Source organism: Mesoplodon mirus (genome assembly GCF_964341445.2).
Source record: "Mesoplodon mirus genome assembly, chromosome: 5".
Lineage (NCBI taxonomy): Eukaryota > Metazoa > Chordata > Mammalia > Artiodactyla > Ziphiidae > Mesoplodon > Mesoplodon mirus.
In genome coordinates, this window is record NC_138980.1 from 57578136 (window position 1) to 57719414 (window position 141279).

The 141279-nt window shown below is 51.8% G+C and overlaps 3 protein-coding genes and 1 pseudogene across 6 annotated transcripts; 2 read left to right on the forward strand and 2 right to left on the reverse strand.

Annotated features, from left to right (window-relative positions):
• Nucleotides 1–6720: 6720 nt before the first annotated feature.
• SLC6A7 (solute carrier family 6 member 7) lies at nt 6721–26330 on the reverse strand. Its single transcript, XM_082621997.1, has 14 exons — nt 26257–26330; nt 21132–21315; nt 19332–19463; nt 18957–19191; nt 17146–17284; nt 15491–15625; nt 14475–14578; nt 14228–14352; nt 13418–13530; nt 12968–13099; nt 12376–12475; nt 12084–12184; nt 11368–11535; nt 6721–7617 (listed from the first exon to the last, which is right to left on the reverse strand). Exons 1-14 carry the CDS (start codon nt 26287–26289, stop codon nt 7408–7410), a joined length of 1911 nt encoding a protein of 636 aa, XP_082478123.1. The 5' UTR covers nt 26290–26330; the 3' UTR covers nt 6721–7407.
• A 6026-nt stretch (nt 26331–32356) lies between these two features.
• CDX1 (caudal type homeobox 1) lies at nt 32357–48120 on the reverse strand (the record flags this gene model as incomplete). Its single annotated transcript, XM_082623338.1, has 3 exons — nt 32357–32760; nt 33316–33461; nt 47688–48120. 3 exons carry the CDS (start codon nt 48118–48120, stop codon nt 32545–32547), a joined length of 795 nt encoding a protein of 264 aa, XP_082479464.1. The 3' UTR covers nt 32357–32544.
• Nucleotides 48121–58940: 10820 nt separating this feature from the next.
• PDGFRB (platelet derived growth factor receptor beta) lies at nt 58941–97694 on the forward strand (the record flags this gene model as incomplete). Of its 3 annotated transcripts, none has more annotated exons than XM_082620417.1 (23): nt 58941–59350; nt 75385–75430; nt 76552–76875; nt 77404–77670; nt 78389–78516; nt 78632–78803; nt 79347–79539; nt 80235–80350; nt 81668–81791; nt 82225–82436; nt 84839–84933; nt 85833–85965; nt 86515–86619; nt 86946–87056; nt 88113–88272; nt 89341–89501; nt 90415–90533; nt 90778–90900; nt 91706–91817; nt 92255–92354; nt 92905–93010; nt 93921–94153; nt 95653–97694. In XM_082620417.1, 22 exons carry the CDS (start codon nt 75391–75393, stop codon nt 95828–95830), a joined length of 3312 nt encoding a protein of 1103 aa, XP_082476543.1. In that variant the 3' UTR covers nt 95831–97694. The 3 variants fall into 3 exon arrangements, with proteins under 3 accessions (XP_082476543.1, XP_082476544.1, XP_082476545.1); XM_082620418.1 differs by lacking the exon at nt 58941–59350 and adding an exon at nt 66692–66742; XM_082620419.1 differs by lacking the exons at nt 58941–59350; nt 75385–75430; nt 76552–76875 and having other exon boundaries at nt 77557–77704.
• Nucleotides 97695–128315: 30621 nt separating this feature from the next.
• LOC309804638 (mitotic checkpoint protein BUB3-like) lies at nt 128316–129645 on the forward strand (annotated as a pseudogene). The gene has a single exon. The product of its transcript is annotated as a mitotic checkpoint protein BUB3-like (transcript).
• The last annotated feature ends 11634 nt before the right edge of the window (nt 129646–141279 follow it).

Here is a 141279-nt window from a genome sequence, read left to right on the forward strand (position 1 = left end):
CAACGCCTCCGCACCCTCCAGGACACAGCTGCGGTCGGTACCTTCTCCGGGAAGACCCCGCCTCCTTCCCAGCATGCACTGCGTTAGGTCCCTCCATGAGCTCCGCGACCTCCTCTACCCACCTCGCCAGAGCTTGCTGGTTTGAAGTCACCTGAGCAAGTGTCTACGTAACCGTGTGCTCCTTGAAGGCGGTCAGCACTTTGTCCACGCTCAGGATGCACGCAGCAGGTATCATCATCCTTGCCCCGGGGTAGACCCCTGACAAATGTGTGCTGCTGGAATGTATGTACACCTGACCTCGTTTATACGCGCTCTCACAACCCTCAGTTCACCCCCCTGCTGGGCACTACTATTCTCTTCATTCCACGAACAAGGGGACGGTGGTGCAGAAAGTGAAGGCAGCACTTGCCTGAAATGGCCCAGGGAGGGAGGGAGGTGAGACTCAGAACAGGAACCACCCCGAACACCTGCTAGGGCATGCGGCAGACGGGCTGGGCTCAGAGGGGGACCCAGAGATGAGCTAGCTTGTCTCCTGTCCCCAGGAATCCCTGATGCCACCCCAGAAAGTGAGAACCGGCATTCAGGGTGGGCTGGGATGAGGGCTGGCCCTGGTGCGAAGGTTGTGGGAGCTAGAAGAAAGAGTAGGAGGGCCGTGGCAGTGACTGGGGGTTCTGGAGGGGATTTGTGTGGATGCTCAGCAGATTGAGATGTGGCGGAAGAATGCAGGCAAGAGCCAGGCTGAGAGCCCAGAACAGTGGGTCAGGTAGGGGGGAGAAGGGGGCCAGAGGTGTCAGAAGGCCGAGAGTGCCCCGAACCTACCGTGCTGGAGGTGTGCCTTTCCAGGGCATGGGTGGGTCCCCAGCAATGGAAATGGCCTTTCCCAGACCAGGGCCATAGTATATCTTTTAGGAAACATCCCCCAGCAGGTGCTGGGAGTGTTTGCAGAGGGCAAGGTGGGGCAGGTCCAGTCCTGTGGGAATGGCCCCCCTCCTTTCCTTCCTCCTGGGATGAGCCCCACCCTCCCTTCTCCACCTGGGCTCGCAAAGGTCTCAGAGGCCACTTCCCTCTGGGCGGCTATCCCTTCCAGGGCCTTGGGCCACAGCAGATGGTGAATGGAGTTATCTAGAAGTGGACTATCTCTTCCCGCAAGAAAAAGGGGGGGGGACTATCATCATTCTCTCCCAGTGTGACCTTGGGTGTGTTACTTTCCCTCTCTGGACCTCAGTTTCCTCATCATTACAGCAACAGGGGGTGAACCCGTGGGCCCCAAATATATACGGGAACTCGGCTGGCTACTCAGAATCACCCGGGAAGTTTGCTAAAAATACAGATACTTCAGGCTCCACCCTCAGGGATTAGGAAACGCTGGACTGGGCAGGGCTCCAGGCAGCTGAAATCTTAGCAAGGACCCAGTTTGGGAATTCTGTGTTGAGCACCCCCTTCCCCGGTTCCCACAGTCACACTGGCAGCTGGAAGATCCAGTTATCGGCAGGCCCCACCCCAGCCTTCCCGCTTCCCCATCCTTCTCCCCTGACTCAGCTAGATCAATATTGACCATCGGCCCCTCCCCTGCCTCTGACTCCCGTCACCCCAAGCCCCCAAACTCTCTGAGACCCTGACCCTGGCTCAGCAGAATCAAGGTCAAAGCAAGGCTTTTGGCCCGGAGGATTTTATTCCTGTCCCACTCCCCCTAGCCCCACCCCGCATCCTCCACCTCTGACTGGTTTGGCAGGGCATCCCAGCTCACTGCAGAAACCATCAGGGCTCCTACTCATAACTCCATCCTGCAAGAGGGGACAAGCCCTGAATCTGGCTCCAAAGAGGTGGTGCTCCCCCTGTAGCTCTCCACAGCATGGTCACTGGCAAAAGCCTGAATTGGGCAAGCAGGGGCACAGAGCTCCCCTCTGCCCACGGCTCTCCCTCCAGCCACCTCTGTGGGGCACAACACGGTTCCTGTCCAACTCATTCATCTTACTGATGGGGACGCTGGTCTAGCCTCCAAGGCACTTGCCATGGAGCTGGAAAGTGCAAGCCGTGGGCTCCGTCTTGGCCCGTCTCTGGCTCCAAGCACACCACCCCCACCCTCCTTCCCCGGGGGTTGGTTGGTTGGGGGAGCGAGCTAGGCCTGTTTCTTTATTTGTACAAGGGAGAGCAGGCTCTTGAGAACCATGACACCTGGAGAATTTCTACATGCCACGTTTTAGGTTAAGCATTCTGATCATTTTTTTTTAATATGCATCAAGCCGCTATATTACCTCATTTAATCCCCTGCCAGGGGAAAGTTATTCTCCCCATTTGACATCTGAGGACACCTGGGTTCAGAGAAGGGCAGTAGATTCAGCTGGTCACACAGCCAGTGAGCAATGGAGTTGAGATTGGGCTCTGACCAGCAGATGTCCAAGTCCTCCTGGGCTGCTACCCACCCCAATACTCAAAGGGATACAGCTCACAGATGCTGTGGGCTTTAGTGGGAAAAGACGTTTTTCCCCCAAATGAAAAGTGATCCTGGATGGGGGCGCCGGGAGGAGGCCTCCATGTGGCCAGAGGGGGCGGGCTGCTGCTCAGTCCTGGGGGAGGTCAGGCAGCAGGAAGTCAGGCAGACGTGCTGTAGGGGTGCTGACCAAGGCTCCGCGGGTGGGAGGCGGCTCTGGATGCCCTTCCAGGGCAAGACCAGCGTCAGCGAGGCCTCAGGCCCCAGAGGGAGTGGTCTGGAGCTCAAGGAGCCAAACTTTCCATGAGCCACTAGCGAAATATGAGTCTGGAGAACAGTGTCCACCGCAGACCCGGAGGCTCTGCAACCCGGGTCACGTGGAATTCGGAGGGGCTGGGACTGCCTTAACTCTGCGCTCGCTGTCCCCAGAGCCACCAAGAAACTGCATTTAGATTGATGCTGCATCCATTGTGCAAAGCTGTGAACTGGCACTGTGGGTCCCCAAGGCCACACAGCCAGGAGGGGCAGAGCAGGGAGTGACCCTGGGTCTGTGTGGCTGAGCAACACACCCGCCCCCCATGGTGCCCTACTGCTGCCCCAAGCACTCGGGGGTCCAGAGAGCGTGATGTAAGGGTCTTAACTGCACGGAAATTAAACGGGTCGTCTCGGAACACCGTGAGGGCTGTGCGGGCTGGGCTGGGCTGGGCAGGGGTGGGTTGCCAGGGCTCACCAGATGTAGGGCTGAGCCAGCCCCCCTGAAGACCCCAGGAGTCCATACCTGGGGGTGATAAAGACTGTATGGAGGGGCTTCCCTGGTGGCACAGTGGTTGAGAGTTCGCTGCCGATGCAGGGGACACGGGTTCGTGCCCCAGTTCGGGAAGATCCCACGTGCCGCGGAGCGGCTGGGCCCGTGAGCCATGGCCGCTGAGCCTGCGCGTCCGGAGCCTGTGCTCCGCAACGGGGGAGGCCACAGCAGTGAGAGGCCCACGTACCGCAAAAAAAAAAAAAAAAAAGACTGTATGGAGGTGGGACCTGAAAGGATGGACAGGATTCCGATGGGTAGATGGAGAAGGCACTGGGTCAGGGAACCTGGGCCTATTCAGGGAACCATGCAGAGATGAACTTGGCGGGGGCGGTAGAGGGGGCAGGGCCTACTGAGAATCAAACACCAAGATAACCAGCGGGACCTCCGGTGTTATCTGTTGACCCTAACTTGACCTTGGGAATATGGCTGCACTAATGGTGTGGCCTCTCTCTCCTCTGCCCCACCCCCACCCCCATTTGCTCTCACAGATCATAGGCTGGAAGTCACGGCAGATGGTCCATGGCTCCACCTCAGTGCCTCTCCGTCTCTGATGACTCCCAGAACAGGAATGGAGGGCCCCAGGTCACCCCTCCACCACACCCCAGCCAGGCACATCCACTGCCTCCCGGGGCCCCCCATCAGCCTTCCAGGGTCAGGGGTCCATGGACACAGATTAGCGAAGACAGGAAGCAGAGCGCTGAGCGGGGGTGGGGAGCCCTGGGCCTGGCTTCAGCTCTAGGCCACTCTCACTGTGGATCCCCAGGCAAGCCCTGCCTCTGACTGCTAAGCCCCTAATTCTGCAGAGCTGTCCGCCTGCACTGAGAGGCCGACAGGAGGCCCTAATTGAGCCATGCTCTTTTACACTTTCTGAATCAGTTTCCCACATTTAAAAATGGGAAATGTCTCATGAAAATCCAGATTTCCCTCTTCTCTTAAAAAGCCAGGATATCTGGAGACCTGGGCCCACACTTCTGAGGGGTAGCTCCCCCTTAAGAGAGGCACCATGCCCTCTTCTCCAGTTCATCACAGTCCCCACCAGGCCCTCTTGTCTCTCCAATAGTCACTAAGGGTCAGATGCCTCTTACTCTCCCACTTAAACCCACAGCTTTGCTCGCCGGGGTTCCCTGCCTGGCCCTGTAGGCACTTGGGTTTGGCACCTGCTGGGACATTCTAGGATTCCAGGCTGGGGTTCTACTCCAGACAGGGCTGATGTCTCCTGTCCGATGCGTACTGTGCTGTCAGGGATGCCTCCAGCTGTGGGTCCCTGGTCCTTAATCAGCTCCCACTGCAATCGGGGCCTGGCTGGCATCTGGTATGAGGCAGGGAGATCTGAAGTCAATATGGGGATCAGGATGGGAGCAGTAGGGAGATGGCATGGGCAGCAGAAGCAGCAGAAGCGTGGGGCAGCTGGAAAGGCTGTCGGAGCAGCGGAAATGGGAAAAGCAGGACAGACTGGAAGACTGGGCCAGGGAGGACAGTCCAGCAACCGCAGCGGCAGGGCGGTGACCAGGGAGAGCGGAGGCAGGAGGAAGCAGGGCGAGGGAGGTGAGGCTGGAGGAGCTGAGGCTGGTGGAGTCCGTAGATGCCTAGAATCCTCCAACTGCAGACTCGGAATCTGGGAAAAGAAAAGCCTAGACTCCTAGGATCCTCCACTCCTGACTTCCAAGATGCAGGGCTACAGCCCCGGGGCTGGGTGAGGAGTACTTATAAGCCACGCTCAATCCTAGCGCTCAGGCTCAGTCCTAGAGCAAAAGCCCCCGGAGAGCGCCTCCTCCCTTCCGGGCCAATGGTGGCTCTGGGAGTGCTGAGAGGGCCGGGCGCCAGGGGCTTCGTGAGCAAGGCTGGAGCCCGCCCCCGGGGTGTGGGAAGAAGCATTCTGAACTGTGAAGGCCATTCCTGCATCCTCTGCAAATTAGCAAACCCATCTCTCTTCCCCCACCTAGAGCCCCAAACAAAGGTGGGGGGGCAGGAGGGGGCCCTGGCCCTTTGTTAGGGGCAATTTATTAATATCCGAAATATGCAGCAGCCCTTCCTCTGCACCCGCATTCAAAGCCTTTGCAAACACCTGGGCCTCGCATTTGAAAGGCACTGGGGCCCTTTTGTAGTGACAAGGTCCTGCCAGGTGGGGGTGGGTAGAACCAGGAAATTCTTCCGGCCTGGGAAAGTCGTGGCTCCACCCAATTCTACTCTTGCAGCTCCAGCTGCAACTGTAGGTAAGGCTGGGAAAGAGCTGGGGAGGGAAGGAGGGCAGCTGGCCAGGGAAAGGAGATGGCTGACAGGCCCTGGTTTGTCCCCAGCTCTGCCTGTCTCTGCTGGGTAACCTTGAGCAAGTCTCTTTCCCTCGGTGGGCCTCGGTTTGTCCATATGTATAATGGGAGACTAGGTGGTCTTTAAGGGCCTTCATCATCCTTCCTAAGCCCCACCCACTGACCCCTGACACGGAGAAATGGCAAAGCTAGGGTCAGAAGCCAGGTGGGCCAGGAAAGGAGGCAGCTGAGCCTCAGTTCCCTTATCTGTCCGATGGGAACCAGAAAGTTCTGTGCTGCCCACCTCGTGGCTCTCAGCAGTAAGGAGACAGGGTAAGGAAGATGACTTCATTGGTGTTTATTAACAGAACACAGATGGGTTGGGGAAACACCAGCAGAGAGGGCACAGGGGCTGGCACAGCTGCACCAGGCCACCCTGCCCCACTGGAGGATGCCATGTGCAGGGGACCTGATCAGGCGTTTCCCCACCCCACCCTCATCTCTCAGGGAAGGAGGGAGCCCAGGGCAGCCCCTCCCAAGCCTGGGGATTGAAGATGCCAAGGTCTCTGGCTACAGGCCTGGGGTGTCGCCTGCTCTCTGCCTTCACTCTCCTGTCCATGCCCAGGGACCCACGTGCTGAAGCAGAGTGGGCAGCACTGGGACCAGACAGCCATATGTGTGGACCACCTCCCGAGTCTCTTAGTGGCCTGGTTGTCCACAGCCAAGGCCAATTCCCCAGCAGTGCCTGGAGCTAGAGGAAACAGTGAGGGCCGCCAGGACAAGGAAGAAGGGAAGAGAGGGGCCCTGGGTCCTGACTATGACCCCTCGTTCCCACCTCCACAGTGCAGGTCAGGCACCTCCCTCCCTTCCCCGGTTCTAATCATGCCCAGGGCTCCCCACACTAGAGGGCATGGGGTCCAGAGAGGGAAGCTGTGGGGTCCTCCTTCTTTCCCTCCCTCCACCCTCCTAATACCCAAGCTCAGGCACTAGCCCCTCTGGTCTGTCCTCTGCAGGCTTCCCGCCTCTACCCTACCCCCTCATTCCACCTTGCACACTGAGCCAGAAGGATATTCTCTCTAAAGCACATGATCATGCAAATCCCCTGCCCGACCACGTCCCTGGCTCCCCCTCCCCACCAATCTGCATTCCCACTTGAATCCTGTTGTAACCTGGTAACACCTGCTTCTCCCACCACTCTCCCGCTCTACCCGCTCACTCACCCTTGGTCTCTCCCCAGGCCACCCCCTGGCCCCAGGGGAGGAGAAGGGGGCTATATTTCTGACCCCTATACCTTGGCTGGATCAACACCTTGGCCAGAGGCCCTCCCCACCCTGCCGTCCCCTTCCTCTCTCTCTCTCTCCAAACTTGCCCATCCTCCAGGGCCCTCAGGTCCCACCTCCTTCAGGAAACCTGGCCTGCACACATGAGCCCACAGGGATCTTTCTCCCACTTGACTTGATAACCCTTGATGCCTGGGGCCTCATGGGCCTCGAGACAACCTGAGTGTCCCTGCCCAGCTCAAGATTCTGATTCGTTGAAGTGTGTGGGGCAGGCTCCCCAAGAGAAGAGAAGGGACTGGGCCCTGAACAGAGATGAGAGGGTGGTGCCAGCTGCCACATGAGAAAGGGAGCTGGCCGGTCAGGAGGCCTGGGGTCCAGTCCCTTCTGTCGTGTGACCTTGGGCCTCAGTCTGTCCATCTGTGAAGTAAGGGCTGAGCTGGCTCATTCTCAGCTTTGAGTGTGTGTGTGTGTGTCTGTTGGGAGTAGACAGAGGTTTTAGGAGAGGCAGAGGCCACAAAAAGGGACTTGCTCTGGGGACCGGCATCACCATGGCAACCTCCCGCAGCCTCAGGCCTCTCAGAACCCCAGAGGGTGCGTGGCAACCCTTGGGGGCCGGCAGGGCCTCCTGTCTGCCTGCTTCCCGTCTCACATCATGGAGTCCTCCTCCTCTGCAATCTCTCGGTCCACCTCGATGGCTGTGTTCTCGAAGCTGGTGATGCCCCCGTACTTGCGCATGTGCACCATCAGTGGCTTGGGGGACTGGCTCCCGGCCAGCGTGGCCACGTACATGCCTGTCCGGTTCTCCTCCAGCGACGGGCCCCAATCTAGGGCTGGCCGGCTGGCCTGCTGGAGCCGCTGCAGCAGAGCAACCACAGGGCTGAGAACCAGGGCTCAGGGACTGCTTCCAGGGTCACCGGCAAAACACCACGTCACCTGGATTAGTCTGTGCAACAACCCAGGGAAAGGGCGGGGGCACTGTCACTTCCCCAAGGGAGTGAGTCACTTGTTTGGGGAGAATTCTGCCCTGCCACTCACAAGTTGGGTGGCCTTTGGGCACGGAATTTAAGCTCTGCTTCCAGCATCTGTAACTTGGGAATCATGATGCCTTCAAAGGGTGGTTAGGAAGGCACTGGGGCGAAGCACTCAGCAGGGTGCTGGGAACAGAGTAAGGCCCAGTAAATGGTGGCTGTTGTTATGGTTACATGGCAGGCAGTCCAGGAGTCCACTCTGGGTCCCTCCCCTAAATGCTGAGTCCTGAAGAGCTGGGAGCTTTGGGGAGAGAGCCATGCACTGGGAAGATGGAGACAGAATGGCCATGGTCAGTCTGACTCAGATGTCTGACCTTTCCCGCTCCAAGCTCCAGTTTCCATGGAAGGAGGGATCTAAGGTGATGACTAAGCCTGGACATTCTAGGGTTCTGTCTTCCTCAGACCAAATTCCCAAAGCCCTCTGCCTGCCCTGCCAGGGAGAAGAGCCCCAGACTCTTCAATGAAGGGAGACAACTAACATTAAGTGGAGCCTACTGGGTGTAGATTCCAAGGGAGATAATGTGTGCCATGCCCTTAGCGTGGGGCCTAGTACAGCTCTATACTCAAAGCACGGTGATGCCCATTAAAATGTATTGACAGCAGTGTTATCCCAGCACTCAGGAACCTGCCAAAGGCTTGTCATCTTACTTGGAATGAAATCCAAAGTGCTCACATGGCCGCCACGTCCTGACCCCTGTCTACCTTCGTGATCTTGGCTGCCGCCACTCTCTCTCCACCTCCTCTGATCCAGTCTCGCTGACCTCAAACGTGCCGGCCCCTCCTGCCTCAGGGCCTTTGCACTGACTGTCCTTCTGCCTGGAATGCTCTCCCCTTAGACATCTAAACCAATCACCTTGGCGATTTCGTCATGTCTCGGTCACCTCCTCAGAGAGGTCTCCCCGGTCACCCTGGCCAGAGCACCATCCTCCATCACTCTCTATTCCTGTACTCTGGTTTTGTCAGGTTTTGTTTTGTTTTTAAGTATTGCATTTACCACTGCCTTCATGTGTTTGTTTGTTTATTGTCCGTCTCCCGCATTAAAATACAAGCTCCCTGATTTTAAGGACTTAGATTTGTTTCCAGCTGCACACTAGTGCCTAGACCAAGGTTTCTCAACCTGAGAGCACCACTGACATTGTGGCCTGGGAGGTGTTCTGCACATTGAACCCTGTGTAGCAGGATCCCTGACCTCTAGATGCCAGGAGCATTCCCCCTCCAACCCCACCCTCTCGGGACAATCAAAAATGTCTCCAGACATTGCCAAGGGTCCCCTGAGGGCAAAATCACCCCTGATTTTGAGGTGAGAACCCCCCAGCTTAGAACTGAGCACTCACCAGTTCCCAGCTCTGTGCTGAGTATGGGCTTATTTAATCCTTACACTATCCCTATGAGGGGAGTATTATTATTACCTCCACCCCCCACACACAGATACTGTCTGAAAGTACGGTTCAGAGACATTAGTTAAGTTGGCCAAGGTCACACCGGTGGGAAGTGGTGGTGTGGCATTTGAACCCAGGCAGTCTTGACCCCATCCTGAACTTTAAAAATACCCCGCTTTTCTGCCTGTCACAGTACTGACTTCGTTGATGAGCTTTTTTTCTTCTCACAGCAACCGTATGGGCAGTTATCACTGTACTCATTTTTTTTTTTTTTTTTAGAGGAAAGCACAAACGCAGTCCCCCACTACTACAAATTCTGCAGTCGAGTTTCCCACGTTTGGGGAAATCGCAGGGATCAGCACATCCAGAGTGCAATGGATGAGCCGTGCACTGCAGAACCACCTTTGTGATCACGGTATCTCCCCTGACAGGTAAGGATCACTGTCCTCATTTTAAGGACTGAGAAAGCAAGGTTCAGAGAGGTGCATTCACTTGCTTAGGGTCACAAAGCTGGCAAGTGGCAGACCCAGGATTCCGATCCTAGTGTGTCAGTGCTGGGAAGCTTGGTCTCTGAAGGTGGCACCCCTGAGTGGGGCAATGACTTCTCTGTGGGGTTCACCGATCCCCCAACGACCTGTCCCCTCCGCCTGGCTGTGGGCAGCGGTGGCAGCAGGACAGGAGGGAGGCAAAGCGAGGCTTGGGAACCATGAGCTTCCTGGGTGCTGGAGCCCTCCTCCTTCCCTTCGCAGACACCCTGGCTCTCAACAAGGAGACAATTTTCCTTTAGCAGCACAGGTGGGGCTCCTGAGGTTCAGAAAAGGAAAGGGGTTTGCCTCAAGTCATACAGCAGTTGGAGGCAGAGCAGTGGCTGGACTCCAGGACTCCCCTGGGATCTGCGCAGTGTGACCACAGCACGCTTCTGCCAGGGAAGGGCTCTGAGCCTCCCTCCAGAAGCTGGAAGATGGGGCAAGGGACAGCCAAGGAACAGTGGAGGTGTATGAGGTAGGGGGGTGGGCAGTAGTGAGCTGGTTAGCAGGCTGGGGAGGGGTGGAGGGGCACAGGAGCCCTGATTTGTAGCCAATCTCACTGTTGTAATTATCCCCGCACTTGTCCATTTCAGGCTCTCAATGGTTTAACAACTGGGTCCCGGTATTCCTGAATGTTTAACAATTAGCTCTCATGGAGCAGTACTTGGGGCTCCAGCACACCTCTGATGGTGTGTGTGTGTGTGTGTGTCCCAAGGCTGTCTCTGGGCCCTAGCAGGCTCACTCAGCTCCGCTCACTATGACAGCCTCTTGCCACCAGAGGACTCCACACCCATGGCCTCAGAAGCGGAGGGCTCAGACATGGATGTAGAGAACAAACATATGGACACCAAGGGGGGAAAGTGGGGGGCGGGGGGTGGTGGTAGTGGGATGAATTGGGAGATTGGGATTGACGTATATACACTACTATGTATAAAAGAGATAACTAATAAGAATCTGCTCTATAAAAAGATAAATAAAATTAGATTAAAAATTAAAAAAAAAAGAAGTGGAGGGCTCAGTGTGCAGAGGGCACTTGAGGCTCAGAGAGGGGTGGGATCTCCAGCAGCTGCACAGCAACCCAGCAAGTCCACTGGCCCACAAGGGTCCCTTTTCCCCTCTTCTGAGCCTGCAGAGTCCCATACCAAACAGCTTGTACTCTGTATGCTTTCTGGGTCTCTCCACAAAGCCCTGGCCATGGGCAGGGCTCCCTGTCACCGGAGGAGGGTGACAGCCCACCTCTGGGGTCCTTCAGTGTTGCCTCTGACCCTGAGTTCCACAGGGAAGCTAGCGACCTAAGTTCAAGTCCTGACCCCTGCCCAGCTCACCATGGGACCTTGGATAAGTCCCTTGTCCTTTCAGGTTCCCCCAAGACACGTGGGCACTGGCCAGTATCCGTGGTCTTTGGATTGTGCCCCTCCCTTGCCAGGGGCCCCGGGTGGTGGGAGGGGCCACAGGACAGGACTCTGGCCCCAGAGCCTGCCACAGACCAAGCAGATCTGAGCTGATTCATACCCCAGGCTACTGGTTAGAAAAAAATGTTCTTCCCAGTAAAAAGAATCCTGCAGGCTCTGGAAAAGGTGTTGGAGCCGATGTTTCCTGTTCTGGAGGTTGGGCCCAGGGCAGGGCCACAGGTCAGGGGGCTGGGAGCAGGCAGGGGTGGGGCAGACTCACCTCCCAGAGCGAGCCCTCCTCTCGAAGCACAGCCACCAGCATGCCGGCTGGGATCATGAGGCAGGACAGCAGGCCCATCAGGATGCCCAGCAGCTCTGCCCAGGCTGGGAAACGGTAGCTGCCATATTCTGAGGGCTGGTACTTGACGATGCTATACACCAGCAGGGCCTGCAGGTGGGGGGCTCCCAGCATCAAAGTGGGCCTCGGGCATGGCCCAGGGCTTGGGATAGCCCAGGTCTGAGCTACCTTAAAGCCTGAGATAGCTCAGCCCAGAACCACCCAGTTTCTGAGATAGCCCAGTCCTAAGCTGTACCAGAACCTGAGATGGTCCATCTTTGGAGCTTTTGCAAGTCCTCAAGACAGCTCTGCCCCAAGCTGACCCAACGCCAAGACCTGAGACAGCCCAGCTCTGAGGCGCCCTAATTCCTGAGACGGCCTACCCCTGAGCTGCTCTGACCCCAGCCTTAAGGCTCTGAGGCCTGAGAAAGCCCCACTCATTTTGCCAACCAAACGCAGGACCAGGCTCAGCACAGCTACAAAAGCTGGGGGCATCAAGGGGGAGGGGAGTAGACCAGGATCCCGGTGCCCGCTCCACCTCTCAGCCCCGACAGTGGTCCACTATGGGCCAGGGCAGTCCTACCAGACTGAACTCCCAGAGGGGCCCTGCTCTCAGCCCTGAGTCCCCAGCAGCAGCCCTCCCTCCCACCCCTGGTTACCAGGAGCATGGCCGGGGACAGGAACAGCCAGCAGGCCCTGAAGTAGAAGCCCGGCTTGAAGCCCAGCATCATGTGGATATCCCGGCAGAACCTCTGGATGCCTGTACAGGGCAGGGAGGAGAATGGTCCCACCCGCAGCCCCACCAGCGCCAGCAGCCCCTCCTCCACTCCAGCTGCCCCCACCGGAAACCCTGGCCCTCAGGATCAGGAACCCAGTGCAGGGGGGCTCCAGGGTAGACTCCCACTCTCCCACAGTGGGGAGCCTGACTCCTCCTCCCATGGCCCCTCTCACCATACACCCGGGTGACAGCGAGGCACGTGGTGATCACCACCACCATTAGCCCGAAGCTGGCGCTGTAGTCGTCCAGAAGGACCAGCCAGTACATGCCCCCCTGGAACACAAGTCGCAGCTCTGGGGTCCCCTCATCCCAGCCTCTCTCCCTGATGCCACCCCTTCCCCAGGCAGGAAGTGAGCAGGAAGCAGCCAGACCGGCGGGGAGGGCAAGACGATGACAGCGTGACTGCTGTCTGCCTGCCGAGCCCTTTATACACATCATCTGATTTGAGTCTCACAACAAGCCTAGATGTAGACCCCATTTTATCAGTGGGAAAACAGCCTCAGGGAGGTGAAACCACTTGTCCTGAGGTCGCTTAGCAAATGCAGGAGCAAGGCTTGAACCCAGGTCTTTCAGACTCCAAAGTCAGGACTCTGGGTCATAAGCCAAGCTACCCCCTGGGAGAGAGGGCCTGGGGTGGACTAGGTTCCTCCCAAGGAGGAAGAAGCAGGTAGTTCAGGGAGTGCTTGGCCTGGCCGCAGACAGTGCCGCAGGTGTCTGCCCCAGCCTTGCCCACCAGCTGCCCGCCCACCCCGCAGCGCCACTCACATCCGTGGTAAGGACCAGCCCCATCAGGTACATGGCCACACAGATGAGCCCCGAGAACACAGCCTTCTTGGGCCGCAGGTAATACGGGAACTCATCTGTAACAGCTGTCACAATGGTCTCCAGGAAGGCAAACTGCGGGGGAGAACGGGGGGGCGGTCAGAGTTCTGTCCCCACCCCACACATACAAACACACACAGATACACGTCCCACAGACACAGATACACACACGCCACACATACACACACAGGTACACACATAGACATACACAGACACATCACACAGATACACACCACACACACACACAATACACGAAGACATACACAGATACACAGTCATACATCTCACACACGCACAGACACACATATAGATACATACATCACACACAGATACACACGCACAGAGACACAGACACACACCACAAGGTGCACCCACTGGCGTGGAGCAGCTCACCTGGCTGTCCAAGCCAAGAGTCAGCAGCATGAAGAAGAAGAGGAAGGACCAGAAGGGCGATAGAGGCAGCATGGTCATGGCCTGTGGATAGACGACAAAGGCCAGGCCAGGGCCTGGGCCAAGGGCACGCGGGGTCAGCAGTCTGGGGAACGCGGGGGTCCCACATACGTACTCAGACGCACGTGGTCGCTTACACCCACTTGGGCACACTTGGTTCAGCCAGACCCAGAGATGTACACTCACTGCAAGCTTCCAACACTTTCTTAATTTTTAGGATACAGGCCAGCACACTGTCAGTGCTCCATAAACACAGGTTGATGAAATAAATGAATTAATAATGAGTACACGAGAAAACACAAGACCAAGTAGAAAACCTCATTTGAATACACTTACATACACAATCATTTGCACAAACAGTTCCATGAACACACATACTCAGACACTCCCATTGGCACAAGACACTGATTCACATCATTCAAACCCTCACTTAACTTGCACAGCCATCTGCACACAGGTTGTGACTCACCTGGACAAGCAAGGCAAGTTCCTAAGATGTGGCAAAACAAGACAATCTCCTACAGAAGGTCACTTATCTCCAGACACAGGTTGACACACACTCATTTGTACATTCATCCCTTTGCTCTAGGACACCCAGAGAGCAGCTAAGACACATTCATTCGTGTGCACACACACGCACACGCACACGACATACCCATCCACAACCTTGCTGGGCCCACATGTATGTTAACTTGCCCAGCCCAGCTGTCCCCGACACACCCTCCACCCACCAGGGCTGGGCAGCCTGCTCACCTGCTTTGGCTACTTGGTCCACAGGCACACCCAGCTCCTGAGACATGTAGCCCAGCACGGAGAAGATGGCAAAGCCAGCCAGGATGCTGGTGATGGCGTTGCCCAGGGTGACAATGAAGGTGTCTCTGCCGGGAGAAGTCCAGGCACAGGCCAGGGTGAGCAGGCCACGCCTTCACCCACGAGGCCCTCCCCAACCAGCCACTCTCCTCCCCACTCCAGCCCCTGGGGTCTGGGAGGCAGCCCTGACCTATAGATGTTCTGGTGAAACGTGTTGTAGGACGCAAAGGTTAGGAGCCCCCCGAAGCCCACACCCAGCGAGTAGAAGATCTGAAGAGCAGCTTCGATCCACACCTGTGGCAGGAAAGGACGCAGATGGAGGGCAGAGAGAAGGGGCTGGCACACCGTGGTGTCCAGAGGAGGAAGGAGGTGGGGCAAGAGCCAGTCGACAGGTCCAGGGATGCTGTGGTGAAGAGCCTGGCCCACGAGGGACACCGGCAGGAAGCAAGCCCTGCTCCAACACTTACACTGCAGGACCTGGGCAAATCCCTTCCCCTCTCTGGGCCTCAGTTTCCCCATCCAGGATCTAGGAGATACTCTCTAAGCTTGGTCTGGTTTGGAAGGAAGTAGTGCCTCGTGTAAATTTGCAGTAGATGCATACTGACAATAAGCCCCTATAACCCCTTTACTTCCTCCCTAGAGTTGGAGGGACCTGAATTTGAATCCCAGCTCTACCAGTTTTTATCTGTGTAACCTGGCCAGGCCGCATCACCTGTCCAGGCCTCAGGACCCTTGTCTGTACTGAGGGGATAGGAACAGTACCTCCCTCATAAGGTGGTGGTAAGGATTATGTAACTACATACATGCAAAGTGCTAGAGCAGGGTCAGGCACAGTCATCCATCAACAAATAAGAAACGTTAGGTGTCAGTACCATTGCTGTTTCTATTATTATTACAATGCCCTCCTTGGGGTTTGGAGTCAGACAGATCAGGGTGGAAATCCCAACTCTGCCCCTCCCTAGTCATGTGACCTTAAGCTTATCACCAACTCTTTTGCGCCTCAGCTTCTTCATCTGTAAAATGAGAGAATAATGTCAACTGCATAGGATTGTGAATAATAATCAAGGAAAGTGCTGAGCACAGCGCCTGGTACACGGGGCTCACCATGTGGAAGATTCTTCCCCCCACCCCCTCTTTTCCCAGGGAGCCCTGTTTCCACTCCCCAGCCTGATTCCTCCCTCTGCACGCAGGCTTGGAGGGCCTCACCTTGGAAGACAACAGGTGGTGGAACTGAGGGGTGAGATAGAACTGGATGCCCTTCCAGGCCCCTGGGAGGGTGACTCCACGGGCCAGCAGCATGAGCAGGATGAGGTAGGGGAACGTGGCCGTGAAATACACCACCTGAGAGACAGTAAGGGGGGTGACCTTCTCTCTCCTTTGCTCCTCTCAGAAATCCCCATCTGGGCTTCCCTGGTGGCACAGTGGTTGAGAGTCCGCCTGCCGATGCAGGGGACGCGGGTTCGTGCCCTGGTCCAGGAAGATCCCACATGCTGCGGAGCGGCTGGGCCCGTGAGCCATGGCCGCCGAGCCTGCGCTCCGCAGCAGGAGAGGCCACAACAGTGAGAGGCCCGCGTACCGCAAAAAAAAAAAAGAAATCCCCATCTTACTAACTCACCTATGCAACCCAAGCTGGGAGCAGCCACCATGCTCTCTCTCCTTCCCTCACTCCCTCCCCACATCACTGCTTTCCAAGGCTGTTCCCACCCATCCACTCTCTCCAGCTCCACTGCACCCTGGTCCAGGCCCCCTGCAAACCCAGCCTGCACGGTCATCAGACGTTGGACACGCCCAAATTCCCCTCTGCCCCACCTGTTCACAAACCTCCAGCCTTGCCCTCAGCAAATACCATCAAGTCTCAAGCCCCTCGCTGCCTTGGCTTGCACCACGATGACCTCTCCTGGCTTTCTAATGGTCTCTACGTTGTCTTTCTAGTCTTTCTTTTAGTGGTTCTATTCCTCGTGGACAACGTCTCTCAGCACTTTGCAGAGGGACAAGTTCTAATTTATAAATGATTGAGTAAACCCCTCAGAAGGTTTCCAAGTCCTTCTGAAACAGCTTTATGGCCCTTCCTGCCCTTCATAACCTAAAACGGGCGTCTGCGGCTTTGTCTTCCCAGCATCTAGCTGGCCTTCTTCAGGTAACAGTTGCCTGACTTTCCCACCTGGCACTGACTCCATTCCCAGCCCCAGCCAAGCTGAGCACTCCACCCTCCTGCCCACGGTGACTGGTTCAGGGATGGGTATAAGACCTATGTATCCAGTGAGACTCAATTCTAGGATTTTTGAAACTTGGGGCAAGGGAGAACACTAAGCAGGTAAGATGTAAGCCTAGAGCTGCTAGGGGCAAACTCACGAAAAACGTAGCCTGAGAAGGAAGCCAATCTGGAGGAAAGTACTGCTGAGACACCAAGAGAACGACATTCCTGATAACTCCAACCGAACCTCTAGATCCAGCCATGCCTGAAGCAGACCCTCTAGACTTTCCAATTGAGTGTGACAACTGGGTTCTGGTGCTTGCATTTCAAAGAGCCCTCACTCATACCCACCCTCCAAGCATTCAATGAACACGTGCTGAGGTTCTTCAAAGCACCAAGCACTAGGTTAGGAAAGAAGCTTGAATACCAGATAGGTCCCGCTCTCGACATGTTTCTAGCTTAGTGAGCCAGCCTAGCCACCATCCAGGCTCACCTCCACATCTTTCTTCAGGCAGTGCCTCCCTCCCCCAGTCTCAGTGCACTCTCCCTCCCCCTCTTCCCAGTTGAAGTCCATTCATCCTCTCAGGCTCAGTCCACACCCTGCCTCCTCAGGAAGACCTCACCCTTCCCAGCCTCTCAAGCTTCCGGGGCCTCCTCCCAGCTTCACCTTGCCCGAGGACTTCACACCCTTGAGGATACAGAGGAACACGATGACCCAGGCAAGCAGCAGGCAAAGGCAGAGGTTCCAGCGGATCTGCCCAGGACTTCCGATGCCCCGGCTGCCTTGGATGTGGAGAACGTAGCGGCTGTGGGAGACAAGGTCTGAATGTCCTCTGGTGACCCTGCCATGTTCCTCAGACATGAGGTAAAGCTGTGGCCAGCCTGCGAGACTATCCTGGCTTTTTTCTATTTGATTCCTCTCCATCCTTCTCTGACCAGCTCAGCACCCACGAGGTGGGCCTCTACAGACCCCATCACGCAGGCTGCCTTCCTCTTCAATTTCCCTCTGGGTCTGGCTAATGGGAGGCAACAGCAGGAGACTGGAAGATGGGTTGGGGTATTTGCACACACATGTGTACACATGTACACGCATACATGCACGCACACCATCAGAGGGTCTGGCTGTGACTGCCTTCTTCTATAGCACAGCTTTGGTTGGGCAGCCCTTCCTCCAAGGCTTCAAATGTCCCCTGGTTCCGGTAACACTGCCTCTTTGCCTCAGGGGTGGTATGGCTGTCCCTCTTGCTGGTGCCTCACCTTTCCATGTGGATCCCCTCTGTAAAGTCCCTCCACTCACTCAGCTCCCTTCAGCCCGGTGAGAATGCCAGTCTGCTTCCTGCCTGCTCCCCAAGTGATGCAGTGGGCCATGGCGTTGCCATGGAGACCCCTGGCAGCTGCCAGTGACCATGTCATGTTCTTTGCCTTTTAGCTGAAGGCCCAAGCCCTTCCCCACTGGTCAGACATACTCCTCAGCAGGTGCAGACACTTTGGATGGACTTTAAATGGATAAACGGTTGGACCATGTAATATGTGTGGGTTGGAGGTTAAAACATTTCAAGACATGGGGCTCCTTTGGGGGAAAATTCCTAAGAGCAGCCTTTTGCAGGTAAAGGGTTGAAGGTATCTGGTCTGTGTCCTCAGGTCAACCAATGGTCCCGACCTAGGAACAAGGCTACTCTGGAATGTTCCAGAATAAGATCAGGGTTCAGGAGGCCTTGGTTCCAGTACTGTCTCTGCCAGTAAGTACTGAGCAAGCCTCTGGGCCTTGTTTTCTCAGCTATAAAGTGGGACTTTGGGACAGGCCAATGGGTAGCGATGCCCTTTTGATACCCACCATTCACAGGGGCTTGCAATGTGCCTGGCACTGTGTTAAGGGTTTTATCTGCATTACCTGCATAATTCTCATAGCAACCCCTTACTCTCCTATAGTCTTCTCTCTCCTGTTAGACTAACCTGAGATGGTCCTGTATGATCACGGCCTCCATTACGTGCCTTACCCACTAGTACAGCCGGCACTCAGTAAATACAGATTGAAAGAACGAATGAGTGAGCAACTGGCTGATACCATCCTATGAAGCAGGGACTCTTATTACCCCCTTGAGCAGAGGAGGAAACTGAGGCTCCAAAAGTTGACAATTACTGTTATCATCAGCACCATTACTATTAGCTGGCATTTACTGAGCACTCACAATCCACCAGGCCGGGCAGCACAATTTACATGCTTTCTTTCCTTTAATCCTCACAGGACCCTTCAAATACTATTAGCACACCCACTTCAAAGATAAAGCATCAGAAGCAAAAGAAATTGTTCAAGGTCACATAGCTGGCCAGGTGAAGAGCCGGGATTAGAACCCAGAGTCCACCTAACACTAGCACCTGAGCTTGGCCTTTGAGGTGCATGCTAAGCCCCTTGGGGACACGGGCACACTGCTGCCTTTTGTCCCTCCCTGACTGTTGCTGGGCCGGCGGGGGCCTGACCTCCAGTACTCCTCACTGGGGCTGACGGTGCTGGTGAGGTTGAGGGGCAGGGCCCCGTTGCCGTCCTTGGAGCCTCTGTGCTCGAGGCAGAGGTCCGTGTTCCACCAGTTGCCACAGTGCTCCCAGGGCAGGTTGCTGGTGAGGGAGGCGAAGAGGTAGAAGAGGACGTAGGCGATGATCATGTTGTAGTAGATGGCCACCAGGCCCACGATGAGCAGCATGGCCGCGCCGGCACCTGGGCGGGGCGGGGGAGCGCGCAGCCTTCAGGCCAAGGAAGCCATCCCCTTTCTGGGTTTCACCTCCCTCTCTGCCTACAGCTTGTGGTGGGAACCTCCCCACCTCCCTCAGGCTCAGAGCACCCCACTGAAGCCTCACCTTTGAAGAGGGGGCTGATTTTCCAGACAGCCAGGGGTCCCAGGCTGGAGAACTGGCCCAGAGAGAGCTCGAGGAAGAAGAGGGGGATGCCGCAGATGGCCAGCATGAGGAAGTAGGGCACAAGGAAGGCACCTGCGAGGAGGAGGAGGGAGGGAGGGGAGGGTCTGGGGGTGGGTTCCCCCTAAAGCCCAGCTCTAGCCCCGCCCCGCCCCTCCCCTGACTGGCAGACACCACCACTTCTCACGTGGATTAGGGCTGGGCACTGCAAGACTGTCTTCTCTTATTCTAGGAGGGCCCAGGGGTCGGGGTGGGGGGCAGGATTTACTCACCTCTGTAGCCCCAGCGCCCAGGCCAGGACTGGGCTCAGAGCAGACATTGAGTGAATGAATGAACAAATGAGTGAATGAACAAGTGCCTTCCCTGCCGGAGAAAGTACAAACCCCTCAGTACAGAAATCGATGCCCTGTAGAACGTGGCTCCAGTCTACTGCCCCTCCCCTCTCCCCAGAGCCACCTCAGATGCTTGTGGCTGCCTCCTATGGTCCCATGTGCCCAGCATCCCTTCCCCTTTTCTTCTCATACCAGCAGCCAGCTCCTTTACAGGACTGCCCACCACCATATGGCTCTGGAAGTGCTGCCAGACACACCAGCCAACCCCTGCCCACCCCTTCCTGGGCACATATTCCAAGGCAGGTCAATTAGGTACCTTCCCTGCAATTCTATATAGATTCATTCAGAGAGAGCAGTGCTGGGAAGGAAGTCATTCCAGAGTTGTCTGTGGCCACCCCCGACCCACCTGTAAGGAGGAAGCTTGGTCCAGGGAAAAAGGAGGTCAGCACACAGGGAAGAAGCATCAGAACCAGGGAGAGGGAGGACAGAGACAACTATGGACACATCCCTGAGTTCCTGGAGCTTTGGAGGTCAGCACTTGTCCCACACTTCCCAGTCATCCCAATTCATCTCGTCCTTGCTTCATCTAGTTTTACTTGGATTTCTGTCGCTCTGCCCATATGCGCTTCTTTAAGGAGTTTGGTAGAGTTGGGAGGAGACACAGTGCTTGTGGGAGCCCATTGGCTCTGGAGACGATAGCCCTGGGGTGGCATGTCGGATCCCCATTGTGTGACCTTGGGCAAGGAACTTGGCCTCTCCAAGCACTGCTACCTCATCAAGACGGTGCCCACCCAGGTGGTTGTCTTCAGGGTTAAATGAGACAGGCCTGGAGGGCACCGAGCCCAGGGCCTGGCCGATGGTGAGTGCTAACCCCGGCTATTGTTACTGAGACTTAGAACAGCCACTTGATGGAGAGGCAGGGGCAGAGAATTTAAGATGGAAGAGATGTTGTGTTTGCAGCATGAACGGAAGGAACAAGAGAGGAGGCTAGATTGAAGATTCAAGAGCAAGAATGACTGATTGAGGGAGCGAGGTTCTGGAGGAGGTGAGGTGGGGGGGAGGGTCGGGGAGAAGACTGAGAGCACAGTGATCACTGGCGGGCACACACAGCCCTTTATCACCAAGTAGAGGCAGCCCCCTCTGCCCATCACTCACGGCCCAGGAAGCGCCAGGGCTTGTCGAGAGAACCGAGTGTGTATCCATGCTGGGGATGAGACAGGAAGGAGGGGTCTGGGAGAGGAAAAGGGACACGGCAGGGTGAGCTCCCCCTTCCAGCCCCAGGTCACTGCTTTCAACTAATTCAGCCCAAGGTCACATAGGAGACAGTGGCCAAGGCCACTTAACACCTCACTCCACCCTGAGCTTTGGCCCACTGGACTAGATGCCCCTCATGCAGGCATCAGGCCCATACCTCCTCCGTTGGTGTAGGCTCGATAGGGGAAACGCCAGACATTCCCCAGGCCTACGCAGTAGCCGATGCAGGACAGCAGGAAGTCCAGCTTGCCTGTCCAGTTCCCCCGGTCTGCGGCAAAGTCCACGTCCAGGTCTACATTGCCCTGGTCACTGGGGGTCAACAGCAGGTCTGGGGTGATGGGCTGCCAGTAAGAGAGACCAAAGGGGTGAGGAGAAGGTGAGGCCAGGTTGAACTGGAACCCCCAAAATAAGAATATGGAATCAAACAGGGCTAAGTGCAAAGCACTCTATTGGTTCAGATAATCAGCCGCTCTCACCTGGGCTGACAGGTGAATAGGCAGGAGGTCCTCGGGGTTTCAGGGGACTACAAACTTTTGAGACTAGCAGGGTGGCTCAGGCACTAAGAAAGCCACCTAGATCTTAGTTTGGCTAACACAGAGGTCCAGTCAAGGGATGGTCCTATTTTGATGACGATGACGATCTTAATAACAGTTTCCATGTGTGAGCACTTACCACACACTCACTGCACTAAACATCTTACTCACATTACCTGATTTCATTCCCAGAACAACTCTATGAGCTAAGTACTCATCTAAGGGAAACTGAGGCTCAAAGAGGTATTATGACACACCCCCGGTTTTTACAAGGCTGGCTAGTGGAAGAACTAGGTCTCCGGCCCAGAGCTTCCTGATGCTGAAGCCCAGGTCTTCAACCACCCAGTGCTGGAGTTCTGCTACTCCATTCTGGGCACCATATTTTAAGAAAGACACTGGCAGTTTGGAGCATGTGCAGCTGACTAGATTGGAGTGTATTCAGGAAAGGCAGTTACAGGAGGACAAGAGGAAGAAGTGGGGCCCCTTAGCATAGAAAGGACGGGGCATGGAGGGAATGTGGGCTCCCCTGGGCTTAGATTTATGCTGTGTGGCTCAAGAAGGCCTACTGAGGACTATGAATTTTAGCTCACAAGCAGGAAGAAGCTACTGAAGCCCCAGTCTGTCTCAGAAAGTTGTAATCTTCCTGTCTCTGGAGAAAGATGCATGCACAGAGGGGAATGGCAACCAGCTGTCCCTAAAGTCCCCTCCTGTGATTTAAGCAGGGCAGGGAAGTCCACTGGGCATTCTCCCTTCAGGCTGGGGCTGGGCGATGGAGGCCTTCCTCCGGGTGCTTAGAACCCTGGCCCGAGAGATGAGTTGTGTGTCCATGAGCTGTCCGGGCTTAGGGCCGGGAAGGAAGCCCATAGTTACCAGGATGACTATCTAAAATTCAGAAAGCAGTTCCCAGAAGTGACTCCAGGAATGGGGCAGGAGAAAGGGACAGCTACACCTTTTCTGCTTGCCTCTGAAAGCCATGGCCCATGGCAGAGGAGGACGGAGCTGCAAAGAAGGCCCATTATCAAATAATGTTCCATGGTTTTCAGAGAGGAGAGAGGACCCTCCTGCTTCCTGCTGAGGAACAACTGTGGGGAAACAGTGATTCCACTGGACTGGGCGTCAGGAGACCACGATTCTCATCCCAGGTCTGTGCCAATTCACTGTGCAACTTTAGGAAAGACTCTTTTGAGCCTTGGTTTCCCCATATGGACATCGAGGGGATTGGATAGATCACTAATTCCAAAAACGCATCACTTGAAATGTTTGTAGATGTTTGGTGGAACAAAGGATTCTTGAATCAAAAAAGTTTGGGGAAAGCTGGGTTATCACAAGGTAAAACAGGTTGCTTTGCTGCAGGACTTGTCAGATCCTTTAATGGACCAATATGCACTGTGACTCTCCAAGTAGAGACTAGAACAGACAGTATTCTCCAATTCTACTTAAGAAAAGGGTCTCGGGCTTCCCTGGTGGCGCAGTGGTTGAGAGTCCGCCTGCCGACTCTCTCACGGGTTCGTGCCCTGGTCCGGGAGGATCCCACATGCCGCGGAGCGGCTGGGCCTGTGAGCCGTGGCCGCTGAGCCTGCGCGTCCGGAGCCTGTGCTCCGCAACGGGAGAGGCCACAGCAGTGAGAGGCCCGCGTACCGCAAAAAAAAAAAAAAAAAAAAAAAAAGAAAAGAAAAGAAAAGGGTCTCAAGGAGCTAGCATGTAGGGATATACTTGGCAGAAATGCAAGTCTAGATAATCTTTAGCTAATAGTCTTCTGGCTCTGATGATCTGTGAGGCAAGATTCATCAAGGAGACTTCACCACAGTGGTCGAGGACCAGATCAGATCCCAGCACAGGGACTCAGCAAATAGCTACTACCCAATTTGTTTTATCCCTTAAAATTGCCCTTCCTGGCACCAGCCCAAGTAGGTGTCTTCACACAAATCAGGTGACAGAGGAAGCCTTGCTGGGGATTTGTCATATGAGCATTGCTGGGATGAGGATGGTGAAAGGAGAGTCCGAGTGTCACAGGACTGCAGGTGCCTGGCTGCAATGACACGGTTAGGGCAATGGGCTCAGGTGGCAGAAATGTGGTAACAGCATTGGGCTCTCAGTGATAGTGACAGCCATGGTGGTGATCCTGCCTGAGGCTGGCTCTTGGCCAGAGGGGCAGTGGTGATGGGGGCAGCCTGGCATGATTATGGGTGATGCTGACAATGATGAAGAGCATGAAAAAGCTGCTTTTCAAGTAACTGGGCTCCAAGGGTTGAAACAAATATGCTGCTGGTGGTTCTTTAGCTGTGGTCTCAAACATGCTGGGGTGAGGCTAGCAGCAGCTCCTAGACCTGTATGAAACCCACCCCTTCCCTCTGATGCCCCTTTGCCCAAGTCTTCCTCTCTAGCTGGGTGAGCATCAGCCCTCTGGAACCACTCCCTCCCAGGTGAACTCCAAGAGGGATGGGGTAGCAGCCAGTTGACACTGGCCCCTAGTATTGGGTGGGGAGGCAGACCTGTCACCCTGTGACCACCACCCCCCCAGTCCCATTCAGGCCAGCTGGCAGGAGGCCCTGATAATGAGGTTCCTCTGATCTCTCCTGAGAAGTTGCTGCCCTGTCTATGTTCACAGAGCAGTCCCGGCTCTCTGTTTCCATGGTGACAAGAGTTCCAAGAGCAGGATGCTGCCAGCTCTTCTGTCCCCTCCTCCCCCAATCAGAGGGAAGCCTGCTCCTGCTCCAGGAACAGGGGATGGGGGCCTCCAAAGCTGAGCCAGTCCAAAGCCCACGTGGAGCCTCCATCCCCACCATGCGGTAAATCCCGGGAGGCTGTCACAGAGAGGACAGAACTAACTGAGAGACAGAGAAAAGCAACAAGATCAATGGGGCAGGGTTGGAAGCTGGATGAGTTGCTTCACACTTCGGCCTGGGTGTGAGGCTCCCACCCCTGATCCCCCCACTCTCCACCCAGAGTCACACAGGAACACACTTCTGAGTTTGCCAGACCACACCCCCTCTTTTAGGGGCCAACAGAGGTAGGTCACCAGCAGTGTCAGGGCTGCGAGACGTAGGACTTCCCAAGCCAAGGCTTTCATACCTCCTTCAGGGTGAGAGAGACAGTAGGAATCTGGAGTCTGACTTCATTGTTGTGCAGATGAGGAAAGTGAGTTTCAGAGGAGAAGCGGGGAGCCCAAGGTCAAACAGCAAGTTAAGGGCAGAGCAAAGCCAGGACACAGACCCCTGCCTCTCAGTCCCGTGCTCATCTCTGAATAACGCTGCCGTAGCTGGCACTTCCTCACTCCCTGACCCCCTTCTCCTGGAGACCAAGGGAGGGGACACTGAGGCCAGGGGTCCCACCCCTACCCTGCTGGCCCTAGGTGGCTCAGCCCACCTTCAGGAAAGCAGTAACCTGCACCCCTCAGTTTCCTTGTCTATAAATTGGGGATAATAAGACCTAGGGCCCAAAATTGTTGGAGGAGTACTTGAGATCAGGCTTCATACAACATGGCTATTTACGTAATGAGTGGCCCTGTGCCAGTGAGGGGCGGGGGCTCTTGTGAGAAGAGAGAGGAAGGAGGAGAGAGTAGGATGGAAAAGAGCAGGGGCTGGACTCAAGAAGACCCAAAAGGCCCACAGATGACCCCAGCGAGTCACTTATGTCAGGAAACAAAAAGGACCCACTTATCACAGTGGTTCCACGCTCAGCTGCCCAAGGGCAGAGAGCTTGAACGAGTGTATGGTGGTGGTGGGTCTCGCGGGAGAGGGGGCCGTCCACCACACCAGCATCTGGGCGTTCACAGTATCCACCCCCCAGGACTGTGGGGCCTGCTTTGGTGCCGCACACTGGGGATGGACCAGCGATGGTCCAGGTTAGAGAACAGACTTGCCCCAAGTCACAGGGTAAGCGGCATCTGTAGAAACAGTACCCAGGCGTTCCGACTCCTTGGCTAAGACTGGTACTCTTGAGCCAAAAGCTAGAAAACTTCCCCTGAGACTCTCCCTCCCCACATACATGTGACTTGGCTGGCAGGTCCAATCCCACAGGACAAGGTGGGGCGGGGCTGAGGTCTGGGCCCAGGGCTCCAGGAACACATAGACTTGGCTTTCTCTCTCATGCCAGCTTCCACCCCACCTCCACAGCCCTTGGGTTTCCCATTTCTTCCCTGCTTGCCTTTGCCTCCCTCTTGCCCTGCTGAGGGGCAGCCTGGGGTCTTATCAGGGAAGCCAAAGCTGCCAGGAGAATGAAGGGGGTGGGGAGGAAGCAGGAGGTGGGCACTGCAGGGCAGGGACACTGGCAGGAAACCAGGGCACAGCTGCTGGCTCACGGAGGCTGCTTCAGCGCAGAGTGCACAGATGAGGACCTGCTCCAAGCCCCCACCCCCGACCAGTCCTGCTCAAGGCTGTCTCAGCTATTCTAACATCTCCCACCCCCCAAATCAGCCCCTGGGGGAACTGGACCCGGGTACTGGGGAGGGGCGGGTGCCTGGCCCCAGCACCCCTACCTCGTGCCTCCTGTGGCTTGAGACACCTGTTCGCAGGACCTGGCCCAGTGAACCCCAGGCCCCATCACACTGCATCCGGACCCCCAGAAGGGGAAGGCCACCCTCCACCCCATGCAGGCTGTGACCCCGCCCCTCCCTGCAATCCAGCTCTGCCGGCCTCCTCCGGAGCCCTGAGCCGGTTGCAGATGCCCTCTCCCACCCTCCCAGGGGGCTCGAGAGGGGGCGGGCCTCCGCACCCCTCCCTCAGGTGCGCCCCTGCCCTCGCGTCCTACCTTGCTGAGGTGAGCTCCCTGGAGCTTCTTCATCTTGGAGGGCGGGTCTCTGGGGCTTCCCGGCTGGGCTTTTCCTGATCGCAGAGAGCGAGCAAGGGAGCAAGAGATCTCGCCGCTGGCCGGCTGCCGCGCCTTGGCCTCGGCGACTCCAGCGCACCGGCTGGAGAGCCGCGGGCGCAGGCGCTGCTGTCCCTCGGCTGGGCTGCCGGGCACTGCGAAAGCCCTGCCTCTCCCTGCGCAGCGCCCTAGGCTGGGGAGGGGTGCACCGCTGCGCCCGCGTAGACAGACGGGCTGACTGACGGACAGCAGGGGGATGCGCGCCCCCGCACGCAGAGCTGCCGATTGGAGGGGCCCGAGTGAGTGGGGAGAGGGGTCCGCAACGGAAACCCTCAGAGGTCTCCAGGCCTCCGCCACCGTCCCCTGCGTGACCTTGGGCAAGTAACCTGCCCTCTCGGGGCCTCCCTTTCCCTAGCTGGGCAGTGAGGGAGGCAGGCCATGCACATGGACAGTAACAGCCCTGCCTTGGGTTCCAGCATCTCTGTACCTCCTCTTTGTTCTGTGACCCTGCCCACGTTATTTAAACTCCCTGTGCTGCCATTCTCCGTCTAGAAAATGGGGACAAGAATCTTACCTCCCTTATAAGGATGTGAGGAATCCAGGAAGATTGTGCATAGAAAACATTTAGCGCAGAGCCTGGCACATCATAGGAGCTCAGTTAACATTTATGGACCTACTGTGTGTTGTCCACTCTTGCCAACAAATGAACAGCCGATAGTCAGCTATTTATTCAATCATCCAATCTAGCAATATTTACTGAGCACCTAAAGTGTGCCAGATCCTGGGCTAGGTCTTACTTTTCTCAACACAGTGACCTGGAGAAGATGTTATTATCCCCGTTTTACAGAAGAGGAAACCAAAGCACAGAGAGGTTAAGTCACTCACTCAAGGTCACAGAGCTAGCGAGTGACACTAGTGACAGAATCAGGCCTCATGGACCTTCCGGGCTAGTAGTGGTGCTGAACGGGCCTGTTTCCTTGGGATGAAAGTGAAACAGGGAATTTGGGGTGAGGAGAAGGGACAGGGCAAGTGCCACTGTATGGTTGTGATGGTTTGTGACTTAGATCATGAGCACCTGGGTTCCTGTCCACCAGCTGTATGACCTTGGGAATGTAAATGGTTTCCTATCTGTAAAGTGGGCCATCCACCAATTTGGGCCTGGCTAACCTCTCAGAGTGTTGTAAGGGTACAGTGAGCCTGCAGCTAGGATGGGAAATTATTAGCTAGAGTGATCATATGCGTTGGTTTGTGGAACTGAACCAGTATTTGCTAGTGGGCCCAGTATATACATTACAAATCATGCTCCTTTCACTCTCAAAAGTGTCCCAGTTCAGACAGTCATAGCATTACCCTACCAGCAGCCAACATGGGGAGGCCTTTGGGGAGAATGAGATCAAGTGTCTGCTGCTCCTCGCATCCCTGGAGCAGGAGGCAGGAAGGGTTTAAATCAGAGCACAGGCTTGGATAAAGGGCCTGGCTGGGTCCCAGGCCCACCTCTCCTCCCCAGGTCCCACCTAGCTGCTCCTTCCTTTAAGCCTGGCTTCACAGGGCAGGCAGGGACTCTCCAGACCCAGGAGGAAGGAGCCCCTTGGCCATGAATGTAAACGGAAGGGGGTGTTCATTGAGCCCTACTGTGTGCATTAGATGAGCTCATATCCAATATCTAAGTTTTAGCTCTTTCCAACAGCCTGGAAAGACAAGTTTGTGCGTCCCCATTTTGTACCTAAGGAAACTGTCTTGAAGGAGTGAAGTTGTATGCCCAAGGTCACAAATCACTGAATCTCTGAGCTTTGGAGATAAAGCGAGGAGGGCCTTGGACCGTGCCTGGGGAGAGGCAAAAGCTAAGAGGCCCAGGCAGGATACACCTCTCCTCTCCCCGAGGGCGTGTCACCACACCTCTTACAGGACCGGCAGCTTTGCTGAACCACTCCCTCTCGTTGGCTTGTGGGTTTCATTAGACGCTAAGGAAGGAAGAGAGAACCATGGAAACAGGGAGTAGAGGTGAGGCATTGGCTCAGGAGCCCTGGAAGACTAGCTTCCTTGTGGCCTCTTCCCAGCAGCACCTGCTCCCCCAGATCCAGCCCTGGAGGGAGGCAGCCCTAGGCGAAGGGAAGGGAACAGGGCTGGGACTTTAGCCTTTCTCAGACACACCATGGGGTGACCACTGAACATGAGCAGCAGTCACTGGGGCTCTGAATACAAATGGGTCTAGGTCCGTGCCTTTCAGAAGGGGAAACTGAGGCCCAGAGGAGGCAGGACTTGGAAAGTCAGCCTGTGAAGTAGAGACAGGGTGAGGCCTGGAATCTAGGAGTCTGACCCCACCTAGGCTCTGCCCCCCATATCACACCTTCTGCCATCCCCTCCCCCATCACCACAGCACTTGTTGGAAAACTCTATACTTCATACAATAAACAACCCCCCAACATTTTTTAGAAGACATTGTCCACATGAGTTAGTCTACCCTCTGAAATACAACTGGCCATGAGTTCAGCTGCTGAGCACATTTGACAGTTGCTCTCAATACCACCCCCTCTCCCCCATCCCAGAGGAAGTTTGGGTACCACCTGGCAAAATAACTAGCTAGGAATTCAAACCTAGTAAATAATCTATTTCCCTTTCCCTCTCCCCTCCCTCTCTATTTCTCTTGGTCTCATAACAAACCAGAAGAATGGGGATGTGTGCTGATTTAAAGAAAATGTGAGATGAAAATGTACTTCCTTTTATTATATAGGGAGATATTTTTAAATGCATATAAATAAACATTTTTAATTTGCTTAAACGTTCAGACTTTATCGCTGAATAGCATGTGTTTTGTTACACCAGAGTGGCGAATGTGTAAGATGAGGATCCAGACTGCTAATCCATCTGGTGAGAAAGCGGTTCTGGAGCAGCCGTGCCGGGACAGGTTTGCCCTCCAAAGCCGCCCTGTCCCACACCTGGTCTGCTCCCAGCTTCTGTGTCCCACTGGCTGGGCATCTCATCCACTCTGGGCCAGGCTGGTTTCCTTGCTAGAGACCTCCTCTGTGAGGGCACTCCACTCCCAACCCTGACACCTTCCCTAGTCTTGAGCTGTGGCCCTCTCCACTCAGCCCACACCAGTCTCTTGGCAGTCAGTATTGGGAGTCTCATCCACAAAACTCAGATTCTCAATATGGTGTCAGGAGTCTATAGAAACGTAGCGCTGACGCACACGTTTCTGATTTGCTAGAGGTCATAAACAGGCCCTGGGCCTTCCACAGCCAGGCCAGGCCAGATATCATTTTTGCCTGGACGCCCCCCCTCCCACCTTCCATCCCCCATCTCTAGCATCAGCTCAGGGCCCGCCACCCAGCAGGGGGGGAAGCATAAAATCACTATATGCAAAGCAGAAGCAGCATCGGCCATTCCCGATAGGAAAGCTGGAACACCTCTTAGCACTGGGGTGGCTGCCGGGTCTGACAGGACGTAATGGGTCCTTTTCCCTGAGCCATTACAACACCCCCGCCTCTGGTGGAACTCTCTGGGTGGCAGGGAATGCGTTACTTCACACCGCAGCTCAAGACACTGCTTGGAAGTTGTCTTAGATAAAAGTTTCCTTTTCCACAGAGCTCAAACACCAGTTGACAGGTGATGGCCAGTCCAACCTGTGGGGCCCACCCAAGGCCCTGACCGCCCACGTAGACAGCAACTGCAGCTCACCCAGCCTGCTCGGCCTGGCGACTGACCTCCAACCAGGCAGAGGTCTTCCTGTGGCTGGGGGCGGCCTTGTCCTGCCTCAGATCTTCCCAGCCACCATCTGTCCTCAGCACTGGGGATGGGGGTAGTTAGAACATCAGTCAGGCCTGCCAGCATCACACTAGGATGCAGCAGCCCAGGGAGCAGGTGGCTAAAACACAGAACTTACTGTGTGCCGGGCTAAACATAACTAAACATAACTCTGAGATAGCTTAGATAGCTTAGAGTATTTTATTTCCATTTGACAAATGGGGAGGCTGAGGCTCAGAGAAGCTAAGTAACTTGCCTGAAGTCTCACAGCTTGGAAGTAGTCAAGCTGGAATCCAGGCCATGTGACAACAAAATCTGCTACTAAACACTGACTGAGTCACAGCTGAAGTGTGGCCCTCCAGCCCACAGCGTTCCCACACTCTAGAGCGGTGTTCACTGGGGTGCTGGTAGGTGCTGGTAGCAGGCTCCTGGGTAGTGAAGCATGGGGAATGCTGGATTAAAGAAAATTCAAGGGTTTTCTTTGCTGTGGGACTTGTCAGAGCCTTTGATGTGTTAAGGCACCAGTGTGACTCTCCCAGAAGGGTTGAGTCTGCAGGACTTCTCAAACTGACTTGACCAGAGTCATTTCTTCTTGGTAAACAAGCTCCCCAGTCTTACAGATGGGGAAATGAGGCTCAGAGTGGGGAAGCAATTACCCCAGGGTCACACAGCAAATGCTTTTGACAATCAGAAACCTATATTCACTCACCACTAGCCACCCTGCCACCAACCCTCTTCCTCTGCTCCTGGAGCCCTGGTCCTCTCCCCTGGTACCACCTGGTTCCCGTGCCTTAGATGTTCACCATCCTCAGTGAAGCCATGATGTCTCCCAGGCCAACAGCAGGAGGAGGAGAGAGAAGTGCCTCTGCTCTTCAGGGGCTCATGTGGGGACTGGATCCACTTCGTGCATTGTTGTCATGTGCCCCAGGAGCAAAGGGCAGGCAGGCAGGCTGCATGCACTTTTTATGGCTAGGCCACCTCCCAGAACAGTAAACAGAGGGGCAGGCAGCTGGCACCAGAGCCCTGTAGGGAGTGAAGGCCCCAGGGAGCAGACTCCTGCCCACCTCTGGAAGGGAGTTCAAAATAGCAGCTTTTCTCAGGAGTTTTTAAAAAGTGTACTTCAAGTTCATATTCCTCTTAATCTTTTTTTACTATTCCTCCTTCTTGGCCTGACAGCACCTACTAGTCCTTTAGGCCTCAGTTTAAAATCACCTCCTCCAGGAAGCCTTCCAGACCCTCCAAGATAAGCTGGGAGCTCGCTCTGGACTCCCTGGTGCTCTGCTACCCTGATACCTAGAGCATAGCTCAGACTGGGAACTTCTGGGTGGCAAGGACTGTACATTCCCTGGGCCCAGCCATACCTGGCATATGGGGTGCCCAACGAATGTCATCTGTTGAAAGAAAACCCTGAGTTGAAAGTATTTGAAAAATTCAAAAGACTGAAATATTGAATCTGATGACTCTGCTTACAAAATGGACTTAAAATTTAACAGTCTCATAGACTTACTCTAATGATGTCCTGTTTTGATCTTTCAGAAGTATTTTAAAGGTGACCTTGTTGTAGGCCTACAGAGACTAGGAGAGACTATGCAGTTGCTGAGACGGGTGAGGATGATTTACACTTCGTTAGCATTTTCCTTTCATGCTATGTATAATGATTTTCATACATTTTTAAAAAGAGAAAAAAAATTTTATTCTTGAAGCTGCATTCAAGAGGTTCCACTCTCTGTGCAACCCCTTGCCCAGCTGTGAGTCTGCTTGGTCCAGAGCAAGTTCTCTGGGGCTCCCTGGGGCCTGGGCCCTGAGGGACAGCCTGGTGGGGAGGTAGAGACTTGGCAGGATGGACTCTGCCCCTCTGTCCCCCTTCAGAGGCCTTCCCCACAACCTGGAATCTCCATTGAGAATTTGAGTGAGGGAATATGGCTCTGTGGCCCAGAGGCTCTTGCTCAGGCCCAATCCTGCGGGCTTTGCGCTTTGCATCCAGCCTGGAGAGGGTTTGGTGCATGTTACGCCAGGGCGGGGGGTGGGGGGGCAGGTAGAGGTGAGGCTGCAGGAAAAGGCAGGTGTGAGCTGACACCCTCCCCCTCCCCCCCTCACGTCACGGTCTGCAAGCCTTCCATCTTCTCTCGGTTCCATCTCCTTTCTCCAGGAGTCTAGTCCCTACAGCAGCCTCCCACCTTTGAGCCTCTGGAGGAGGAGCTGGGTGGCCCCCTCACCTAGCCCCCTGGGGATTAAGACCTCCCACCCCAGGCTCCCTTGTCCGCCTGAGGCCTAGATCACCGGAGCTGGAAAAGGTCCTTATCCAGCAGGCTCGCTGCACAGATGGGCCCAGGGGATGCAGGGGCTGCGTGGGTGGTTGGTCCAAGGTTACTCAGCTGGTCAGTGGCAGGGTTTGGGACTCAGACTAGGCCTCCTGGGCCCCCACAGGAGCCACATTCCTAGCCCCTGAGTCCTCAAGGCCCCCAGCCCACAAGGCTGGTCGGGGGGCTACGGTAGGTACTCCTCCTTGACAGGCATTGGGGAGGAGGTGCCCAGGAGGCTGGCAGAGCTGGGGCACAGGCCCCCCAGGGGTGGCCCAGCTGGAGTGGCGGTGACATCGTGGGCGGGAGGGGGTGGCTGTGAAGGTTGCTGCTGCTGCTGCTGTTGCTTCTTCTTGTTCACTTTGCGCTCCTTTGCCCGCCGGTTTTGGAACCAGATCTTTACCTGTGGGGTCAGAGAAGAGAGATGGGGTAGGCGGTGGGGAGACCGAATGACAGAACAAGAGGAAAAGAGGAAAGGCAGTGGAGCTCTTGTTTTTCGATGTGGCGCTTGGGGCTTCCCTCTTGCTCCGGCTACCCCAACTGTTCATGGACCCTGAACACGTTCTCCCCCTCTGGAACTTGCTCCCCTACTCTTAAGACAACTTCCTCGTAACCCTCTTCCTCTCCATCTTCCAAAGCCATGCTCTAACACCCCTCCTCCAGGAAGCCTTCCCTGTTCTCCCTGTGACTGCTCCCTCCTCTGGATTTAAACCGCACTGATTAAAGCCCGCTGTAGCCTATAACTAATCAGGCCCCCATCCCCCTTCTGGTGGTCAGGGATATTGGGTTTAATTGGCCGGGGGATTGGCAGCAGCTCAGTTTCTATTGTGTTGTATGACCCTGGCTGGGAGACAACCTCTCTGTTCTCCTCCCTCGACTGAGCTCCATAATCTGCCTGGCAGCCTGGAGGCCAGACTCCCGGTACTGCTCCCGTGGCTGAGGTGGGAGCCCCACACACCTGACGTTCGGTGAGTCCCAGGTTGGCGGCCAGCTCTGACTTCCGCCGTATGGTGATGTAACGGCTGTAGTGGAATTCCTTCTCCAGCTCCAGGCGCTGGTGGTCGGTGTAGACCACGCGGTATTTGTCCTTGGTCCGGGTCTTACCTAAGAAGCAGAGGTGCCAGGAGGAGAGGTGAGTGGGGAGGGGAGCTTGCAAAAGGCCAAGGCAGGGCTCCCGGGAGGAAGAGCAATCCAGGGCCCCTGAAGAAGGACCTTGAGGGAGTAACAGTCATTATCCCAGGCTCAGGCTTCGAGACTCTCAACCTGGGAGGCAAGCACTGTTCTCATGCCCATCTGGGGGGCCCTAAGGCTCAGAGAGGGGAAGCAACTTGCCCAGGGTTACCCAGCAAGCTGCGGGTGGAGTTGGGGGTTTCAGGCCAAGTCTCCTGACTGAGAGCCCTACTCTGATTGCCAGGCCCACCCAATTTCGTGCAACAGTTCCCAGGTGTGGCTGCACAACAGACATGCGGGGAGCTTGTGAAAAACACAGCTTCCAGCGCGTCAGTGAGAACGTGAAGTAGAAAGCTGTGGCGTGGAATCTCCATTTTTCACAAGCCCCCAGGTGGTTCCAATTTGGGGATCCTCAGACCGCAGGTCTGAGCACTAGAGACTTGGAGGAAGGAACACCTGGCAGCAAGGGTAGCTTGAGATAACGAGACGTCAGCTGCTCCTCTCTCCTGTGCGCAAGGAGAGCAGGAAGGGCCGCCACAGCCGGAGGCCGAAGCAGGAAGCTTGCAGGAACTGCCCTGGGGTATATGCTCCTCAATTCCTGTCAAACGCCTGGTGGTTGGTGGCCGCACAATCAAACAGAAAGGACTGGGGCTGCCGGTGGCTCCCCAGGACCTGTCAGGCTCTTCAGAAGGCCCTGGTTCTAGGCGCCAAGCCCTGAGCTGGGGACTGCTCTGCCCGGAGCCATCTACACTCCAGCCTGTGCCCAGGCACAGAGCAGGAGTACTCAGATCAGCCCACAAATATTTACTGAGTTCCTGCTGTGGCCAAGTGCTGGGTACAGCAGTGAGCAAAACAAAAAGTCCCTGCCCTCGTGAAGCTTAGGTTCTAGTGGAGGGAGATGGGCAAAAATAAAATAAATATGGAAATTATTTGATATGTTGATTGATGATAAGTATTTCAGAGAAAAAGAAGGACTGGGAATTTAAGGAGGAGTGAGGCTGTGATTTTAAATAGAGTGGTCCATGAAGGCCTTACCTTGAAGGGGAACTTAAGCAAAGATCTAAAGGAGGTGAGGGAAGGAGCAATGCAGCTGTCTGGGGAAGAGGTTCCCAGGCGGAGGGAACAGTAGGTGCAAAGGCCCTGATGGGGTCATGCCTGCCGCCTGAAGATTAAGGACCAGTGAGGAGGCTGGTGCACCTAGGGTGCCGTGAGCCAAGGGAGCGGACAGGTCGAGCCGGGCCTGTGAGCCCCGGAAGGGACTCTGGGTTTTACTCCGTCTGGGACAGGAGCCATTGCAGGGTTCTGAGCAGAGGAGACAAGAGGTCTGATGTAGGATTTAAGATTACTCTGGCTGCTGCATGGAGAACAGATTGGTGAGAAGGGGGAAGTGTGGGGAGACCTGCCATAACCCAGGCAGGGTTGGCTTGACTTCCACACGAGGCTCAGCCTCGTGGATTTGAGGAAGTGGATTTGAGGACCGACTGGGTTAATGTCAGGGATCTCTTTCGGGCTGGGATCAGAGGTCCGTCTGGAGAGAATATTAAGAGTCATGGGCCTCCCTGGTGGCGCAGTGGTTGAGAGTCCGCCTGCCGATGCAGGGGATACGGGTTCGTGCCCCGGTCTGGGAGGATCCCATATGCCGCGGAGCGGCTGGGCCCGTGAGCCATGGCCGCTGAGCCTGTGCGTCCGGAGCCTGTGCTCCGCAACGGGAGAGGCCACAACAGTGAGAGGCCCGCGTACAGCAAAAAAAAAAAAAAAAAAAAAAGAGTCATGCTTGGCCTGGGCTGCTGTCGGGGCCAGACTCAACACCAGTTTCCTTGTAAGAAGCTGAGCGCAAGCACTTTTTAGACCCACCCATGTGTCCCACCAGGGCATGGCGGGTCTGCATAACCATCGAACCCATCCCACTTCAGCCAAGGGCCCCCGCAGTAACCTGGCCTTCATCTCCCTGGCCCCAGCTCTGGGCCTGCCCGCTCCTCGGCACCACTGCGCTAACCACCCTCCCACCAGTGCCATTCCAGCCCACACAGCTTGGCAGGACAGCGCTGGGCTCCTCAGAGCCAAAGGGTTTGTGGAGAACAGGAGACAACACATGTTCCTCGGCTCTTTTCCTTGGGCTTCCTGCCAGAGTAGCAGAACCACACTGGACTCTTCCACAACCACTGACCTCAGCCCACTGCCCGACGCAGCACGGGACGGCCTTGGCCCTTGGCCAGGCCTAGCCCAGGAAAGGGACAAGGGAGTGGCTGCCGAGGCCTTGGCTCCAGATGGGGCCCCTCCTTGACCTAGAAAATTCAATGCTGGCTCAAAAACTGTTCTGCCTAATGTACCACCACTGAAACCCAGCAGAGCTCTGAACCCACAGCCCCACTGGGTTCACTGGGCTAAAGCCAGAAGGGGTCATGGGAGTTTAGTCTCCTCCCACTTTATAGATGAAGAGACTGACGTTCAGGATGGTTATACAGCGTCCAGAGGTCCAAATAAGAGAGGCCTTGTGAGTCCTTCTAGTCCAACCTCCCTGTACAGTCAGGGTCATTGAAGCCCCAGGGTGCCATGGACTTGCCCAAGGCCATTTCACCAGGCCTGCAGGTCTCGCTCCTGCTCTAGTGCACAACTCCTCACCCCATCAGATTTAGGGTCCACAGAGACTGCTATAGGGCCCTCTAAGCATTGGCAGCAGAAGCTCAAACAACAGACCACCCATCTACTTGTATTTCTGGGAAGAGAGGGTCCAGACCATGGTGAGGGCAGATCCCTGAAAGCGCTGGGCTGAGGCTGGATGGCCCACAGGTTGAAAATGCCTAGAAGATTCACAGCCTGAGGTAGGGGGAGGAGGCTCCCTGCCCACCCAAACCTCAGCCTGAGAGATTATAAAAGACACCCCCCCTTCCCTCAGGCACCCAACCCTCGGTCCCATCCTTCCTGATGAGCAAGTGGGGATCCACTGCACCCATTTCATAGTTGGGAGAAATTGAGGCTCAGAAAAGTTCACTTGCTGAGGCCCATCCTTTCTGGTAATGGTATAAACCTGGGCTCAGGTTTCCTGACCTCCAGCCAGGCTCTTTTGGGTCAGGGGACGGACGGAATTAGATGAGAGATGGGACTCTAGCTGCATAGTTACTCCTCTCTGCATAGTTACAGACTCTAGCAAGGCTGGCAGTGAAGACCCAGCCTACAGGCTCTGTCACCCCCTCCCTGGACCCAAGAGAAGGGCTGGTGGGCTCAGGAACACATTGGCCACTTCTATCTGGTGGAGTTGCTCAAAGCACACAATTTTATTGCTAAGAAAATGGCTCTGCCAGAAAACAAAATGTTTGATATCGCACTGTGTGGTCCAGGAACCAGGGAGTCCCACCTGCTGTCCAGAAGGTGATAATGGGAACATCCTCCTTGGGGCCCAACTTGGTGATCTCAGCCTCATTTAACATGCACATGCCCTTTGACTCATTAATCCCACTTCTAGGGATCAATCCCACAGAAAAATGCCCAAAGAGGTAGCTGTTTCAAATAGCACAGAACTAAGGACAATGTACATGTCTATGAGTCAGGACTGGCTAATAAGATAAGCGATGGTACATCCATGGAGAGGAGCACTACACAGTCACTAAAAAGAAATTACAAAGCTCCGTAGGTGCCAATGTGGAGCAATTTCTAAAAATATATTGTTAAGTTTAAAAAAAGGCAAAATGTTGTAGATAGTATGTTGCTATTTTTGTATAAAAATGGAATACACACACACACACACTCAAACATGTTTGTGCACCGAGTTCTTTCTGAAAGAATACACAAGAAACCAGTAATGGGGGTTGGCATGCCTTAGAGAGGGGACTAGAGGCTGGGGAGCCATAGGTAGGAGGGAGTCTTTGGGATGTTTAAATTTTTACCATGTGCAGATGTGAATTTGTATTTTTAATGACAATCAGGAGCCCTGGGCTCCAGTCCCAGCTCTGGGCCAGAACTCCCCACTGCCGTGAGCAAACCTCCTTTCCCCTCCTGTGAACACCTGTGCCACCCTGGGGGCCCAGGAGAGAGGGGGCAGGGAGGTGCGTGACAGTGGTGGGGCAGGGAGAGGGCCCAGGATGAATGATTTACAGGCCCTTGGGACACTGGGCCTAAGAGGGAAGTCCGGGCTCCTGTAACAGGTGTCTGATGGGGGCCAGGCCACTCCCAGCCACCTAACGAATAACCCTCTGGGCCAGATGCCAGTGCAAGTAGGTGGGAGGGAGGGTGGGAGCCCCCCTACCAGCTCTTAGGGGTGAAGCATGGGGAGAGAAGAGCCTTGGATAACTCTGCAAATGAGAGGCTTTCTCTCTGCTCTGGCTGTGGGATGTGAGGAATGGCCCATCCATATGCATCAGGCTGCCGTGGAGGTAGCAAACTTCCCATCCCTAAAGCATGCACAGTAGAGGTCCTGGGAAGCTCCAGGCTAATGGTTCTAAATACCTGACCAGCAGCCTCAGAATTGCTTGGGGAGCTTTTTAAAAGCACAGATTCTGGCCCAGAAGTTCAGACTCAATGGGACTGAAGTGGGCCTCTGGGATTTGAAACTTGAATAGCTCTCCAGGTGACCCTGACATGTGGTTGTTTGGGCAAGTAGACCTCCGGGGCTGTGCCATGAAGCTTCTCAATGGCTGGGTGATCTAGGACACCTCACACCTCTCTGAGCCTCAAATTCTGTATCTGTAAAATGGGGATAATTATTATTGTAATAATGGCCAATGTGTCCATGTGTCAGGCACTTTGCATACATCTCTCAACAACCTATGAAGCTGTGCAACTGTTATCCCTAGTTTACAGATGAGAAAACTGAGTTTCAGCAAGGTCTGCACATCTGGAAGGTGAGATTTAGCCCAGGTCTGTCTAGCCTCAGAAACAGCATTAGAACCTATGGCCCAGTGTAAGGTCTCCCATAATGATCTCCAACTTTCGGGTGTACAGGGGATCACTTGAGATGGATGGATGAATGATGCCTAGCACAGTACCTGGCACACAGTAGGTACACAGGGAAAGGTAGATCTTATTCATTTCCATGGTGGCATAACCACATGGCAGGGATCCTGGGAAATGGATCTGAGCGATGGGCTGTGTGTTGGATGAGACTGTTTATTTACAAGGTCCCTTCCAACTTGGAAACATGAAGCTTCCAATGTTTGTTGATGCTCTGATTATATTTGTTATTTTTGCTGAAAGAATTCTAAGACTGATTTCCCTGTCTGAGAGTCTAGAAACTGGGCCTGCCCAGCTGGAGGATAGAGGGCAGGAGCCTGGCGGTCTGCAGTGGGGCCTCCCCATCTAGCCTGGGCCAGAGTTCAGCCTCTGCTCCCAGGGTGGGGTAGGTGCCCCCAGGGTGGGGTAGGTGCCTCCAGGAAAATTGAGTGGCCTCTGGGTCAGCACGTCCTTTGACCTCTTCCTGCTGGGTTTGTGGCCCTGAGGGATGACACTGCCAGCTCTGGCCCTAGGGCTTGGAACACAAATCCATGACCCCTCTCTGTGTGGTCCAGCCCCACTGGCTGTATATCAAAATCCCCACAACCCCGACCGACACACACACACACACACACACACACACACACACACACACACACACACACACACACACACACACACACACAGAGGAATGCACATATGCATGCATGGATGCTTGTTAAAAATACATATTCCCAAGCTCTCAGATCTATTGCATCCTGGTCTCCCTGCCATCTTTAACAAGCCTACCAGAGGGGATTCTGAACCACCAGCTGGAGTCAGTAGGTCCTGGTCCCAGTTCTGTGCCATCTGTGTGGCCTTAAATAAGTCCCTTCTCCTCTCTGGGCCTCAGTTTCTCCTGTGCATCAGAAGAAGGTTTGGTGTCAGCTCCAAGGGCCCTGTAGATTCTGAACTTCTGTGTAGCTCTGAGTCCTCCCTTAAGGACCTGGGCCCAGGTCTGCATCCTTAGCTAAAGGACTTGACAAGTGATTGAATTTCTCTGGGCTTTCCTTCCCCCGGGGAACAGAATGGGTGTGAAAGCAGTTTGCAAAGGGCAAGGAGCTATGGACACAAGGAAAACTGAGCTATTTGCAGAAGTGGATGTTGGAGGAATCCCTCGGGAGAGGGGGGCATGCTGCCTGATGGGGAGCCGCAGGGCAAAGAACATTGGCCTAGGGGTGGGGAGGTCTGGCCAGGCCACCAGCCAGACATGTGATGTTCAGCTTGGACCCATGTCCTCATCTGTACCACCAGTGGGTGGGACTTCCGCTGCAGCAGCCCTGACCCACCCAGTTCAATGGTGGACGGATATCCTCCCTGGGCAATGAGGCTCTCTGCTGGGCCCATGACTGGTCCTTGTTCCGGCTGGTTTGCGGGTCCCAGGCTGCTCTAGCACAGTTCCTCATTCACCCCTGCTCATTCCTGGAGCAGGGGCGTGGCTGGCATGGGGGCGGGGGTGAGATGAGAGGAGGATAGGCAGGCCAGCCACGCTCAGGGGCCCTGTAGCCTTAGGCAAGCTTCTCCACCCCACTGTCACCCTCCTTCCTAGTCACAGCACTCAGTTAGCACCGCCCCCTCCTCCTCCCAGGCCTCTTCCCCTCTCCTGTCTTCTCAAGGGGGTCCACAGTCTGACTTGGCTACGAGAAGCAGTGAAGAGGACAGAAACTTCAGAGTCAGATAGACGCAGTGGTTCTAACCCAGCCAGGCCAGGTGCCAGCAGTGGGAACCCAGGCAAGTCACTGAACCTCTCTGAATCCCAGTTTACTCATGGGTCAAATGAGGACATGAATGCCTCCTTTAGACATGGTAGCTGTGGAGATTAGATGTGATCATTTCTTTAACAAGGTAGTTAGTAATAAAAGCTATCTGTGTCAATGATGAAGAAGAAGGAAGAGGAGGAGGAAGAAGAAGGAGAAGATGATGACTGCAGAGACAATAGAGGCAAGAGGGATTCCTCAGTGGAGAATAAGGAGCCCATCTGGAATGGATTACATTCTAGAAACTCTTGAGCGGGATTTTCCTGCACTGTCCTATATGACAGCTACTAGCCACATGTGGCTATTTAAATTAAAATTAATTAAATGGAATTAAAAATTCAGCTCTTTAGTCACACTAACCATATAGCAAGTGCTCAATAGACACGTGTAGCTAGTGGCTAGCACACTGAACAGCATAGATAGAGAGCTATAGAAAGTTCTATTGGACAACACGGCTAGATCAAACTCCCAGCCAGGGCTAGATGCTCACACCCTCATAGCATACCTAACCAGACTGCTTGGACTATCTACAAAGCAGCCTGTTCTTGCATCCATCACCCATTTATATTCTTCCCAGGATTTTCCACAAGGGGCACCAGAAATAAGGGGCACCCTTGGCCTAGAACAGCCCTTCTAAGAGTTGCAAGCAGTGACTGCATCCCTTCACATCTTCTTCTGGGCTGAACAACTTGAGGCCACCAGCTGTTTCCTGGTGGAGTCTCCAGGCCTCTGTCCTACCCTGGCCATCCTCCTCTGGTCTGGAGGTGAAGTCCCTGCCTAATCATCCACAGGCGTGGGTCCTGAAGAGTCACATTTGGGGCAGAGGGGCAGGATGGGGCTCTGGACTCCAGCCCTTTTCTAGCTCATTGAGGAACCTTGGCAAATCCCTTCCCCTTGGTTCCTGGCTCCCTGAATGCTCTGTGAGGGCAGAGACCATGGCACCTTGCTCATTTGGTTCCACAACAGTGCCAGACACACACAGCGAATACTTGATGAATCCTTGTTAAACTTAACACAGACCTACTGCTTCCTGGTCTTCCCCTCGCAGTAAATGGCCCCCATCCTCAGCCACTCAGGCCAAAAGCCTAGGTGGCACATCCCCTGCTTCCCACATCCAATCCATCAGCTGGTGGCTCAGCCTCTAAAGGACATCCTTCTGTCCAGCTCCACTGCTCCCACAGCCTTAGTCAAATTCACGAACCTAATGCAGAAATGTGCTGTTCTGGGGTCGAAAATACCTGCATTTGAAAAAATAGCGAGTACTCAATAGATGCTAGTTCATTTTATTATTACTATGGGAGGTGCTCGGTACTTATTTGTTAAACAGTTCATTCCTGTTTTTCATGGGTGGGGGGTAGATTAAAAACAAACAAACGAAATAATTACGAACTGTGATGAGTGTGAAGGAAAGCAATGGAGCTGAGAGCTAGATTAAGTGGCGGGAGGCGGTGGGGGAGGGAACCTACTTTATTTAGCTTGGGGCAGCTAAATGTCACCTCCTGGAGGAGATGACATTTAAGCCAAGATATGATGGTTGAGAAGGAGGTTTCCATGTCACCAATGGGGAAGAATATCCCAGGAAGACAGAACAGCATGTGCAAATGCCCTAAGGCAGAGAGCAGCAACAGAGGACCAGCTCTGTGAGGGACCCCGTCTGCTTCTTCTGGCAGGAATCTCTAGCACCTAGCAGAATGTTTGGCACAGAAGAGAGACGCAGAGACTATTACTGCCTGCCTGCCTACATGACTGAATGAAAGAGGCATGTGATGAGCCTGGAGAGGTTAGCAGGGCTTTGAGCCCTGGGGTGAGGCGTTTGGATTTGACTTCAAGAGAAATGGGAAGACATCAGAGGGGGTTGAGCCTGGAGTGTCAGTCTCGGCTTTCACTAACGTCTGCTCCCTCTCTCTGGTGATGCTGAGGGATCTATGTGTGGCATCCCTATAAGGTTGATGGGCAAGTATGGCAGGGGGAGGGCTTAGCATGTTAACACGGTGATGGACCTGACTCCAGATGTAAATGTCTCCAAATCCCAAGAGCTCCAGGACAGAAACTTGAGGGGTCATCTCATTAAGATAATTCCTCATCGACAAGCCAGGCTTGCTGCTAACAAAGCGGTTTTGGACCTTCAGAACAGCTCCCCAAGCTCTCAGCAGCAATATCTGCCAAAGTGTGCATGTGGGGGGAACACCCAACTGAAAAAAGCCTTCTGCCACCTTCTAACTGGGTCACTCCCCCCTTCCCAGGTACATCTGAGAGATGAGGTGGCAAATGGAGTTTCTGCCTTGAGAACCAGTTTTAAACAGCCCAGCACCTGCTGTGCCCATCCCCCCCCTCCAGCTTTTTATAGCTCATCTCTCACTGGCCTCCTTTTCCCCACCTGGACTGGAATGCACATGGGGAGGGGTCTTGGGCTCCCATTCTGAGTGTGTTGCTTTATTTTTATTTTATTTTATTTTATTTTATTTTATTTTATTTATTTATGGCTGTGTTGGGTCTTCGTTTCTGTATGAGGGCTTTCTCTAGTTGTGGCAAGTGGGGGCCACTCTTCACTGTGGTGCGCGGGCCTCTCACTATCGCGGCCTCTGTCGTTGCGGAGCACAGGCTCCAGACGCGCAGGCTCAGTAGCTGTGGATTACAGGCCTAGTTGCTCTGCGGCATGTGGGATCCTCCCAGACCAGGGCTCGAACCCATGTCCCCTGCATTAGCAGGCAGATTCTCAACCACTGCGCAACAGGGAAGCCCTGTTGCTTTATTTGATAGATGCTCATTAGGCTGTAGAGTCTAGGTCTGAACACTGTGCAGCAGCATCCCAGCTGTGTGAGCTTGGGCAAGCCACCTTACCCTCTCTGAGCCTCATTAACTTTATCTGTAAAATGAAGCTAATAATAGATCCTCACACCTCTTAGAGTTGTTATGAGACTTAAGTGAGATCATCCATGCAAAGTTCTTGGCACAGTGCCTGGCACATGTTAAAAACTCAGCTGATGCCACAGTTATTAGCTTTATCGTGAGCTCCTACAATGTGCAAGGTATGGTGAGAAGGACAGGACTGATTAGCACTGCTCCTTGAGGGGATAACAGATGGTAGATGGCAGGGATCAACAAGACAGTCAGTGATAAATGTTGTTCAAAACAAGGGCCTGGTACAGTGTTTGTAGGGGAGGGAACCAAGGAGGGCTTCCTAGAGGAGGTGGCCTTGGAGAAGAAGCAGGATTTGACCTGGTAAACATGTAGGAGAGGGAAGGGAGGGCAGTTCAGATCAAGGGACCCATAATAGAGAGGCAGGGAGTGTGAGGTGTGTACTCGCGTGCACCTGCTAAGGACTAGTAGAGATGGTCACGGGCACCAGTGCACTGAGCGCCTACTTTATGCCAGGGTCAGGGCTATGCTCTACTGGCACCATTGCTTCAAGGTGTAATCTTATTATCTTAATGTTACAGTGGAAGAAGCTGAGGCTCAGAGAAATGATCCAAATTAACTTGCCTGAGGCTAATGCAGCTTCTGACAGAAATGCAATCCCAGGCCTGAGGCTCCCACGCCCGACGCTTAACTGTCCCAGGTAAGCATTTCTGTATCTCGGCAAAGTAACAGGAGAGTGGCTTCAAGAGTGGGTTGGGGCCAGTTCTCAAGAGGGCTCTGAAATGGAGCTGGATTTTACAGCAATGAAATGGCATAAAATGAAATGGCAATTCCATGGCAGTGGGGAGCCATGGTTTAGAGGGCAGCTAGGGCATCAGAGAGAGGCTGAAGGTGAGAGGCCAGGTTGGTGACTGTGGCAGTGGGCCAAGGGAGAGGGTCTAGGATGTGGTGGGGAGAGGAGGGTTCATCCCCTCCACGGGCCTCAGTTTCTCTATCTGTAACCTGACAGGGATGGACCAAGATCTAAACCCTGCTGCAAGAGTCTCCTCATCTGAGCGGACATCTCCCGACTTGTATGGGACCTGAGCCACCCCAATGGGCCATTAACCTGTGAAAAACTACTCACAAGGAATTGGAGGCTAAGCCTTCAGCAGAAGGATAATTTAGAAACTTCCTAAGGAAAATGCTGATATTTATAGATGCAAACGGGGAAGACAGGAAAAAAAAATAGAGCCCCTTGTAGTCATTTCCTATCCTGGCCTCAGTCAAGTGAAAGTCATCACTCAGAACTGGTTAATGGGTAACATAACAGCCTCTCCCACATCTTCCCCATCTTCCCTGCCCCCTCCTTAGGGAAAGCTGGCATCTTAGTCCCAGCCTCAGCCACGCCTATTCCCCAGGTGAGGATGGAGTACTGTCCCATCCATGGAGTAGGGAGAAGGGGGCAACCAGGCTTCTACCACTGGCATGAGCTGCTCAGCTGGACAGTCATGGGTCCCATCTCTAGGTTGAGATCTCATCTCTCCCCTCTTCTCCCAGAGCTGTCTTACTGTCCCTCACACTTGCCCTGTTCATTCATTCAACAAAATGTATTGAGCACCTACTAAATGCCACACACTGAGTTGGGTGCCTGGAATGTAGTCATGGGTCAAATAGACATGGTTCTGGACTTCATAGGAGTTTACCTTGGTCAGTGGGTGTGGGAATAGACAACACACAAACACACAAATAAGTAAGTTAGTGCTCTGAAGGAAACATGGCAAAGATGATCAATGGGTATTGGGGGTGGGGGGTGCCTACTTTGGAACATCATGGAGGACCTCTCTGAGGAGGTGGCCATTAAGCTAAGACCTGAATGGTGAGAGAGAGCCTGCAAAGAGTCTGGGGAAAGAGTTTTCCAGGGAGAGGGAACAGTATGTGTACAAGACCTGCCTGCAGTAGCACATACAGCTTTGTAGACCTCAGGAAGGAGTGTAGATTTTGCCCTAAATATAAAGGGAAGCCACTGGAAAATTTTAAACTGACTCATCCAACATATATCCCAGCCCAGCCTCCACTTGTGTGAAACTGGAACATGCCTTAAAATCTCCAGGCTTCAGTTTCCCATCTCTGTGTCTGTTCTCTAACTGTCCAGTTCAGATATTCTAGAATGCTAGAGGCACAGAAGGGGGAAGAAGGGGCAAGAAGGGTACAATAAGAACAGGTGACCAGCAACATCTGGGGAGATGGCATGCACTGACCTTCCCTCTGCTGTCCCAGACAACAGCCTTACCCAGGAAACACCCCCAGAGACCCTGTATCTTCCCTGCCCAGAAGGAGAAACTGAGGCCAAAGAGGAGAGAGGCTTGGCCTCTCTTTCAGGGAGGGTCTGTAACCCCACCCCAATTCTGCCCCCACCTTAAGAGTCAGAGTCAGATGCTGCCTGAGTGGACAGGCAGCAGCTTCTACCTTCGAAAACGCAGAATGGCTCTCACCTGGCTCCTGGGGTGGCCACTTTCCTCAGGAGCCCCCAAACCTCCCTCGGCCCTTCCTTTTACTTTCTGGGAGTGAGGGTGGAAAGGACTTTTGCCTTTGGGCAGAGTTACTCCTAGGCCCCCTATGTGCCCAGGGACAACGGTTTCCAAATGACTTCCGAGACGAGAGCTGAACTGAGTTCGGCAGCTCCAGTGCCCAGCGGGATGTGACTTGCCTGACATCACACAGCCTGGAAGCTCCCCAGGGTTCCTGCCAGTCCTCTGACCCCCACTGACCCACTCTCTCCCCCTCACACAGTGCTGGCCTCTCTCCAAGTCCCCGCCCCTGGGGAACCTCCCCATCCATCTCCAAAGTCACCTGATCAGCAGGAAGTAACAACCAGAATAAAGGAGCAGGAAAAGTGGGCTTCCTTCTTCAGGGAACAGACACAGAACTGCAGGACCCTGAGGGTCAGTGGCCCCAGACACTTCCTCTTATATAATCTAATGCAAAATTCTCAACCGAGGTTTATGGATAAAGCTTTTGGGGGCCTTTAGAACCCCTGAAATTGTCTGCCCGATTAGGAAACACTTTTTTTCTAGGGAGAACATTTATACTTCCCATCAGATTTCACAAAGGGGTCCTTTTGTAACTCAAACAAAGGTACAAGACCCTTCCCTCTTATGGGATGGTAAAACTGAGACCCAGAAAAGATGGCTGATTTAAGAGACGCTGTTCAGAGGATTAGAGCACAGGCTTGGTCAAATCCCAGCCCCACCATTTACTGCTTATGTAGGTATAACTATACTTGCACAACTCTGTAACCTCTCTATGCCATAGTTTCTTCATCTTGAAAACGGGGGTGATGATAGCACCTATGATAAAGTTATAAGAATTAAAAGATATTAGGTCAGTGCCCGCTCCGTTAGTAAGTGTTCCATAAACATTAGCTGTTATTATTTAGCCAAGGCCACAGAGACAAGTGGCACAGCTGGGACAGAAACCCCAGTCCTCTGAGGCCTCCGGAGGCAGACAGGAGGTTCTGTGTCCCTGGGACTCCCAAGGAGGTGGTACAAATACAGCCAAACTTGTAGATCAGCCCTCCCCAGCATCTGCTGGGAGTGTGTGGGGACATGAAGGTGAAGAGAGAGAGGAGGTGGGGGATGTCCTAGGCTCGCTCCCAGCCGGGGGAAAGGGAGGAGGGGCTGGACATCAAAGGGTGGGCAGGCCAACTTCCCGCCCCTAAGGCCAGGTGGCCTTTGTCAGGACAGGCCGGACACAGTCGGGACAATGGGTATCATGTTCACTTTCTGGCCGACAGGAGTCACTACCGAGCCAAGGCCCAGCCTGTTACATGACAAAGGGGGGACCTAGGAAGGAGGTCAGGCCGCCCCTCATTAAAGCTGAGCCTTTGTCCTGCCCCCTCCCCTGCCTTTGAAGAGGGTGGATCCAAGAGGCCTGCCTGGGGGCAGAAGGTTCACAGGCTCAGGAGCCAAACAGTAGCCACCTTCCCAACTGCTCCTACTTTCCCCTCCCCCAGGGTCAAGAGTTCAGGGCGAGCCCTGGGATGGTAAGGTAGGGACCCTTCACCACCACCAATCTAACCAAAGAGGGCTCTTTTTTAGTCCAAATGATATGACCCACCAATCTCTTCATTGTATGGATGGGGGACTGAGACCTGGAAAGGGAAGTGACTTATGGGTGTTCACATAATCAGTGCATGTCCTTTGGGGCTTTGCAGCCCCTCTTTGGGGCTGGGATAGGGGTGCATGAAACGGATGACCACCAGGGCCAGTGTTGCTAAAAGTTTACCCTGGGATAAAGGTCTGGGGAACTGTGTCTAGTTCCGGCCTTGCCACGCAACCACAAGGCGTCGTTCTTCATGGCTGGGGTCTCAGTCTCCCTGTCTACAGGGAAAGACAGATTGTGCTTCCCGAGGCTCCAGGATTCAGAAGGGGGAAGCTGAGAGAACAGCCCCCAGGGACAGAGTCGGGGGTGGGCACACTCTGGAACCCAAGCAGGGCCGGGGCAGAGGTCAGACAGGGGGCGGCTGGGGCCTCGCTCTAGCACCTGCCGGCGCCCAGGGGAACCGTCCAGAGGCGCAGGGTGAGGGAGGGGTGCTTACCGCTGCCACCGCCGCCTCCGGCCGCCACGCTGCGCCGCATCCACTCGTAGGGCGTCCGCCTCTGCGCTCCGGGCGAGGACGGTGCGCCTGGGCCGCCGAGGGGCTGCGCCAGGAGACCCGGCCCAGGCCCCGGGGGCGCGGGCACCGCGCTAAAGTCCGGAGGGGGCCCGAATGCCAGCGGGGCCGGGCTGGCGGTGGGGGCCGCGGGGCCCGGACTGTAGGCGGCGGCCCATTCGTCCTTGGGCGCAGAGAAGGGCGTGCTCCAGGCCGCAGGGGGCACAGGGCCCGGCTCCACGTGAGAGTAGCCGGTGAAGTCGGGGTACTGCGGAGGCGGCGGGGGGCCGTAGGCTTGCGGGCCCAGGCCGAGACTGGCGGGCCTGGCGGGGCCGGGGTACACGGGGGATTCCTTGTCCAGCACATAGCCCACGTACATGGTGGCCGCGGGGCCCCCCGCGCATGCTGGGCCCTGGAGCCGCCGCAGCCGGCCGCCCCGACGAGCAACTGCTCACCTGAACTCCCAGCCCTGCCGCCGCCCGCCCCACCCAGGCCTTTTATAGCTCCGGACCGCCACGGCCCCAGCCGAGGCGGGTTTGCATTTCAAAGCGGGGGGAGCCTCCAGGCCGCGAATCAAAGGGGGAAACCCGTCGGGGGCGGGGGGTTCAAAAGGAGACAAATTGCCGCCCCAAGCGGGAGGTGGACGCCGGGGCCAAGGGGGGTGGGGGGCGCGGAGGGCGCATCCTGAGCGAGCATCGAGGCATCGCTAGGTGTGGGAATCTCCTGCGAGGCCCCAACCTAACCGCCCGAACACCTCGACCGCCCCGCAACCCCCTTTTACAGGTGGAGAGAAGGGATCCGAGGGGTTCAGGGACGCCAGGCCAGCGTCACGCAGCCACACCGGGCCTGTGGCGCAGTCCGCAGGGACCAGTTGGAGGTGAAGGGGAGGAAACGCTGACTTCAAACGGGGTTCCCGTCTTTAAGGTAGCGGGTCCTTAATCTTTTGCGGGGGGGCGGGGAGGGGTCACGACCCCTCTGAGTGTCTCTTGAAAGCTGTGGATGTTTTTCCCCCGGGGGGAAGATGCACATATGCACATACACGAGTCTGCAAACAATTGGGGAGTTCACCTGAGTTGGCTCTCTAGAGAAAGTTCTTAGAGAGGTGGCGTAGCGACATTCTTTTAGAGACATTCTAGCGAACTTCTCACAATTCTCTTGGCAACCCCCCTACCCGCGCCCTCACTCCCACCTTTATTTTAATGAGACGTTTCAAACATACACAAAAGTAGAATTGTAGAGTGAATCACTATATACCCATCACCAGTTTCAACCGTTATCAAGATTTTGCCACACTTATTTAACTGACTCGCTTCCCTTTTTTTGCTAAAGTATTTTGAAAGAAATTTCAAACATCATGTCATTTTACCCCTACTTACTTCAGCATGCATGTCTAAAACACATGGGCATTTTCTTACATAATATGCCATTATCACACCTAACAAAATTAACACAGATTCCTGGATCTAGAGACTGTCATACGGAGTGAAGTTAAGTCAGAAAGAGAAAAGCAAATATCGTATATTAACGCATATATGTGGAACCTAGAAAAACGGTACAGATGAACCGGTTTGCAGGGCAGAAATAGAGACACAGATTAGAGAACAGATGTATGGACACCAAGGGGGAAAGTGGAGGTGGTGGTGGTGTGATGAATTGGGAGATTGGGATTGACATGTATACACTAATATGTATAAAACAGATAACTAATAAGAACCTGTTCTATAAAAAAAATAAATAAGTAATTCAAAAAAATTAACACAAAGTCCTGGGTATTATCTAATACCCAGTTCATATTCAAAGTGTTTCATTTGATTCAAAGATGTCTTTTTAATAGCTGGCTTATCCTAAAGCCCTGATCTATTTATTATGGTTGGGGCTCTCTTGTATCTTAAATGTGTCATGCATCTCCCCGCATCTTGCCCAATTAAAGACTGCCAAGGGCTTCCCTGGTGGCACAGTGGTTGAGAGTCCGCCTGCCGATGCAGGGGACACAGGTTCATGCCCCGGTCCGGGAGGATCCCACATGCCGCGGAGCGGCTGGGCCCGTGAGCCGTGGCCGCTGGGCCTGCGCGTCTGGAGCCTGTGCTCCGCAACGGGAGAGGCCACAACAGTGAGAGGCCCGCAAAAAAAAAAAAAAGACTGCCAAACATTTCACAGCTACCGGGTTGGGGGGTGTTAAGTAGTTGAGAGGCCATCAGTGAACCGTGAGTGGGAGCAAAGTAGAGGGATTTGGGGAAGGATTCATGAAGGACAGGGCTTTGGATCAGAAGGCCTGTGGCAGATGCGTTGCCTCCCCACAGAAGGTTCAGGGCCAAAGAGCTGCACAGAAGCCCCCTATGGGATTTGATCCTCCAGCGTTTCCTGGGAGCCCCCTAATTGTTCAGGGACATGTGACCCCCAGAACGTGGGCAGAATCAGGGTCTTATGTATTTAAGCTGTCTGTCCCTTGGGTCACCACATTAGCTAGGGCAGGTCAGCATCATCTCAGGGCTAGACAGATGTGTCAGGATCAGGACACAATTTACAGGGCTCAATGCCAAATGATGTAAGATCCCTTGTTCAAAAATTACTATAAATTTCAAGATGGCAACGGTAGAGCATTCAACCAAGCATGGGGCCCTTCTAAACACTGGGCCCTGTGTGACTGCACAGCTGACTCACCCATGAAGCTGGTCTTGGTCAGAATCTTGTTCTTCTGCAGCTCTGATAGCTACTGAAGCAGAGTGAGGGACATTATGCCCCGGGTGCCCCTTCCTGCTTGGAGGAACTCTTTTCATTGCACAGATGGAAGCAGTGAGACCCCGAAAGGAAAGGGGTTATGCCCGAGTTTATGCAGCAAAATGAAGGTTGTTCGTCGGAGGGGGGAAAGAGGGCTGCCTGAGTTGTGGCTGACATGGATGAGCTCATGACTGCCTTAGCAGGGAAGGTCAGGAAGTGGATGTGTTGGTGAAAGTTTGCTCAGCAAGTCCTCTGGAGTGCTGGGCTCTGCCCAGGACCCAATTTTTCAAGGGGTCAGTGAGAAACTGGGAAGAATACAGAGAAGGGAGAAGAGACCCAAGAGGACTGAGCTCTACTCTCAGAGTTGATGTAACCAGGACTGCTCAGAATGGAGGAAGAAAAGACCTGGAGAGTGACTTGAAGGTCTGAGTTTGGGGCAGGGGACAGGGCAGACCTAAGACCTGAGAGAGAAAGCTGCAGGCACAGAAATGGATTCCAACCCACCCATAGTAAAGTGCTCTCTAGAGGGCGGTCGTGAAAGAGAGAGTGAGCTCACCATCACAGAAGGTATGCAGGTGACTGCTGGAGGTCCCCAGTCAGGGATGCTGCTGAAAGGATGCCTGTCCCAGGGAGTGAGAAAGTCGGTACCCTCTAGGTGCCCTCTAATTCCAAGAATATGCTACATCAGACCTAGATGGAAGGCTTAAAGTTTGGGACTAGGTATAGGAATTCATTTGTTCATGTGTTCATATGTTTGATAAATGTGTATTAACATTCCTCCTTTGTGCTGACCCTGTGTCAGGTACTGAGCGAGGCTCTGCACTTGGGGTGCTTACAGAAGGGGAAGGGGGAGAAGCAGGTACGAATCAAATGATCACAAATAGGAGCAAAATTACATCTCGGTGAGGGCCAGGCATCCGGAGAGTTTTCCCAAAGGGAGGAGACATGGAAGTCTTGCAAGAGGAAGTGACATATGAGTCAAGGCCCTGGGGAACAGGGAGGGACACTGTGGGCAGAGGGACAGTGTGAACAGAGGGGTTGAGGCTAGAGGGGACACGTGGTCCTCCAGAACTGAAAGACCAGTTTGGAGTTCAGTGATGGGGGGCGCACAGGACAGGGGCAGGAGAGGAGTGTGGAGAGAGACGGAGCACGGCCTGGCAGGACAGACCTGATGAGGGGTGTAGGGGGTTGTTATCAAGGGTTTTGCGTTGTGGGAAGGGGGCTGTGGCTGGCGTGTGGAGAATGAGCCAGAGGAGAGATGGGAAGCCTGAAAGCTGCAAGGAAGCTGGGCAGGGGTCCAGGAGTGACAAAGACAGTGTCCAGGACTTGGGTTGTGGCTGAGGGATGGGGGACTTTGCAGGCAAAGCAGGGACTATTTCCCTAGCCAGGGAGAGAGCAGAGTTAGGGAGGCCTAAGGCCTGGGGGGGCGCATCCCAGCTGCTCCGTGGTACCCTCAGTGCTGTCCTCTCCCAGGGTGGAGGCAGGAGGTGCCTGCCTCTCCACAGACACCTCCTGGGCTGGCCTCCACCCACCCCCACCCCACCTTGGGCCTGCTCTTTCCTGAGCCCTGGGTACTGGGAAAGGTGGGACAAACTGGCCCCATTTGCTGGATGAGGAAAGGAAGCAGGAAGCACAGAGAGGTCTAGGTGCCTGGCCAAGGTCACAGAGGTACAGAGCTGGGCACAGAAGCTAGGTCTCCTGACCCCACTGGCCTTTCTTGCTGCCCAACCAGAGCGCCCAAGGGGTCCTCAGCCAGCCCTGCTGATCCTCCAAACGGCACCCCTGGTCCATGTAGTGTAGGAGTGCAAGGCTATCATACATTTCGTAGCATCCTGATCATGCAAGACTCTTAGAGAGTCAACCCACACTCATTTTACAGGTAGGGAAACTGAGGGCCAGAAGCCTAAAGAAAGGATTTTTTTCCAAGTTCCCACAGCAGGTCAGTTCTGTACTGGAATCAGACCCAGTTCTTCTGATGACCAGCTCGGCGCCCTTTCACTGCATCTCTCTGAGATTGCAGGGTTTGCCCTTTTACCTGTGCTGAAATAATAACAAGAGCACCATTATTTATTGAGCATTTACTAAGTGCCAGGCATCATGCCAAGTTGTTTGCATGTGTTAATCTCATTTCATCCTCATGGCAGCCTGGTGAGGTCGGGTCATTGTTATCCCTGTTTTACAGATGAAGCTGCTAGAGCTCAGAGAAGTGAAGTTACCTGCCTGAAGCCACACAGCAGGTGAGTGGCCTGTCTGGAAGTTTTTCTTTCCTCTCCAGCTGAGCCACCTGGAAGGATAGTGAACCTGTATGTGCCCCTCCCCTCACCCCAGGGTTTTTCTTAAACAAATACCTGATTCCTCTTCCTCCTCTAGCTTCCTCATGCAAAAGAGCCTCAGCTCCCCCCTCACCCTCACCCTTAGATGGACCCCTGAGTCAGAGACCTGAACTACCCCCCATGTGACACCTCTGAGGACACTGTAACCTTGTTTAAAAATTTCAAGCTAGGTGTCTGAAATCGCAGGTCTTCCCCCACCTTGGCCTCTGACTCGCCATGTGACCTTGAGTCCTTGCCTCCCTGGGCCTCAGTGTCCCCGGGTGCCCACTGGGGACTTGTTACTTTGGACATCCGTCCAGCTGTGGCGCTGTGACCATGTGTGGGTGGAGAAGCCCTTCCTTGACCATGTCGCAGCCTCTTCCTCTCTGACAGCCCCTTATCTCTGGGAGCGGCCGTTTATTGGAGCCCTCCTTCCCTCTGGCTCCCCGGGTGGGCCCCTCTTCCCTCTGGAGGTCCTCCCTCTGGGCTTCTCTCACACACCCAACCAGGGCCTTCTGGGGTGGGGCTCAGAGACATGGCCTCATAAAGATCTTGGTGATAACTTGGTTTTTAAATCAGGTTTATGGCCCTGAAAGAAAGAGGCTCTGGGCTTAGCTTCCTGTTGGAAGTGATTTGCTTAAGAGAAGCTGGTGGGCACCATGGCCAGCATTAGGCTTACCTAGACTGCCCCCCCCACTCCCAGCCAAGCTTCGACCTCACTCTGTGACCTTGGGCAAGGAACTCTCCCTCTCTGAGCTGTTCCTGAGGTGGAAGTGAGGATGGTGATCTCTGCCCACCTTCAGGGGGCAGGTGCGAGGCTCATGGGTGAGTGCTGGAGCTGCTGGGAGCCCCCTCCCCCCTCCCCTCTCCCCTCCCATTACGGTCCTCTCCTCCTCCTGCCCCCTTCAGAGGCTGGGGCGCCACCTGCTGGCACTTTGAGGTACTACTGGAAGGCTCACTGGCTGCCTAGTCTCAATCTTGACGCAAGATGTGCTGATTCCCCTCCCCCTCCCAGTGGAGAAGCAGAGGCGTGGCCTGGGGGGGCAGTCCGTCAGTACACAGCCACTTAGGGAGCGGAAAGGACGCTAGAGCCAGAGACCCAGGGGCAGAATGTGCACATCTGAAGGAGCACTGTGTCTGACCCATTGTCCAGAGGAGATACAGAGGCCAGGACAGGAAGGTCACACTGTGAGTCAGTGGTCAAGCATGGACTGGGGCCCAGAAGTCCCAACTCCCAGCTGAATACATTCCCGCAGCCTCTGGGATGGATAGAGTCAGGGTGGGGGCAGTCAGCCCACAGTCGACTACCGTAGCCTCCCTACTAGCCCCCTGCCTTGCCTCGCCTCTTGCCCCTGTTAGCCAATCCTCCACAGCGTACCACCATGATCTCATCGGTGCCCTGCTTAAAATCCTACACTGGCCCCTCCTGACCCTCAGGACAAAAGCCAGACTCCTGTCGGGCCCACAGGGCCCCTTACTACCTCTCCAGCCTATTCCCCATCATGTCTCCTCTGTGCCTCAACCATTCTTTTCTTCCTGTTCAAACACACCAGGCTCTTTCTGGCCTCCAAGCTTTTGCGCATGCTGTTCCTTCTGTCCAGAACACTGTTCCTGCCCCTGCATTGTAGGTGGCCTCTTAACCTCAGATCTCAGTTGAAATATGTCTTCCCCAGAGAAGCCTTAATCTACCTAAACAAGAACCCCACCTACCCAGCCTGTTATTCTGACTCTTTTATCACATTTGTCACAATTTTTATATTAGTAATTTGTGGTTTGCTTATGAGCTCTATGAGGGCAGGGCACATAGCAGGTGTTCAGTTAACTTGAATTGCATGGATAAACGGTGGGAGAAACAGAAGGGCCTGGGAGTCAGAGGCCCCATTCCAGACCCGCTGTGTGCCCTCAAGAGGGTTCTGGCCTTCTCTGAGACCCAGTTTATCCAGTGAGGGGGAGATATGTGGCCTCTGAGGGCCCTGCTGTTCTGATGATCCTTGAGCCATCTGTGTACCAGAAGGACACTCTTGTTCCCTGGGGCACTGAGACCAAGGCCAGCTGGAGGCTGGGGAGAGGCTGAGGCGGGCAGGGTCTTGAAGCCCTTGTTAGGCCTTGGTGGTGACAGCCTGGGCCAGCATAAGCAGTTCTAGGAATCTAGGTTGGGAATGTGGCCTGAAGCCGCCACCGGTCCCTCTGCCCCACCAGCCAGCCACTATGCTGAGTGTCCAGGAGGGGAAGGGGCAGTTTCCACTGTGCGCCTCTTTTCACTCCCCCACCTGTAGGTACAGGGACCTACCTGCTCAGGGTGTGCAGGGAGGAAGGACACAGTGCTGGGGGTCAGGAGTCCTGCATTCCAGGCCCCTTCTGTCTCTGCTAACCTCAGGCGAGTCCCCTCTGCTCTCTGGGCCTCAGTTTCCACGCCTGTCACTCTTAGGACTCTTCAGGCCCTGACATCCAAGATGACTGTGCCAATGCCTGGGACATGTGTGCTGCATCCTCAGCCCAGGCTGGGGGAGCTTGGGAGGGGGGGCAGCGCCGGGAGCGTGGGAGAGCCAGATGTGGTGGCTGCCGGGGCTGCCTGAGTGAGCACTGAGCTGGCCTACTGGGAATTCTCCCACTCAGGCGCCCTTTCCGGGCCCCCTCCCCCGCCCCACGGAGAGCTCTGGCTTCCGGCTCTAGGCAGCGTGGGTTGGGGGGCTGAGGAGGGGGTTCAGTTCAGCCCAGTTCCCTCCTTCAGGGAAGAACATGAGCCTGAGAGTCTAGACCAGAACCTGGGTGTCCGTCCTGGTCTCATATCACAGTCACTTTCCATCACGGTTGGACCAGCTTCCCTCCAGCCCTGCTGGTGGACTTCTATGACAGCAGCTCCCAGAGACACCCGAGAATCAGGCACCTTCTGTGGAGCTTTCTCACTCTGCCCTAGTCCTGGAACAAAACAACTTCGGTGCAGGTGTTATTCAGGCCTCTCAACAACCCCATTTTACAGCTCAAAACACTGAGGCTCTTTGAGCTCAGATCATGTAATTCGTCTAGGGTCACACAGCTAGGAAGTGGCAGAGTTGGATTGGAACTACCCATATCAGAGCCCAGGTTCTTAATCCCCGAGCATGACACTGTGCAGTGGGAAGGGGACGTGCTGAACCCCAAGGCCTGCGGCTCCTCCCTCCCTCTGTATCCCATCCCACTTCACCTCAGGCAGTGCTCCCCACGCTCCACGCTCCACCCACCCACTCTCAGCCTAGCCTCTCCCAAGACAGGATTGTCGGAGGCTGGACCAGGCTCCCAGCATCTGGGCAGGTGGGAGACTGCTTGTGGCTTATCCTGTCCCCAGTGGGGCTGGGGGCCACGCTGACCACCCCAGCGTGACGGCACTGCATTGCCCACTGCACACTCCTTCAGAGTACACAGGGGAAACTGAGGCCCAGAAAGCGGAGAGCTCAGCCTAGGGATACACAGTGGTGGGCTACAGCTGGAATGGGGGAGACACACTATTTCAAGAACACTTCAGGCACTGTACTTAGCCCTTGAGGTGTGCATTACAAATCACAACAGTCTTTCAAGTCATTCCTTGAATTATCTTCATTCTTCAGAGGAGGAAACTGAGGCTGAGAAGTTTAACTGCCTTGCCCAAGATCATGTAGCTTGGAACTGCAGGAGCCGGGATTTGAACCCAGCTGTCTCCGGCTCCAGAGCCTTCCCTGTCAATCATGACCCTTCTTCCTCAACTGTCCAGCCCTCAGTGAGTGCCCTGTGGTGTTCCATGTGGTTCTGCATCCCCCAACCCCATCTCAGCTGTGAGGAGGCATAACAGTCCTGGTGCCTGCCAAGGGTTAATGGTGGTAGGGGCTAAGTGATTCCAGATGGGCCAGCCGGATGCCTGGGCTGGCCGGAAACCAGCAGCCGCCAGCTTCCCAGGGGAGCCACCAGCGGCCGCCCCCTCCCCTCTGTGCTGCCTCTCTGGCCCCCAGCTGTCCCCTTGCCCTGGGGTCCACCAGCCTCCTCTCCCTAGCTAGAGTCCACCTCTAAGACACTTGTAGACAAAGCATCCCAAGGGCCCTCCGGCACAGTGAGTCCACCCGTGTTATGAACAGATGGGGAAACTGAGGCTCAGAGAGGACATGGTAATTATCCAAGGCCACACAAGAAGTGCACAGCTGGGTCTCCTGACTCCCAGACTATCTATTTTGGGTACTGGGAGTTGAAATGCCTCCTTGTTCTCCCGCACTGACCTGGTCCGAGAAGTTGGGCCAAGGCTTTAGAGGTGAATGGCCAAGGCAAATGCCTGGAGGGAAGTTGTAAAGACTGATGGAACCTTTGGGCAGGAAGACCTGACCCGTATTCCCCTGTGACTCCATTGCCACCAAGCTGGACCAGGCCCCCTCTCTTGGGAGGCTCTCACGGCCCCCACCACATTGCCTGGAGCTTGTCTGAGAACGCTTCTCCCTCTGTGTGGTCCAGCCAGATGCTCTGCTGGGCAGTCCCCACTGGGACAAGACCAAGAAATGAGTGCAAGATAGGTTACCGTGGTTGGCATGAAATCCCAGCCTCCTTCCCCCCATGAACAGGAACCTGGGGTGAGGCCCAGGAGGAAAAGGGTGTAGACAGAGGGCAGGATGGAAGGAGCTCTGGGCAGAGTCAGGCTTTACCTGTGTGACCTGGGACACCTTTCTTCCCCTCTCTGGGACTCCATTTCCCCATGTGTACAGTAATGGCGGCAGGGTGACACAACCCAACTCTATGTCCTTTTAAAATGAGGCCCTTGGTCAGGAGTCTGTGATTAGAGACGTGTTCTGATCCGAGGAAATGATGGTTAAAGAAGTGAGGGGGGGCTTCCCTGGTGGCGCAGTGGTTGAGAGTCCGCCTGCCGAAGCAGGGAATATGGGTTCGTGCCCCGGTCCGGGAGGATCCCACATGCCACAGAGCGGCTGGGTCCGTGAGCCATGGCCGCCAAGCCTGCGCGTCCAGAGCCTGTGCTCCGCAACAGGAGAGGCCACAACAGTGAGAGGCCTGCGTACCGCAAAAAAAAAAAAAAAGTGAGGGGGTGAGAAGCCCAGGGGTTCCCGGAGGAACCTTGGCAGACCTTAGTGCAGAGGATAGAAACGGAACGCAACAGGCACTCGAAAATGAATGAGAGATGGGGAAGGGATAACCCAAGAAGAGGGTGGGACAGGAGGGCCAGTTGACACTGCAGTGTGGGTCTTCTGCTGGGGTCAGATCACCTGTATCTGTTCCACCATGTGACTCATGAGGCGTGATTCTGCTCTAGCTCTGCCATAGCTGTGTGAGCTTGCGAAGCTCATCTCACTCCTCTGGGCTTCAGTTCCTTGTCTATACAGTGAGGAAATAATTCTTTCTTGGTACTCCAGGGGTTTTGAGATGATGGAGGAAGATGTCTGGAAATCTGAAGTTTTCTGGATGACCTTGGGCATGTCTCTTTCTCTCTCTGTGCTAATTCACCCCTGGACCTTGATTTCTTCTTATGAGAAGTGACTGATAACCTCAGAAGGGCTTTCTCTCTTCCAAGTCACCTTTTCTCAGAAGCCCTTTCTGATTCCCTTAAGCCTCTGTGAGTGCCCCTCTAAATGCACTCTCAGCCCCCCTGCCCTCCCTGGGCACTGTCTCTCCCACTAGCCTAGGTGCCCTGAGGTCAGGGACTGTAACTTACTACTGCATCCCAACACCCAGCAGTGTCTGGCACATAGTAGGTGCTCAACAAGCTTGTTTAAGGAATGTATGTCGATGGAATCAACCGGATAGGTTATCAGAGCTCCTTTTTACAGATGGGAAAGCTAAAGCACAGAGAAGGGACCCAGCCCCAGGTGCCACAGCAAGGGGAGTCTGCCACTCGAGACAGGCATCAGGTGAGTGGGGCCGGGCCACTCTTTAATAAAAGTGACTCAGCGGCTGGCTGGCGTGGGCTGCGGAATTTCTAAACATCTCCTCACATCCTGAGTGAGCAGGCTACAGGAGAGAGCAAGCAGAGGCAAAAGAGGAAGAAAAACAAGAAACTTGGGGGAAAAGAAAGAGGGAGGGGGAAATAAAATTGAAAACAGACGCACGCGTCCACCCTCCCCGCCCCCAGCCCCCCTTCTCCCAGCTGAGCCAATCAGAGGCCGCCGTGCAGCCTTTCCCCCAAAGTGGGGGGGCAGGGAAGCCCACGGTGGTGTGAGCTCCTGGGGCTGCCAGCAGCCTGCAGTCCCTGCCCGCCCAGTCTGGAGCCGGAGAGGAGGGACTAGGAGAGCGCCCGGGCCCCTCTGACCAGCGGCACCAGGCAGCAGCCTGTGCCCAGCGATACAGACAGACAGATCCAGGGCGGCCCCTCCTGGCAGCCCTGCTCCTCCAGAGGGATGCTTTGGGAGTGAGGCCACTCCTCACCCCCGTAGCCCCTCACTCCCTCCATTCTCCTGAGGCTCTGGGAGCCTGCAAAAGTCCTCACTGCCCTCCTACCCTGCCGCTGCTCAATTTCGGGTCCAGCAAAGTCTTTCTGATAACAGGAGAGGGTAGGCAGTGAGGAGGTCTTCCTGGAGGGGGTGACAGCCCAGGGCCCAGGACCTTGCCCACACTTCAGAAGGCATCAGCAGCAAGGTAAGTGCTGGGAAGAGGAGGGAACCCCAGCCCCTTGTCCTGTCCCCTTGTCCCAGACTGCGCCTTCTTGGGTAGGTCAAAAAATGGAAAATATTTTTAACCAAACCAGATGGGAGGAGGCCGGGAGGCTGTCGGCGACATCAGGGCTGGAGGAGCCAGCTCTCTGCTGTTCAGGCTGCTTCTGGGGTCGGTGCCCCCTGCCCTCATCAAACAAATTTCAGAGGTTTCTGGGTGCCGAGAAGGGTGGGGGGGACCTCCAAAGCAAAGCACAGCCTGTGGGGGGTGGCGGGGAGAGCTGGGAGGGGTGTGAGAGGGGAATTGAGAGATGGCCAGCAGGGTACATGGCAAGAGGACCTAGCAGGGAACGGGGACCTCAGATCCACTGCCTCTGTCCCTGCGCCCAAGCCTTGTCCCTAAGAATCTGTCTGGCTCTAGGCCAGTCGGCCGCCAGGCAACTTCTCAGGATTTAAATGGATTTGCAAATTTTCCAGATTCCTAAGATGTCCTTCCAAACCCCCAGCGGCTGGGAAAGTGCGAAGGCGAGGGGGCCATGGCAGGCCCGTGCTAACAGTCACAGTCGTGCAGCCTGGGCCGGGGGTTTGGGATCTGGCAGTCAGATCTGGGGGCCCCTCTGTGAAGAAGGGAGGTTGGCTGCTGGGCCCTTTCCTCTGGTCCCAGGCAGCAGCTCAGGCTTCCTCACTGTCTCCCTCCTTCTTAAATATGAATCTGATTCCTTCTGTGAGTCTCCCTAGTAGAAGGTGCCTATAGAAAGCCCAAACTCCTAATAGCGGCTGCCACTGATCGACACTTACTGCATGCCAGGACCATGTGGAGTGTTTTATAAGCATGATCTCATGTAACGCTCACCAGCAAATCCAGAGGCAGGGACTGATTTTATACCCAATTTACGAGTGAGGAAACTGAGGCTCACAGCAGCCACAAAACTGTACCACACCGCTAGTAGGTGGCAGAGCTCAGGGAGGTAGTAACCTCCCTGCCCCATCACAACAGACTTGGGCTTTGTGTTCCTGCCGGTCAGATCCCAGGATTCCCGGAAGGAATCTTCATGATCCTGACAGTGGGCATGCGCTTCCTTCCCACTTTCCCTTTTCCTTCAAGGACCCTCCCTATTCTGCCTCCTCCAGGCAGCCTTCCCAGGTTCTTCTAGTCTTCCAAGAGCTTACCATGCCCGTCATCCTGGAGCCTTGTTGCTTGACCCTCTCTTTCTGTTCGTGTTCTGTTTACACATCAGAGATTGTTTGGGCCCCAGGCTTCCCCATCTTGTGTTCTGGCCCCAGTGTTCCCAGGAGGCCAGTGGGGCTGAGAAAATGTGGTTGTGAAGGGGAGGAGGGACTGACTGAAGGCCTTGTGCTCCCAAGGGTGAGCCCAGAACCAAGGCCTCTTGTCTTCCTTCAGGTGCCTTTCCAGAACCTTATGTGTGTCCCCCAGACATTTTCCTATATGTCAAGGGGGGGAAGTGCCCCTGCCTCTGTGATCCCAAAGTGCACAGAGGCCTCTAACGAGATCTTCTGAAATCAGGCCGTCCTCCCCTGCCTCCAGGCATCAGGGCCCTGAATCCACAGCACTTGGGGACATGCAGACCATGTTGGTCACCATCATGGAGTGTTTACCCTGTGCTGGGCACAGAGCCTGGAACCTCGTACGCCTTATAATCCCCACAATGGGTTTTTGGAATCGGTATTATTCTTACCCCTGTTTTGTTTTGTTTTTTTTTAACATCTTTATTGGAGTATAATTGCTTTACAATGGTGTGTTAGTTTCTGCTGTATAACAAAGTGAATCAGCTATACATATACATATATCCCCATATCCCCTCCCTCTTGCATCTCCCTCCCACCCTCCCTATCCCACCCCTCTAGGTGGACACATAGCACGGAGCTGATCTCCCTGTGCCATGCAGCTGCTTCCCACTAGCTATCTATTTTACATTTGGTAGTGTACATTTGTCCATGCCACTCTCTCACTTCGTCCCAGCTTACCCTTCCCCCTCCCCGTGTCCTCAAGTCCATTCTCTACATCTGCGTCTTTATTCCTGTCCTGCCCTTAGGTTCTTCAGAACCTTTTTTTTTTTAGATTCCATATACATGTGTTAGCATACGGTATTTGTCTTTTCTTTCTGACTTACTTCACCCTGTATGACAGACTCTAGTTCTATCCACCTCACTACAAATAACTCAGTTTCCTTTCTTTTTATGGCTGAGTAATATTCCATTGTATATATGTGCCACATCTTCTTTATCCATTCATCTGTCGATGAACATTTAGGTTGCTTCCATGTCCTGGCTATTGTCTTACCCCTGTTTTGAAGACAAGGAAAAGAAGGCTCAGAGAAGCTAAGTGACTTTCCCAGGGTCACACAGTTAGTTGGTAGAGTTGGTATTTAGGCCGAGGTCTGCCTGAAACCAAAGACTTAACCCCCTTGCTCCCAGGGAGCCCCTGGTCAGAGCGGAGAGTCTCCATCCTCCCACAGAGCCTGCTCCTGGCTCCAGCACTTTCTCCAGCAGAAAGATTAGCTTCAGGCCTGACCTGCTCCCAGGTCCACCCGGGCCCTGGCTTGGTCCTGAGTGAGGAAGGAGACCATCTGGTGAGTCCCCTCCCTTCAGTGGTGATCGGGCAGCCCTCCCTCCTCTGTGGGAAGAAGAGCTGAGACTTCTAATTGCCCACAGATGTGGGGCAGCGGGAAGCACCGTGGATTCAGAGTCAGGAGACCCAGCTCTGGTCCTGGCTCGACTCAAATCCACTGTGTGGCCAACCTCAGGCCCCCATGTCCTCTTTCTTGCTGCGTCCGCATCTGGAAGGCAGTGAGCACGGTGGGTAAACAACACCAGGCTTGGCATCTGATGAGCCCCGCTTGGCTCTGGCTGACTGTGTGACCCTGGGCTAGCACTCTGCCTCTCTGGGCGTCAGGCCCCTCCTCTGTGAGCAGTAGGGTGGGATGCAGGGTCCACAAAGTAATAATACAGATAAGGTGCTTAGCACAGTTCCTGCATCTCCTGGGGCTGGACTTAATGCCAAAGGCTAAGAGAGAACAGCCGCTCTCCCAGCCTCCTGCACGGGACGACCTGGCTGTGAAATTGGTCTGCACCTCGTGAAGTGCTATGCCCACAGAAGGGAAGGGACCTGGGCACCATGGGTGTGCTAAAGGCTCAACTCTATCCTCCAGACACAGTCTTGTTCTGAGACCAGCTGCCTTCTCGGTTGAAGGAGGGGACTCTGGAGGGGACTCGGGGTGCTTTGCTCAGGACAGGCTACTGAGTGGTGAGGAGGGAGGAAGGAATGAGAGAGGCCCCAGACATTCCTGAAATGTACCCCCTCACCCCATTTCTCGCACGTGGTTCAGAACCCTGCAGGCAGTGGACCCTTGGAAGGGGGAGATCTTCCTGCCCTGTTTTCCACAGCTCCCACAACCCTCCACCATGTCTCCCCAGCATCAGAGCTTGTAACGCCTCAACTGGGAAGCCATGTGTGCAGGATGACAGAACTGGGACCAGCCCTCTCTGAGCACTTTCATTGTGCTTTACATCCATTACCATCAAGTCCACTGCTGTATTCCTTAGTGCTTGGAACAAGCCTGGCATTCAGTGAGTGCTTAATAAATATTTGCTGAACTAATTTAATCATCGCAAACCACCTCAAGGAGTGGATATAAACTCTCCATTTTACAGATGAAGAAATGCCCAGAGAGGTTAAGAGGTTAAGTCAGTTGCCCAAAGTCCCACAGCCAGGATGTGATGGAGCCAGGATTTAAACCGGGTGTTTCTGACTCCAGAGTCCACGAATGCGAGGCTCGGTGGGTTCTGGGTCTCGGCTGTGGTGCCCCTCAGAGCTCCAGAGGTGGTCATCAGACCCGGCAACCCATCCTGTGCGACTGTGGGTGAGTCAGTCCCTCCCTGGGTCTCAGTTTTCCCATCAGTAAAACAAGGAGGTTGAACAAGATGATCTCTGAGCTCCTTCCAGCCCTAAAACAATTCCAGGATTCCAAGCCACACCAGCCCAGATTGGCAGCTGCACAAGCTCTGTTGTGTACTCAGGGATCATGCATATTTAACTTCACAGTGAAAGGGTTTTTTCTTACCCTTTTTCTACACATTACAGAAAGTGGTCAGGATCGATGACCTCTAATGGAAAGCAGTGCCCTATAACAAGGAGGAGGGACATTCTGACAATCAGAGCGGCCTGTTAATGCACTCAGTTTCTTGGGGAGCTCTGAGGTCGTGTTTTCCCAGTGCCCACAGCCCTCTTTTCCTGGGATACTGAGGAAGGAGGGTCAGGAGGACTGCCTGTGAGGGTGTGTGTGTGGATGCTGTGACCCTTTGCTGATTTTCGAACTTCATAGGCTCTGATTTCAAAAGGAAGCAAGGCTTTGACCCATGGTAGATGAATGAATGATGGGCTCCAGAGGCAAGGGAATGGATGCAGAGACCCACCTCTAATGGAAGGAGTGTGGAATTCACACACTGTTTCTTCCAGTGTAGAAGCCCCTCCCAAGACTTCAGACCCAGAACCCTCAGGCAGAAGAGCTTCCTGAACCCCCCAGGCCGTGACCCCAGGATCCACCTTTCCCAGATGCTTTCTGGGACGCCCCAGCCCAGCCTACTGCAGGAGGTTGAAAATCAAAGTGTATTGCTTTAACTGCATTAGTACCCTCTCTTCTCCTCGCTTCAGATCAGAGCTATTTAATGTCTCAGGTGTCCAGAGCCTTTCATCTGCCAGAGGTACCAGCTTCTCTGCCCTGTGATGGAAAGGGTTGTCGCTTGGGAGGTAGGGGCAGCAGGGCCAGGGGGGTCAGATAGTTCCTGAAGGTCAGAAGTGAAAAGGATTATGGGGATCCCTGTGCTCAACTTCCTTACTATATGCACGGGAAACTGAGGTCCAGAGAAGAGGAGGGACGTGCCTCAGGTCCTACAGGTTGTCCGTGATAGCACTCAGCCCAGGACCTGGCCTGCAGGTCTGGACTTTCCTCTGTGCCAGCGCATGTGCTGAATCTTCACCATCCACCTCTGTGGTCCAGGGCTTAGGCTCCAGCTCTCCCTGGGGTGAGGCCACAGGGCAGAGTTTTGGCTGAAAAGGAGCAACACCATCCTGATGAGGGATGGGAACCCCTCTGGGTAGTCTTGTGGACCGTGGAACCTTTGGTTACATCACTTCTCCATTCTGGCCGTAATTTCCTTTTACATAAAGTGATGGGGTTGGGGGCAAGGGGACAGCTCAGTGACCCCAGAGGTTCCATCCAGCTCTGTTCTTAGCCCCTGAGAGCTCCTGCCAGCCTTTGTGTGGCTATTTCGCATGTTGTTGCTGCCCTGGTTACCTTCTGTCCTGGGAAGTGGAATCATAAGGGCTGTGACACACCCTCTTCTAGCTTCTCCACTCCTAAGGCTGAGCCTAAGTGGTCATGGATGGCGGAGGGGGAAGCTCCAGAGTCAGCCCCAGAGGGCAGGGCTCAGATTTACAAACCTGTCACTGAAGCCCTAAAGGTAAAGGCTCAGGTGTGACTCAGTGGACCGTGGGCTACTCCTGTCTTAACTGTACTTGTGTCCTTATCAGCCCCCAGGCTGGGGCCTTTTTGCTGAATGGATAATGAAAGAGTGATAAATAAGTGTACGGAGAGATGGATAAACAGGTTGGTGGCTGCCTGCATGGATGGATGGGTGGATGGATAGACAGATGGCCTCCCCTTTAGTCCAGGGAGCAGGGGTGACTTCATGAGCATTCAACATGTGCAGTCACAGCAGGCTCCATGCTTAGAAGGGCCTAGCATTGCCTTGAAATGCTGAAGAGTCTTTTAACAAGGGTTCCTGCATTTATATTTTGCACTCGGCCCCGCAAACTATATAGCAGGTCCTGCCAGGGAGTTCAGGCTGGGTTTGAGATGGCTTCATCCCTGAGACTGGTCTCGCTGCCTCCACTGTCCCCATTCTAATCCACGCCCTCCCACAAAATGCCAACCTACTCCGTTCACTCTCCTTTGTGAGAGGCCCCCCATCCCCATAAGGGCTTGGACTTGTGCCATTGTCACTGCCCAACCAGCAGCTAGCCCCCTACTCTCACTGTCAATACCCTGACAAGTTGGCTTCCCAGTGCCTCCAGGGCAGAGCCCAAGTCCTTACTCAGCACCCCAAACTTTTCCCAGAGTGGCCTCTGCCCTCCTTCTCTGCCCATCCCCTGCCTCTTTGCTGAAGAGCCCCAGTTTCTAGCCTAACAGATCTCTCTCTGCCACCACCCGGATGCCTTGCGATCTCCCCCTTCTGTAACTGCTCATGCAGAGCTTCTGTGAAATACCCTTCCCTGGCCTCATCCACTAGAGAACCCAACTCAAGGCCACCCTCTCCCCCCTTGAAATCGTCCTATAATCATAATAATTACCATTTACTGAGCACCTGTTATACATCAGGAGCCTTTCTTCATCATCTCTAACCCTCACAGCAATGGAAAAGGATATCTCTTTTGCTGTCTTCCAGAAAATTGGGACTCAGGGAAGTTAAACTCAGAGAGGTCACATGTTTATGAGGTAGTAGAACTGGGACTTTGACCTGGATTAAATGGCTTCTAGCTGGGACTGCGGCCCCTGGCCTGGCTGAACCCCTCCATGTGCTTTCACTGCCCCGGGAGGCGTCAGGCACAGCCTGCTGGCATCAGGGTCCCATATGTCTGTGCTACCCCCTCACCAGCCCATCCCATCACCTCCCTGGAGGGGAAGGGTCACCATCGCCTGCCTATCCCAGTTTCCCAGCCCAGGGAGTGCTGAGTTTTTAGGGGGCAGCTGAGAACCAGAAGAGCTGACTCTGCACAGCCATTTGATCTCTCATGCTGGGTAAGCATCTATTGAGCACCTACTGTATGCCTAATCCCATATGAGGAACTTGAAGACATCCCCCACATTGTTAGATGGGTTTCCTCATTTGTGAAAAATCAAACTAAGAGGCCAAGACAAAGGTAGAAGAAAGAGCTGGTTGGCAGACAGTCGACTGGGAGTCATTAGACTTGCGTTCTGGTCCTGGGTTGGCCTTTAAATCCTTGGAGTGCGCCAGGAGGAGACCCGACCCTACCCAAGCTGAGCCTGCTGACAATACCAATAACAACCGCAGCTACCCTTCCTGGCTTTCCCATCACCCCATTTCCCACACGCATCCTTTGCTGACAAGCTTAGCCTAGCGGGGTCTCAAGGCCAGCGAGTGAGTGAATGAGTGAGTGACTTATTCTCTCGTGAGTGAATGAAGAACAGTCACGTGGCCACTGACTTGGCCGAGGGCTGGGCGCCAGGCCCTGCTCTGAATATTTTCCTTGTATTAACTCATTCAAAGGCCTTGACAACTCGATGACGAGACCTGACTTACAGATGGGAAACCCGAGGTGCAGGGAGGCTGAGTAACAGTTAAGTGGGAGACTTGGGGTGGGCGACTGGAGGAAGGGGTGAAAACAGATGCTGGGAAAGCCAGAGAGGAGTGAAACGTGGGCGTTTTCTCCCCTCTGGCTCTGCTGCCCAGGAGGGCTCTGAGGGGAATCTCAATGCTCCGTAATTGGCAGCAATCAGCGGCAGGTTCTCCTTAGCTAGCTGCCCTGCCCGATGTGCGGGCTCTGGGCTGCTGGGGGGGAAGGCCGCGTGCTGATGGGTCAGTCTGAATGGCCGAGGCCTGCCCCCTGCCCACTTGGCTCTGAGAACCATTCTATGTGTGGCCCCCACCCTGGCCCAGGGCTGATCTCGGGCTGGCAGCAACCAGGGGAACAGAAGGTTTGCTTGTCTGCGCCTGCTGCGCCCCGCTCCCCAGCCTCAGCCTGGGACCCCTCTCAGGGGCTCCTCTGGCTGCCAGGGCCTGATGCTCCTCGTTGCCATGGCACTGGCTGGAGATGAGACTCTGGGGGTTGGCTGTGGGGGGCGGGTTTCAGGGAGGGCAGCTGAGGGATGGTGGAGGCCTGGAACTCTGCAGCTGCAGAGGCCCCCAGGCCCTCTGTGAACAGTGGAAGGGGTGCTGGAGCTTCAGCAGGGGCAGGCCTGGACCCTGAGCACAGCAGGCCTGTGGCAGAGCTGACCACGCACCTAGCCTGACTACCGGCATGCTCTTTCTCAGAGGTGTCTGGGACAGGCCTCATGGTAGACCAGAGACCTGCTTGGGCACTGCCTCTGCCAGACCCAGGCTGTCCTCAGCAGAGACTCCTCTCCTCAGCCTAGATGCTGACCCTCAGACTCTGCAGTGACATCGCAGAAAGGTTCTGAGTTCTACCCTTACTTGACTTCCAAATTCCTGGGTGAGCTGGGGTAGATCCCTGGGGCTCACTCTGCCCCTCAGTGAGGGAGGGACAGGACTGTAACCTCTGAGGATCCCTCATCCCTGAGAGCCTGGATTCAGTGTGGACCCCATTAGGGTGAACCCATGTGGGAGTGTTTCTCTGTGATCAGACCTGTTTCTGGGCAGAAGCTAGGCAGTCTAGCAGAGCAGTTAAGGATACAGGTTTGGAGTCAGATGGGCCTGAGTTTGCATCCCAGCTTATCATTGGCTTATTACTTATTGGCTGTGTGACCTTGGGCAAGTTGCCATACCTCTCTGAGACTTAGTTTCCCCCTCTGTGAAATGGGAATAATGATTATATCCTCCTCACAGGATTGTTGTGAGGATAAAACAAAATCCCCAGGTCATCTCATTTAGCAGAGTGCCTAGCTCTGAATTAGTAAGGGCTTTTGTTTGTTTTCGGATTGTGGAGCATCAGAAAAATGAATGGGAAGAAAAACGTCCTTGTTGTGGGGGACATTGGCATTGGTGAATGGAAGCAGGACCAATGGGTAGAGGATACGATGAGACAGATTGTGCTTAATGGAATAAAAATTTTCAAATAGTCTGACCTCTGAGGATCCTGGGCTGTCCAAGAATGGAATGGGCTGCGGGTGAGGTAGTGAGATCCCTATCATGGGAGGTGTGCAATTGGAGGCTGGACAACCCCTTTGTTTGCAGAGAGGGTGGGGGAGATGTGAATTGGGAGTACTTACAGCCCCTCCCAGCCCTAAGATTATAGGGCTCTGTGAAAGATGGTGTGACTTTCTCCCCCCTTATCCTGCCAGGTTCACCTGGCTGAAGGAGGCTGAAGGAGAGGTTGGAAAACAGAGGGTGAAAGAATAAACCTGGTCAATTGTATATTGAGCTCGTACTGTGTGCCAGGCACAAGCTTGACACCTTTGCCTCCTGCCTGAGAGGCTGTCACATGAGTGTTGAGCCTGTGTGCTGTCAGTCTGCCCAGGATCGAGCACCAGCTCCAGTACTGGTGAAATCCGTTGGGCAAACAGTTTGACCTCTCTGTGCCTTGCTTTCCTCATGTGTAAAATGCGGAAGCAACACTGATGTCATGGATTGTTCTGAGATCATTCACATTCAGGCCTTAGCCCAGGCTTTGGGTGATAAGAACTAAATCGTAGGTAGTTATTCTTCTTCTTCTTGTTATTTTCAAGGCCTTCTAAGTCCTTGTTCCTTTTTGAAGGGGCCACTGGGGCCTAGCTGGGATCCAGAGGACTCTAGTGCAGGGATCACTGGGCCTGGGCAGAGCCAGGCCATATGGGCCGGGGAGTGGCCATGGGGATGAACAGGGAGGCCAGCGAGGCGCCGGGGGAGGCAAGCAGTGTTTGCTCGGCAGGCGGGTGGACAGGCGTGTGCAGTGGGCTTCCCTCCCTCCCTCCCTGACCTCCTTCTCAGGACTGCTTCCCAGCCCGTGTGGGGACCCAGGCCCCCTCCCCTGGGCCCCCAGCGGACATGAGGCACACACTGAGCGCTTTCCCATGAACTGTTCCAAGGAGCTTGGCCTGCTCCCCCTACCCCCAAGTGCGGGTGAGGGGGTGTGCGGGAGCGGGGGCTCGGACTCGGGGGATCAGCCCTTTCTTTATCAGCCTGACTCCGATCCAGACAGATGTTTCGTCTTATTTTGAACTTCCAGAAAATAGGTCATTTCTTTCCATTGTGTCCCTGGGGAGGCCTCCTGGGGAGAGGAGCACAGAGTGAGTGACAAGAGCATGGGGGCCTCACTTGGGCCCCTGGGGAGCTGGGAGGACAGCATCCTCCCCCCTCTGTCATGATGAGCCGTCTGTCAGCAGGGCCAGGGCTTGAAGGGTCTTAAAGGCTGGGCTAGGAAGCTGGCCTTTACTGAGGGCAGATGGAGAGCCATGGAGGCGCCAGGGAAGGACATGGTCAGATGGGGACATCAGAAATGTTCCTCTGGTTAGGGTGTGAGAACAGGCAGGAGGGGACAGACTGGAGGTGATAGGGGAGGGGTTGGTACAATGGGGCAGGCAGAGGCCACCAAGTTTCTCCTGGAGGGGGCAGGGGTAGGGGCATCCGATTGACGGTCCATGGAACTAGCACTGTTCTTCCACTCACTTGGACTTCCAGAGCAGCTGGATCCCATGCCAGGCCCCAGCTTAGCTGATTTCTGCTGCTTTGTTTGGGAGACCTCATAGGTACCTGGAAAGCAGGAACGTCCTCTGGGTCTAGAAGCAGCGTGGCAGAGAGTTGGGCCTGGGTGATCAAGCTGCATCATTGTGTGATTTGGGGCAGGTTGCTCACCCTCTCTGACCTCCATGTGATCCTGAGGTTTGTGGGGAGATTCAGTGTGTCGGGTGGAGTGCTCAACCTTTAGCGGCAGAAGGGGCATCGGATTGAGAGGGGCAGGTGAGAGCCGCATAGCCTCCGCCCCTTGCCAGCTTTCTATCCGCTGCCCGTAACTATCTCCCAACCCAACGGAAACTGCTCTCCTTCCTGGCTCCCAGGATGGGGTTCCCCTACCTGTGTTGCAAGATTGTACCTAAAAGTCAGCCCACATGGGTCACACTCTCTGCCATCACTCTTGTACTTTCCCAACCGCTGGCGGGAAGACTCAGTCTCCAGCTCCAGATGCCTCTTGCCCCTACACACGCCCAGGACTGAAGCTGGCTGCCTTCTTCGAGCTGAGTCATGACATCCTGGCTAGGGCCCCTCCCCCGCACCCTACCCCCACCCCAGCATTCTAACTCAGCACAGCTTCTTCCAGAGCAGGGTCCTGAGAGTCACACCACGTCAGCCCCAGAAGTGTTCCTAGGACAGCCCTGCCCACCCTGTGTACAGATGGGGAAACTGAGGCTCAGAGAGGGGCAGGACCATATAAGCAGCTGACAGAGCTGAGCTAGAACCCACATCCCTTACTCTCAGCCAGGGATCAGTCCCCGAAGTTTGTGTCAGGGGCTGTGAAGTGTCTGTGGTGTGGAGGAGAGAGGACTAGACCACCGGGCAGGAGACCGGAGTCTGTGTCCCCCTTCTGCCAGCAACTTAGCAAGTCACCTCCTCTGAGTCTGTTTCCAATCCCCGCCAGGCTGGGACAATGCAGGGAAGGTGATATAAAGGTCTGTGTGTGGCAAGGGGGGTCGGTATCCTGTGGGAAGGGAGGGAGCAGCAGCTGTGGTTTGAACCGTAGGCCCTGAGCCACGAGCCTCACATCTGAGCCGGGGCTGGAGGCAGGGGCTGCCCAGTCAGGTGTGCTGCAGCACCCCATTGGCCAACTGAGCCCAGGATTGCCTAGGTCAAAACACTGAGACCTATCCCTGTCCTTTTCCAAGCCTCAGTTTCCCCATCTGTACAGTGGGGCACGGTAAGGGGGCTGGATCAGATAGCTGGTTCCTGAGGGCCTCGGAGCTCTGACATTCCAAGACTCTGACCCCACGACCGGGCCTCCTCCTCCCTCTGGCATCTTGTTTATTCAGAGCATCCCTGGCCCAAGACTGCTGGCCTCAAGCACCCGCTTCTCCCGGGAGCAGGGCTTCCTCCCACCCCCATTTCACTGCTATTTCTGCCCAGCCTGTTCCCCACCTCCAGACTGAGTGTCCCTCTGTCCACTCAGATACGCAGCCCCTCCAACTTCTAAACTAGCTCAGTGCCAGCTCCCAAACCCTTTCCTCCGCCACATTCTCATCTCAGAAAATGGTATTGTGCCCCCAGCACACACACACTCCTGCCCGCTAGTACTCTAAGCCAGACATAGGGGTGGGGCTCACTCAGGATACCTCTCTCTCCAGCCCTCCTACATCAGATCACCAAGTCCTGTCTTTCTGGGCTGGATAAATCTCAGTCCAGTCTGTTTCCATCCGTCCCCGCTGGCCTCAGCCCAGCCAAACCCAGTAAACAGAGTAATGGTGGCAGAGCCGTCCGCCTTGGCTCAATCTCTGCTCTGTGTTCCTAGGCAACTTCCGTAAGCACTCTCTGCCTCAGTTTCCCCATCTAAAATGGGACGATCCTTGTATCTACCTCATAGTGTTGTCTGAGGAACAAGTGAGTAGATCTATGTCAAGTGCTCAGAATGGCACTTGGCACAGTACGTACACAACACGTGTTGGATCTGGGGCTTGTCTGTGCCCGCATGTGCACGTGTGTTCAGGTGAGTTTGGGGTACCGTGTGCACATGCTCTATGCGTGTTGTATGTGCACAGCTTTGCTTGTGCCGGGTATACATGTGACTTGCCGCGCATGTGCACACCTCACATGGGCACGTGGGAGAGCACAGAGGCTGCAGTCTGGGCGCCGTGGAGCTGCGTGTGTGCATGTGTGGGCGTGCACGTGTCTGGTGCCGACGTGAGGGCTGGGCACACACAGGGCCCGCTGCACACGGGTGTGTTTCAGAGCAGTGTGTGAACGAGCGCGTAGGCAGGAGCCTGTGCTGTGTGTGCACGTGCTCTCCGTGTGCAAGCCTCCCCCACTGGCAGCCATGCAGCACACCCCCGCCCCCAGCCTGCCTGTGTCGTGGGAGCCTCGGGACCCCGAGGGAGGGAAGCTGCTGCTAGCGGATGTGGCCAAGATGGACTGGATTTATTTAGATTAAGGCGGTGGGAAAGGAGTGGAAGCTTGTATGAGCAGGAAGGAGAGAAGGCTGGGGCTCTCACAGTGACTCCTCAAGCACGCTTGCTCTCCTGGGCTTGGGGTCCTCTGCTCACTTGGGGTTCTCCCCTGGACCAAGGGAGGGGTTCCCTCTGACTCACTGTGAGGAGCTGGGCAATTATCTCATCTTTGGACCTCTATACCCCCAACCTGGCCAAAATAGGAGGAATCACGAGAACTCGCCTCATGTGCAAAGGGGGGGATCTCTGAGGGTCCCCTCCCTCTCTCTGCTCCAAGGGCCTCCCCAGGCAGGAGAGCGTGACAGGAAGGGGGATGCCTCCTCCCTGGCTATGACACCCACCTTGTCCCAGGTGGTTCCTCCTTGGAGCGCAGCCCTGCCCCTGAAGAAGGGGAGTGGTCACAGGCAAGTCCTCCACCCGCATATCAGCCACCTGGGCCCCTCTGGGGTCGGCTGGAAATACAGCAGCCCCTGGGAAGCACAGAAGTCTATAAGGCATTGGCTGGACAACTGGGGGTGTCAGGGAATCATCCAACATGGCCCAGGAGGTCATGTCCCAAGCCCCACTCTGGTTCCTCCCAGTCCACCGGTCTGTGGCCCACACCACGCTTCCCCCTGCCACCTCCTGAGTGTCCACATCACCCGTCTATTTGTCTGGAAGTCACCTGAAAGACTGAAGTCCAGAGACGGAAGCAACTTGTCAAAGTACACACAGCAAATCTGGGACCAAATGGTCAGGGGATTGAATCCATGGAATGAGATGGGTTATGGATTCTCAGTCTACGTCAGCCTCAGGAATGTTGCCCTTCCTCTCATCAGTCCCTATGTCCCCAGACCACCCCGGCAGGAATAATAGTGACCAGAATCTTCTCTCTGGCAGTTTTAGAGCAGGATGGCTCTTTGAGATGACCCATCCAAACCTCTCCCTGTGTGGATGGGGAAACTGAGTCCCAGAGAGGGCTGGAGACACACTCAGTCTCAGAGTAGGTCTGAAGCCCCATGTGAAATGCTCATTTCATAAAGAGAGAAGCCAGTCCAAGATCCCTGGTTGTCCATATTCTCCCAAAGGTGGCTGCACTCTCCCTGAGCTCCTGTGCCCAGCCCGTCCTCTCCCTGCAGCCTGATTCTGTCTTTTCGCTGTGTGACTGGGCCATGACTCTGTCCGTCTCTGGGCCTCTGCTGCCCGTTCAAGAAGGCCCCTCCCAGCTCAGAGTCTCAGGGACTCTAAGCCCCCTTAGCGCCAGGCCTAGCAGGAGAGGAGCCAGGGTCGGGGGTGGTGGGGGAGGCCGCTTGCCCGCCCAGGGGCCCAGCCCACAGCCTTCCAGAGCCAGGCCAGTCCTAGTTGCCGTGACCTCCCATCTCCAGGCCAGCCGACCAAATTCCTCCTTTAGAATAATAAACAGTGTGGCCAGCCAGGGAGGCCAGGAGAGGAGGGGCAGGGAGGCTGAAATGACCCCCTCCCCCAGCCTCCGCTGCTAACGATTTTCTTTGGCTGAGATCTCTGGTAGGAAGGGGGGATCCAGAGGGGCACCCACCAAGGGACAGATAGGCCTCTGTGGTGGATGCTGGCTCCGCCACGGCGCTGCTCCCTCCTGCTGGAAGAGGCCTGGCATCCAGCTGGAGGGCTGGGGCAGGAGGGATGGGAGAGGAGGGCACTGTGGAGGGGGCCTCAGATTGGCTGGGCTTTGAGTCTAAAGCGCAACTGGGAGAGGGGACCCTCAGGCAGGCTGGTCTGAAGGGATGGGGAGAATGAGGAGGAGAGCAGATTCGTTCAGGGAGCTTCTTAGGGCGCTGGGCAGAGCTGAGACCAGCGATCCCCAAGCCAGAGCCCTTGCCTGTGTCCCATGACTAATGTGTAAATGCAGCCCTGTAAGTGGTATACTTGCCATCGTCCCATTTTGAGAGCTGGAGACTGAGGCCACTGAGAGAGTGACGGTGCAGGAGGTAGCCCTGCTGGGGCTCAAACCCAGATCCCCGCCCTGGCATGGGAACTGAAAGGGGTGAGATGAGAGTGGAGTGGGAGCAATCGGTGTGTGGCCTTAGGAGCCGGACCAGGCAGGGCAGCCACTCAGGGAAGGCAGGAGCCCCACTCTCCCGGTTGCCTTGTCACCTGGTCTCTCCCACATTTCTTGCTCTATGACCCCCACCCACTTCTGGCCTTCTTCCTGTTGATCCTGCAGTCAGACCTTTGCAAGCCTGGCTATTGATGGTTATTTTGGACCCTCGGTTGGGGCTGCCAAGGGCAGGGGTAGGGCAAAGACGCACACAGCGCGATCCATCTCTCTCCATGTCCCTGCTTCTGTCTCCCTCTGCCTCCATCACCCGGTGCTTCCTTTCTCTCTGTCTCTCGGCGTCTTTGTCTTTCTACCTCTATCGTTCCAGTCCCTTTGTCTCCCTCCAGGACAAGCGCTGCTGTGTAGCCTCGGGTAAACTTCTTCCCCTCTCAGAGCCTCACTCTCCCCATCTGGACCCTGGAGGTGTGGGTGGGGGCTTTGGATTCAACAGTTTCCAAGGACCGCCAAAGCCGTGCTGTGCGGGGTGGCCTCCCCTGGGCCCAGCCCCCGGCCCCTCCCTCCTGGGCCTCCCTGGGCAGCTTGGGGCTGAGTAAAGGGGGCCGGTGCGGGGGGGTGCCCCCCACATTCCACAGCCCCCGCTTCCCTCCCCAGCGCCGCCTCCATTTCCTGTTGTGCTTGTGGAGCTGTGGGAGTTCTCCGGGTTCTGGCTTACCCCCTCCTTCTCCCCTAGGCCTTTCATCACACTTTCCCAAATATTTGTCCTGGCAGATAAGAGCCTGGTATTGGAACTGTCACCCGGAGGACAGGCTGTTAGAGCTGGCGGGCCCCTGGACACCATCCAGCCCAAGACCCGCCCCCCACATACATACAGAGAAACCAAGGCCCAGGGAGAAGCAGGGGGCTCAGCCGAGGCCATCAGGGAGGTAGAGGCAGAGCCACAGCAGGGTCCAGGCACCCTGTGAATGGGCCCGGCACAGGGAAGGGAGCTCCTTGGGCATGAGTGCCCTCTTGGTGGGGGCTCTGAGTAGCCTTTGACTTTAGCCCGAGGGATCCAGAGGCTGGGTGGCTCAGGCTGGGGCTTACTCTGCAGGACCCAGGCAAAGATGGGCCCTGGCGCTGCCTCTGGCTACTCTGGGCCCTGACCCCTGTTTAACTCTGCAGGATACCATGCGGCCTCCGAGTGCCATGCGAGCTCCTGTCCTCGAAGGTAGGTAGACTCGGGACAGGGGTAGAAGGCCCTGGGGAGCCATCTAAGTAGGATCTGGAGCTGGCGGGGTGGTGCATGCCAGCACCAGGGCCCGGGCACTGCTCTGCTCTTGACCTTCAGTTCCCTGCCTTTCCAGTTGCTCTCAGTGGAGGCCTCTTTCCACTGCCCACCCCTTAGCTCAGAGGCCTCAGTCGACCTCTGCCTGCCCAGAGACATCAGCTCAAATCCTTGGCTTGGCCCTCCACACCACATGTCCCCTCACCAGCAGTCCCCACCCCATTCCCTAACAGTCACCCTGGTCTCCCATCTCTTGTCAGCACTTGTTGGTACTAGTCCAGCCAGTCTGGTTCCAGTGGGGGACTCCCCTACCCTGCCTGGACCCTTCATTGGCTGTAAGCTCCCAAGTCTGGGTGGGCTTCTCCAGGCAATCAATGCTGACCAGGCAATCAGTGACCAGCCAAAGGCCCGCCCAAAGATGACTGACCCACTGGCTGAGCACCCACCTGTCTAAGTGGGTGCTTATTTTCACCTCATGTTCCCTGCCGAAGTGGGCCAGGGTGGGGAGGGCAAGGCTTACAGAATCCTTCCCCGGGGGGTATCAGCAAGGGGAGGGGAAACCAATCACTTGACATCCCCCGATCCCCAGTCCCCTTCAGCCTCCAGGGGCCTCAATATCTTTCGTGCCCCAGTCTGCCTCACTCTGGACTACCTTGGCCACCACTTCCCCAAGGAGGGCCATCTCTGGGATTTGGGGCAGAAGCTGGACATCTGGGGCAGCTGCAGGGAAGAGGCTCAGAAAGTGACCTGGGAAGTAATGCAGGAACTGGAGGCCTGGGAATTGCTTCCCGAGGATTTCCTGATGCCTTTGAGAGAACATGCCTGCAGCCTGAAAGCTGCACTGCAGAAGGACTCCAAGGCTGGGGGTCTCTAGGAACTGAGATCAAGAGGCCAGGAGGCCAGAAGGAGTCCCTGGAGACCAGGCTCTGGGCAAGCAGGTCTCAGAGCCATGGGTTCCCGTCTGTGTTCTCTGTGGATTAGGGAGGTGTGTTCTTCAGGGTCAGCTGTCGGGGAGAGGTGCTGATGTTCTTGTGCCCTGACGTCTGATGCCTCCTCTCCCAAAGGCCAGGTGCTGTTGCTGCCCTTGCTGTTGTTGCTGGGACCACAGGCCTCCTGGGGCCTGGTCATCACACCCCCGGGGCCAGAGCTTGTCCTCAATCTCTCCAGCACCTTTGTTCTGACCTGCTCGGGTCCAGCTCCAGTGGTGTGGGAACGGATGTCCCAGAAGCCCCCACAGGAAATGACCACGACCCAGGACGGCACCTTCTCCAGCGTGCTGACACTGACCAATGTCACTGGGCTAGACACAGGAGAATACTTTTGTGCCTACAAAGGCTCCCACGGGCTGGAGGCCAGTGAGCGAAAACGACTCTACATCTTTGTGCCAGGTGAGGGCCCCCGGCCTGTGTACTCACTCCCTTATTCCTCTTCACAACTGCAGGCATCTGGGGGAAGTTCAGAAAGTGCCTTGCTGATATGGTGAAACACAGCTGTCTCAGCAATGCAGATGAATCAGGGAGTCCAGCCTGGTTCAGTGCAGGAGTATGTTCACTCCCACCCCTTGCTCTGAATATTTGTCTGCTCCCTGCCAGCCCACCCCATTCCTGGTTCCCAAGAACTCTGCATTCTCAGCTGGTTCTAGTATGCACCCTCTTGGCCTCCACATCTCATTTTCCCCATTCTCCGAGCTCCAGGTACCAGCTGCCCTTCAACTTGCAACTGATCTTCTTTCTCAGGCCAGTGCTGTCCCTATCAAATGCTAAAGCTAGAAGGGACCTCTGAGAGCACGCTTATTCTGTAGTGGGTAGACTGAGGCCCAGAGAGAGAAAGAGACTTGTTCAAGGTAACAGAGAAAATCAGGGCATAGCCAGAAACCCAGCTCCTCTGACTTGTATTCTTGGCTTCACCTATGGCAGATCCCACTGTGGGCTTCCTCCCCGTTGACCCCGAGGAACTATTCATCTTTCTCACGGAAATAACTGAGACCACAATTCCATGCCGAGTGACGGATCCGAGACTGGTGGTGACGTTGCATGAGAAGAAGGTGGATGTCCCGCTGCCCATCGCCTATGACCACCAACGTGGCTTCTCTGGTACCTTTGAGGACAAGACCTACGTCTGCAAAACCACCATCGGGGACAGGGAGGTGGATTCGGACGCCTACTATGTCTACAGCCTCCAGGGTGAGCCCCCTTTCTGGCCTGGTGCTCAGCAGAGGCAAGTATGACCCTCCACAGAGGTACAGACCTTTTCGGATAATACAGTGTGCAATTCCATTTTTCACTGAATTCTCACTACAGCCTTGGAAGGCAGGTGTGTTGCCCCATTTTACAGATGAGAAAACTGAGGCTCAGAAAGAGGATGGAGTATGTCCAAGGTCACAGGAAGCATTAGTGGTGGAGCTGGGCTGTATACTGCGGTGGGCAAAGGCACAAGCTTTGAATCAGTGGGGTTTGAATCCCAGCTCTGCCACTTCCCATCTGAGTGACTGCACAAGACACATAATCTCTCTGAGTCTGCTGCTTCCTCTGTAAAATGGGGATAATACTGACTGCTTACCTAGTGGGATTATTGTGAAGATTAAATAAAACAAAAGATGGAGAGTATGTGGTTGTGCTCAATAAATTTCTTCTGTACTCAGATGCCCAGAGAGTACTTTGATTTCAAAATTGTTACCCCTTCTAGAATGTCAGCTTCATGAGGACAGGAGTTTTGTCTGTTGTGTTTCCTGCTAAAGCCCCAGTGCCTAGAATAGTAGGTATTTAATAAATATTTGTTGAAAGAGTGAATCTTTCACACCAGTTATCCCTTCCCTCTCTGGACCCCCACCCCGTCCTTAAACAGATGTGCTGGTGGCTGGGGGGTGACTTCCTCAGTCCTAAGCCAGTCTCTTTCCACCAGTGTCATCCATCAATGTCTCAGTGAATGCGGTGCAGACTGTGGTCCGCCAAGGGGAGAACATCACCATCATGTGCATTGTGACTGGGAATGAGGTTGTCAACTTTGAGTGGACATACCCACGCATGGAGGTAATGCCGGGCCACGGGTTGGAGGAAGGGTCAGGCAGGGATGGATATTTCAGCTTGTAGCCTGACTTCATGGACCTTTCCTGATGTGGGTGGCTTGCCCCAACTTTCCCTACAGAGTGGGCGGCTGGTGGAGCCAGTGACCGACTTCCTCTTTGAAATGCCCCACATACGTTCTATCCTGCACATCCCCAGTGCCGAGCTTGGAGACTCAGGGACCTACATCTGCAATGTATCAGAAAGCGTGAGCGACCATCGAGATGAAAAGGCCATCAATGTCACCGTGGTCGGTGTGTGCCTTAGGCTTACCCCCAGCCCTCAGTCTGAACTGGACCCAGACCTTGTCACAGCCCTGGGATACTGTCAGCCATGTTCTAATCCATCTCTAGCCTTAGTGCCAAGCAAAGCCCCTTTTCAGGATAAACCAAAACCAAAGCACAGTACCAGCCCCAAATCCAATCCTAATCCCAACCTAGACTTCCCATCTAGCCAGAACCCGAGCCCCAACCCAATTTCTAAATCCCAGCTGCCACCCCCGGCCCAGGCAGCCCCATCCCCAAATTCAGCCAGGCTGTAACTCATCTCCGCCACAATCCTGAGACAGAACACACCAAAGAGCACTACAACCCCAGTCCCAATCTTGAACCCAGCCCCCAAACCAGTATCAGCCCCAAATTCGGCTCCTGCTCCAGTCCATCACAGTCCCCACCTGAACCCCAACTCAGGTAACTCCATCGCTGGTTCAGTTCCTAAAGCCTGAGGCCCCGCCCCCAGGAGGTGCTGCCCCGTTGGAGGCCGGGCACAGCCCCGCCCCTGACGGCCGCCCCTTGCAGAGAGCGGTTACGTGCGGCTGCTGGGAGAGCTGGACCCTGTACAATTCGCGGAGCTTCACCGCAGCCGGACACTGCAGGTGGTGTTCGAGGCCTACCCGCCGCCCACTGTCATGTGGTTCAAGGACAACCGGACCCTGGGTGACTCCGGCGCCGGCGAGGTTGCGCTGTCTACACGCAATGTGTCTGAGACCCGGTGAGCAGCTGCCTATCCACTTCATTCTTGAAGTTATTATTCTCTGCATTCGGCAGGCAGAGAATACTTGACAAACCTATCGAGGCCCATCTTTCCTGAGAGCCTACTACATGCCAGGTGCCATACCAGGGGCCTGTGCCAGGCACTGGGGATGCTGCATAGACCAGAACAGACAGTTCCAGCCTTCCTAGAGTTTCCTATCTAGAGGGGAAAACGGATGCTGGTCATACGATCACCCAGGTGTTTAGTTGTCCTTGTGATGGGTGGAGTCAGCAGGAAGCAGCCACGGAGAAAAAGGCAGGAGACTGGAGAAGAGGGTGCCAGGCAGGCCACTGCCACCTATGCAAGAATGGTGGCCCTGAGGCTGGAGATTAGCAGGCTGACCTGAGGCGCTGCATGTTAGGATAAAGCAGTGTCAGGCCTTTCTGAAAGGGATGAGATGTGGACGGATGGAGATGGTGCTTCCCCTCCACCACGCCCCCCACCCCATCCGTCCTAACCCTCCCTCTTGGCTCACTGGAGCTGCCTATGGGTGGGGATTCAAAAGTCCTGGCACTGCTACTGAGACCCATGTGACCTTGGCACTCCCCTTCCACTCCCTGGACCTTGTTTTTCTGTCTTTACAAGAAAGGTGGGGGCTGTAGGACTTCTTCCAGCTCTGATAGCTGGGTCTCCTGGCCTGTCCTCCTCCTCAGGTATGTGTCGGAACTGACACTGGTGCGGGTGAAGGTGGCTGAGGCTGGCCGCTACACCATGCGGGCCTTCCATGAGGATGCTGAAGCCCAGCTCTCCTTCCAGCTACAGGTCAACGGTGAGGAGCCTTCCACCCTGCTTTCCTTCCTCTGACCCTCCCACCCCCATTCTCTCGCCATTCCTACACTGTCTATCCACCCACAGGAGGAGGAGAAGAGAGTGTCCAGGACTCAGGAGGCTGAATTCTAGGCCAGGCTCTGACACTGACCACTGCTGTGTGCACATCCCCTCTCTGGGTCTCAGTTTCCCCAGCTTTACGAGAAGGTCACTGGGCTAGATTGGTGTTTACAAAACCTCAGGCATTCACATCCCAGTGGCATGATTTTTCCTTCTCACACACCACTATACTACTAATTAGATATTTATTGAGCAACTACAATATGCCAGTCCATTCAAGTTTCTTGGGGCCCTGCCATTGTGGAGTTTGCATCCCAGTGCGGGGAAGATAAACATTCAAAAAAGGGGAAAAATCAGCAAACCATGTACAAGGTTAGAAGGTAACAAGTGCTGTGGAAGAAAACAAACAAACAGAAAAGCTGGGTAAGGAGGGTAGAGAGTCCTGGGGGCAGGGGATTGAGGAGAGTTACAATTTCAAATAGCATGATCAAGATTGGCTGCCTGGAGATGACATTTGTGTGAAGACTTGAAGAAGGTGAGGGCATTAGCCAAGTGACTATTTGGGGAAAGGGCACACCAGGCAGTGCAAAGGCAGGAGCAATGCAGAAAGGCTTGTGTAGCCAGAACAGAGTGAAGGGGAGAGCGGTGGGAGATGAGGTCAGAGCTGAGATGGGGCAGTTGGGGGGACAGGAGAGGGTAGATCGTGTAGGCCTTCCTGGGCGCTTGTATGGACTTTGGCTTTTACTGTGACTGAAATGAAGAGCCACTGCAGGATTTTGAGCAGAGAAATGGCACAATAATGACTTAATGTTTTGTGAATTGACTTTCTAAAAATAAATTTATTTTGAATGAAAAGTGAACTTCTCCACTGTAGACGGAAAATCAGCATCACATGTATAAAGCAACCGCTAAAATAAACTCTGAGAAAACAAAACAGTGCTATTAAATTCTAACTCCATGTTCTTGCAGGTCCAGGCCTCTGATCCTGAGGCCTGCCCTCTCTTTGTTAAAAGGGAAGATTAGCAAATCTCAGAGAGGTGTTAAAGACAGACTAGCACCCTACTGAGATTTTCCCTTTGAAGTACCCAGAAGGGGAATCTGTCAGTTTTCACATGGTGATTCCTGGTATTTAATGTTCACCTGCAGTCTGAAGCTCCCCTCCCCCCAAGGGAGACTCTGGACCAGGTCCTCCCTGAGGGCCTTTCTTACTGTCTATCCTGACCTCTCCACCTCCTGGCCCGTGCCCCTCTCTCTGCAGTGCCTGTCCGTGTGCTGGAGCTGAGCGAGAGCCACCCTGCCAGCGGGGAGCAGACAGTCCGCTGTCGTGGCCGGGGCATGCCCCAGCCACACCTCAGCTGGTCTACCTGCAGCGACCTCAAAAGGTGAGCAGACCCTGGCCCAGGGTCTCCCAGGGTACCCATAGCTGACTGGAAGGACCCAATGAAGGTCATCTAGTCCAACACCTTCCTCTGGGAACACTGTTCCAGGCTAGAGCCATATCCTAGAACATGTGGCTTCTTGGAGATGCTCTGCATGACCTAAATTGTCGCCTTTCCTTACTTTGACCCTGAGGGTCAAAGGAAGGGAGTGGATTTTGCAATCCAGGTTCTCAATTCTGGGGTAGGAGCGCCCCTGCTGGTCAGTTGAGGGATCACGGGAGGAACCAGCTCAGGACCAGGCAGTGGGAAAAAGGAACTGGACGTGCCCAGCTGCCTTCTACCACCACCGCGTGGCGCTACCTGCTTTTGGCCTCAGTTTTCCCACCCGCATAGGGAAGCAAGGGACTGGAAACCGACCTGGCTGGTTCTCCGGCAGGTGTCCGCTGGAGCTGCCTCCCACGCCGCTGGGGAACAGTTCCGAGGAGGAGAGCCTGCTGGAGACGAACGTGACATACTGGGCAGAGGAGCAGGAGTTCGAGGTGGTGAGCACACTGCGCCTGCGCCGTGTGGATCAGCCGCTGTCAGTGCGCTGCACGCTGCACAACCTCCTGGGCCAAGACGTTCAGGAGGTCACCGTGGTGCCACATTGTGAGTCCTCCATCCTCCGTAGCCCCTGACGACCCCTCAGCCCCACCTCCACCCTGCTGTACTTGGAACTGTGCCTTGGAACTGCCCACAGCAGGCTAACGTCAGCATTCAGGGCCATGGCATTCAGGAGCATTGTGGGTGTATCTTCCTAGGCATTTGCACAATATTGGCACACGTGTGTACATCCACGAGTGTATGTGTATAAACCATGACAATGAACAGTGCTATCTTCTTTTGTATGTACACTGTTTGTATGTCCTAAGCTGTGTACGCGAGCATGCTTGATCCTTGGACATGGGTGCAAACCCTGCAAGTGTAGATTTGTAAAGCATGTAATGAAGAATGCCCAATCCCCACATACATGCATAAAGCTAGAGCGTGTGTCTGTAAGCATGTACACAAGCATGTTTATGGGTGTAAACCCACTGAGGGTATGTTTGTAAACCATGTACATGAGCACCCCAATACCCAGGCAGGTATATAAACCCACGTGTGTACGTCTGTAGGCATGTACATGCAGGTGCACAATCCCCATACAAGTGTGCAAACAATGTACAACTCCCGTGCACGTGTGCACACTGGCATAGTGCATGTCTGTAAGCATGGAGATGCAGTACACCTTTTTGTAAAACTGTGCAACCCAATTCCCGTACATATATGCTTGCTGTGCCATGCACGTCTGTTAGCAGGTACACATCTATGCAGAATTCTTATCCGTATGAACAGTCCCTACAGTGCCCAGACGCTTTTGCTACCTGCCAGTCCCTGTGCATGCATGGACCTGTGTGCATGTGCTTCATTTTTTCACCTATTTCCTCATTCAGTAAATAGCCACAGGGTCGCAGCTTCTCACTGGAGAAGGCCCAGCCCTGCCTGTCCTCCTACTGCCCAAAGTCCAGAGAGGAGGCAGACAAGGAACTAGGCAACCTCACCGTGGGGGTCAGCATTTGGGGGGAAAGCCTAAAGGGAGAAGGGGCTCCATACGCAGCTGTGGGATTCAGGAAAGTGTCCTGGTAAAAGGAAGCTTTAGGTCAATACCTGAAAGATAACTAGAGTTAGCCTGGTGAGGAATGGTGCTCTGGTCCGACGGAACAGCCTCTGCCCAGAGGCAAAGTGGGTTCAGAGAAATTAAAGGAATTCAACCTGGCTGGAGAACAGAGTGTATATATTTAGGGGCTGGGGGAGGAGATAAGGGGGAGGGGACTAGTAAGGGAGGGGGCTACGGGAGAAGGCAGAAGCCAGTGCAAGCAGAGCTATGAAGGCTGTACAAGGTGTTTTGGACACACTTATGCCTACACTTAGGTAGGTCCATGGGCTTGTACAGGCAGATACTGCTCTATGCAGACCTGCCTCCCCCTGCCCTGTGGTGGGATGGGTGATGGGTTCTAATGCCTTATCTCACCCACACTCCCACACATGCACACATATCCCTGAGCAAGTGGGCACCTGCAGACCAGCTCTGAGCAAAGCAGAAGTAAAACTTTTGTGTGCCACTGAGGGGGAAGCCATGTACCAGCCCACGGGGAATTTCCATGGCTGGATGAAGGCCCCTCTTTTTACTTGGAGATGGCTCCCTAGAAGATGCAGGCTTCCTTCCCAGGATGGGGAAAAGGAGGAGAGGAGTGATGTTGGTCTGAGTCCCTGAGGAGGAGGGACAGAGCTCTCTAGCGAGCAGAGAAGGGCAGGTGGGTGACACAGGAGGAGGGAGTGAGTTCCCAGGGGGCTTCGTGGGTGGCCAGAGGGGCAGGACAGGGGAGGTGAGGGTCTGGCTAGGGTGGATGTGGAGGGAGTGGGTATCTGTGCAGCAAAGAGGCTGAGGCTTTGGGGGTAGAGGAGACTCAGGGCTTCGAGGGGGGTGCCCAGAGTTGGCCCTACTTGGCTACCCCAGTTCCCTGGCCCACACCCTGATGTACTTTACAACTACCATCACTATGGGAGAGGAAACCGGCTCCTTTCTGCAGTCTGGATGTCTCAGGCTATGGGAGCTCAGTTATTGGGTCCATTGGCCTCTCAGTCAGGCTCTGTCCTAGCAGTGACAGCCCCAGTGAGGGTGTGGATTCAGAGGAGAGGTAAACCACAGCCCAGCTGTCAGGAGCTGGCATCCAATCTGGAGCTATGGCAGACAGGCCAGACTGACCCTGGCAAGGGCTGAAGGGATTTGGAGGCCAGTAGTGATCCAGGGGTAGTTACTGAAGGGCATGGGGTATTTATGCAAGGGGCTGGAGGTGTGGCCCAGAGGGGAGAGGCTAAGGGCCTGACATCATAGGCCAAAGGGGGATGGGGCTGGTTCCATTCTGGGCAGGATGGGCAGAGAGGGATTTGTGGTGCCAGAGGTGGATTGAAGGGAGGGGAGCTGCCAAATGCCCTGTTTGCTCATAAGCAGCTCTTGTCTCTGCTTCCAGCCTTACCCTTCAAGGTGGTGGTCATCTCGGCAATCCTGGCCTTGGTGGTCCTCACGATCATCTCCCTCATCATCCTCATCATGCTCTGGCAGAAGGTAAGCCCCACCCTTGCCTGATGGGTGCAGACTGGCACACCATTTTTTGCATGGACCCCCCTGCCATCCCCTATTGCTGGAGGATCGGGCCATGGTCGGGGCCCAGCATGGAGCTCAGGTGTGGAGTAATGCTGGGTGTTTGAGCTGCTTTCAACCCCAGCAGCCTGGGCAACATGGGCCTGGTCCAGGCCATCCAGGGTGCCCTGTCTCTGCTGTGCACCCCACTTTCCATCCAGAGTCCTGCTCGGGCATCATCCCTGCCCATCGCAGCCACGGGGCATGGGACCTTCAGGGTAGACTGCACGGGCTCCAGCATTCTTCCAACACTGACCCACAGAGACTCCCAGGCTTCTACTGAAAGGCATTCTAATCCTATAAATCTGTCATTTCAATGAACTGTTCTGAGATTTCACCATTCCATGATTCTACCATAGGATTGCAGCACCCCATGATTCTATCATTCTCAGATTCCAATCCTGTGACTCCAACATCCTATGATTTCAACACTCTAAGGTTATATCTTTCTGAGATTCCTGCAGTGACTGATCCAGTATGGGGAGGGGTCATCCACATCCAGTAGAATGTCCCGGCCTTTTGTTACTTTCCAGGGCTGCCTGCTCCTGTCTTCCCATCTGAGGAGCGGCCGAGGCTCTGGGAGAAGCTGGTGCGGAGGTTCTCACGAGCCTGCCCCTCAGCTGTCAGCTGCTCCTCAGCACCTCCCCCTGACATCTGTTCCGTGGAGCCCATGAAGGCCTTGGCTCTATTGATAACTTGCTATATGGCTTCAAATATGCCCCTAATCCTTTCTGGGCTTCAGGTTTTCCTGTCCCACCTGTTTCATAAGGAGCTGGACCTAGTGGTCCCCCTCTGATGATCCATCCCTTGTCTTGGTCCTGCAGAAGCCACGCTATGAGATCCGATGGAAAGTGATTGAATCTGTGAGCTCTGATGGCCATGAATACATCTACGTGGACCCTATGCAGCTGCCTTACGACTCCACCTGGGAGCTGCCGCGGGACCAGCTTGTGCTTGGTCAGCCCAGGGAGGCCTCAAGTGGCAGTCTGGGGACTTGAGGCGGGTGGGAGCACTGATGTCTGAGCACAGCCTTGCCATGATTAGCTTTGAGACCTAGGGCTGACGTTTTGCCTTCTCTGGCCCTAGAGCCCCATCCTCTGTACGGTGGCGGCAAGATGATCCCCCAGGGACCGTCCAGTGTTGAGGTCCTATGATCCAATGATAGTGTGAGATGGGACCCCTTAGTGGCGAGAGGAAGTATTAGTCGAGGGCAGGCTGAGTGCCAGGCCTGCGCTTAGTCTAGCTGGAGAGGCTGAGAGAGCATGGAGGAGCTGTGCTCCCCTCTGTGGGGAGAAGAAGGCCTCCAGGGACTAAAGAGGGGCCAGGAAGCAGGCAGGACTTAGGCGAGACCAGAAAGGTCTGCAAAGCACTGTGATTTTAGGAGTGACCATTGGAGAAACACCTTAAGTCCAGGGTGGCTTGAGGGATGTCTAGCTTGACCTCAGAGAGTGTAGGGGGGTGCAGCTTCCTAGTGTGCCAGGAGCTGAGAGATCATCTCATCCCCAGGACGCACCCTGGGCTCCGGGGCCTTTGGGCAGGTGGTGGAGGCCACGGCTCACGGCCTGAGCCATTCGCAGGCTACCATGAAAGTGGCCGTCAAGATGCTGAAATGTGAGTCCTGGGAACCCGCCCCTCCCTTACCTCTCCCCTGCCCCCTCCCCGGGCACAGGAAGTGCAGTCACACCAGAGCCAGCAGCACTCCCCATTCTGCTTTGGGAAAGAGGCTTCCTCACCTGCCCCCTCCTCCGGGAGCCTCCTCCCCTCCTCCATCTTCCTCCCATCCTCCTTCCTCTTCTCCTATGCACGGGTCCTCATCACCCTCGGCCACCTGAGTCTTACAGCACAGCCTGGGACAGAAGAGCCAGAATAGGCTCCAGTGGGGTGTCTGCGGGGCCTCTGTGACTGGACCAAGCCTGAGGGCCCCCTCTCTCCCTCAGCCACAGCCCGCAGCAGCGAGAAGCAAGCCCTCATGTCGGAGCTGAAGATCATGAGTCACCTCGGGCCCCACCTGAACGTGGTCAACCTGCTGGGGGCCTGCACTAAAGGAGGTACAACCCACCCCTAGAGGATTCTGGGGAAGTGCCAGTGGCCAAGGCCTGGCCCCTCCCCGCCCCCTCCTCAGTTTACGGACAGGACACTCCAGCTGGAGGGTCCGTGCCCACCCTCTCTAGTGCCCTCACTTCACAGAGGCAGATGGATGTGGGATTTAGCAAGTCACCAAATCACATCACCTTCAAGACCAAAGGACTCTTTAGTTCACCAGTCCTAGCGGCTTCCAAACCAAGGGGTTCTCTGACATTTACAAAATTTTCATGATACATTTTATTTTATTTTTACTTATTTATTTGTTTACAACACCTTTTAAAAACTATAAAAAGTGACAGCTCATGTGACACTGAAATGAGTTATAGCCCCACCTTTGGAGCCCACCAACTAGCTTGCTCACTGTGAGCTGCTTTCACTCGGATCATAGAATAAGGTCTCTCCAGCCAAATATGTTTATTTGAAGCTCTGATTACAAGTTAGGCCGCAAAAAAAAAATGTTATCACTATTTGCAGCTGCTTATTGTGAGATTTGGGATTTTCCTCGGTATTGTGCAACAAAAAGAGAATACAGAAGTACGCTGTGCACGTAGGCCAATTTATGTCTGCAATGATCACACATTTCAAAATTTTTGATTCCACCAGTATGTTTAAGCTGCCACTGATTGACTTTAAGTCAATGTATCATGTTTGAATTTAAACAGTAACCTGGTAATAAACAGTTACCTTTGTTTATTTTGTATCCTGGGCTCCAGAATCAGCTTTATCAATAACAGCTAACCCTGTGCTTGCTACTTGCCAGGCACTGAGCTGAGCTGACAAAGGCATTGTCTCATGAATACTCAGTGCAGCCCTTTGGGGTGGGTATTACTAGCCCCATTTAATAGATGGGGAAAGTAAAGCTCAGGGAAACTAAGTGCCTTGCTCACGGTCAGGAAAGTCCAGGTTTGCCTGGCACCTAAGCCTCTTTGCTGACCCACGTGCAACCCGTCATTAGCCTCATGGCCCTGATGGGAAGACCCCCAACCGCGGGGACTGTCCCTGAGCCTGTCCCTCCGCAGGGCCCATCTTCATCATCACCGAGTACTGCCGCTACGGCGACCTGGTGGACTACCTGCACCGCAACAAGCACACCTTTCTGCAGCGCTGCTCCAACAAGCGCCGCCCGCCCAGCGCTGAGCTCTACAGCAACGCCCTGCCCGTTGGGCTCCCGCTGCCCAGGTACTGGAGGGAGGGCGGGACCTGAATCTGTGGGGAGCCCTGAGGAGCACCTGCTCCCTCCTTCCTTGTCCAGGACAGAAAGCTGAGGTGAGGGCGGGCAGAGCCACTCCTGGAACCAGGTTTCACTTGTTTCACCAGCCAGCTTAAGACCTGGCCCCTGGCCACCCCAGAGGTGGGCAAAACAATAACGGTGATGATGATGGTGGCATCCGCTACCACCTACTGACTGTCCGTGGTGTGCCAGGCTCTGCACTGAGCTCTCTGGAGGCTCAGAGGGGGTGACCCCCTTGACCCCTCACCCCACCCAATCTCATCTTCTCCTGTCTTCGACCGGGGGCACCTGGGGCCCTCCTGTCCCAGGCTGACCCCCTCTGTAGGGGGTCCACACTCTACTCCTCCCTCGCCACAGCCTCCCCCCTCTCCCCACACCAGTCTCTCCAGTGCCTCCAGGGCAGCTCATCCCTTTTCTTCTTTCTCTTTTCCAAAAATAACATTTCTTTGTTCCTTTGCTAATTACAAAAGCTATACATGTTTATTGCAGAGGCAAGAGTAAGTTCAGAATAGCATTAAAAGACATTAAAACTCACCCGTGTCCTCCCCAACATTTTGATTGATTTCCTTCCAGTCTTTTCTCTAACCCTAGAGACACATGTGTACATAGTCCCGCAGCTCTTGGGGGGGCTGCTGCTGCAGGCAGAGGCATTAAGGCGATTCATTGCCCACTTGCAGGGTATCGTGGCTGGATGGTGCTGTAGTGGCCACAGGAAGGCACTTGGGTATAGGCCCTTCCTGTGACCCTGGTCCTGGGGTGCTGGAATCACCCCTGGATGTAAGTTCTCTGAGGACACACCCTGGGTCCTAGGTCATCTTGGCAGACCCAGCGTCCAGCTCAGGGTGGATCTGAGGTTGGCTGGAAGGGCTCAGCACATGGTCATTCATATTGTGACAGACTGTGTGGGCATGCGAGAGTGAGGGAGAGAAGAAATGCATGAGTGATGGGGCCTTGCAGGAAGGGGGAGAGAGGGAAGAGCCTGCGCTTCTCCTTTTGTAACGCTCCTCTGCCCCCAGCCATGTGTCCCTGCCTGGGGAGAGCGATGGTGGCTACATGGACATGAGCAAAGATGAGTCAGTGGACTACGTGCCCATGCTGGACATGAAAGGGGACGTCAAATACGCAGACATCGAGTCCTCCAACTACATGGCTCCTTATGATAACTACGTCCCCTCCGGTGGGTGCGCACAGGGTTCTCACACCTAGGTAGTCATGCATTCTTTTTTTTTTAACTTAAATTTTTTTTAAAATTTTTGGCCGCATTGAGTCTTCGTTGCTGCACACGGGCTTTCTCTAGTTGCATCGAGCAGGGGCTACTCTTCGTTGCGGTGCGCGGGCTGCTTCTCATTGCGGTGGCTTGTCTTGTTGTGGAGCACGGGCTCTAGGCGCGCGGGCTTCAGTAGCTGTGGTTCATGGGCTCTAGGGTGCAGGCTCACTAGTTGTGGCGCACGGGCCTAGTTGCTCTGCGGCATGTGGGATCTTCCCGGACCAGGGATTGAACCCGTGTCCCCTGCATTGGCAGGCAGATTCTTAACCAGTGCACCACCAGGGAAGTCCCATGTAGTCATACATTCTTTTCGAAAACTTTCCTCTGCCCAGCCTGGCAACAATCCTGCTAGGAAGGTGACCTTGTGCCCATTTCACAGATGCAGAAACTGAGGCTAGCCACCTGCCCAAAGCTGCTGTGTGGTAGAACCCCAATATGAACTCCCTGTTTCTGGGTCCAGAGATGCATACACAACCCACAGGGAGGGGAGGAGCTTGGGTGGGCGCAGGGGTGCCTGACCTGCTGGGGCCTCGGGGAAGAGTGGTCTGCAGGTGCCAGGCTGATCTAGAGTCCCTAAAGAGCAGGCAGGCCAGGCTGAGCAAAGGTGGCCCAGGGCTAAAGCCAAAAGTTTTTCTGGCCAATGAGGGCTCTGATAAAGAAGGAGAATTTAAGTTAGATATTTGGAAATTGTTTTCCTTTTGTGGGAGGCTTAGAGGATCAGGAGTCTTCTCTCTGGGACATTCAGCCTCCCCGAGCCAAAGGCCAGGAGTTCTCTAGCCCCAGGGAGACACAAGACAGTGGGTGTCCTTCTGCTCTTCCCTAGCTCCTGAGAGGACCTGCCGGGTGACTTTAATCAACGAGTCCCCAGTACTTAGCTACACGGATCTTGTGGGCTTCAGCTACCAGGTGGCCAATGGCATGGAGTTCCTGGCCTCCAAGAATGTATGTGTGGTCACAGTGAACACAGTGGGGTCCTGGGGAGGTGGGTCACCCAGCCAGCCAGGGTGCTCCCAGTACATGGCCCCCCGTACGGCAGCCCTCTGGTGGGTGAGGACGGCAAATGCCCTCACACCTGGTGGCCCCTCACACCTGAGCAGCGATGCATATTCCCCAAAGCCCCTGACACGGAGAGTCTTTCCCCAGAATTGCCCGCCACGGTCTCAGCTCCCGTCTCCTCCCTCCCCAGTGTGTCCACCGAGATCTGGCAGCCAGGAATGTGCTCATCTGTGAGGGCAAACTGGTCAAGATCTGCGACTTTGGCCTGGCTCGTGACATCATGCGGGATTCGAACTACATCTCCAAAGGCAGTGTGAGTGCCTTCCCCCGTCCTCATGGTTCGCGTGGCTGTGGCTCATGGGAGATCAGGACAGGGTTCTCGTGGCCTGACCTGCCCAGCGGCGACGGGCTCTGCCTGCCTAGCCCTGTGTGCAGGGATGGGAAGGGGAGCCACTAGCTGTGCATGGGGTGGGGGTGAGACGCCGAGGCCCGTGGGGTAGGCCGGGGGCTCAGATTTGCTGGTCGTGGCAGGGGGCAAGGGACCAGCTGTAAAGGGTCCTGGGGAGGTTGAAGGGGCAACAGGCCAAATGTGCTGTCCCAGGAGCGATGGTGAACAGAGGAAGAAGCCCAGGTGACAGGCTAAGACAGATGAGTAGACGGCAGGCAGTCTTTGGTTCAAAGCTGACCATCCTGCCTCCCACTCATGTCCCCACTTCTCGCATAGGGACGGAAGTGGAGGGACACTGGGCCCCAGAGATCTAAGGCAGCTAGGATGAGAGCTGGGTGACACCTTGGCACGTCTCTTCCTCCCCCCGAGCAGGGGCCTCTCCTGGGGTCAAGAAGGGGAGCCTGTTCCATGAGGAGCCTCAGACCCTGGGGCTCTCCCTCATGGACGGGGGTTACCATGTCCCCAGCTTGTGCGAAAAGAAACTCAGCCTCCTGATCCTCTGACCAGCACTGGGATGGGCGTGGGAACCGAGCACCAGCAGAGATGGGCCCTCAGGGACCGAGAAGTGAGAAAGAGCTGGGGGTGGGAACTGCCAGGCTTCCTCCCGGCTCCCAGGTGCAGAGTGGGGCCCGGCCCCTCCTTGCACTCAGCAGCCTCCGCCCTCCCACAGACCTTCCTGCCTCTGAAGTGGATGGCCCCCGAGAGCATCTTCAACAGCCTCTACACCACCCTGAGTGACGTGTGGTCCTTCGGGATCCTGCTCTGGGAGATCTTCACCCTGGGTACACTTCCTTCTTCCTCCAGTCCTCAGCCTCACGGCACAGCGTCCGCCCTGACCGCTCACACCTTCATCCTGGTGGGGCTGTGGGATGGGCTCTGGGACAGGGCTCAGAAGCTCTGCTTCTTTCTTGTTACTGTGTGACCTTGGCAAGTCTCTTGCCCTCTCTGGATCTCTTTACCTCCCCATCTCAGTAGAGATGAATTTGGACAGTGACATCAAAAAGCCTGCTTGGCTCCGGTGTTCTCTGGTTCTCTGATTCTGGGGAGGCATGCAGTCTCTGTCCAGAGCCTATGAGGGAGCCCGTGTTTCCCAATGCTAAGGCCACTGCACCCTCACTGATGCCGGGGTTGGTGTGCCTCTCCCTGTCCCATGGAAGAAGATTCTTGCCACTGTTCCGACACCCCTGAGCCTGTGTTTCTTTTCTCTGCTCCCTAACAGGTGGCACCCCGTACCCAGAGCTGCCCATGAACGAGCAGTTCTACAATGCCATCAAGCGGGGCTACCGCATGGCTCAGCCTGCCCACGCCTCTGACGAGATGTGAGTGGAGCACTTGGGAAGATACTTTGGGTGCAAACAGTAGATATCCCACGTTACCAGCTTAAGCCGAAAATAGATTTATTAGTTCAGAGATGTAGGAAAATGTAGGTATAGCTGGATCCTGTTGTTCATAAGACATCGTCCACACTCTCTCATCCTACCCCGGGGCTCTGCCCTCCTCTGCATCAGCCTCACTCTCAGGTTGGCACCGTCCAAATGGCTACGTCCTAGCTGCTTTCACCGTAGTTCCAGTGAAAGGTCCAGAGGTGACTGTCAAGGGCTCAGCTGGGGTCACCTTCCCATCCAGAAAACCAGCCACTGAGCTAAGGGGATAAAAATGCCTACTGGCCATGCCCGTGTCATGTGCTCACCAAGGTGTGATCAATCCCATGGGACCACTGAACTGAGGATGGTGGGAGGGCTTCCCAAGGGAACATGCAGGTGCAGTAATGGAAAAACCCCTCCCCTCCTAACTCTTCATTATTCCCCTTGGTCTGGGAGGTGGCAGACCCTGAGCCAGAGACCCTGACCCCTCTGCCCCTCTCCCCAGCTATGAGATCATGCAGAAGTGCTGGGAAGAGAAGTTTGAGATTCGACCCCCCTTCTCCCAGCTGGTGCTGCTTCTTGAGAGACTGCTGGGCGAGGGTTACAAAAAGGTATGTTGAGGCAGGGTTGGGGTGGGGAACGGAGAGTTCTGGTCCAGAAGTAGACACAGGGTACAAGGCTTTGTGTGACATGCTGGTATTTGGGGGACCCTCCTTTCCCCTCTCTGGGCCTCAGTTTCCCTGTTGGTACTAATAAGGGATGGGCTGGAGCTGTGAGTGTAGTTTATTTTAGCAGCATAGAGTTTTTAAAAGTGAAATCCTATGTGGAAGCTGATTAATTTAAAGCAGGGGCAGGAAGCCTACAGCCCCCTTCTCCTGCATCCTTCCTCATGCCTTTGCACCCAGACCAAGTCCTGGGCCTCCGTCACAAGTTTGAACAACCCCAGGCGAGATGACTGCTGAGGGCCTGACCACTTGGACCCTGTGGCGGGCTCATACAAGGCTTATGGAGCCAGCAGGGCCTTAAAACCCTCCCTGCCCAACTACGAAGCTACAGTGAGGGGGATGCACGTGTCCTTTGGCCCAGACACAGCCCTTTCCCTCAGTGCATTCCTAAGCCCACTCCCAACCACATCTGTTTACAGCTCCAGGACCAGTGAGTTGGAAGGGAGTTGTCTCCCTTCAGTAGCGAGGGAAACTGTGGCCCCGGCAAGGGAGGCCATGGCAGGCGGAGAGCCCGTGCCTGTCTGCCCCGAAGTGGGGGAAGAGTTAGGGTTGTGGGTGCTAGTCCGATCACCGTCCCCTCCCTGAGTGACCCTGAGCTCATCTTGTCTGGTGAGAGGCCAGGTAGGAGAGCAGCTCAGCTGTGTGGCTTTGGGCAATTCTTCCTCTCTGAGCACCAGGTGCTTTATGTACATGAGGCGAGAGGGGCTGGGTCAGAATCTGCCCATTAGATGATCCCTAAAGGCATTTCTGGTCTGACCCTCCCTGTGTCTCCGGTTCTTCCTGCCCTGCTGAGCAGAAGTACCAGCAGGTGGATGAGGAGTTTCTGAGGAGCGACCACCCAGCCATCCTTCGGTCCCAAGCCCGCTTGCCCGGCTTCAATGGCCTCCGATCCCCCCTGGACACCAGCTCCGTCCTCTACACTGCCGTGCAGCCCAACGAGGGTGACAACGACTATATCATCCCCCTGCCTGACCCCAAACCCGAGGTTGCTGACGAGGGACCACTGGAGGGTTCCCCCAGCCTTGCCAGGTAGCCATTCTGACCTGCAGCCCAAAGCCGTAGTGTGCAGAGAGAGTGTGTGTGTGTGTGTGTGTGTGTGTGTGTGTGCGCCTTCATGCCACCAGGCTTGCCTTAGAAGTAAGTTCCCTAGGGTGAGTACTTATTCCTGCCAGCGAATAGAAGAGAGAATTGAACTCATTTGACCTTTGATGACCTCGAGTGGAAATGGCAGGCTGGTAAGAGAAAGGGGCCTGGGATATATTGTAAGGTAGCTGTTTCTTTAAAGGAGCCTCCACAGGCCATCTACTCTGTCCCCTCTCTAGGCCCTGTCCTAGCCCTAAGGAAGAAAAGAGGAAAATCTAATTCGCATCCCCGACACCCCATGTATTGCTCTATGGTCATCGCCAGCCCTGTGGTCTGTCCTTTAGCACCATGCCCTGAGGACCCCAGGGAGCCTGGCACAGGGAGGCAGAGGTACCTACAGAAGTTCAGGCCAGAATTCAGACTGGGGAGGAGATTCGTGCTTTTCTTTTTTCTTTTTTTTTTTTTTCCCTTGCGGTACGTGGGCCTCTCACTGTTGTGGCCTCTCCCGTTGCGGAGCACAGGCTCCGGACGCGCAGGCTCAGCGGCCATGGCTCACGGGCCCAGCCGCTCTGCGGCATGTGGGATCTTCCCGGACCGGGACACGGACCCATGTCCCCTGCATCGGCAGGCGGACTCTCAACCACCGCGCCACCAGGGAAGCCCCGTGCTTTTCTTTTGCCTCGGGATGTGACGTTACAGTAAGGGGAGGGCTTTGGAGGAAGGCCAGCTGTCGCCTGGACTAGATGTTCCCCATGTGGGCAGACCCACACCCAAAACAAGACCCACCCTATGGTGAAATGGCAGGGGCCCCAAACTGTGTTCCAGCTCCATCTCTGCCGCTAGCTGCCGTGAGACCCGGCCGCACATCTTCTCTGCGAGCCTGTCTCTCCACGTGCACTAGGAGCACACATAAGACTTAGAAGGCCCTCCCCACACTGTTTGAGAAGCTAATATTCCAAGGCTCCAAGTAACCAATGTATAGAGGAGTTGAGCTCAGAGTTTCAAACAGCTTGGGGTGGGAATGTTGGTGCTGCTCTGTGCCCTCAGACAAGCTGCTTCCCCTCTCTGGACCTCAGTTTCCTTAACTGTAAACTGAAAACAGTAAGAGTACTTCTATTTGGAGGTTGTTGTGGGGATTAAATGAGATCATTATACATTCAGGCATGCAGGAGAGAGACACTGACGGGTGAGCAATCAACTCGATCTGCTCTGAAGTCCCAACTCCTATACTTACCCGCTGTGTGATGCAAGGCAATGATGTAACCTCTCTGAGCTGCACTTTCCTCACAACGCCTGCCTTGCATAATCTTTACAAGGATTCAGTGAGTTAAAATGTGTAAGGTGCATGCTGCAAGGGTGGATAGATAGAAAGCTCTACGTTAATGCTGTTATTATTTCACTGCGGTTCCCTCCCAGCCTCTCACTCACTTGCCTTCCGCCTCTAGCTCCGCCCTGAATGAAGTCAACACCTCCTCCACCATCTCCTGTGACAGCCCCCTGGAACCCCAAGAGGAACCAGAGCCAGAGCCCCAGCCTGAGTCCCAGGTGGAGCCAGAGCCCAAGCGGCCGCCGGATTCCAGCTGCCCTGGGCCTCGGGCCGAGGCGGAGGACAGCTTCCTGTAGGGGCTGGCCCCCACCCTGCCCTACCCGAAGCTCCCCCTCTACCTCCCAGCACCCTGCGCCTCCTGGCCTGGCCCAGCCTCCCAACAGCCAGGCTGTTCCCATCAGCTGTCCCCTCTGGAAAGCTTTTGCCCCTGGCACATCACACCCCGACCCCTGGGGCTGGCTTAGGAGGTAACAGAACTGTAGGGACCATGACCGGTCCTCTGCCTCTGGAGAGCGTATGTGACTCTGAGCCAGGCTTCTCCCAGGGGACTCAGTTTCCCCATCTGTAAGATGGGAAAGGTGGGCTTGGCAACCCCCAGTCTGGGATTCTCACCCTGGCTGACAGATGTAGAGGCTGGAATCCCTGAGGAGATACTCAAGGTTCATGAGGTGGTAGGTTAGCTTTTTTTCTGTTCAGCCAGCTGCCCCTCAAGGAGCTGCAGCTCTCTCCTTGCACTTTTTCCTGCCCAAGAGCTGGGGAAGGGACCCTAGCATCTCTGGCTCCTGGCTGAGCTAGGGCCTGGCCTTGGACAGTGTTGCCTCATCCAGAAGCCACCTCCCCTCCATGCCAGTCTTTGCTTTCCCAGGCCCAAGCTGGTCTGGGGCCTTCCAAGCTTAATTAATGCTGGGGGCTGAGCCAAGGACAGGACACCCTGGCCTGTAGCCCCTGCCCCAGGCACTTGGGGTATACCTCCCCATAACATGCCTGTGTCTGTGTCTTCCTGGCCCCATGGATCCAGGGGTCTTTTTCCTCATCACTGCCAGTCTTACTCCACTCACCAGAGTCTCCAGGGCCAGATGGGCCCCACGTCTGTGATGTGTGTGTTGACGTGCCTGCAAGAGGTGTCCACATGTGTGGACCAATGTGGCATTGGACCCGCTAAGAGACCTTGGAGGAATCCCTCGCCCTCTGTTTTCCCTGTTGAAAAATGAGCAGGTTGGACTCATTGACTTCTGGTGCCCTGCCAGCACTAACATTCTAGAATGTTCCAGGGGTTGCACACTTGCCCAGATGAAGCAAAGATAAACCCTCCAAATCTCTATCCCGGGTTAGTTGGGGTCTGAGGAGGTTCCAGACTACACAGCACACTCCGGGCATTCAGGAACTGTGCCCCTTCCCCAGGCCCCTGGCAAGTCCCCAAAGGCCAGCTGCCCAGGCCTTGACTCTGAGTGACAGCCAGTGTCCTGGAAAGCCCCCAGAAGCTGCCCCAGGGACATGGGGAGACCGTGGGACCCCTTTCAGCACCCACATGACCTCCAGAGCTATTCTGGGCAAAGGAGGCCGAGAAGGAAAGTCAGACCACCTGACACAGCCCACCACTCCAGAGCCTGCTGTCCAGGTCTATGCCGCAGACCTAGAGGACAGTGAAAGGACAAGAAACCTTGGATGGGGGACCTGAGGAAGGGGCGCAAGAGGTGGGTACTTTGGGGGGTGTCTTCCCACTTGCCAGCTGCCCCACCCTGAGGCAGAAACTGAAGAACATGGCTTTGTCTGCCTGGGGATGCTCACCTCACTGTGTCTGCCAGCCCAGTGGGCTCTGGAGGGACCTGGGGCATGAGGGCTGTGGCCAAGACTGCTGGCAGGGGAAGGACTGGATGGAGGGTGAGGGAAGGTCAGTGCCTCTGGGCACCAGCCCCCTGTGTTGGTTGGCACCTCCCCGCCCCAGGACCCCCGAAGCCTGGTCAAGGAGAGGGCGTGGGTTCTCACTACGGTACCAAAGATGTAATCCCCTAGGTTTACAAGTATTTTTAGGACTCACATTAACTCACATTTATACAACAGAAGTGCTATTTTGTATGCCATCAACTTTTCTTCTCTGTGTACTTTTTTTTTTTTAAGAGAAAGATTTTAATATTAAACCTGGTGCTTCTCACCCACAGACCTCGTGGTGTCTCGCAGGTTTGGATCCCTGGGCCCGGGAGGTGGCAAGAGTGGGGTAGGGCAGCCGGACTCGCGCAGCTGTAGGATCCCTGCACAGGGCCCTTCAGCTCAAGTCTTGCTTCCATCTGTGAGATGGGGGTCTTCACACTCCCCCCACCTCCTCGCTGGTTGCCGGGTGACCTGGACCTCTGGCTTTGGTTTTCCAGGTTGTGAAAGGAGAAGGCTCTTCCGGCTCTGCAGTGCCTGGCTCTGGGTTGGGAGCCTGCGCTCCCCCGCCAGCCCCACTCCGCCCCACCATGTGCTTTGGCTTTGGCTGTTAAGCCAGGCCACCCCCCTCCCTCCCTCCACTCTGCCCATGGGCCCAGATTGAGGCTGGTGTGGCTCATGAGAGGCATCCGCTAAAGTCCAGATCCCAGGCCCCGGTGAGTAGTGGTCGTGTCTCAGGTAGGAGCAGGGCAGATGGACAGAGCACCCAAGGGGTCCAGAGAGCAGGAAGAAAGAGGAGAGAGGGTGAAGGAGAGAGAGGAAGAGGAAGGGAGGAAGACGTGGGGTGAGAGCCACCAGGACAAGGCCAGGGGAGGGAAACGCGGCCCGGCTGGGTCTCTGAGAGCAAAAGTCTAGCCAGGCTGGGAGAGGGGTGCGGACCGGCCCCCCACGGCTGCAGCAGCTCGGTGGCATGGGGCTGGCACGAACCAGGCATCTCAGTGTCTGCTGGCCGGCTCGGTACTGGATGTCGGCTCCACTGCCCAGGCCAGGCCTGGGAGACCTGGCAGCAGTAGGGGACCAGGGCAATAGAGCTGCCAGGGGCCGAGGGCAGAGTGCACAGGTCCTGGACCCAGCCTGGGGCTTTCTGGCCCTCCTGCCTGAGCCCTTTGGGAGGGGTCACCTGAGGTGGAACCAGGTTTCAGCTTGAGGTCTGTCACACCTCACTATGTGACCTTGGCCATTCCCTGCTCACTCTGAACTGGGGAAGGGGCCTCTCAGTTTGTTTCTGGGGACAGGCACCTGGTTTTGGAACCACAGGGCTCCCTGGACTGCCTCCAGAAGTCTGGGGCCGTGGCTGCCAGTGGGGAGAGGAACAGAGACGTGGGGCAGCTCTGACTCACGGGCCCAGCCGCCAACTCAGGGGCGGTTGAGCCACCCCCAGGGAAACCCCGCCTGCTGCAGGGCCCACCCTCCTGGGGGTCCTGGCCTTAGAGCCCGTGACCCCGTCTCTCCTGGCTGTGGTAGGAGATGAATAAGCCATACCCAGATCTGCCCTGTAAAGAGAGTAAATGACCACATTCCAGATGCGGATTACCCTTGCCCGTGGGAAAAGCCTCCATCATGGGACCTTGGGTGGATTATTCAGCCTTAGGCCTCCATTTCCCCAGAGGTAAATGGAGCTAATGATGCCACAAAGGGATAAAGGAGGGTAGAGCGCTGGTGCCCACTTACTGAACAGTTACTCTGTGCCAGGCCTGTCCTGTTGCTGCACACATTTTCTCATTTGCCCTTACATCCACCCTGTGAACCAGGGGCTACTATTGTCTTCATATTACAAAGGGGACACCAGTTCACGGGGGGTTGAAGTGGCTTGCCCAAGGTCATCTGGTCGGTGTGGCAGGGAGGGGATAGGAGCCTGGGCCTGGCCGACCCCCAGGTCAGCCCTAGGGGAGGCGAAGCCCAGGCCGGGTTGCAGGGCAGGTGAGTAGGGAAGCCTGGGTCCCAGCCCCGGTCTCCTGACTCCAGACCTCTGGGTCTGTGGGTCCCCAGGAGAAAGCACTGGGGGAGAGGAGAGAGCTAAGGGAGTCTGAGGGCTAAGTGAACATAATAAACAAGAGTCTGGTGGGGGGCTTGGAACCCACAGGCCCCCGTGCAGAGGGGTACGGGAGCTGGAGGATGGGGGAACCGTAGGTCAACCTCTGCGGGCTCCCGCCACTCAGGCGGGCCCACGGGAACGGGTGAGCTGGAATTTTCCTGCCAGACGATGAGCCACTGACTACACAATTCTTCCGCCACCCTATTCACAGCCAGCGTCCTTGTTCCTGGAAAAACAGGGAAAGACTGAAAGCTTTTGCTGAGGGGCCCTGACCCTCAGCTGATGAGGGGTCCCACGACCCCCATTAAGGCCCCTTCTTTGAATTAGAGCCCTGTCTCCACAAGGCCTCTTCTATTTCAGTTTCTCATTCAGCTTCATAGTCATTTAAAATTACTTTTATAAAAGCATTTATATAATATACGCCTACACTAAAAAGTATCTATTACCAAATATGTAATATAGAAAAGAGACCCTTGAGACCCTGACTCTGTCCTGGTCCCTCACCCTTTAGAGTGGGTTCCTATCGGTGGACCCATGTGATGTTCACAGTACAGCCAGGAGACATGCCAAGGGAAGATCCAGATGAGGAAGCTGAGGCTCAGAGCCATGAAGTGCTGGCCCAAGGTCACACACAGGGGGGCTCATGCCTGCCGGTCTGGTGTCCTTGCTACTGCCTTTCTCAGGGAGTCTCTGAGTCCAGTTTCTGGACGCAGAGGGGGCAGCAGGCTGAGCCTTGGATTCAGGGTGCTGACCGTCCACTCGGGGTGAGGCTCCTGGAATTCCCTGGGTAGGCTCCTCCTTGGAGGGGGCTTCTGGGGCTTCTCTGGCTGTGATGGGTTCCCACAGCTCAGAATACCATCTGCCATGACCTGCCATGATTTGGGGGGCCTGATGAAGGGGGCCCAGCCTGGGGCAGGGGGTGGCCCTTCTCAGGATCCAGCAGGGACTCAGGGACATCACAGAAGCCAGACTGTCTCTCTGTGGTCCCCCTCCCACTGGCTCAGCCCCTGCCCTTCTCTCTGGTCCCCCTTTGGCATGCTTGTCTGCCCTCTCCAACAGCTCCCTATGCCTCCACTACCCCCCGCTTGGGGCTCCTTGCCTCCTAACAAGGTTGGGACAGTTCCAGTCTCTTTCTGGTTTGGGGTTTTGTGGGTAATCACTGCAAGGAACTAGAAAGTCACGAACACAGGGAAGTAACAAAGCTTCTGGAAAATCACAGAATTCTCAGAGTGGTTGTTCCCCTTCTGAAGGGACAAGATGACAGCTTCCACGCCTGAAAGTTTTTCTTCTCCGTTACTGATCTTCTTGAAGCCTACTATGATCTTGGCTCTCCTTTGCTCAAACAGCTCTGATGGCTCCCCGCAGGCCAACAAACAAAGTCCAGACATCCTCATGTGGTCTTCAAGGCCCTTCCTGACCTGCCTCCAACCTCTCCTGTTCCCTCCCCACATCTGCCCTCAAGGCCTGTCTACCCCTGTGTGGCCACAAGCTGTCCAACCTTCCAACAGTGCACAAGGCTTCCCTTTTCTCCATATCCTTACCAACACCTATTGCTTGTCTTTTTGATAATAGCCGTTCGAACAGGTGTGAGGTGATAGCTCATTGTGGTTTTGATTTGACTTCTTGATGATTAGTGATGTGCGTCTTTTCATGTGCCTGCTGGCCGTGTGTAGATCTTCTTTGCAAAAATGTCTATTCAGTTCCTTTGTCCATGTTGTAATTGGATTTTTTTTTGCTATGAGTTGTATGTGTTACTAATATTTTGGATATTAACCCCTTAACAGATATATAACTTGCCAATATTTTCTCCCACTTCATAGATTACCTTTTCATTGTTAGTTTTTGCTGTGTAGAAGCCCCACCTTTGCATCTCTGTGGGTGCTGTGCTTACCACCTAGGACTCCCAGCCCTCTATGACTGAAAGGCAAAGTCCTGCTCTAACTTCCAGCCCAGCCCAAAGCCACCTCTTCCAAGAAGCCTTCCTAATACTCAGCTGGAAGTGGATTCTTTTCCCAGTGCTTTGCTTATGCCTCTGATGGGCCCTCATGTTTTCCGGACACCCTCAGTCCCCTGGTGTCCTATGTGCTCTCTCACCTCCAAGCCTTTACCATGCTGTCTCTCCTTCCTAGAATATTCCCTACTCCTCCCTGCACCTCTCCCCAGCTCCTTCTCAGTTTAGGCAGACTCCTCCTTGTCTTCAGTGCTCCCAGGATGTCCTGTGACGCCGCTGATGTCCTAGTTCATCTTCACCCCAGGCTGTGAGCTCCCAAGGGGAGGGACCATGCCTGCCATGATCAGCACTGTCCCTAAGGCCAAGCAGAGAGTCAACACTTGATAAATATTTGTTGAATGCGCTTCACCTGCATTACTGTCTCACTGGATCTGAGTTAGTAACCCTTCCCCTGTTTTACAGGTGAAAAAAACAGAGAGGCCATGGACCTGGCTGTGGTCACACAGCTATGAGTGGGGAATGTGATTCCCAGTCTGTCTGGCTCCAAAAACCAAGCCAGTCCCCTCTACCCTTGACCTTTCTGAGAGCCCCAGCCATTGCTGAAGGCAAGTCGTTAAAAACATGGTCTCTGGGGCTGAGTTCCTGAGTTCAAATCCAGCTCTGCCACTTATCAGCTGTGTGACCCTGGGCAGAACACATCTCTGAGCCTGTCTTTCCTCATCTATAACATGAAATAATTACAGCTATCCCCTTAGGCGATTGTGAGGATCATATGAGATGACCTGTACAAAGAGTTTAGTCTAGAGATTGGCACAAAGAAAGTGCCCAATGGACAAGGGGGACTCAAGACAGCCCCTCCTTAAGTAACCACTTTACTGCAATTACTAATGACACCACTTTTGGTCTCAAAGGTCCTCATTTGGATGATAAATCATAGCAATATAGACTGATGTCAGTATTATCACCTGCATTATAGTACCACCGCTTAGGACAGGGAGGGCCTTGGAGGCAGGAAACTGCCCTGAGCCTTCTCCTTCCCGGGCCCAGAACAGGGCCTGGCACGTGAAGTAGTCACCAAATGGATTGGCTTCTGAGAGTGGAGGACTCCTTTTGCCCTCTGTTCGTTTGTTTATACATTTACTCATTTATTCATGCATCCGGCACTGACTGAGCTCCCACCATCTGCCAGGCGTGGGCCAAGGGCAGAGGGTGTAAAGGAGACCAAGAGAGATGCAGGGCCTGCCAGGGAGCTGTGATGGGGGTGGAGGGTGTCAGGACAACGTTATATCAATAGCCTCCCTCACTGAGAACATCCTGACACTGAGAAGTGTTGTGACCTCAGGGCGCCAGAGAGAGTATAAGACAGACAAAGGGAGGAGGGGTGAGCACAGTCCAGACAGAAGCAGGAGCACATCGAGCAGTAAGAAAGAGCATGGCGAGTTCTGGAGCTGAAAGCTTGGGGTTCAGGGCTGAAAGCTTGGGGAGAACGAGTAGAGAGAGCGGAGGATCTGAGGTCAGATGTGGGCGGGTCACAAAGGCTCCTGTAAGCTCAGCTAGAGTGTGGACTTGATCTGCCCTGCTGGGCTGCAATAGTAGATGGGAACAAATACCCCATAGTAGCCTAAACCAGATACTAGAACTCATTTCATCCTCAGTCCTAGAGGGAGGTGCAGTAGAACCTCTCTGGCCTGGGGTCGAAGCAGGACTGGTAGCCAAGTGTCCTGATGGTGGGTCCCTGGCTCCTGGCTTGGGCCCCTCCTCTCCCTGGTGGGGAAACTGCCTGCATCCCAGGGCGTGGGCTGGGCTGGGGTTGAGTGGTCAGGAGAGTGGGGGCTGAGCTCTCCCTGCCATGGGGTCCGGAGGTGCCAGGAGCCAAGAGCCAGGCAGGGAGATAAGTACAGGCCCTCAGTGTGTGCAGGAGCGTGACAGGCCCACACAGTTGCTTCAGGACATCCTAATGTTTAGGCTGACATGCAAACCCTTTGCAAAACTCCTCTGCCACAGGAAGGAGTCATGGCAGTCTCGGGTCCTTGTTCATCACCCTCCCGGCAGCATCACTGCAGCTTCCCCAGTCAGGGTCACCCCATGAGCCCAGGGCACTCCCACCCACATTCATGGGTGGTCAGCACCCTCACATCTGAGAAAGACCCAGGGTCACCCTGTGCATTGTGATGGTCATTAGCAAAGTCTTTGCAGCCAGCTCTGTCACCTGCTGGCTCTGGGACCTGGGGCAAGTGCCTAACCTCTATGAGCCTTGGTTTCCTCATCTGCAAAATGGGGATAATTAATAGAACAGGTCTCCTGGTTGAGAGGATTAAACGAGATAAATATGCAAAGAACCTGGCATGGTGCCTGGCACATAAACAACATGTGGAAGATGTTAGGCCTCCAAATGCCATATTTCCAGGAGGGTAGAGTGCCTTCCTGCTCACAGAGCTTTGGAACACAGCATTCGTTTGTTGATTCATTCATCCTTCAAACATCTAAAATCAGTGGATCAGAATGGTCAGGTATACCACAGGCTCAGGAGGCAGGAAAACCCTCACCAGCTGTGTGACCTCGAGAAAGTGACTTAACTCCTCTGAGCCTTGGGATAATAACCACACCTACCTCTAGGGTTGAGGATTCAGTGAGAAAATTCCAAAGAGAGCTTGACATGCTGCCTGACATGTGGTGAGCACCTGATAAACCTCAGAGGCCTGCAAGTGAAAAAAGAACTGAGATGGGTGTGAACCCAGAAGGCTTGGGATGCATAGGGAGAACCCCTGCCAGCCTGGCAGGGACAGGTAGGGAGTCCAAACTGTTGGAGTTATAGCTGGGTGAACAGAAGTGACAGCTTCCTCTGATCTCTGGGACGGAGACAGGTTCTGCTGAGGTGGCCTAGGTCACCCCTCGGGGTCATTGTGACCTCCATCCCCCTGGGTAGCCACATCCCTTCTCCACCTCAATGCCCTCCACCAGGGAGCGGTCCCCGCCAGCCCAGGTCAGGGACTTTGTGAGAATTGTGGAAGCTGAGCGCCCAGTCCTGAGACCAGACACAAACTTCACCTACATCTTAGAGATTCTCAGCTTTCCTCAAGGCCATCCGTGGGCTTTGGAGGACAATGGCCTCAGACACAAGTAAGCATCAGAATTCCCTAGAGAGCTTGTTTCCTGTGCAGGTTCCCATATCCCACCTCTAATTCCACAGGCCTGGGATGGCCCTGGAATCTGCATTTTAACAGGTACCCCTGTGATTCTGAGGCTGGGATCCCTGGACTGTACTTGGACCCAGACTGTACTTGGAGGTACCCCCCTCTTCCAGTTCCCATGAAGAACCCTGGCCTGTAGGATAAAGCCTAAAACCCCAGCCACATGGTCAGGGACACTTTGCACTTAGACCTCGCCCCTTCCTACTTCTGCCTCTGCTCCCTTCCTCTGGCTGGCCACAGGGAGCTCTGACTTTTCGCCCTCTCTGCCCTCATGCCAGTCACACTCCTGGGTTTTCTTTCTGCCTGGAGGACTCCTCCAAGGACCAGCTCCAAAGTCACTGCCCTGGAAACCCTCGAAGCCTCTCCATCCTATCCCCCCATGCCATCTGACTGTGCCCCTGTCACCACACGAAGGGTCTCCTTCCAAATATATTGGACTTGAAAAGGTTAATGTCACATTTCTGACCCTGCATATTGTTGAAGATCTGATGAGGGTGAGGATGACCAGATGTGTTGGGAGACCAGGTCCCAGGAGGACCACTAAGGGATGAAGTGCTTGACCTAGAGACGTGGTGCCTCCGGGGGCCACAGGGGCTGCCCCCACACAGCTGGAGGCCTGTTGGGGGACAGGGAACAGTAGTGACAGGTGAGTACCCCAGGGAGACAGATCTGTTCCCTGGTAGGGAAGCATGGGCTACAGCTTTCTAACTACAAGAGGTACGCAGGTGACCTTCCAGGAATGCTGTGAGTGTGTGGGGAATGGTATTGGCCGATTGACCTGGCAGCCGGGAGGGGTATCCTGGGCCTGAGACCCTGAGAATCCCAGTACTGCCTCTAAGTCTTCCCCAAAGTGACTGTGTGACCTGAGTTAAGTCACTTACCCACTCTGACCTTTCTTTTTCTTATCTCTAGTGGAGATACTATGCACTTCACTGAGTCCCTGTGGCCCAAGCCTCTATGAAAAAATGGAAATGAAAGTGCCTTGTAAACAGTTAATGGCTCAGCCTTCCTAAGCAAGACACAAAACCCAGAAACCAGAAATGAAAAGACCAGCAAATTAGACAACAACAAAGTAAAACTTCTGTGTAAATAGAGATACCAGAAAAGAAAGTTGAAAGAGAAGTGGTGGATTGGTGGAGAATATTTTCAACGTATCTGATGATAGGGTTAATAGACATAATACAGAATATAAATAGTGCCAACAACTCAATAAAAGACAAGAAACAAATGGGAAAATGAGGCAAGGATATCTGTAGAAGAAATCCAAATAGCCAATATACATGTTAAAAAAACAATCACTTTACCATCAACCTCACAAATGCCTATTAAAATCTCAATGAAATAACATTTCTTTTCTATCAGATTGGGAGCATCTATAAAGGTCAGTAAAAGCCAATGTCAACAAGAACATAGTGTAGCTGGTTTCCCACACACTGTTGATAGGAATGCACATTTACACTGTCTTTTTTTAAAAATTTATTTTAATTTAATTATTTTTGGCTGCGTTGGGTCTTCATTACTGAGCACGGGCTGTCTCTAGTTGTGGCGAGCAGGGGCTACTCTGCGTTGCGGTGTGTGGGTTTCTCATTGCAGTGGCTTGTCTTGTTGCGGAGCACAGGCTCAAGGCGTGCGGGCTCAGTAGTTGTGGCGCATGGGCTTAGTTGCTCCACGGCATGTGGGATCTTCCTGGAACAGGGCTTGAACCCGTGTCCCCTGCATTGGCAAGCAGATTCTTAACCACGGCACCACCAGGGAAGCCCTACACAGCCATTTTTGGAGGACAGTTTAACAGTGCCTCCACATTTTACTGGACCCACCCTTGGACCCAAAAATCCGGAATGGATCCCACTCAGATGATGGCACACATGCACAATCATTTAGGTGCTTGGATGTGCACCGCAGCGTTGTTTACAGTGAAGAATCAAGTAACTAAAGTGTCCATTCAGTAGAGGAATGGTGAAAAAAATTATGGTACATTCATCTCATGAATACAATGTAGCAATTTAAAAACTGAGGTAGATCTCTGTGTATTGACATGGAAAGACTTCTAAGGTGTGTGATTAAGTGATAAACCTAAAGCCCCACAGTGCAATAAACAGCATTTGCTACTGTTTTTTAAAACCACACAATATGGCTGAGGGGATGGATGAATGGATCCATGGATGAGCGTATAGCTGTGTGGACAAAGGTCAAGAAGGGTAGAGCATATACATGATTCGTACCAGTGGCTGTTGCTGGGAAAGGGGCTGTGGTTGGGAGCAGGGTTTGTGTGGGGAACTTCCATCCGGGGGGCGAATAGATCCCTCTGTATGTATGACTATCTTGCAGTAAGCACTGTGGGGCAACAGGACTATAGCGTGCTGCTGGGAAGGGCTTCCTGACACTACTGCTCTCTGCCTGGGTTCTGTACCTGCCAGTGACCAGCTAGCTGCTCTGCTAATGGCCTTTGCTGTTCATTTCTTTCTAAATGCCCTTCTTCTTTTCTTCCCTGCCTCTGCCTGGCAAAACCCAGCCCTCCCCAGGCTTGGCATTTATCCCAGATCAATACATTACCAGTTAGCTTTCCTTCTATAGCATTCGAACCAATAAAACCCTACAAATCTACAATAATAATAAAGAAACATTTATTTCTCTCTCATCTACACCTCAGGCGGCTGATCTTGTTGGACTCAGTAGGGTTCACTCATGCATCTACAGGGCGACTGGGGATTCTGCTCCAGGCTGGGCTTAGCAGAGGTACCTTAGCTGGTGCAGCTCTGCCTCACATGTTTCTCATCCTCACCTTAGGACCAACAGGCCAGCTTAGTGATGCTAGAAGCATCTTCTTGTGTCTCTCCAGAAATTTGTCCATTTTATCTAACTTGTTGAAGTGATGTACCTAGAGCATTTTATAGTATTCCCTTTTTATCCTTTTAGTGGCTGTACGCTAAAACGGTGATGTTGGTGATGATGTCCCCTCTTTGATTCCTGACATTTGTAACTTGTATCTTTCTTGTTTTGTTTTGTTTTTCTTGAATATTTTATTCATTATTTTTTTTTCAGTGAAACGGCTTATGGCTTTACTGATTATTCTCTGATATTTTCTGGATTTCATTCATTTCTGCTGTTATCCTCTTTCCTCCTTTATTGTAGCTATGGGTTTAATTTGTTCTTTTCTGGTTTCTTAAGGTAGAACTCAGATTATTGATTATTTTTTCATTCAGTTAAAAACATTTTCTAATTTCCCTTGGGGTTTCTTCTTTGACTCGTGGGTTGTTTATAAGAGTATTGTTCAATTTCCATATATTTGGATTTCCCAGTTATTGTCCTGTTAATGATTTCAAGTTTAATTCTGTTATGGTACAAGGAATATTTTGTATGATTTAGATGTTTAAACTTTTTATGCTTTTAAAATTTTTAATGTTTTTTCATATACGTAAGTATATGGTACATCTTGGTGAATGTTCCATGTGTCCTTGGGAAGAATGTGTATTCTCTTGTTGTTAAGTAGAGTATTCCCTAAATATCAATTAGGTCAAGTTGGTTTGTTCAGGTCTTTTATATTCTTACTTTCTCTGTACTTCCACCATCTGTTGCAGAGAGAGATGTGTCACCAGAGATTTGTCTATGTGTTCTTTCAGTTCTCAGTTTTGTTTCATGTATTTAGAAGCTCTCTTCTAAGGTGCTCATACATTTAGGATAGTTGTATTCTTGGATAATTGACTTCTTTGTCATTATGTAATATGCTTCACTATCCCTAGAAATATTCCTTGTTCTGATATCTGCTTTGTCTGATATTAATATAGCACTCTGGCTGTTTTTTTGTTTTTTCTGATTACTGTTTCTGGGAATATCTTTTTCCATCCTTTTACTTTTATCCTACCTATCGCTTTATATTTAAAGTGGTTTTTTTTTCATTGTTATTGAAGTTTAGTTGATTTACAATGTTGTGTTAGTTTCAGGTGTAAAGCAAAGTGATTCAGATATATATATATTTATTTATATATATAATTTAGATTCCTTTCCATTATAAATTATTACAAGATATTGAATGCAGTTCCCTGTACTATAAAGTAGGTCCTTGTTGTTTATATATTTTATATATAGTAATGTGTAGCTGATAATCCCAAACTCCTAATTTATCCCGCCCTTCCTCTTTGGTAACCATAAGTTTGTTTGTTATGTCTGTGAATCTGTTCCTCTTTTGTAAATAAGTTCATTTGTATAATTTTATTTTAGAATTCACATATAAGTGATATATGATATTGTTTTCTCTGTGTGATTTACTTCACTTAGTATGATAATCTGTAGGTCATGTTGCTGCAAAATAGCATTAGTTCATTATATATCTATGCCACAGTTCATATATATATATGTATGCCACATCTTCTTTATCCATTCCTCTGTTGATGGACACTTAGATAGCTTCCATGACTTGGCTGTTGTGAATAGTGCTGCTATGAACATTGGGGTACATATATCTTTTTGAATTAGAGTTTTTGTCTTTTCCAGTTATATGCCCTAGAGTGGGATTGCTGGATCATATGGCAGCTCTATTTTTAGTTTTTCAGGGAACCTCCATACTGTTCTCCACAGTGGCTGCACCAAATTACATTCTAAAGTGATTTCTTGTAAAAAGCAAATATTCATTTTTGCTTTTGTATCCAGTATGACAATCTCCTTTAACTGGTGCAGAGCTGACTTTGAACACTGTGGGTGATCATCCACCTATTGCTTATCGTCATCCCTCTGTATCCAAGGTTCCTCCTCATCCGTGGGGTCAACCAAGACAAGGCCCTCAAATCTGTCTCCTTGGTAGCCAACCTCACAATAAAGTTCTTCCTTCTCTCCAAGGCCAGTCCCATAGTCTTGGCTTTTATGAACGTTGGGTAGTGAGCCCTTGCTCAGTAACAATTTTGGACTCCATGAAGGGACTCAGTCTTGTGACAGCCTGCCCGAGGCACTGTAGCCCCTGGTGGAGTGTGAGCCCTCACCACAGACCCTGAGTGGCCACCTAGACCAAATGCATCTAGAGGGTCAGCTATCGAGTTCCTGCTTCCCCGCTGAAGCCCTCCAGGCCCCTCAGTGCTCCCTTCACTTTTGAGAGAAGAAACTGCTCCTAAATCAGATGTCTTCGGGGGTGAGTAACATTGTTAAAATGCACCAGTGCCTGTATTGTCTAATAATCTCATCAGGATTGTGGGTTAGAGTCCCACCTTAAGAGAGACACTCTAAAAGGTTGCAGCCACTGAGGTACCAAAGGATCAATCAGGTTAGAACCCCAATCCCTGGATTAGAGTCCCATGCCTTTTTCTTTGCCTGTGTCTGACTGTTTCCTTTGTTAGGATTCACTAATAGGGGTTGGTTGTTGGATGACTATGGCAAAACTTCCTGGAACCTGGATTAATGGGCAGAGGGAGTTCTCTGCCCCAGGAGGTTAAAGCCATTGCTCCCTGACTAGAGAGCTTGCCTTACAGAGCTGTCTGGAGTTTTCACCTGTGCCTAATATAATTACCTGGCGGTATTGATAAAGGTGTATATTCTTAAACCAGCCCAGATTACCTTGTAGGGGCGGGAGGGTAAAGGGGAAATGAGGGAGCATGAGGCAGGTAAGTCTCCACCCAGAAGAACGTAACCCGTGTCTGGGTTAAAGGAATTTCATACAGTTGGACAGTTTGGGTTTTCCTTACTGAGAGTTTTAACCCTCTTTTGCATGAGCCAAACTAGCAGGGAGTTAGCATTGAAATGCCTTTCAGTGTGTGTGTGTGTGTGTGTATGTGTGTTTATGAAAGTTTGCCAGAGGAACAAGCATTGGTGGTAATGCTAAAGGCCATATGCTCTATGGAGATCTTGGGCAGAATATATTCTACCTGGAAATTTCCCAGGCATTGAGCTGAGCTTGTCTTTGATTTCTGCTGGGGAGGTAGAATATTTCGATCATCTACCTGGAAGATGAAACCCCACCATGCCCACAAAGGAAGTCAGGGCTTGGTATTTCAACCTGTGTACTCCTGAATTCCTCTCTCAAATTCAGCTCTGAGCCTCAGACAGCCTCCTCACTTTGGTTTCTTCAAGGGGATCCTGTCATTTCCTCCGCCTGCCTCCCCATGAGGTAAGTTTATCCAGGTGGTGCGTGAGACAGAGCCTGGGCTCTCCCAGGCCCCTCTGCAATAGGCACGCCTGCCCTCAGCACTCGGGGGAAAACTCTTAGGAGCCTCTGACCACCGTGGCTACAGTCTCGCAACTGCCAGGACAGATTTCTTGGCAGACAGGCAGCACGCGTGACGTTTAGGCTACAGTGCTTGGCAACCATCTTTAATGGAAACCTTTTCAGTGTTTCCTAAGGGAACCTTCAAATCCAAGCTGGTCATCTTTGAGACTCTCCATTCTCCTTTGTGGCTTCTACAGGGAATTCTTTTTTTTCTTTGTAAGTGAAGGGTATTTATTTATGTATTTTTTTTGGCTGCATCGGGTCTTGGTTGCTGCACGGGCGCTCTTTAGTTGCGGCGAGCGGGGCTACTCTTCCTTGTGGTGCGTAGGCTTTTATGGGCGACTGAGGGAAAGTAATTTTTTAGAGATTTGCAGTCCATAGACGGTTCTCAGCTCTTGGTTTTGAAACCTGGGATATTGACTAAGACTTTGACATAGGGGTTGCTTGTTTTCGTGCTCTCTCTCCCCAAACATCCAATCTCGGGGGACCAGCTAACCCCTCAGAACAGGCACTAAGGTGGAGAGTAGTTGGCGGGACAGGCGGCCCGTGTGCCCAGGTGCTGCCTACAAAGGAATAAAGGGTGTTTGGAGCCACGATTGGCAAGTCCTGGTGCTTTCCTTCATCTCCCGTGAACGCCCAGGTTTCCCAGGTGCAGCCAGCATTGCAGCATTACGCAACCTCGAGTCTCTAAGACTGCTGCTTGGTGTGCGGCCCCAACCACAAAGGCTGGGAAGAAGCAGCAGGCGTTTGGTGAAGGTACTTTTTCCAGCCTCTTCTGGGGTTTTGCTGGCTAAGAAGTCAAGTATCTTGAGTACTACAGCGGAGGAACCCCAGTCAGCCAACTGCAGAGCCCAGCTTCACTAAGTGCTTGTTTTCCTTCGAGGAAGGACTCCTGGCTGTGCTACCGTCAGCTCTCTGCCTTGCACTGTGGTTATCAACTCTCCTGAGATCAAGAGTAGGCAGGTACGTCTGACCTCCACTGGTTTTTCTAAGTTATTTTGCAAACTAAGAATTTGTGGAAGAGATTTAAAATTATGGTTCAAGGGAGGACCCTCAATAAAACCTGTTCTGCCTGGGAGATTTTAAGGTGGATTCTTAATCCCGGCGCCACCAGGGAAGCCCTACACAGCCTTTTTAGGAGGGCAGTTTAACAGTGCCTCACATTTTACTGGACCCGCCCTTAGACCCAACAATCCAGAATGGATCCCTCTCAGATGATGGCACGTATGCACAGTCATTTAGGTGCTCGAATGTGCAACACACAGTTGTTTACAGTGGAGAAAAATCAAGTAACTAAAGTGTTCATACTGTAGAGGAATGGTGAAAAAAATGATAGTACATTCATCTCATGAATACAATGTAGCAATTTAAAAACTGAGGTAAATCTCTATGTATCGACATGGAAAGACTTCCAAGATGTGTGATTAAGTGGTAAACCGGAAGCCCCAAAGTGCAATAAATAGCATTTACTACTGTTTTTTAAAACCACACAATATGGCCGAGTGTATGGATGAATGGATCCATGGATGAGCATATAGCTGTGTGGACAAAGGTCAGGAAGGGTAGAGCATATACATGATTCATACCAGTGGCTGTTGCTGGGAAAGGGGCTGTGATTGGGAGCAGGATTTGTGGGGGTCCTTCCATCCGGGGGGAGAATAGATCCCTCTGTATGTATGCCTATCTTGCAGTAAGCACTGTTGGGCCACAGGACTATAGCGTGCTGCTGGGAAGGGCTTCCTGGCACTACTGCTCTCTGCCTGGGTTCTGTACCTGCCAGTGGCCAGCTAGCTGCTCTGCTAATGGCCTTTGCCGTTCATTTCTTTCTAAATGCCCTTTCTTTTTTCTCCCCTGCCTCTGCCTGGCAAAACCCAACCTTCCCCAGGCTTGGCATTTATCCCAGATCAATACATTACCAGTTAGCTTCCCTTCTATAGCATTCAAACCAATAAAACCCCACAAATCTACAATAATAATAAAGAAACATTTATTTCTCTCTCATCTACACCTCGGGCGGCTAATCTTGTTGGACTCAGTAGGGTTCACTCATGCATCTACATGGCGACTGGGGATTCTGCTCCAGGCTGGGCTTAGCAGAGGCACCTTAGCTGGTGCAGCTCCGCCTCACATGTTTCTCACCCTCGCCTTGGGACCAACAGGCCAGCTCAGTGATGCTAGAAGCATCTTCTTTTCTCTCTCCAGAGATGTGACCATTTTATCTAACTTGTTGAAATGATGTATCTAGAGCATTTTATAGTATTCCCTTATTATCCTTTTAGTGGCTGTAAACTAAAAGGGTGATGTTGGGGATGATGTCCCCTCTTTGATTCCTGACATTTGTAACTTGTGTCTTTCTTGTTTTGCTTTGTTTTTCTTGAATATTTTATTGATTTTTTTCCCCAGTGAAACGGATTTTGGCTTTACTGATTTTTCTCTGATATTTTCTGGATTTCATTCATTTCTGCTGTTATCCACTTTTATTCCTTATAATTGCTATGGGTTTAATTTGTTCTTTTCTGGTTTCTTAAGGTAGGACTCAGATTATTGATTATATTTTCATTCAATTAAAAACATTTTCTAATTTCCCTTGGGGTTTCTTCTTTGACTCGTGGGTTGTTTATAAGAGTGTTGTTCAGTTTCCATATGTTTGGATTTCCCAGTTATTGTCCTGTTAATGATTTCAAGTTTAATTCTGTTATGGTACAAGAAATATTTTGTATGATTTAGATGTTTAAACTTTTTATGCTTTTAAATTTTTTAATGGTTTTTCATATACATAAGAATATGGTACATCTTGGTGAATGTTCCATGTTTCCTTGGGAAGAATTTGTATTCCCTTATTGTTAAGTAGAATATTCTCTAAATATCAGGTCAAGTTGGTTTGTACTTTTGTTCAGGTGTTTTATATTCTTACTTTCTCTGTACTTGTACCATCTGTTCCAGAGAGAGATGTGTCACCAGAGATTTGTCTATCTCTTCTTTCAGTTCTCAGTTTTGTTTCATGTATTTAGAAGCTCTCTTCTAAGGTGCATATACATTTAGGATAGTTGTAGTCTTGGATAATTGACTTCTTTGTCATTATGTAATATTTTTCACTATCCCTAGAAATATTCCTTGTTCTGATGTCTGCTTTGTGTGATATTAATATAGCACTCTAGTTGGTTTTTTGGGTTTTTTGATTACTGTTTACATGGAATATATTTTCCATCCTTTTACTTTTATCCTACCTATGTCCTTATATTTAAAGTGGTTTCTTTTTTTTCATTGTTATTGAAGTAAAGTTGATTTACAATGTTGTGTTAGTTTCAGGTGTAAAGCAAAGTGATTCAGGTATATATATACATACATATATTTATATATGTATATATATAATTTAGATTCCTTTCCATTATAAGTGATTACAAGATATTGAATGCAGTTCCCTGTGCTATAAAGTAGGTCCTTGTTGTTTATATATTTTATATATATTAGTGTGAGCTGTTAATCCCAAACTCCTAATTTATCCCCCCCTTCCTCTTTGGTACCCATAAGTTTGTTTGTTATGTCTGTGAATCTGTTCCTCTCTTGTAAATAAGTTCATTTGTATAATTTTATTTTAGATTTCACATATAAGTGCTATATGATATTGTCTTTCTCTGTGTGACTAACTTCACTTAGTATGATAATCTGTAGGTATGTTGCTGCAAATGGCATTAGTTCATTCTTTTTTGTGGCTGAGTTATAGTCCATTATATGTGTTTATATATGTATATATATATATATATATCTCACGTCTTTGTTTTTTTACATGATATCATTTACATGTGGAATCCAAAAAACAGCACAAATGAACTGATTTATGAAACAGAAAGAGTCTCACAGATATAGAGAACAAATTAATGGTCACCAAAGCGGGGGAAGGGATAAATTAGGAGTATGAGATTAACAGATGCACACTACCATATATAAAATAAACAACAAGGATTTACTGTTACAGCACCGGGAACTATTTTCAATATCTTACAATAAACTAATTATAAGAAAAGAATTGAAAAAAAAGAACATACGTGTTTAAACAAATCACTTTGCTGTGTACCTGAAACTAACACAATGCTGTAAATCAATTATACTTTAATGACAAAAAGAAAATTATCACTAGAGTATGGACCATGGGGTCACAGGGAGAGATGGGGCTGAAGAGAGGAAAGGGTCTGGGTCACAGAGGGTCTAAGTGGTGAGACTTGTATATTCTGATCATCTCCTGCTAACAGTGGGATCTGCAGAAGTGGGACACAGGGGGCCTGGGGTTCAATCAGCTCTAATACCAACCAGCAAAACTGCAGCAGGTTCATCACTTCTGTTCTCATCTTCTCAATTACCATATTGGTATGATCAAGCTGACCCATCTCCGAGCAGCAAAGGCAGGAACTAAAGCAACCCAGAGCCCCACAGGGCTAAGATGCTGAGGACAAAGCTTGCTGTTCTGCTCTCTCAAGAATAGTCACCTAAACGTCCCTCCCCGAAAGAAGAGGCTGAGCTCTTCCTTCCAGGCTAGTGTGTTTTTAGAAAGTTAAGTTCTCCAGGTGTTGCACATTTCAGATGGGTCAGGGACATGTTGGATGTTGAGAGGCCCTTAACCTCTTGCAAACAGGCTGGGAGAGTCTTAGGTCAGAGCCCGAAGGAGAAGCCTGTGAGATTGTTCATTGGCATCCAAGAGAGATCAAGCTTGTTCCAATAATTCTCTCTGCTCTTCGCTCCAAGCTCTGCCAGAATGCAGGATTGTTGGAAAGTGGGAATCCTGACAGCTTCTGGGAAACAACAGGAGTCTATGCCACATCTTCTTTATCCATTCCTCTGTTGATGGACACTTAGATAGCTTCCATGACTTGGTTGTTGTGAATAGTGCTGCTGTGACCATTGGGGAACATGTATCTTTTTGATTATTAGAAATAAAGACGAAATTAGAGTTTTCGTCCTTTCCAGCTGTATGCCCTGGAGTGGGATTGCTGGATCATAAGGTAGCTTTATTTTTAGTTTTTCAGGGAACCTCCATACTGTTCTCCACAGTGGCTGCACCAATTTACATTCTAAAGTGGGTTTCCTGTAGAAAGCAAATATTCAGTTTTGCTTTTGTATCCAGTATGACAGTGTCCTTTAACTGGTGTAGAGCTGACCCTTGAACACTGTGGGTGATCATCCGCCTATTGCTTATCATCATCCCTCTATATCCAAGGTTCCTCCTCATCCGTGGGGTCAACCAAGGCAAGGCCCTCAAATCTGACTCCTTGGCAGTCACACTCATAATAAAGCTCTTCCTTCTCTCAAAGGCCAGTCTCATAATCTTGGCTTTTATGCACACTGTGTAGCGAGCCCTTGCTCAGTAACAATTTTGGACTCCATGAAGGGACTCAGTCTTGTGAGAGCCTGCCTGAGGCACTGTAGCCCCTGGCGGAGTGTGGGCCCTCACCACAGACCCTGAGTGGCCACCTAGACCAAATTCATCTAGAGGGTCAGCTGTCGAGTTCCTGCTTCCCCGCTGGAGCCCTCCAGGCCCCTCAGTGCTCCTTTCACTTTTGAGAGAAGAAACAGCTCCTAAATCCAATGTCTTTGGGGGTGAGTAACCTTCTTAAAATGCACCTGTGCCTATATTGTTGAATAATCTCATCAGGATTTTGGGTTAGAGTCCCACCTTAAGAGAGACACTCTAAAAGCTTGTAACCACTGAGGTACTAAAGGATCAATCAGATTAGAACCGCAATCCCTGGGTTAGAGCCCTATTCCATTTTGTTAGCCTATGTCTGACTGTTTCCTTTATTAGGATTGGCTAATAGGGGTTGTTTCTTGGATGACTATAGCAAAACTTTCTTAAACCTGGATTAATGGGTGGCGGGGATGGTCCTCTGACCCAGGAGGTAAAAGCCATTGCTTCCTGACTAGAGAGCTTGCCTTACAGAGCTGTCTGGAGTTTTCACCTGTGCCTAATATAATTACCTGGGGGTACTGATAAAAAGTATATATTCTTAAACCAGCCCAGATTACCTTGTAGGGGCAAGAGGGTAAAGGGGAAATGAGGGAGCATGAAGCAGGTAAGTCTCGACCCCAGAAGAACGTAACTGGTGTCTGGGTTAAAGGAATTTCATACAATTGGACAATTTGCATTTTCCTCACTGAGAGTTTTAAGCCTCTTTTGCATGAGCCATACTAGCAGGCAGTTAACATTGAAATGCCTTTCAGCAGGTGTGTGTGTGTGTGTGTGTGTGTGTGTGTGTATGTATGTGTGTTTATGAAAGTTTGCCAGAGGAACAAGCATTGGTGGTGATGCTAAAGGCTACATGCTCTATGGAGCTCTTGGGCGGAATGTATTCTACCTGGAAATTTCCCAGGCATTGAGCTGAGCTTGTCTTTGATTTCTGCTGGGGAGGTAAAATGTTTCGATCGTGTACCTGGAAGATGAAACCCCACCATGCCCACAAAGGAAGTCAGGGCTTGGTATTTCAACCTGTATACTCCTGAATTCCTCTCTCAAATTCAGCTCTGAGTCTCAGACAGCCTCCTCACTTCGGTTTCTTCAAGGGGATCCTGTCATTTCCCCCGCCTGCCTCCCCATGAGGTAAGTTTATCCAGGTGGTGCGTGAGACAGAGCCTGGGCTCTCCCAGGCCCCTCTGCAATAGGCACGCCTGCCCTCAGCACTCAGGGGAAAACTCTTAGGAGCCTCTGACCACCGTGGCTACAGTCTCGCAACTGCCAGGACAGATTTCTTGGCAGACAGGCAGCACGCGTGACGTTTAGGCTACAGTGCTTGGCAACCATCTTTAATGGAAACCTTTTCAGTGTTTCCTAAGGGAACCTTCAAATCCAAGCTGGTCCTCTTTGAGACTCTCTATTCTCCTTTGTGGCTTCTACAGGGAATTCTTTTTTTTCTTTGTAAGTGAAGGGTATTTATTTATGTATTTTTTTTGGCTGCATCGGGTCTTGGTTGCTGCACGGGCGCTCTTTAGTTGCGGCGAGCGGGGCTACTCTTCCTTGTGGTGCGTAGGCTTTTATGGGCGACTGAGGGAAAGTAATTTTTTAGAGATTTGCAGTCCATAGACGGTTCTCAGCTCTTGGTTTTGAAACCTGGGATATTGACTAAGACTTTGACATAGGGGTTGCTTGTTTTCGTGCTCTCTCTCCCCAAACATCCAATCTCGGGGGACCAGCTAACCCCTCAGAACAGGCACTAAGGTGGAGAGTAGTTGGCGGGACAGGCGGCCCGTGTGCCCAGGTGCTGCCTACAAAGGAATAAAGGGTGTTTGGAGCCACGATTGGCAAGTCCTGGTGCTTTCCTTCATCTCCCGTGAACGCCCAGGTTTCCCAGGTGCAGCCAGCATTGCAGCATCACGCAACCTCGAGTCTCTGATAAGACTGCTGCTTGGTGTGCGGCCCCAACCACAAAGGCTGGGAAGAAGCAGCAGGCGTTTGGTGAAGGTACTTTTTCCAGCCTCTTCTGGGGTTTTGCTGGCTAAGAAGTCAAGTATCTTGAGTACTACAGCGGAGGAACCCCAGTCAGCCAACTGCAGAGCCCAGCTTCACTAAGTGCTTGTTTTCCTTCGAGGAAGGACTCCTGGCTGTGCTACCGTCAGCTCTCTGCCTTGCACTGTGGTTATCAACTCTCCTGAGATCAAGAGTAGGCAGGTACGTCTGACCTCCACTGGTTTTTCTAAGTTATTTTGCAAACTAAGAATTTGTGGAAGAGATTTAAAATTATGGTTCAAGGGAGGACCCTCAATAAAACCTGTTCTGCCTGGGAGATTTTAAGGCGGATTCTTAATCCCGGCGCCACCAGGGAAGCCCTACACAGCCTTTTTAGGAGGGCAGTTTAACAGTGCCTCACATTTTACTGGACCCGCCCTTAGACCCAACAATCCAGAATGGATCCCTCTCAGATGATGGCACGTATGCACAGTCATTTAGGTGCTCGAATGTGCAACACACAGTTGTTTACAGTGGAGAAAAATCAAGTAACTAAAGTGTTCATACTGTAGAGGAATGGTGAAAAAAATGATAGTACATTCATCTCATGAATACAATGTAGCAATTTAAAACCTGAGGTAAATCTCTATTTATCTAACTGTTGAAGTGATGTACCTAGAGCATTTTATAGTATTCCCTTAGTATCCTTTTAGTGGCTGTAAACTAAAAGTGTCATGTTGGGGATGATGTCCCCTCTTTGATTCCCGACATTTTTTTTTTTTTTTTTTTTTTTTTTTTTTTTTTTTTTTTTTGCGGTATGCGGGCCTCTCACTGTTGTGGCCTCCCCCGTTGCGGAGCACAGGCTCCGGATGCGCAGGCCCAGCGGCCATGGCTCACGGGCCCAGCCGCTCCGCGGCATATGGGATCCTCCCAGACCGGGGCACGAACCCGTATCCCCTGCATCGGCAGGCGGACTCTCAACCACTGCGCCACCAGGGAGGCCCTGATTCCCGACATTTTTAACTTGTATGTTTCTTGTTTTCTTTCATTTTTCTTGAATGTTTTATTGATTTTTTCAATGAAATGGCTTTGGCTTTACTGATTATTCTCTGACATTTTCTGGATTTCATTCATTTCTGCTGTTATCCTCTTTCCTTCCTTATAGTTGCTATGGGTTTAATTTATTCTTTTTCTGGTTTTTTAAAGGTAGAACTCAGATCATTGATTATTTTTTCATTCAATTAAAAACATTGTCTAATTTCCCTTGTGGTTTCTTCTTTGACTCGAGCGTTGTTTATAAGTATTGTTCAATTTCCATATATTTGGATTTCCAAGTTATTGTCCTGTTAATGATTTCAAGTTTAATTCTGTTATGAAACAAGAAATACTTTGTACGATTTAGAAGTTTAAACTTCTGCTTTTTAAATTTTTAATGGTTTTTCATATAGATAAGAATATGATACATCTTGGTGAATGTTCCATGTGTCCTTGGAAGAATATGTATTCTCTTATTGTTAAGAGTATTCTCTAAATATCAATTAGGTCAAGTTGGTTTGTACATTTGTTCAGGTCTTTTATATTCTTACTTTCTCTGTACTTGTATCAACTGTTACTGAGAGAGATGCATCACCAGAGATTTGTCTATCTCTTCTTTCTGTTCTCAGTTTTGTTTCATGTATTTAGAAGCTCTGTTCTAAGGTGCACATACATTTAGGATAGTTGTATTCTTGGATAATTGACCTCTTTGTCATTATGTAATATTCTTCACTACCCCTACAAATATAACTTGTTTTGATGTCTGCTCTGTCTGAGATTATTGCAGCATTTTAGCTGTTTTTTTGTTTTTTGATTACTGTTTCCATGGAATATCTTTTTGTATCCTTTTACTTTTATCCTACCTATGTCTTTATATTTAAAGGGGGTTTCTTTTTTTTCATTATTATTGTAGTATATTTGATTTACAATGATGTGTTAGTTTCAGGTATAAAGCAAAGTGATTCAGATATATATGTATATTTATATATATAATTTAGATTCCTTTCCATTATAAATTATTACAAGATATTGAATGTAGTTCCCTGTACTATAAAGTAGGTCCTTGTTGTTTATATATTTTAAATATAGTAATGTGTAGCTGTTAATGCCAAACTCCTAATTTATCCCCCCTTCCTCTTTGGTAAGCATAAGTTTGTTTGTTATGTCTGTGAATCTGTTCCTCTTTTGTAAATAAGTTCATTTGTATAATTTTATTTTAGATTTCACATACAAGTGATATATTGTCTTTCTCTGTGTGACTTACTTCACTTAGTATGATAATCTGTAGGTATGTTGCTGCAAATGGCATTAGTTCATTCTTTTTTATGACTGAGTGATATTCCATTATATGTGTTTATATATGTATATATATATGTATGCCACATCCTTTTTTTTTTTACATGATATCATTTACATGTGGAATCCAAAAAACAGCACAAATGAACTGATTCACAGAACAGAAATAGTCTCACAGATATAGAGAACAAATTTATGATCACCAAAGCGGGGCAAGGGATAAATTAGGAGTATGAGATTAACAGATGCACACTACCATATATAAAATAAACAACAAGGATTTACTGTTACAGCACCGGGAACTATTTTCAATATCTTACAATAAACTAATTATAAGAAAAGAATTGAGGGGTTTCCCTGGTGGCGCAGTGGTTGAGAGTCTGCCTGCCGATGCAGGGGACACGGGTTCGTGCCCCGGTCCGGGAGGATCCCACATGTCGCGGAGCGGTTGGGCCCGTGAGCCGTGGCCGCTGGGCCTGCGCGTCCGGAGCCTGTGCTCCGCAACGGGAGAGGCCACAACAGTGAGAGGCCCGCGTACAGCAAAAAAAAAAAGAAAAGAATTGAAAAAAAAAGAACATATGTGTTTAAACAAATCACTTTGCTGTGTACCTGAAACTAACACAATGCTGTAAATCAATTATACTTTAATGACAAAAAGAAAATTATCACTAGAGTATGGACCATGGGGTCACAGGGAGAGATGGGGCTGAAGAGAGGAAAGGGTCTGGGTCACAGAGGGTCTAAGTGGTGAGACTTGTATATTCTGATCATCTCCTGCTAACAGTGGGATCTGCAGAAGTGGGACACAGGGGGCCTGGGGTTCAATCAGCTCTAATACCAACCAGCAAAACTGCAGCAGGTTCATCACTTCTGTTCTCATCTTCTCAATTACCATATTGGTATGATCAAGCTGACCCATCTCCGAGCAGCAAAGGCAGGAACTAAAGCAACCCAGAGCCCCACAGGGCTAAGATGCTGAGGACAAAGCTTGCTGTTCTGCTCTCTCAAGAATAGTCACCTAAACGTCCCTCCCCGAAAGAAGAGGCTGAGCTCTTCCTTCCAGGCTAGTGTGTTTTTAGAAAGTTAAGTTCTCCAGGTGTTGCACATTTCAGATGGGTCAGGGACATGTTGGATGTTGAGAGGCCCTTAACCTCTTGCAAACAGGCTGGGAGAGTCTTAGGTCAGAGCCCGAAGGAGAAGCCTGTGAGATTGTTCATTGGCATCCAAGAGAGATCAAGCTTGTTCCAATAATTCTCTCTGCTCTTCGCTCCAAGCTCTGCCAGAATGCAGGATTGTTGGAAAGTGGGAATCCTGACAGCTTCTGGGAAACAACAGGAGTCTATGCCACATCTTCTTTATCCATTCCTCTGTTGATGGACACTTAGATAGCTTCCATGACTTGGTTGTTGTGAATAGTGCTGCTGTGACCATTGGGGAACATGTATCTTTTTGATTATTAGAAATAAAGACGAAATTAGAGTTTTCGTCCTTTCTAGCTGTATGCCCTGGAGTGGGATTGCTGGATCATAAGGTAGCTCTATTTTTAGTTTTTCAGGGAACCTCCATACTGTTCTCCACAGTGGCTGCACCAAATTACATTCTAAAGTGGGTTTCTTGTAGAAAGCAAATATTCAGTTTTGCTTTTGTATCCAGTATGAAAATCTCCTTTAACTGGTGTAGAGCTGACCCTTGAAAAATGTGGGTGTTCATCCACCTATTGCTTATCGTTATCCCTCTGTATCCAAGGTTCCTCCTCATCCGTGGGGTCAACCAAGGCAAGGCCCTCAAGTCTGTCTCCTTGGCAGTCAACCTCATAATAAAGCTCTTCCTTCTCTCCAAGGCCAGTCCCACAGTCTTGGCTTTTATGCACGTTGGGTAGCAAGCCCTTGCTCAGTAACAATTTTGGACTCCATGAAGCGACTCAGTCTTATGACAGCCTGCCCGAGGCACTGTAGACCCTGGTGGAGTGTGGGCCCTCACCACAGACCCTGAGTGGCCACCTAGACCAAATTCATCTAGAGGGTCAGCTGTCGTGTTCCTGCTTCCCTGCTGTGGCCCTCCAAGCCCCTCAATGCTCCTTTCACTTTTGAGAGAAGAAACAGCTCCTAAATCAGATGTCTTTGGGGGTGAGTAACCTTGATAAAATGCACCAGTGCCTATACTGTCTAATAATCTCATCAGGATTGTGGGTTAGAGTCCCACCTTAAGAGAGACAACATATAAGCTTGTAGCCACTGAGGCACCAAAGGATCAATCAGGTTAGAATCCCAATCACTGGATTAGAGCCTCATGCCTTTTTGCTTGCCTATGTCTGACTGTTTCCTTTGTTAGGATTGGCTAATAGGGGTTGGTTCCTGAATCACTATGGCAAAACTTTCTTGAACCTGGATTAATGGTGTGTGTGTGGGGGGGGCGGTCCTCTGACCCAAGAGGTAAAAGCCATTGTTCCCTGACTAGAGAGCTTGCCTTGCAGAGCTGTCTGGAGTTTTCACCTGTGCCTAATATAATTACCTGGGGGTATTGATAAACGTGTGTATCTTAAACCAGCCCAGATTATCTTGTTCAGGCGAGAGGGTAAAGGAGAAATGAGGGAGCATGAAGCAGGTAAGTCTCGACCCCAGAAGAACGTAACCCGTGTCTGGGTTAAAGGAATTTCATACAACTGGACATTTTCGGTTTTCCTCATTGAGAGTTTTAACCCTCTTTTGAATGAGCCAAACTAGCAGGGAGTTAGCATTGAAATGCCTTTCAGTGTGTGTGTGTGTGTGTGTGTGTGTGTGTGTGTGTGTGTGTGTATGAAAGTTTGCTGGAGGAACAAACATTGGTGGTGATGCTAAAGGCCACATGCTCTATGGAGGTCTTGGACGGAATATATTCTACCTGGAAATTTCCCAGGCGCTGAGCTGAGCTTGTCTTTGATTTCTGCTGGGGAGGTAAGATGTTTCGATCGTGTACCTGGAAGATGAAACCCCACCATGCCCACAAAGGAAGTCAGGGCTTGGGTATTTCAACCTGTATACTCCTGAATTCCTCTCTCAAATTCAACTCTGAGTCTCAGACAGCCTCCTCACTTTGGTTTCTTCAAGGGGATCCTGTCATTTCCCCCACCTGCCTCCCCATGAGGTAAGTTTATCCAGGTGGTGCGTGAGACAGAGCCTGGGCTCTCCCAGGCCCCTCTGCAATAGGCACGCCTGCCCTCAGCACTCGGGGAGAAACTCTTAGGAGCCTCTGACCACCGTGGCTACAGTCTCGCAACTGCCAGGACAGATTTCTTGGCAGACAGGCAGCACGCGTGACGTTTAGGCTACAGTGCTTGGCAACCATCTTTAATGGAAGCCTTTTCACTGTTCCCTAAGGGAATCTTCAAATCCAAGCTGGTCATCTTTGAGACTCTCCATTCTCCTTTGTGGCTTCTCCAGGGAATTCTTTTATTTTCCTTTTAAGAGAATTTTTTTTGTGGGGAGTGCTGCGTTTGTTTGGTCTTGGGTGCTGCATGCAGGCTCTTCTCTAGTTGCAGCGAGCGGGGCTACTCTTTCTTGTGGTGCGTGGGCTTTTATGGGCAACTGAGGGAAGGCCATTTTCTAGAGATTTGCAGTCCATAGACTTTTCTCAGCTCTTGGGTTTGAAACCTGGGATATTGACTAAGACTTTATTTATTTATTTATTTATTGACTAAGCCTTTGACATAGGGGTTGCTTGTTTTCGTGCTTTCTCTCCCGAAACAGCCATTCTCGGGGTGGCCAGCTAACCCCTCAGAACAGGCACTAAGGTGGAGAGTAGTTGGCAGGACCAGTGGCCCGTGTGCCCAGGTGCTGCCTACAAAGGAATAAAGGGTGCTCGGAGCCACAGATTGGGAAAACCTGGTGCTTTCCTTCATCTCCCGTGAACGCCCAGGTTTTCCAGGTGCAGCCAGCATTGCAGCATTACGCAGACCTCGAGTCTCTGATAAGACTGCTGCTTGGTGTGCGGCCCCGACCACAAAGAGGAAGAAGCGGCAGGCATTTGGTGAAGGTAGTTGTTTCAGCCTCTTCTGGGGTTTTGCTGGCTAAGAAGTCAAGTATCTTGAGCACTACAGTGGAGGAAACCCAGTCAGCCAACTGCAGAGCCCAGCTTCACTAAGTGCTTTTCTTCAAGGAAGGGCTCCTGGCTGTGCTACCGTCAGCTCTCTGCCTTGCACTGTGGTTATCAACTTTCCTCTGATCAAGAGTAGGCAGGTACGTCTGACCTCCACTGGTTTTTCTAAGTTATTTTGCAAAATAAGTATTTGTGGAAGAGATGTAAAATTATGGTTGGAGGGAGGACCCTCAATAAAACCTGTTCTCCCTGGTGTATTTTAAGGTGGATTCTTAATCATGGCACCACCAGGGAAGCCCTACACAGCCATTTTAGGAGGGCAGTTTAACAGTGCCTCCATATTTTACTGGACCCACCCTTGGACCCAGCAATCCGGAGTGGATCCCTCGCAGAAGATGGCACACATGCACAATCATTTAGGTGCTCGGATATGCACCGCAGCATTGTTTACAGTGGAGAAAAGTCAAGTAATTAAAGTGTCCATTCAGTAGAGGAATGGTGAAAAAAATTATGGTACATTCATGTCCTGAATACAATTTAGCAATTTTAAAAATGCAGTAGGTCTCTATGTATTGACATGGAAAGACTTCTAAGATGTGTGATTAAGTGATAAACCCAAAGCCCCACAGTGCAATAAATAGCATTTGCTACTGTTTTTTAAAAGCACACAATATGGCTGAGTGGAGGGATGAATGGATCCATGGATGAGCGTATAGCTGTGTGGACAAAGGTCAGGAAGGGTAGAGCATATACATGATTCGTACCAGTGGCTGTTGCTGGGAAAGGGGCTGTGGTTGGGAGCAGGGTTTGTGGGGGCACTTCCATCCGGGGGGAGAATAGATCCCTCTGTATGTATGCCTATCTTGCAGTAAGCACTGTTGGGCCACAGGACTGTAGCGTGCTGCTGGGAAGGGCTTCCTGACACTACTGCTCTCTGCCTGGGTTCTGTACCTGCCAGTGGCCAGCTAGCTGTTCCACTAATGGCCTTTGCTGTTCATTTATTTCTAAATGCCCTTTCTTTTTTCTTCCCTGCCTCTGCCTGGCAAAACCTAGCCCTCCCCAGGCTTGGCATTTATCCCAGATCAGTACATTAACAGCTTTCCTTCTATAGCATCAAACCAATAAAACCCTACAAATCTACAATAATAATAAAAAACATTTATTTCTCTCTCATCTACCTTGGGCAGCTGTTCTTTTTGGACTCAGTAGGGTTCACTCATGCATCTACATGGTGACTGGGGATTCTGCTCCAGGCTGGGCTTAGCAGAGGTACCTTAGCTGGTGCAGCTCCGCCTCACATGTTTCTCATCTTCACCTTAGGACCAACAGGCCAGCTCAGTGATGCTAGAAGCATCTTCTTGTGTCTCTCCAGAAATTTGTCCATTTTATCTAACTTGTTGAAGTGATGTACTTAGAGCATTTTCTACTACTCCCTTTTTATCCTTTTAGTATCTATACACTAAAACACTGATATTGGTGATGATGTCCCCTCTTTGATTCCTGACATTTGTAACTTGTGTCTTTCTTGTTTTGTTTTTCTTGAATATTTTATTCATTATTTTTTTTTCAGTGAAACGGCTTTTCGCTTTACCGATTATTCTCTGACCTTTTCTGGATTTCATTCATTTCTGCTGTTATCCTTTTTCCTCCCTTATAGTTGCTATGGGTTTAATTTGTTCTTTTCTGGTTTCTTAAGGTAGAACTCAGATCATTGATTATTTTTTCATTAAATTAAAAATATTTTCTAATTTCCCTTGGGATTTGTTCTTTGACTCATGGGTTGTTTATAAGAGTGTTGTTCAATTTCCATATGTTTGGATTTCCCAGTTATTGTCCTGTTAATGATTTCAAGTTTAATTCTGTTATGGTAAAAGAAATACTTTGTGTGATTTAGATATCTAAACTTTTTATGCTTTTAAAAGTTTTAATGGTTTTTCATATACATAAGTATATGACATCTTGGTGAATGTTCCATGTGTCCTTGGGAAGAATGTGTATTCTCTGGTTGTTAAGTAGAGTATTCCCTAAATATCAATTAGGTCAAGTTGGTTTGTACTTTTGTTCAGGTCTTTTATATTCTTACTTTCTCTGTAATTGTACCATCTGTTCCACAGAGAGATGTGTCACGAGAGATTTGTCTATCTGTTCTTTCAGTTCTCAGTTTTGTTTCACATATTTAGAAGGTCTCTTCTAAGGTTCATATACATTTAGGATAGTTGTATTCTTGGATAATTGAGTTTTTTGCATTATGTAATATTCTTCACTATCCCTAGAAATATTCCTTGCTCTGATGTCTGCTTTGTGTGATATTAATACAGCACTCTAGGTGTTTTTTTGGTTTTTTTCTGTTTACTGTTTCCATAGAATATCTTTTTCCATCCTTTTACTTTTATCCTACCTATGTCTTTATATTTAAAGTGGTTTCTTTTTTTTCATTGTTATTGGAGTTTAGTTGATTTACAATGTTGTGTCAGTTTCAGGTGTAAAGCAAAGTGATTCATATATATATATATATATATATATATATAATTTAGATTCCTTTCCATTATAAGATATTACAACATATTGAATGTAGTTCCCTGTGCTATAAAATAGGTCCTTGTTGTTTATATATTTTATATATAGTAGTGTGTAGCTGTTAATCCCAAACTCCTAATTTATCCCCCCCTTCCTCTTTGGTAAGCATAAGTTTGTTTGTTATGTCTGTGAATCTGTTCCTCTTTTGTAAATAAGTTCATTTGTATAACTTTATTTTAGATTTCACATATAAGTGCTATATGATATTGTCTTTCTCTGTGTGACTTACTTCACTTAGTATGATAATCTGTAGGAATGTTGCTGCAAATGGCATAAGTTCATTCTTTTTTATGGCTGAGTCATATTCCATTATATGTGTTATATATGTGTGTATATATATATATGCCACATCTTTTTTTTTTACCTGATATCATTTACATGTGGAATCCAAAAAACAGCACAAATGAACAGATTTACACAACAGAAAGAGTCTCACAGATATAGAGAACAAATTTATGGCCACCAAAGCAGGGGAAGGGATAAATTAGGATTATGAGATTAACAGATGCACACTACCATATATAAAATAAACAACAAGGACTTACTGTTACAGTACAGGGAACTATATTCAATATCTAATAATAATAAACTAATTATAAGAAAAGAATTGAATAAAAGAATATATGTGTTTAAACCAATTACTTTGCTGTGTACCTGAAACTAACACAATATTGTAAATCAATTATACTTTAATCAAAACAAGAAAATTATTACTAGAATATGGACCATGGGGTCACAGGGAGAGATGGGGCTGAAGAGAGGAAAGGGTCTGGGTCACAGGGGGTCTAAATGGTGAGACTTGTATATTCTGATCATCTCCTGCTAACAGTGGGATCTGCAGAAGTGGGACACAGGGGGCCTGGGGTTCAATCAGCTCTAATACCAACCAGCAAAACTGCAGCAGGTTCATCACTTCTGTTCTCATCTTCTCAATTACCATATTGGTATGATCAAGCTGACCCATGTCCTAGCAGCAAAGGCAAGAACTAAAGCAACCCAGGGCCCCACAGGGCTAAGATGCTGAGGACAAAGCTTGCTGTTCTGCTCTCTCAAGAATAGTCACCTAGAGCGGCAGCGAGTAGCGGCGAAGTTGCTTCTGAGGGAGCCTAAGATGACCGGTTTTAACGAGTTCAAGCTGAACCAGCCACCCGAGGATGGCATCTCCTCGGTGAAGTTCAGTCCGAACACCTCCCAGTTCCTGTTGGTCTCCTCCTGGGACACGTCCGTGCGCCTTTACGATGTGCCGGCCAATTCCATGCGGCTCAAGTACCAGCACACCGGTGCCATCATGGACTGCGCTTTCTACGATCCAACACATGCCTGGAGTGGGGGATTAGACCATCAATTGAAAATGCATGATTTGAACACTGATCAAGAAAATCTTGTTGGAACCCATGATGCCCCTATCAGATGTGTTGAATACTGTCCAGAAGTGAATGTGATGGTTACTGGGAGTTGGGATCAGACAGTTAAATTGTGGGATCCCAGAACCCCTTGTAATGCTGGGACCTTCTCTCAGCCTGAAAAGGTGTATACCCTCTCAGTGTCCGGAGACCGGCTGATTGTGGGCACCGCAGGCCGCAGAGTGTTGGTGTGGGACTTACGGAACATGGGCTACGTGCAGCAGTGCCGGGAGTCCAGCCTCAAGTACCAGACTCGCTGCATACGAGCATTTCCAAAGAAGCAGGGTTATGTATTAAGCTCTATTGAAGGCCAAGTGGCAGTTGAGTACTTGGACCCAAGCCCTGAGGTACAGAAGAAGTATGCCTTCAAGTGTCACAGACTAAAAGAAAATAATATTGAGCAAATTTACCCAGTCAATGCCATTTTGTTTCACAACATCCACAATACCTTTGCCACAGGTGGTTCTGATGGATTTGTAAATATTTGGGATCCATTTAACAAAAAGCGACTGTGCCAGTTGCATCGGTACCCCACCAGCATTGCGTCACTACACTCGGGACTACACTTGCAATAGCGTCATCGTATATGTATGAAATGGATGACACGGAACAGCCCGAAGATGGTATCTTCATTCGCCAAGTGACAGATGCAGAAACAAAACCCAAATCCACCTAATCATCTCGTGAAAGTGGTTTCTCTATGGAAAGCTTTGTTTTGCTTCCTACAATTACATGCTTATCCCGTAAGGGATGCATTATAGTCATTGTGGACATGTTATTTAGTATGTGGATTCCTCTGTTTTCTGTCTTGCAAAAAACTTGTCTGTGTGCCCTTTCATACTGACTATGTGTAGGATGAGGAGTCTTTGTGTCCTTTTGCAGTAGTCTGAAGAATTGTTTTTCCCCCCCAGCAAGCCCAGTTGCTGTGTATGAGCAGCTTGAGCTCTTTTTGTAAAATAACCTAAACCTGTTAATTCCATGCTGTCTAATAAATCAGAGATTCAGAAAAAAAAAAAAAGAATAGTCACCTAAACGTCCCTCCCCGAAAGAAGAGGCTGAGCTCTTCCTTCCAGGGTAGTGTGTTTTTAGAAAGTTAAGTTCTCCAGGTGTTGCACATTTCAGATGGGTCAGGGACATGTTGGAAGTTGAAAGGCCCTTAGCCTCTGGCAAACAGGCTGGGAGAGTCTTAGGTCAGAGCCCAAAGGAGAAGCCTGTGAGATTGTTCATTGGCATCCAAGAGAGATCAAGCTTGTTCCAATAATACTCTCTGCTCTTCGCTCCAAGTTCTGCCAGAATGCAGGATTGTTGGAAAGTGGGAATCCTAACAGGTTCTGGGAAACAACAGGAGTCTATGCCACATCTTCTTTATCCATTCCTCTGTTGATGGACACTTAGATAGCTTCCATGACTTGGTTGTTGTGAATAGTGCTGCTATGAACATTGGGGAACATATATCTTTTTGCTTATTAGAAATTAAAGACAAAATTAGAGTTTTCATCTTTTCCAGTTACATGCCCTGTAGTGGGATTGCTGAGTCATATGCTAGCTCTATTTTTAGTTTTTTAGGGAACCTCCATACTGTTCTCCATAGTGGCTGCACCAGTTTACATTCTAAAGTGGGTTTCTTGTACAATGAAAATAGTTGGTTTTGCTTTTTTATCCAGTATGACAATCTCCTTTAACTGGTGCAGAGCTGACCCTTGAACAATGTGGGTGATCATCCACCTATTGCTTATCGTCATCCCTCTGTATCCAAGGTTCCTCCTCATCCGTGGGGTCAACCAAGGCAAGGCCGTCAAATCTGTCTCCTTGGTAGCCAACCTGACAAAAAAGCTCTTCCTTTTCTCAAAATCCAGACCCATAGTATTGGCTTTTATGCACGTTGGGTAGCAAGCCCTTGCTCAGTAACAATTTTGGACTCCATGAAGGGACTCAGTCTTGTGACAGCCTGCCCGAGGCACTGTAGCCCCTGGCGGAGTGTGGGCCCTCACCACAGACCCTGAGTGGCCACCTAGACCAAATTCATCTAGAGGGTCAGCTGTCGAGTTTCTGCTTCCCCGCTGGGGCCCTCCAGGCCCCTCAGTGCTCCTTTCACTTTTGAGAGAAGAAACAGCTCCTAAATCAGATGTCTTCGGGGGTGAGTAACCTTGTTAAAATATACCTGTGCCTATATTGTTGAATAATCTCATCAGGATTGTGGGTTAGAGTCCCACCTTAAGAGTCACAATATAAAAGGTTGCAGCCACTGAGGTACCAAAGGACCAATCAGGTTAGGATCCCAATCCCTGGGTTAGAGCCCCATGCCTTTTTGTTTGCCTATGTCTGACTGTTTCCTTTGTTAGGATTGGCTAATAGGGGTTGGTTCCTGGATGACTATGGCAAAACATTCTTGAACCTGGATTAATGGGGGGCATGGTGGTCCTCTGACCCAGGAGGTAAAAGCCATTGCTCCCTGACTAGAGAGCTTGCCTTACAGAGCTGTCGAGTGTTTTCACCTGTGCCTAATATAATTACCTGGTGGTATTGATAAAGGTGTGTATTTTTTTTTATAGAAGATGTTGGGGGTAGGAGTTTATTAACTTATTTATTTATTTTTGCTGTGTTGGGTCTTCGTTTCTGTGCCATGGCTTTCTCTAGTTGTGGCAAGTGGGGCCAGTCTTCATCGCGGTGCGCGGGCCTCTCACTATCGTGGCCTCTCTTGTTGCAGAGCACAGGCTCCATACGCGCAGGCTCAGTAGTTGTGGCTCACGGGCCTAGTTGCTCCGCGGCACGTGGAATCCTCCCAGACCAGGGCTCAAATCCGTGTTCCCTGCATTCGCAGGCAGATTCTCAACCACTGCGCCACCAGGGAAGCCCAAGCTGTGTATTCTTAAACCAGCCCAGATTACCTCGTTCGGGCGAGAGGGTAAAGGAGAATGAGGGAGCATGAAGCAGGAAAATCTCGACCCCAGAAGAACATAACCCGTGTGTGGGTTAAAGAAATTTCATACAATGGGACTATTGGGTTTTCCGCACTGAGAGTTTTAACCCTCTTTTGCATGAGCCATACTAGCAGGCAGTTAACATTGAAATGCCTTTCAGCAGGTGTGTGTGTGTGTGTGTGTGTGTGTGTGTGTGTGTGTGTGTGTGTATGAAAGTTTGCTGGAGGAACAAGCATTGGTGGTGATGCTAAAGGCACATGCTCTATGGAGCTCTTGGGCGGAATGTATTCTACCTGGAAATATCCCAGGGGCTGAGCTGAGCTTGTCTTTGATTTTTGCTGGGGAGGTAAAATGTTTTGATCATGTACCTGGAAGATGAAACCCCACCATGCCCACAAAGGAAGTCAGGGCTTGGGTATTTCAACCTGTATACTCCTGAATTCCTCTCTCAAATTCAGCTCTGAGTCTCAGACAGCCTCCTCACTTCGGTTTCTTCAAGGGGATCCTGTCATTTCCCCCACCTGCCTCCCCATGAGGTAAGTTTATCCAGGTGGTGCGTGAGACAGAGCCTGGGCTCTCCCAGGCCCCTCTGCAATAAAGGAGAGGGTAAAGGGTAAAGGAGAGTACTGGGGAAAAGTCTTAGGAGCCTCTGACCACCGTGGCTACAGTCTCGGAACTGCCAGGACAGATTTCTTGGCAGACAGGCAGCACGCCTGACATTTAGGCTACAGTGCTTGGCAACCATCTTTTTTTGTTCGTTTGTTTTAATATCAGTTTTATTTTTTCCTCATTGATGCAGAACATAGCTTACTGTAACATCAAGTCTTAGGGGAAAAAAAGAAAATCAGAAAGCAAAACCAACCCCAAACAAACATAACACACAACCATGACATAATTTGGCAAAAGTCTAGGCTTAGAAGTTTAAGAAGCTTGGAAAATGAATAAATATTCAACTTTTGTTAGTTCTGTCCTTGGACTTAAAAGATTATTTGGTATGAAAACTTTTTGTTTGTAAGTTGATGGCTGTATTATTTCAGGGTACAGGGAGACTCGAAGAGGAGCCTAGCTCATTGAGAGAGAGGTATTATTGATAAAGGGAGAAGAGCTTGTGTACACTTGGCAAGACTAAGGGGTTTTTGTCGGAAATCTGTCTGTGTGTGGTGGCTAATGACACATGCTTATTACCTTCACTCATAAAAGTAGAAGCAGTGCTATTATGGTCTTATCTACTCTGTACAACTCATACATTGTGGACATTAGCAGAATGACAAAGGAGCTCCTGGTTGATGAACCCTCCTACTGAGCCATGACTGCACCAGATCTGCTTGGCAACCATCTTTAATGGAAACCTTTTCAGTGTTCCCTAAGGGAACCTTCAAATCCAAGCTGGTCCTCTTTGAGACTCTCCATTCTCCTTTGTGGCTTCTACAGGGAATTCTTTTTTCTCTTTGTAAGTGAAGGGTATTTATTTATGTATTTTTTTTGGCTGCATCGGGTCTTGGTTGCTGCACGGGCGCTCTTTAGTTGCGGCGAGCGGGGCTACTCTTCCTTGTGGTGTGTAGGCTTTTATGGGCGACTGAGGGAAAGTAATTTTTTAGAGATTTGCAGTCCATAGACGGTTCTCAGCTCTTGGTTTTGAAACCTGGGATATTGACTAAGACTTTGACATAGGGGTTGCTTGTTTTCGTGCTCTCTCTCCCCAAACATCCAATCTCGGGGGACCAGCTAACCCCTCAGAACAGGCACTAAGGTGGAGAGTCCTTGGCGGGACAAGCGGCCCGTGTGCCCAGGTGCTGCCTACAAAGGAATAAAGGGTGCTCGGAGCCACAGATTGACAAGTCCTGGTGCTTTCCTTCATCTCCCGTGAACGCCCAGGTTTCCCAGGTGCAGCCAGCATTGCAGCATCACGCAGACCTCGAGTCTCTGATAAGACTGCTGCTTGGTGTGCGGCCCCAACCACAAAGGCTGGGAAGAAGCAGCAGGCGTTTGGTGAAGGTAGTTGTTTCAGCCTCTTCTGGGGTTTTGCTGGCTAAGAAGTCAAGTATCTTGAGCACTACAGTGGAGGAAACCCAGTCAGCCAACTGCAGAGCCCAGCTTCACTAAGTGCTTGTTTTTCTTCAAGGAAGGACTCCTGGCTGTTCTACCGTCAGCTCTCTGCCTTGCACTGTTATCAACTTTCCTCAGATCAAGAGTAGGCAGGTACGTTTGACCTCCACTGGCTTTCCTGTTATTTTGCAAAGTAAGAATTTGTGGAAGAGATGTGAAATCATGGTTCAAGGGAGGACCCTCTGTAAAACCTGTTCTCCCTGGCAGATTTTAAGGTGGATTCTTAACCACGGCCCCACCAGGGAAGCCCTACACAGCCTTTTTTGGAGGGCAGTTTAACAGTGCCTCCACATTTTACAGTACCACCCTTGGACCCAGCAATCCAGAATGTATCCCTCTCAGATGATGGCACACATGCACAATCAGTTAGGTGCTCGGATGTGCACCGCAGCATTGTTTACAGGGAGAAAAATCAAATAACTAAAGTGTCCATTCAGTAAAGGAATGGTGAAAAAAAATATGGTACATTTATCTCATGAATACAATGTAGCAGTTTAAAAACTGAGGTAATTCTCTATGTATCGACATGAAAAAACTTCTAAGATGTGTGATTAGGTGATAAACCCGAAGCCTCACAGTGCAATAAATAGCATTTACTACTGTTTTTTAAAACCACAATATGGCTGAGTGGATGGATGAATGGATCCATGGATGAGCGTATAGCTGTGTGGACAAAGGTCAGAAAGGGTAGAGCATATACATGATTCATACCAGTGGCTGTTGCTGGGAAAGGGGCTGTGATTGGGAGCAGGATTTGTTGGGGGGCCTTCCATCCGGGGGGAGAATAGATCCCTCTGTATGTATGCCTATCTTGCAGGAAGCACTGTGGGGCAAACAGGACTATAGCGTGCTGCTGAGAAGAGCTTCCTGGCACTACTGCTCTCTGCCTGGGTTCTGTACCTGCCAGTGGCCAGCTAGCTGCTCTGCTAATGGCCTTTGCTGTTCATTTCTTTCTAAATGCCCTTTCTTTTTTCTTCCCTGTGCTGCATCACAAAACCCAACCCTCCCCAGGTTGGCATTTATCCCAGATCAATACATTAACAGTTAGTTTCCCTTCTATAGCATTCAAACAAATAAAACCCTACAAATCTACAATAATAATAAAGAAACATTTATTTCTCTCTCATCTACACCTCGGGCAGCTGATCTTGTTGGACTCAGTAGGGTTCACTCATGCATCTACAGGGCGACTGGGGATTCTGCTCCAGGCTGGGCTTAGCAGAGGTACCTTAGCTGGTGCAGCTCCACCTCACATGTTTCTCATCCTCACCTTAGGACCAACAGGCCAGCTCAGTAATGCTAGAAGCATCTTCTTGTGTCTCTCCAGAGATTTGTCCATTTTATCTAACTTGTTGAAGAAATGTACTTAGAGCATTTTATAGTTTTATTATCCTTTTAGTGCTTGTACACTAAAAGGGTGATGTTGGGGATCATGTCCCCTCCTTGATTCCTGACATGTTTAACTTGTATTTTTCTTGTTCTGTTTTGTTTTTCTTGAATATTTTATTGATTTTTTTTTTCAGTGAAACGGCTTTGGCTTTACTGATTATTCTCTGACATATTCTGGATTTCATTCATTTCTGCTGTTATCCTCTTTCCTTCCTTATAGTTTCTATCGGTTTAATTTGTTCTTTTTCTGATTTCTTAAGGTAGAACTCAGATCATTGATTATTTTTTCATTCAATTAAAAACATTGTCTAATTTCCCTTGGGATTTCTTCTTTGACTCGGGGGTTGTTTATAAGAGTGTTGTACAAATTCCATATATTTGGATTTCCCAGTTATTGTCCTGTTAATGATTTCAAGTTTAATTCTGTTATTGTACAAGAAGTACTTTCTATGATTTAGAAGTTTAAACTTTTTTTGCTTTTTAATTTTTAATGGTTTTTCATATAGATAAGAATATGGTACATCTTGGTGAATGTTCCATGTGTCCTTGGGAAGAATGTGTATTCTCTTATTGTCAAGAAGAGTATTCTCTAAATATCAATTAGGTCAAGTTGGTTTGTACTTTTGTTCAGGACTTTTATATTCTTACTTTCTGTGTACTCGTACCATCTGTTCCAGAGAGGGATATGTCACCAGAGATTTGTCTATCTCTTCTTTCAGTTCTCAGTTTTGTTTCACATATTTAGAAGCTCTCTTCTAAGGTGTATATACATTTAGGATAGTTGTATTCTTAATAATTCACTTCTTTGTCATTATGTAATATTTTTCACTATCCCTAGAAATATTCCTTGTTCTGATGTGTGCTTTGTCTGATATTAATACAGCACTCTAGCTGGTATTTTGTCTTTTTTTGATTACTGTTTCCATGCAATATCTTTTTCTATCCTTCTACTTTTATCCTACCTATGTCTTTATATTTAAAGTGAGTTTCTTTTTTTTCATTATTATTGAAGTCTATTTGATTTACAATGTTGTGTTAGTTTCAGGTATAAAGCAAAGTGATTCAGATATATATATGTATTTATTTATTTATATATATAATTTAGATTCCTTTTCATTATAAGTTATTACAAGATATTGAATGTAGTTCCCTGTGCTATAAAGTAGGTCCTTGTTGTTTATATATTTTATATATAGTAGTCTGTATCTGTTAATCCCAAACTCCTAATTTATCCCCCCTTCCTCTTTGGTAAGCATAAGTTTGTTTGTTATGTCTGTGAATCTGTTCCTCTTTTGTAAATAAGTTCATTTGTATAATTTTAGATTTCACATACAAGTGCTATATGATATTGTCTTTCTCTGTGTGACTTACTTCACTTAATATGATAATCTGTAGGTATGTTGCTTCAAATGGCATTAGTTCTTTCTTTTTTATGGCTGAGTGATATTCCATTATATGTGTTTATATATGTGTATATATATGCCACATCTTTTTTTTTACATGATATCACTTACATGTGGAATCCAAAAAATAGCAGAAATGAACGGATTTAGAAAACAGAAAGTCTCACAGACATAGAGTACAAATTTATGGTCACCAAAGTGGGGGAAGGGATAAATTAGGAGTATGAGATTAACATTTGCACAATACCATATATTAAATAAACAACAAGGATTTACTGTTACAACACAGGGAACTATATTCAATATCTTACAATAAACTAATTATAAGAAAAGGATTGAAAGAAAAGAATATATGTGTTTAAACCAATCACTTTGCTGTGTACCTGAAACTAACACAATACTGTAAATCAATTATACTTTAATGAAAACAAGAAAATTATCACTAGAATATGGACCATGGGGTCACAGGGAGAGATGGGGCTGAAGAGAGGAAAGGGTCTGGGTCACAGGGGGTCTAAATGGTGAGACTTGTATATTCTGATCATCTCCTGCTAACAGTGGGATCTGCAGAAGTGGGACACAGGGGGCCTGGGGTTCAATCAGCTCTAATACCAACCAGCAAAACTGCAGCAGGTTCATCACTTCTGTTCTCATCTTCTCAATTACCATATTGGTATGATCAAGCTGACCCATGTCCTAGCAGCAAAGGCAAGAACTAAAGCAACCCAGGGCCCCACAGGGCTAAGATGCTGAGGTCAAAGCTTGTTGTTCTGCTCTCTCAAGAATAGTCACCTAAACGTCCCTCCCCAAAAGAAGAGGCTGAGCTCTTCCTTCCAGGCTAGTGTGTTTTTAGAAAGTTAAGTTCTCCAGGTGTTGCACATTTCAGATGGGTCAGGGACATGTTGGAAGTTGAGATGCCCTTAACCTCTTGCAAACAGGTTGGGAGAGTCTTAGGTCAGAGCCCAAAGGAGAAGGCTGTGAGATTGTTCATTGGCATCCAAGCGAGGTCAAGCTTGTTCCAATAATTCTCTCTGGTCTTCGCTCCAGGCTTTGCCAGAATGCAGGATTGTTGGAAAGTGGGAATCCTGACAGGTTCTGGGAAACAACAGGAGTCTATGCCACATCTTCTTTATCCATTCCTCTGTTGATGGACACTTAGATAGCTTCCATGACTTGGTTGTTGTGAATAGTGCTGCTGTGAACATTGGGGCACATGTATCTTTTTGATTTTAGAAATTAAAGACAAAATTAGAGTTCCGTTTTTTCCAGATTTTGCCCTGGAGTGGGATTGCTGGGTCATATGGTAGCTCTATTTTTAGTTTTTTAGGGAACCTCCATACTGTTCTCCATAGTGGCTGCACCAGTTTACATTCTAAAGTAGGTTTCTTGTAGAAAGCAAATATTCGGTTTTGCTTTTGTATCCAGTATGACAATCTCCTTTAACTGGTGCAGAGCTGACCCTTGAACACTGTGGGTGATCATCCACCTATTGCTTATCGTCATCCCTCTGTATCCAAGGTTCCTCTTCATCCATGGGGTCAACCAAGGCAAGGCCCTCAAATCTGTCTCCTTGGCAGTCAACCTGACAAAAAAGCTCTTCCTTTTCTCAAAATCCAGACCCATAGTCTTGGCTTTTATGCACGTTGGGTAGCGAGCCCTTGCTCAGTTACATTTTTGGACTCCATGAAAGGACTCAGTCTTGTGACAGCCTGCCTGAGGCACTGTAGCCCCTGGCGGAGTGTGGGTCCTCACCACAGACCCTGAGTGGCCACCTAGACCAAATTCATCTAGAGGGTCAGCTGTCGAGTTCCTGCTTCCCCGCTGGGGCCCTCCAGGCCCCTCAGTGCTCCTTTCACTTTTGAGAGAAGAAACAGCTCCTAACTCAGATGTATTTGGGAGTGAGTAACCTTGTTAAAATGCACGTGTGCCTATACTGTTGAATAATCTCATCAGGATTGTGGGTTAGAATACCACCTTAAGAGAGACACTCAAACGTTGCAGCCACTGAGGTACCAAAGGGTCAATCAGGTTAGAACCCCAATCCCTGGGTTAGAGCCCCAAGCCTTTTTGTTTGCCTATGTCTGACTATTTCCATTGTTAGGATTGGCTAATAGGGGTTGTTTCTTGGATGACTATAGCAACATTTTCTGGAACCTGGATTAGTGGGGGAGGGGCGGTCCTCTGCCCCAGGGGGTAAAGCCATTGCTCCCTGACTAGAGAGCTTGCCTTACAGAGCTGTCAGGAGTTTTCACCTGTGCCTAATATAATTACCTGGTGGTATTGATAAAGGTGTGTATGCTTAAACCAGCCAAGATTACCTTGTTGGGGGGAGAGGGTAAAGGAGAATGAGGGAGCATGAAGCAGGAAAATATCGACCCCAGAAGAACATAACCTGTGTCTGGGTTAAAGGAATTTCATACAATTGGACATTTTGGGTTTTCCTCACTGAGAGTTTTAACCTTGTTTTCATGAGCCAAACTAGCAGGGAGTTAGCATTGAAATGCTTTTCAGCGTGTGTGTGTGTGTGTGTGTGTGTGTGTGTGTGTGTGTGTGTGTGTATGAAAGTTTGCCAGAGGAACAAGCATTGGTGGTGATGCTAAAGGCCACATGCTCTATGGAGCTCTTGGGCAGAATGTATTTTACCTGGAAATTTCCAAGGTGCTAAGCTGAGCTTGTCTTTGATTTCTGCTGGGGAGGTAAAATGTTTCGATCGTGTACCTGGAAGATGAAACCCCACCATGCCCACAAAGGAAGTCAGGGCTTGGGTATTTCAACCTGTATACTCCTGAATTCCTCTCTCAAATTCAGCTCTGAGTCTCAGACAGCCTCCTCACTTTGGTTTCTTCAAGGGGATCCTGTCATTTCCCCCACCTGCCTCCCCATGAGGTAAGTTTATCCAGGTGGTGCGTGAGACAGAGCCTGGGCTCTCCCAGGCCCCTCTGCAATAGGCACTCCTGCCCTCAGCACTCGGGGGAAAACTCTTAGGAGCCTCTGACCACCGTGGCTACAGTCTCGCAACTGCCAGGACAGATTTCTTGGCGGACAGGCAGCACACGTGACGTTTAGGCTACAGTGCTTGGCAACCATCTTTAATGGAAACCTTTTCAGTGTTCCCTAAGGGAACCTTCAAATCCAAGCTGGTCATCTTTGAGACTCTCCATTCTCCTTTGTGGCTTTTCCAGGGAATTCTTTTTTTTTCATTTTAAGTGAATGGTTTTTTGTTTTTTTTTTTTTGGCTGCGGTGGGTCTTGGTTGCTACACACGGGCTCTTCTCTAGTTGCAGCGAGCGGGGCTACTATTCCTTGTGGTGTGTGGGCTTTTATGGGCAACTGAGGGAAGGCCATTTTCTAGAGATTTGCAATCCATAGACTGTTCTCAGTTCTTGGGTTTGAAACCTGGGATATTGACTAAGACTTTGACTTAGGGGTTGCTGGTTTTCTTCCTCTATCTCCCGAAACATTCATTCTTGGGGAGACCAGCTAACCCCTCAGACAAGGCACAAAGCTGCAGAGTCGTTGGCGGGGCAAGCGGCCCCTGTGCCCGGGTGCTGCCTACAAAGGAACAAAGGGTGCTCGGAGCCACAGATTGACAAGTCCTGGTGCTTTCCTTCATCTCCCGTGATCACCCAGGTTTCCCAGGTGCAGCCAGTATTGCAGCATTACGCAACCTCGAGTCTCTGATAAGACTGCTGCTTGGTGTGCGGCCCCAACCATAAAGGCTGGGAAGAAGCAGCAGGCATTTGGTGAAGGTAGTTGTTCTAACCTCTTCTGGGGTTTTGCTGGCTAAGAAGTAAACTCTCTTGAGCACTACATAGAAGGAAACTCAGTCAGCCAACTGCAGAGCCCAGCTTCACTAAGTGCTTGTTTTCCTTCGAGGAAGGACTCCTGGCTGTGCTACCGTCAGCTCTCTGCCTTGCACTGTGGTTATCAACTCTCCTGAGATCAAGAGTAGGCAGGTACGTCTGACCTCCACTGGTTTTTCTAAGTATTTTGCAAAATAAGAATTTGTGGAAGAGATGTTAAATTATGGTTCAAGGGAGGACCCACACTAAAACCTTTACTCCCTGGCGGATTTTAAGGCAGATTCTTAACCACTGCACCACGGGGGAGCCCTACACAGCCTTTTTAGGAAGGCAGTTTAACAGTGCCTCCACTTTTTATGGACCCACCCTTTGACCCAGCAATCCGGAATGGATCCTGCTCAAATGATGGCACACATGCACAATCATTTAGGTTCTCAGATGTGCACCGCAGCGTTGTTTACAGTGGAGAAGAATCAAGTAAAGTGTCCATTCAGTAGAGGAATGGTGAAAAAAATTATAGTACATTCATCTCATGAATACCATGTACCCAGTTAAAACCTGAGGTAGATCTCTATATATCGACATGGAAAGACTTCTAAGATGTGTGATTAAGTGATAAACCCGAAGCCCCACAGTGCAATAAGTAGCATTTACTACTGCTTTTTAAAACCACAGAGTATGGCTGAGTGGATGGATGAATGGATCCATGGATGAGCGTATAGCTGTGTGGGCAAAGGTCAGGAATGGTAGAGCATATACATGATTCGTACCAGTGTCTGTTGCTGGGAAAGGGGCTGTGGTTGGGAGCAGGGTTTGTGGGGGGGCCTTCCATCCGGGGGGAGAATAGATCCCTCTGTATGTATGACTATCTTGCAGGAAGCACTGTTGGGCAAACAGGACTATAGCGTGCTGCTGGGAAGGGCTTCCTGGCACTACTGCTCTCTGCCTGGGTTCTGTACCTGCCAGTGGCCAGCTAGCTGCTCTGCTAATGGCGTTTGCTGTTCATTTCTTTCT

What these genes read in the sequence shown, in the direction of transcription:
- SLC6A7 (XM_082621997.1), bottom strand. Translation starts at nt 26,289, where the DNA reads ATGAAGAAGCTCCAGGGAGCTCACCTCAGCAAG. An exon ending in ACCACCTGTTGTCTTCCAAG is followed by an intron (nt 14,579 to 15,490) that starts GTGAGGCCCTCC and finishes TTCCTGCCACAG; the next exon opens with GTGTGGATCGAAGCTGCTCT. An exon ending in CGCTGTCACCCGGGTGTATG is followed by an intron (nt 12,185 to 12,375) that starts GTGAGAGGGGCC and finishes TGCCCTGTACAG; the next exon opens with GCATCCAGAGGTTCTGCCGG.